At 37.0% G+C, this 128495-nt stretch overlaps 7 protein-coding genes across 11 annotated transcripts; 4 read left to right on the top strand and 3 right to left on the bottom strand.

The window, feature by feature from the left end:
- Positions 1 to 14127: 14127 nt before the first annotated feature.
- On the top strand, positions 14128 to 15315 carry LOC128226040 (uncharacterized). The gene is made up of 2 exons (XM_052935938.1): positions 14128 to 14218; positions 15059 to 15315. Exons 1-2 carry the CDS (start codon positions 14128 to 14130, stop codon positions 15313 to 15315), a joined length of 348 nt encoding a protein of 115 aa, XP_052791898.1.
- Positions 15316 to 27897: 12582 nt separating this feature from the next.
- On the top strand, positions 27898 to 31679 carry LOC128226766 (uncharacterized). 2 transcript variants are annotated; one of them, XM_052936811.1, is made up of 3 exons: positions 27898 to 28403; positions 28598 to 30295; positions 31004 to 31679. In XM_052936811.1, exons 1-3 carry the CDS (start codon positions 28063 to 28065, stop codon positions 31206 to 31208), a joined length of 2244 nt encoding a protein of 747 aa, XP_052792771.1. In that variant the 5' UTR covers positions 27898 to 28062; the 3' UTR covers positions 31209 to 31679. The 2 variants fall into 2 exon arrangements, with proteins under 2 accessions (XP_052792771.1, XP_052792772.1); XM_052936812.1 differs by having other exon boundaries at positions 28598 to 30303; positions 31004 to 31140.
- Positions 31680 to 34442: 2763 nt separating this feature from the next.
- On the bottom strand, positions 34443 to 52027 carry LOC128229124 (phosphatidylinositol 3,4,5-trisphosphate 3-phosphatase TPTE2-like). Of its 3 annotated transcripts, none has more exons than XM_052940814.1 (15): positions 51971 to 52027; positions 51331 to 51622; positions 50793 to 51002; positions 50474 to 50602; positions 50102 to 50268; positions 49505 to 49569; positions 49226 to 49286; positions 48319 to 48400; positions 47745 to 47895; positions 47099 to 47179; positions 43457 to 43562; positions 41658 to 41755; positions 41431 to 41523; positions 39558 to 39631; positions 34443 to 35441 (listed from the first exon to the last, which is right to left on the bottom strand). In XM_052940814.1, exons 2-15 carry the CDS (start codon positions 51576 to 51578, stop codon positions 35330 to 35332), a joined length of 1677 nt encoding a protein of 558 aa, XP_052796774.1. In that variant the 5' UTR covers positions 51579 to 51622; positions 51971 to 52027; the 3' UTR covers positions 34443 to 35329. The 3 variants fall into 3 exon arrangements, with proteins under 3 accessions (XP_052796774.1, XP_052796775.1, XP_052796776.1); XM_052940815.1 differs by having other exon boundaries at positions 51908 to 51995; XM_052940816.1 differs by lacking the exon at positions 51971 to 52027 and having other exon boundaries at positions 51336 to 51470.
- Positions 52028 to 52109: 82 nt separating this feature from the next.
- Positions 52110 to 66053, top strand: LOC128228876 (ankyrin repeat and LEM domain-containing protein 2-like). 2 transcript variants are annotated; one of them, XM_052940410.1, is made up of 11 exons: positions 52113 to 52567; positions 52987 to 53141; positions 53403 to 53579; positions 54705 to 54899; positions 55483 to 55605; positions 58121 to 58187; positions 59236 to 59411; positions 59914 to 60026; positions 61017 to 62315; positions 62937 to 63068; positions 63588 to 66053. In XM_052940410.1, the coding sequence occupies exons 1-11, from the start codon at positions 52228 to 52230 to the stop codon at positions 63763 to 63765; spliced, it is 2955 nt and encodes a 984-aa protein (XP_052796370.1). In that variant the 5' UTR covers positions 52113 to 52227; the 3' UTR covers positions 63766 to 66053. The 2 variants fall into 2 exon arrangements, with proteins under 2 accessions (XP_052796371.1, XP_052796370.1); XM_052940411.1 differs by lacking the exon at positions 63588 to 66053 and having other exon boundaries at positions 52110 to 52567; positions 62695 to 63062.
- A 1783-nt stretch (positions 66054 to 67836) lies between these two features.
- LOC128228209 (mediator of RNA polymerase II transcription subunit 7-like) lies at positions 67837 to 70988 on the bottom strand. Its single transcript, XM_052939373.1, has 3 exons — positions 70915 to 70988; positions 69857 to 69976; positions 67837 to 69090 (listed from the first exon to the last, which is right to left on the bottom strand). Exons 2-3 carry the CDS (start codon positions 69971 to 69973, stop codon positions 68551 to 68553), a joined length of 657 nt encoding a protein of 218 aa, XP_052795333.1. The 5' UTR covers positions 69974 to 69976; positions 70915 to 70988; the 3' UTR covers positions 67837 to 68550.
- A 38-nt stretch (positions 70989 to 71026) lies between these two features.
- On the top strand, positions 71027 to 89302 carry LOC128229298 (electron transfer flavoprotein-ubiquinone oxidoreductase, mitochondrial-like). Its single transcript, XM_052941137.1, has 14 exons — positions 71027 to 71078; positions 75346 to 75465; positions 76213 to 76365; positions 77100 to 77176; positions 77874 to 77955; positions 78489 to 78607; positions 80026 to 80103; positions 80894 to 81106; positions 81750 to 81821; positions 84478 to 84621; positions 85524 to 85692; positions 86457 to 86639; positions 87256 to 87477; positions 88221 to 89302. The coding sequence occupies exons 1-14, from the start codon at positions 71036 to 71038 to the stop codon at positions 88382 to 88384; spliced, it is 1839 nt and encodes a 612-aa protein (XP_052797097.1). The 5' UTR covers positions 71027 to 71035; the 3' UTR covers positions 88385 to 89302.
- Positions 89303 to 94134: 4832 nt separating this feature from the next.
- Positions 94135 to 107808, bottom strand: LOC128227691 (membrane-associated progesterone receptor component 1-like). The gene is made up of 3 exons (XM_052938454.1): positions 107493 to 107808; positions 106983 to 107138; positions 94135 to 100160 (listed from the first exon to the last, which is right to left on the bottom strand). Exons 1-3 carry the CDS (start codon positions 107806 to 107808, stop codon positions 100045 to 100047), a joined length of 588 nt encoding a protein of 195 aa, XP_052794414.1. The 3' UTR covers positions 94135 to 100044.
- Between the last annotated feature and the right edge of the window lie 20687 nt (positions 107809 to 128495).

Here is a 128495-nt window from a genome sequence, read left to right as displayed (position 1 = left end):
TGTAGTGAACATATTTTAAATTAATTTTAAACAATATTCGTTTAATATAAGCACATTAATTAATATATTTGATATTTGCTTCTTTAATTATGATATTTATTTGAATTATGTATAAGAGTTTTATTGCGATAAGTGACTGCATTGGTTCCATGTTTCAGTGACTGATGGTGGTGAGCCCAGTGGTGGTGGTGGATGTGATGATGGTGGTGAGCACGGTAGTGGTGGTGGATGTGCTGATGGTGGATAGCACTGTGGTGGTGGTGGATGTGCTGATGGTGGATAGCACATCACTTCTATGTGATAAAATGTGATTGTCATTATGGTGATAAGCAAAAATTTGGAGAGTGATGGTGAAGGACAAGGTGGTGAATGGTAAAGGTCATGATGGTGATGAGCAAGGTGTTGGATGGTAGTGTTTATGATGATGAACAAGGTGGTGGATAGTGATGGTCATGATGGTGATGAGCAATGTGGTGGAAAGTCATGATCATGATGATGATGGGCAAGATGCTGGATAGTGATGTTATGATGGTGATGAGCATGGAGGTGGATGGTGGTGGTTATGATGGTGATGAGCAAGATAGTGGACAGTGATGTTATGATGGTGATGAGCATGGAGGTGGATGGTGGTGGTTATGATGGTGATGAGCATGGAGGTGGATGGTGGTGGTTATGATGGTGATGAGCAAGATTGTGGATAGTGATGGTCATGATGGAAATGGGCAAGGTGGTGGATGGTGATAATATGATGGTAATGAGCAAGGTGGTGGATAGTCATTATCATTATGGTGATGAACAAGAAGATGGATAGTGATGTTATGATGGTGATGAGCATGGAGGTGGATGGTGCTGGTCATGATGGTGATAAGCAAGGTGGTGGATATTGATGGTCATGATGTTGATCAGCAAGGTGGTGGATATTGTTTGGCATGATGGTGAAGAGCACGGTGGTGGATGGTGACGGTTATGATGGTAATGAGCATGGTGGAAGTGGTGGTGGTAGTGGTCATAATGGTGATAAGCACGATGGTGGATGGAAATTTTCATGATGGTGATTAGCATGGTACATGTGCTCATGATGTTGTTAAGCACGGTGGTGGATTATGGTTATGATTATGATGATCAAGGTACGTATGATGGTGATGAGCAAGTTGGTGGATAGTCATGGTCATGATGGTGATGACCAAGTTGGTTGATAGTGATAGTATGATGGTGATGAGCATGGTTGTAGATGATGGTGGTCATGATGGTAATGAGCATGGTGGAGGATTGTGTTGGACATGATGTGATGAACATGGTGGCGGATTGTGATCGTCATGATGGTGATGAACACGGTGGTGGATAGTCATGGTCAAGATGATGATGAGCAAGGTGGTAGGTAGTGATGATATGACGGTAATGAGCAAGGTGGTGGATGGTGGTGGTCGTGATGGTGATGAGCACGGTGTTGATGGTGTTGGTCATAATGGTGGTGAGTTCGGTGGTGGTGGTGGTGGTGGTGGTCATGATGGTGATGAGCAAGGTGGTGGATAGTGATGGTTATGATGATGATGACAACAGTGGTGATAGTGGTGGTGAAGGTCATGATGATGATAAGCACGGTGATTGAAGGAGGTTGTCATAGTGATTATAAGCACGGTTTTGGTGTTATTGGTCATGATGGCAATGAGCACGGTAGTGGTGGTATTGGTCATGATGGTGATGAGCACAGTGTTGGTGATGGTCATGATAGTTTTTTTGTAGTGAACATATTTTAAATTAATTTTAAACAATATTCGTTTAATTTAAGCACATTAATTAATATATTTGATATTTGCTTCTTTAATTATGATATTTATTTGAATTATGTATAAGAGTTTTATTGCGATAAGTGACTGCATTGGTTCCATGTTTCAGTGACTGATGGTGGTGAGCCCAGTGGTGGTGGTGGATGTGATGATGGTGGTGAGCACGGTAGTGGTGGTGGATGTGCTGATGGTGGATAGCACTGTGGTGGTGGTGGATGTGCTGATGGTGGATAGCATGGTGGTGGTGGTGGTTGTGGTGGTGGATGTGCTGATGGTGGTAAGCACAGTGTTGGTGGTGGTGGTTGATGTGCTGATGGTGGTAAGCACAGTGGTGGTGATGGTGGATGTGCTGATGGTGGTGAGCACAGTGGTGGTGGTGGTGGTGGTGGTGGATGTGCTGATGGTGGTGAGCATGGTGGTGGTGATGGTGGATGTGCTGATGGTGGTGAGCACAGTGGTAGTGGTGATGGTGGATGTGCTTATGGTGGTAAGCATGGTGGTGGTGATATATGTGATGATGGTGGTGAGCACAGTGGTGTTGATGGTGGATGTGCTAATGGTGGTAAGCACATTGGTGATGGTTGTGGTGGTGGATGTGCTGATGGTGGTAAGCACTTTGGTGGTGGTGGTGGTGGATGTGCTAATGGTGGTAAGCACGTTGGTGGTGGTGTTGGTGGTGGATGTGCTGATGGTGGATAGCACGTTGGTGGTGGTGGTTATGGTGGATGTGCTTATGGTGGTAAGCACAGTGGTGGTGATATATGTGCTGATGGTGGTGAGCACAGTGGTGTTGATGGTGGATGTGCTAATGGTGGTAAGCACGTTGGTGGTGGTGGTGGTGGTGGTGGATGTGCATATGGTGGTAAGCATGGTGGTTGTGGTGGATGTGCTGATGGTGGTAAGCACAGTTGTGGTGGTGGTGGATGTGCTGATGGTGGTAAGCACAGTGGTGGTGGGTGTGCTTATGGTGGTAAGCACGGTTGTGGTTGTGGTGGATGTGCTGATGGTGGTGAGCACGATGGTGATGGTGGTTGTGGTCATGATGGGGGTGAGCACGATAGTGAGTGTGATTTTGGTCAAGATGGCGGTGAGCACGATGGTGATGGTGGTTGTGGTCATGATGGTGATTAGCATAGAAGTGATGGTAGTGGTCAAGATGGTGGTGATCACGATGGTGGATGGTGGTGGTCATGATTGTGGTGATCACGGTGGTGGTGGTGATGGTCATGACGATGATGAGCACCGTGGTGTTGGTTGTGGTCATAATATTGATGAGCAAGGTGGTGGTGTTGATGGTCATGATGGTGATGAGCACCGTGGTGGTGGTCGTGGTCATGATGGTGATGAGCATGGTGGTGGTGGTAATGGTTATGATGGTGGTTAGAATAGTAGTGATGGTAGTGGTCAAGATGGTGGTGATCACGATGATGGATGGTAATGAGCATGGTGGTCATAAGTGTGGTAAGAACGATGGTGGTGTTCATGATTGTGATGAGCACCGTAGTGGTGGTAATGGTCATGATGGTGATAAGCATGGAGGTGGTGGTTATGATTGTGATAAGCACCGTAGTGTTGGTGGTGGTTATGATGATGATGAGACCATGGTGGTGGTGATGGTCAAGATGGTGATGAGCATGTTGTTGGTGGTGATGGTCATCATGGTGATAAGCACCGTGGTGTTGGTGCTGGTTATTATGATGATGGGACCGTGGTGATGGTCATGATGGTGATGAGCATAGTGGTGGTTTTGATAGTCATGATGGTGATGAGCTTGGTGGAGGTGGTGATGGTTATGATAGTGATGAGCACCATGGTGGTAGTCAAAATGGTGATGAGCACTGTGGTGGTGGTGGTGATGGTGGTAGTCATGATGGTGATGAGAAAGGAAGTGGTGGTGGTGATGAGCATCGGGGTGGTGGTGATGGTCATGATGGTGATGAGCACGGTGTTAGTGGTGGTGGTGGTAGTCATGATGGTGATGAGCATCGGGGTGGATGATGGTGGTGGTGATGGTCATGATTGTGTCATGATGGTGATGAGCAAGGTGGTAGTGGTGACGGTTTTTGGTGGTGTTGGTGGTCATGATGGTGATGAGCACGTTGGTGGATGGTGATGGTCATGCTGGTGATGAGCACGGTACAGGTTGTATTGATGGTAATGAGCACGGTGGTGGAAGGTGATGGTCATGATAGTGGTGAGCAAGGTGGTGGAGGGTGATGGTCATGATGGTGGTGATGAATGGTGATGCTCATTAAGGTGGTGAGCAAGGTGATGGTGTTGATGGCCATGAGGGTGACGAAAATGGTGGTTGATGGTGATGGTCATAATGTGATGCTCATGATAGTGACGAGCAAGGTGGTGGTGTTGATGGTCATCATAGTGATGAAAAAGTTGGTGGATGGTGATGGTCATGATGGTGATGAGCAAGGGGTTGGATAGTGATGATCAAACTGTGATTGTCATGATGATGATAACATTAAGGTTAAGAGTAATGGTTATTATGTTGATGACCAAGGTGGTGGATGTTGATTGTCGTGATGGTGATAAGCAAGTTGGTGGATGGTACTGTTTGTGATAATGATGCGCAAGGTGGTGGATGGTGATGGTCATGATGGTGATAAACATGGTGGTGGATGGTGATGGTCATGATGGTGATGAGAAAGGTGTTGGATAGTCATGATCATGATGTTGATGAGCAACATGGTGGATAGTGATGTTATGATGGTGATGAGCAAGATAGTGGACAGTGATGTTATGATGGTGATGAGCATGGAGGTGGATGGTGGTGGTTATGATGGTGATGAGCAAGATAGTGGACAGTGATGTTATGATGGTGATGAGCATGGAGGTGGATGGTGGTGGTTATGATGGTGATGAGCAAGATTGTGGACAGTGATGTTATGATGGTGATGAGCATGGAGGTGGATGGTGGTGGTTATGATGGTGATGAGCAAGATTGTGGATAGTGATGGTCATGATGGAAATGGGCAAGGTGGTGGATGGTGATAATATGATGGTAATGAGCAAGGTGGTGGATAGTCATGATCATTATGGTGATGAACAAGATGATGGATAGTGATGTTATGATGGTGATGAGCATGGAGGTGGATGGTGCTGGTCATGATGGTGATAAGCAAGGTGGTGGATATTGATGGTCATGATGTTGATCAGCAAGGTGGTGGATATTGTTTGGCATGATGGTGAAGAGCACGGTGGTGGATGGTGACGGTTATGATGGTAATGAGCATGGTGGAAGTGGTGGTGGTAGTGGTCATAATGGTGATAAGCACGATGGTGGATGGAAATTTTCATGATGGTGATTAGCATGGTACATGTGCTCATGATGTTGTTAAGCACGGTGGTGGATTATGGTTATGATTATGATGATCAAGGTACGTATGATGGTGATGAGCAAGTTGGTGGATAGTCATGGTCATGATGGTGATGACCAAGTTGGTTGATAGTGATAATATGATGGTGATGAGCATGGTTGTAGATGATGGTGGTCATGTTGGTAATGAGCATGGTGGAGGATTGTGTTGGACATGATGTGATGAACATGGTGGCGGATTGTGATCGTCATGATGGTGATGAACACGGTGGTGGATAGTAATGGTCAAGATGATGATGAGCAAGGTGGTAGGTAGTGATGATATGACGGTAATGAGCAAGGTGGTGGATGGTGGTGGTCGTGATGGTGATGAGCACGGTGTTGATGGTGTTGGTCATAATGGTGGTGAGTTCGGTGGTGGTGGTGGTAGTGGTGGTCATGATGGTGATGAGCAAGGTGGTGGATAGGGATGGTTATGATGATGATGACAACGGTGGTGATAGTGGTGGTGATGGTTATGATGATGATAAGCACGGTGATTGAAGGAGGTTGTCATAGTGATTATAAGCACGGTTTTGGTGTTATTGGTCATGATGGCAATGAGCACGGTGGTGGTGGTATTGGTCATGATGGTGATGAGCACAGTGTTGGTGATGGTCATGATAGTTTTGAGCACGGTGGTGGTGGACATGATGGTGATGAGCACGTTGCAGGTGGTTTGATGGTGATGAGCACGGTTGTGAATGGTGATGGTCATTATGGTGATGAACAAGGTGATAGATGGTTGTGGTCACGATGGTGATGAGAACAGTGGTGGATGGTGATGCTTATGATGGTGATGAGCAAGGTGGATGTAGTATTGGTCATGATGGTGACGAGAATTGTTGTGGTAGTGGTTATGCTGATAATGAGCAGGGTGGTGGATTGCAATGGTCATGATGGTGATGAGCACGGTGGTGGTGTTGGTGGTAGAGGTGGCGATGATGGTCTTGATGTTGATAAGCATGGTGATAATGGTGGTGGTGGTGTTGGTGGTGGTCATGATAATGATGAGCACGGTGGTGGATGGTGATTGTTATGATGGTGATGAGCCAGGTGGTGGTAGTCGGGGTGGTGGTCATGATGGTGATAAGTACGGTGATGGTCATGATGTTGATAAGCAAGGTGCAGGTGGTCCTGATGGTGATAAGCACGATGGTGGATGGTGATGGTCTTGATGGTGATGATCATTGTGGTGGATGGTGTTGGTCATGCAGGTGGTAAGCAAAGTATTGGTGATGATGGTCATGATGATGATGACAATGGTGATTGATGGTGATGGTCATAATGTGATGATCATGATAGTGATGTGCAAGGTGGTGGTGTTTATGGTCATGATGGTCATGAAAATTGTGGTGGATGGTGATGGTCATGATTATGATTAGCAAGGTTGTAGATAGTGATGGTCATGATGGTTAAGAGGAAGATGAGGAATGGTGATGGTCGTGATGGTGATGAGCACGGTGGTGGATGTTAGTGTTTGTGATGATGATGAGCAAGGTTGTGGATGGTGATGGTCATGATGGTGATAGCAAGGTGGTGGATAGTAGTGTTTGTGATTATGATGATAAGGAAGGTGGACGATGGTGATGGTCATGATGGCGATGCGCAAGGTGGTGGATGGTAGTGTTTGTGATGGTGAAGAACACGTAGGTGGATAGTAGTGTTTGTGATGATGATGGACAAGTTGGTTGATGATGATGGTCATGATGATGATGAGCAAGGTGGTTGATGGTAGTGTTTGTGATGATGAGCAAAGCGGTGGATGGTGATGGTCATGATGGTGATGACCAAGGTGGTACACGTATATGGTAGTGTTTGTGATTATGATGAGCAAGGTGATGGATGGTGATAGTTATGATGGTAATGTGCTAGGTGGTGGATGGTGATGGTTATGATGGTGATGAGCAAGGTGGTGGATGGTGATGGTGAGTGATGAACAAGATGGTGGATAGTGATGATTATGATGGTGATGAGCAAGGTGGTGGATGGTCATGAAGAAGGTGGTTGATGGTGATGATCATGATAGTGATGTGCAAGGTGGTGGTGTTTATAGTCATGATGGTCATGAAAAATGTGGTGGATGGTGATGGTCATGATTGTGATTAGCAATGTTGTGGATAGTGATGGTCATGATTGTGATGAGGAAGATGGCGGATAGTCATGGTCAAAAAGTGATTTTCATGATGGTGATGAGCAAGAAGTAGGAGATAATGGTTATTATGGTCAAAATGTAATTTTCATTGTATGATGGTGATGAGAAAGCTGATTGATGGTGGTGTTGATGATTTCGATGAGCAAGGTGGTGGATGGTGATGGTCATGATTGTGGTGAGCACGGTGATGGATGGTGATGGCAATGATGGTAATAAGCACGGAAGTGGTGGTGATGATCATGGTGGTGATGAGCACGGTGGTGATGGTGATAATGGTGGAGGTGATGTAGGAGGTAAAAGTGATGATGGTGATGGTGATTGAGGTAAAGGTGATGATGCAATTATAAGGTGGAGGTGATGGTGATGGAGGTGGAGGTGATGATGCTGGTAATGGTGATTGAGGAGGATGTGGTGGTGATGTAGGTGGCGGTGATTGATGTGCAGTTAAAAATGGTGGAGATGATGGAGGTGGTGATGCTGTTGGTGATGGTGATTGACGTGGAGGTGCCGATGGTGGTGGTAATGGAGGTAGAGGTGATGGTGGAGTTTGAGGTGATAATGCTGGTGGTGGTGATGGTGATGGTGATTGATGTGCAGTTGGAGTCAGTAATTGAGGTGATGTTGATGGAGGTGGTGGTGATTGAGCTGGAGGTGATGGTGGAGTTGTTGATGCTGGTGATGGTGGTTGAGGTGGAGGTTACGATGGTGGTGGTGATGGAGGTAGAGGTGATGGTGGAGTTTGAGGTGATCATGCTGGTGGTGGTGATGGTGATGGTGATTGAGGTGATGGTGAAGGTGGAAGTGATGATGATGAAGGTGATGGTGATTGATGTGCAGTTGGAGTCGGTAATTGAGGTGATGTTGATGGAGGTGAAGGTGATGGTGATGGAGGTGTAGGTGATGGAGGTGGAGGTGAAGACTGAGTTGTTGATACTGGTGATGGAGATTGAGGTAGAGGTGGTGATGATGGTGATGGTGCTGCTGCTGCTGCTGATGATGATGATGGTGGTATAGAAGGTGGTTATTGTGATGTTGATAGTTATTGAAGTTGTGGTGGAGGTCGAGGTGATGATGATGGTGGTGGTGTTGTTGGTGGTGGTGGTTATGGTGGTGGTTGTGGTGGTTGTAGTGATGGTGGTGGTGGTGACTGTGATTTTGGTTGTGGTGATGATGATTGTGTTAGTAGTAGAGGTGGTCATGGTGGTGGTTATGGTGATGGTGGTGGCGATGATGGTGGTGGTGGTGATGGTGAGCGTGGTGATAATGATGCTGGTGGTGGTGGTGATGGTGATAATGGTGGTGGTTATGGTTGTGGTTATGGTGATGTTGGTGGTGATGGTTGTGGTTGTAGTGGTGGTGGTGGTGATGATGATGATGATGGTGATGGTGGTGTTGTTGTTGTTGTTTTTGGTGGTGGTGGTGGTTGTCGTGGCGGTGGTAGTGGTGATGATGTAGATGATGATGATGATGATGATGATGATGATGATGATGATGATGATGATGATGATGATGATGATGATTGTGATGGTGGTTGTGGTAATGATGATGATGGTGATGGTTGTGGTGGTGGTGGTTATGGTGCTAGTGGTGATGGTGATGGTGGTTGTGGTGGTGGTGGTGGTGGTGGTGGTGTTGGTGGTGGTGGTGATGATGGTGGTGATGGTTTTGGTGGCGATGGTTGTTGTAGTGGTGGTGGTGGTGGTGGTGGTGGTGGTGGTAGTGATGATGGAGGTGATGATAGTTGGGATGGTGATGACAATGATGATTGTAGTGGTTGTCATAATGTTTTTTGTTGTGGTCAACTATGATGTTGGTGATGAAGATGAAGATGATGATGATGGTGATGATGATGATATTGATAATGAATATCCCTAACCTTACCTTTGAAGCTCTTTAAATGTCTTGTCCATAGTTCCTAACCTGTTTCATTTAGATTGGTGGACACCGGGAGACATTGGCATGATGGTGATTGTGGTGGTGGTTGTCATGACGGTGGTGATAGTTGTGATGGGGCTACATTGGCAGTCTTGTTCACAAAATAGGCTGTGGACAACATCAATAACAAAGATATGTATTTTTTGCTCACTCCTTTGTATTAAAATTGTAAAAAATAATCTATAATGCATTTTAAATTGTGGAGAAATGTCGGATCAATTTTGTTATTTTAAATAGAAAAAAACAGCCACCATTGAAATAATCTTCTTCATGAGCTTATCATTTTTTGTCTAAAATTTATGGACATAATATTCAATTCTTTATTATTAAATCAACATTTTTGATTTATTTTCTAAAATGTTCTTTGAATTAACAAATCTGATTTATTTTTTTAGAAAAACACGAAAACTGAAAATGGCATTTTTTGATGGTTTTTTAAATCTTATAGTGAAAATGCTAAAAGGCACCAGCATTCTTTCCCAAGATTTTCTTAACCAAACACGGGTATCAGAAAATGTTTATTTCATATTCGTGTATATTGCTATATATACTACCTTTATTTAAAAAGTTGAACAATTATGAGGCTTCATATGTATAATTTTGCACATGGCTTTTAATAAACTGGTAGGAAAGACTCATGAATTGAGAAGTGAAAAACAGTTTACAGCAATGTAGATATATTAGTGTAGTGAACATATTTTAAATAAATTTTAAACAATATTCGTTTAATATAAGCACATTAATTAATATATTTGATATATGCTTCTTTAATTATGATATTTATTTGAATTATGTATAAGAGTTTTATTGCAATAAGTGACTGCATTGGTTCCATGTTTCAGTGACTGATGGTGGTGAGCCCAGTGGTGGTGGTGGATGTGATGATGGTGGTGAGCACGGTAGTGTTGGTGGATGTGCTGATGGTGGATAGCACTGTGATGGTGGTGGTGGATGTGCTGATGGTGGATAGCACGGTGGTGGTGGTGGTTGTGGTGGTGAATGTGCTGATGGTGGTAAGCACAGTGTTGGTGGTGGTGGTGGTTGATGTGCTGATGGTGGTAAGCACAGTGGTGGTGATGGTGGATGTGCTGATGATGGTGAGCACAGTGGTGGTGGTGGTGGTGGTGGATGTGCTGATGGTGGTGAGCATGGTGGTGGTGATGGTGGATGTACTGATGGTGGTGAGCACAGTGGTAGTGGTGATGGTGGATGTGCTTATGGTGGTAAGCATGGTGGTGGTGATATATGTGATGATGGTGGTGAGCACAGTGGTGTTGACGGTGGATGTGCTAATGGTGGTAAGCACATTGGTGGTGGTTGTGGTGGTGGATGTGCTGATGGTGGTTAGCACGTTGGTGGTGGTGGTGGTGGATGTGCTAATGGTGGTAAGCATGTTGGTGGTGGTGTTGGTGGTGGATGTGCTGATGGTGGATAGCACGTTGGTGGTGGTGGTGATGGTGGATGTGCTAATGGTGGTAAGCACAGTGGTGGTGATATATGTGCTGATGGTGGTGAGCACAGTGGTGTTGATGGTGGATGTGCATATGGTGGTAAGCACGTTGGTGGTGGTGGTGGTGGATGTGCATATGGTGGTTAGCATGGTGTTTGTGGTGGATGTGCTGATGGTGGTAAGCACAGTTGTGGTGGTGGTGGATGTGCTGATGGTGGTAAGCACTGTGGTGGTGGGTGTGCTTATGGGGGTAAGCACGGTTGTGGTTGTGGTGGATGTGCTGATGGTGGTGAACACGATGGTGATGGTGGTTGTGATCATGATGGGGGTGAGCACGATAGTGAGTGTGATTTTGGTCATGATGGCGGTGAGCACGCTGGTGATGGTGGTTGTGGTCATGATGGTGATTAGCATAGAAGTGATGGTAGTGGTCAAGATGGTGGTGATCACGATGGTGGATGGTGGTGGTCATGATTGTAGTGAGAACGATGATAGTGATGAGCACTGTGGTGGTGGTGATGGTCATGATGGTGATGAGCACAGTAGTGGATGGTTATGATGGTGATGAGCACCGTGGCGGTGGATGGTCATGATGGTGATGAGCACCATGGTGGTGGTGATTGTCATGATGGTGATGAGCACTGTGGTGGTGGTTGTGATCATGATGGTGATTAGCATGGTGGTAGTGGTGATGGTCATGATGGTGATGAGCACCGTGGTGGTGGTAATGGTCATGATGGTTATGATCACGGTGGTGGTGGTGATGGTCATGATGGTGATGAGCACCGTGGTGTTGGTTGTGGTCATAATGTTGATGAGCAAGGTGGTGGTGTTAATGGTCATGATGGTGATGAGCACCGTGGTGGTGGTCGTGGTCATGATGGTGATGAGCATGGTGGTGGTGGTAATGGTTATGATGGTGGTTAGAATAGTAGTGATGGTAGTGGTCAAGATGGTGGTGATCACGATGATGGATGGTAATGAGCATGGTGGTCATAAGTGTGGTAAGAACGATGGTGGTGTTCATGATTGTGATGAGCAACGTAGTGGTGGTAATGGTCATGATGGTGATAAGCATGGAGGTGGTGGTTATGATGGTGATAAGCACCGTAGTGTTGGTGGTGGTTATGATGATGATGAGACCATGGTGGTGGTGATGGTCGTGATGAGCATGGTGTTGGTGGTGATGGTCATGATGGTGTTGAGCACCGTGGTGTTTGTGCTGGTTATTATGATGATGGGACCGTGGTGATGGTCATGATGGTGATGAGCATAGTGGTGGTTTTGATAGTCATGATGGTGATGAGCTTGGTGGAGGTGGTGATGGTTATGATAGTGATGAGCACCGTGGTGGTAGTCAAAATGGTGATGAGCTCTGTGGTGGTGGTGGTGATGGTGGTAGTCATGACGGTGATGAGAAAGGAAGTGGTGGTGGTGATTATGATGGTGATAAGCATCGGGGTGGTGGTGATGGTCATGATGGTGATGAGCACGGTGTTAGTGGTGGTGGTGGTCACAGTCATGATGGTGATGAGCATCGGGGTGGATGATGGTGGTGGTGGTGATGGTCATGATTGTGTCATGATGGTGATGAGCAAGGTGGTAGTGGTGACAGTTTTTGGTGGTGGTGGTGGTCATGATGGTGATGAGCACGTTGGTGGATGGTGATGGTCATGCTGGTGATGAGCACGGTACAGGTTGTATTGATGGTAATGAGCACGGTGGTGGAAGGTGATGGTCATGATAGTGGTGAGCAAGGTGGTGGATGGTGATGGTCATGATGGTGGTGATGAATGGTGATGCTCATTAAGGTGGTGAGCAAGGTGATGGTGTTGATGGCCATGAGGGTGACGAAAATGGTGGTTGATGGTGATAGTCATAATGTGATGCTCATGATAGTGACGAGCAAGGTGGTGGTGTTGATGGTCATCATAGTGATGAAAAAGTTGGTGGATGGTGATGGTCATGATGGTGATGAGCAAGGGGTTGGAAAGTGATGATCAAAATGTGATTGTCATGATGGTGATAACATTAAGGTTAAGAACTTAAGAGTAATGGTTATTATGTTGATGACCAAGGTGGTGGATGTTGATGGTCGTGATGGTGATGAGCAAGTTGGTGGATGGTACTGTTTGTGATAATGATGCGCAAGGTGGTGGATGGGGATGGTCATGATGGTGATGAGCATGGTGGTGGATGGTGCTGGTCATGATGGTGATGAGCAGAGTGGTGGATAGTGACAATCATGATGGTGATGAGCAAGGTGGTGGATGGTGAGGGTCATGATGGTGATCAGCAAGGTTGTGTATAGTGATGGTTATGATGATGATGAGCGAAATGTCGGACAGTGATGTTCAAAATGTGATTGTCATTATGGTGATAAGCAAAAATTTGGAGAGTGATGGTGAAGGACAAGGTGGTGAATGGTAAAGGTCATGATGGTGATGAGCAACGTGTTGGATGGTAGTGTTTATGATGATGAGCAAGGTGGTGGATAGTGATGGTCATGATGGTGATGAGCAATGTGGTGGAAAGTCATGATCATGATGATGATGGGCAAGATGCTGGATAGTGATGTTATGATGGTGATGAGCATGGAGGTGGATGGTGGTGGTTATGATGGTGATGAGCAAGATAGTGGACAGTGATGTTATGATGGTGATGAGCATGGAGGTGGATGGTGGTGGTTATGATGGTGATGAGCATGGAGGTGGATGGTGGTGGTTATGATGGTGATAAGCAAGATTGTGGATAGTGATGGTCATGATGGCAATGGGCAAGGTGGTGGATGGTGATAATATGATGGTAATGAGCAAGGTGGTGGATAGTCATGATCATTATGGTGATGAACAAGATGATCGATAGTGATGTTATGATGGTGATGAGCATGGTGGTGGATGGTGCTGGTCATGATGGTGATGAGCAGAGTGGTGGATAGTGACAATCATGATGGTGATGAGCAAGGTGGTGGATGGTGAGGGTCATGATGGTGATCAGCAAGGTTGTGTATAGTGATGGTTATGATGATGATGAGCGAAATGTCGGACAGTGATGTTCAAAATGTGATTGTCATTATGGTGATAAGCAAAAATTTGGAGAGTGATGGTGAAGGACAAGGTGGTGAATGGTAAAGGTCATGATGGTGATGAGCAAGGTGTTGGATGGTAGTGTTTATGATGATGAGCAAGGTGGTGGATAGTGATGGTCATGATGGTGATGAGCAATGTGGTGGAAAGTCATGATCATGATGATGATGGGCAAGATGCTGGATAGTGATGTTATGATGGTGATGAGCATGGAGGTGGATGGTGGTGGTTATGATGGTGATGAGCAAGATAGTGGACAGTGATGTTATGATGGTGATGAGCATGGAGGTGGATGGTGGTGGTTATGATGGTGATGAGCATGGAGGTGGATGGTGGTGGTTATGATGGTGATGAGCAAGATAGTGGACAGTGATGTTATGATGGTGATGAGCATGGAGGTGGATGGTGGTGGGTATGATGGTGATGAGCATGGAGGTGGATGGTGGTGGTTATGATGGTGATAAGCAAGATTGTGGATAGTGATGGTCATGATGGCAATGGGCAAGGTGGTGGATGGTGATAATATGATGGTAATGAGCAAGGTGGTGGATAGTCATGATCATTATGGTGATGAACAAGATGATCGATAGTGATGTTATGATGGTGATGAGCATGGAGGTTGATGGTGCTGGTCATGATGGTGATAAGCAAGGTGGTGGATATTGATGGTCATGATGTTGATCAGCAAGGTAGTGGATATTGTTGGGCATGATGGTGAAGAGCACGGTGGTGGATGGTGATGGTTATGATGGTAATGAGCATGGTGGAAGTGGTGGTGGTAGTGGTCATAATGGTGATAAGCACGATGGTGGATGGAAATTGTCATGATGGTGATTAGCATGGTACATGTGCTCATGATGTTGTTAAGCACGGTGGTGGATTATGGTTATGATTATGATGATCAAGGTACGTATGATGGTGATGAGCAAGTTGGTTGATAGTGATAGTATGATGGTGATGAGCATGGTTGTAGATGATGGTGGTCATGATGGTAATGAGCATGGTGGAGGATTGTGTTGGATATGATGTGATGAACATGGTGGCGGATTGTGATCGTCATGATGGTGATGAACACGGTGGTGGATAGTAATGGTCAAGATGATGATGAGCAAGGTGGTAGGTAGTGATGATATGACGGTAATGAGCAAGGTGGTGAATGGTGGTGGTCGTGATGGTGATGAGCAAGGTGGTGGATAGTGATGGTAATGATGATGATGACAACGGTGGTGATAGTGGTGGTGATGGTCATGATGATGATAAGCACGGTGATTGAAGGAGGTTGTCATAGTGATTATAAGCACGGTTTTGGTGTTATTGGTCATGATGGCAATGAGCACGGTGGTGGTGGTATTGGTCATTATGGTGATGAGCACAGTGTTGGTGATGGTCATCATAGTTTTGACCACGGTGGTGGTGGACATGACGGTGATGAGCACGTTGCAGGTGGTTTGATGGTGATGAGCACGGTTGTGAATGGTGATGGTCATTATGGTGATGAACAAGGTGATAGATGGTTGTGGTCACGATGGTGATGAGAACAGTGGTGGATGGTGATGCTTATGATGGTGATGAGGAAGGTGGATGTAGTATTGGTCATGATGGTGACGAGAATTGTTGTGGTAGTGGTTATGCTGATAATGAGCAGGGTGGTGGATTGCAATGGTCATGATGGTGATGAGCACGGTTGTGGTGTTGGTGGTAGAGGTGGCGATGATGGTCATGATGTTGATAAGCATGATGATAATGGTGGTGGTGGTGTTGGTGGTGGTCATGATAATGATGAGCACGGTGGTGGATGGTGATTGTTATGATGGTGATGAGCCAGGTGGTGGTAGTCGGGGTGGTGGTCATGATGGTGATAAGTACGGTGATGGTCATGATGTTGATAAGCAAGGTGCAGGTGGTCCTGATGGTGATTAGCACGATGGTGGATGGTGATGGTCTTGATGGCGATGATCATTGTAGTGGATGGTGTTGGTCATGAAGGTGGTAAGCAAGGTATTGGTGATGATGGTCATGATGATGATGACAAAGGTGATTGATGGTGATGGTCATAATGTGATGATCATGATAGTGATGTGCAAGGTGGTGGTGTTTATGGTCATGATGGTCATGAAAATTGTGGTGGATGGTGATAGTCATGATTATGATTAGCAAGGTTGTGGATAGTGATGGTCATGATGGTTATGAGGAAGTTGAGGAATGGTGATGGTCGTGATGGTGATGAGCATGGTGGTGGATGTTAGTGTTTGTGATGATGATGAGCAAGGTTGTGGATGGTGATGGTCATGATGGTGATAGCAAGGTGGTGGATAGTAGTGTTTGTGATAATGATGATAAGGAAGGTGGACGATGGTGATGATCATGATGGCGATGCGCAAGGTGGTGGATGGTAGTGTTTGTGATGGTGAAGAACACGTAGGTGGATAGTAGTGTTTGTGATGATGATGGACAAGTTGGTGGATGATGATGGTCATGATGATGATGAGCAAGGTGGTTGATGGTAGTGTTTGTGATGATGAGCAAAGCGGTGAATGGTGATGGTAAGATGGTGATGACCAAGGTGGTACACGTATATGGTAGTGTTTGTGATTATGATGAGCAAGGTGATGGATGGTGATGGTTATGATGGTAATGTGCTAGGTGGTGGATGGTGATGGTTATGATGGTGATGAGCAAGGTGGTGGATGGGGATGGTGAGTGATGAACAAGATGGTGGATAGTGATGATTATGATGGTGATGAGCAAGGTGGTGGATGGTCATGAAGAAGGTGGTTGATGGTGATGATCATGATAGTGATGTGCAAGGTGGTGGTGTTTATAGTCATGATGGTCATGAAAAATGTGGTGGATGGTGATGGTCATGATTGTGATTAGCAAGGTTGTGGATAGTGATGGTCATGATTGTGATGAGAAAGATGGCGGATAGTCATGGTCAAAAAGTGATTTTCATGATGGTGATGAGCAAGAAGTAGGAGATAATGGTTATTATGGTCAAAATGTAATTTTCATTGTATGATGGTGATGAGAAAGCTGATTGATGGTGGTGTTGATGATTTCGATGAGCAAGGTGGTGGATGGTGATGGTCATGATTGTGGTGAGCACGGTGATGGATGGTGATGGCAATGATGGTAATAAGCACGGAAGTGGTGGTGATGATCATGGTGGTGATGGTGATAATGGTGGAGGTGATGTAGGAGGTAGAAGTGATGATGGTGATGGTGATTGAGGTAAAGGTGATGATGCAATTATAAGGTGGAGGTGATGGTGATGATGCTGGTGATGGTGATTGAGGAGGAGGTGGTGGTGATGTAGGTGGCGGTGATTGATGTGCAGTTAAAAATGATGGATGTGGTGATGCTGTTGGTGATGGTGATTGACGTGGAGGTGCCGATGGTGGTGGTGATGAAGGTAGAGGTGATGGTGGAGTTTGAGGTGATAATGCTGGTGGTGGTGATGGTGATGGTGATTGATGTGCAGTTGGAGTCAGTAATTGAGGTGATGTTGATGGAGGTGGTGGTGATTGAGCTGGAGGTGATGGTGGAGTTGTTGATGCTGGTGATGGTGGTTGAGGTGGAGGTTACGATGGTGGTGGTGATGGAGGTAGAGGTGATGGTTGAGTTTAAGGTGATCATGCTGGTGGTGGTGATGGTGATGGTGATTGAGGTGATGGTGAAGGTGGAAGTGATGATGATGAAGGTGATGGTGATTGATGTGCAGTTGGAGTCGGTAATTGAGGTGATGTTGATTGGGGTGATGGTGATGGTGATGGAGGTGTAGGTGATGGAGGTGGAGGTGATGACTGAGTTGTTGATACTGGTGATGGAGATTGAGGTGGAGGTGGTGATGATGGTGATGGTGCTGCTGCTGCTGCTGCTGCTGCTGCTGCTGCTGCTGATGATGATGATGGTATAGAAGGTGGTTATTGTGATGTTGATAGTGATTGAAGTTGTGGTGGAAGTCGAGGTGATGATGATGGTGGTGGTGATTGAGGTGGAGGATATGGTGATGGTGGAGTTGGAGTTGATGATGCTTGTCGTGTTTATTGAGGTGGAAGTGGTGATTATGAAGTAGGTGGTGATGGTGAAGATTGAGGTGATTATGGTGATGGTAATGTTGATTCTTGTGCAGTTGGAAATGATGGAGGTGATGGAGTTGGTGATGCTGGTGGTGATGTTGATTGAGGTTTAGGTGATGGAGGTGATGATGCTGGTGGTGGTGATGGTGATGGTGATTGAGCTGAAAGTGATGGTGTTGGATGTGAAGGTGGTGGAGGTGATGATGTTTATGGTGATGGTTATTGAGGTGGAGGTGATGGTGATTGATGTAGAGGTGATGGTGGAGGTGTAGGTGATGATGATGATGGTGATGGTGATGGAGGTGATGGTGGTGGAGGTGATGTGCAGTTGGAAATGGTGATTGAGGTGATGGAGGTGGTGGTTATGGATGTGAAGGTGATGATGGAGGTGGAAGTGATGGTAGTGATGGTGGTGGAGGTGATGGTGGTGGAGCTGATGATGGTGGTGGTGATGGTGATTGAGGTGGTGGTGGTGATTAAGGTGGAGGTGATGGTGGAGGTGGGGGCAATGATTGTGATGGTGATGGTGTTTGAGGTGGTGGTGATTGAGGTTGAGGTAATGATTGAGTGAGGCGGCGGTTACAATGGTGATGGTGATGGTGATTGATATGCAGTTGGAAAAGGTTGAAGGTTGATGGAGGTGGAGGTGATGGTGATTGAAGTGGTTGTGATGGAGGTGGGGGTAGAGATGATGATGGTGGTGATGATTCTGATGGTGATAAAGTTGGAGGTGATGGTGATTGAGGTGGTGGTGATGGAGGTGGAGGTGATGGTGGAGGTGAAGGTGATAATGCTGCTTGTGGTGATGGTGATGGTGATTGAGGTGGATGTGATGGTGGAGTTGGAAGTGATGATGGTGATGGTGATGGTGATTGATATGCAGTTGTAAATTGTGATTGAGGTGATGATGGAAGTGGTGGTGATGGAGTTGGTGGTGATGATGGAGGTGGAGGTGATGATGCTGGTTGTTTAAATGGTGATGGTGATTGAGATGGATATGGTAAGTGTGGTAATGGGGCTGATGATAATGGTGGTGGTGATTAAGGTGGTGGTGGGGATGGTGATAGTGATTAAGGTTGAGGTGATGGTGATGTAGGTGGTGGTGATGGAGGAGGTGTAGATTATGATGCTGGAGGTGGTGATTGAGATGGAGGTGATGATTGTGATGGTGATGCTGATTGCAGTTGAAAATGGCGGAAGTGATGGACGTGGTGATTCTTGTGGTAATGATGCTTGAGTTGAAGGTGATGATGGTGTAGGTGATGGAGTTGAAGGTGATAGTGGAGGTGATGGGTATGGTGATTGAAGGGGAGGTGATGCAGTTGGAGGTGATGATGGAGGTGATGATGGTTATGGTGATTGAGTTAGAGGTGCTGTTGGTGATTGTGGTAGTTTATTGTGGTGGAGCTGATGATGGTGATAGTGTTGATGATTGAGTTGGTGGTTGTGATGGTGATGGTGAAGGAGGTGGGGGTGGTGGTGATGATGGAGTTGGAAGTGATGCTGGTGATGGTGGTGGAGGTGATGATGGTGAAGGTGATGACGATGAGGTGGAGTTGGTGGTGATTGAGGTGGAGGTTATGGTGGACATGGAGGTGATGATGGTGATGGTGATTGTGATTTATGTGCAGTTGGAAATGGTTGAGGTGATTGAGGTGGAGGTGGTGGTGATGTAGGTTGTGGTGATTGTTGAGGTGGAGGTGATGATGCTGGTGGGGGTGATTGTAGAGGTGGTAGAGGTGGTGTTGATGGAGGTGGATGTGATGATTGTGATGGTGAACTATGTGCAGTTGTAAATGATGGAGGTTATGGAGGTGGTGATGCTGGTGGTGATGGTGATTGAGACGGAGTTGATGATGATGGTGGTGGTGGTGCTGGGGATGGTGCTGGAGGTGATGGTGGAGCTGGAGGTGATGATGATGGTGGTGGTGATTGAGGTGGAGGTGGTGGTGATGAAGGTGGAGTTGATGATGGTGATGGTGATTTATGTGCAGTTGAAAATGGCGGAGGTGATGGAGGTGGTGATGCTGGTGGTGATGGTGGTTGAGGTGGAGGTGATGGAGATGGGGATGATGGTGGAGATGATGATGATAGTGTTAGTGATGGGGATGGTGATAGAGGTGGAGTTGATGAAGGTAGAATGGATTGTGAAGGTTGAGGTGATGAAGGTAATGGTGATTGTTATGGAGGTGATGATGATGGTGGTTGAGGTGGAGGTAGTCGTTATGGGTTGGAGGTGGAGGTGATGATGGTGATGGTGATGGTGATTGATGTTCAGTTGGAAATGGTGCAGGTGATGGAGATGGTCATGCTGTTGGTGATTGAGGTTGAGGTGATTATATTGGTGGTGATGGGGGTGGAGGTAATGGTGAATGTGGAGGTACTGATGCTTGTCGTGGTAAGCGGTATGGTGATTGAGGTGGAGGTGGAGGTGATGTAGGTGGAAGTAATGAATGTGATGGTGTTTGAGGCTGAGGTGATGATGGTAATGGTGGTGTAGTTGATGATGGTGATGGTGATTGAGGTGGAGGTGTTGGTAATGGAGATGGAGAGAGTGGTGGAGGTGGAGGTGACGATGGTGATGGTGAAGGTGATTGATATGCAGCTGGAAATGGTTGAGGTGATGGAGGTGGAGGTGATGGTGATGGAGGTGGTTGTGATGTAGATGGTGTTGATTGAGGTGATGGTGGTGGTGAAGGTTGAGGTGATTATGGTATGCTGATGCTATTTGATGTGCAGTTTGAAATGGTGGTGGTGATGGACGTGATGGTGATGGTGATTGACGTGGAGGTGATGATTGTGTAGGTGATGGAAGTGGAGGTGATGATGGAGTTAATGATGCTGGTGGTGGTGATGGGGATGGTGATCGAGTATGAGGTAATGGAGGTTGAAGTAATGGTGGAGGTGGAGGTGATGATGGTGGTGGTGATAGTGCATTGAGGTGATGGTGATGGTTTTTAAGGTGGAAGTGGTGGTGATTGAGGTGGAGGTGATGGTGGAAGTGGAGGTGATGATGGTGTTGGTGATGGTGATTGATATGCAGTTGGAAATCGTTGAGATAATGGAGGTGGAGGTGATGGTGATGGAGGTGATGGTGAAGGTGGAGATGATAATGCTGGTATTGTGAAGGTGATGGTGCTGCTGCTGGTGGTGATGGTGATGGTGATTGAGGTGGAGGTTATAATGGTGGTGATAATGCTGATGGTGGTGATCGTGATTTAGGTGGAGGTAAAGGTGGAGATGGAAGTGATGATGGTGATGGTGGAGGTGATTGGTGTGCAGTAGGAAATGGTTGAGGTGATGGAAGTGGAGGTAATGGTGATGGTGGTTGTGGTGATAGAGGTTTTGGTGATGGTGGAGGTGGAAGTGATGATGGTGATGGTGATGGTGATTCATATGCAGTTGGAAATGGTGATTGAGGTGGTGGTGATGATTGTGATATAGGTGGAGTCGGTGGTGATGGTGGAGGTGGTGATGTTGGTGGTGGTGATGGTTGTTGTTATTGAGGTGGAGTAGGTGGTGGTTGTGATTATGGTGATTGAGGTGGAGTTGGAAATGGTGGTGATGGTGGATTAGGAGGTGATGGAGGTGGTTGTGATGGTGGAGGTGATGGTGATTCATGTTGAGGTGGAGTTGAAAATAGTGGTGAGGGTGCAGATGGAGGTTAAGGTGGGTGCGATGGGGATGGAAGTGATGGTGGAGGTGGAGATAATGATGCTGTTGGTTGTAATGGGGATAGTGATTGAGGTGGAGATGGTGGTGATAGAGGTCGAAATGATGATGGTGATTAAGGCTAAGTGATGATAGTAATGGTGGTGTAGGTGATGATGGGATGGTGATGGTGATTGAGGTGGAGGTGGTGGTGATTGAGGTGGATGTAATGGTTCAGATGGAGGTGACGATGGTGATGTTGATGGTAATTGATATGCAGTTGGAAATGGTTTAGGTGATGTAGATGGAGGTGATGGTGATGGAGGTTCTGGTGATGGAGGTGCAGGTGATGATGATGCTGGTGGTGATGGTGATTTAGGTGGAGTTGATGGTGATGGAGGTGATGGTGATGGATGAGGTCATGGTGATTGAGGTGGAGGGGATGGTGGACTTGAAAGTCATGATTGTGATGGGGATGGTGATTGATTTGCAGTTAAACATGGTGATTGAGGTGAAGGTGATGATTGTAACGGTGATGGAGGTGGATGTGGAGGTGGTGGTGATTGGGGTGGAAGTGATGATACTTGTGGTGGCTATTGAGGTGGAGGTGGTGGTGATGCAGTGAAGGTGATGGTGAAGGTTGAGGTGATTATGGTGATGGTGATTAATGTGCAGTTTGAAATGGTGGAGGTGGTGGTGCTGGTGGTGATGGTGATTGAGGTGGAGATGATGATGTTGTAGGTGATTGAGGTGGAGGTGATGGTGCCGGTGAGGATGCTGGTGGTGGTGATGGGGGTGGTGATTGAGGTGTAGTTAATGGAGGTGGAAGTTATGGTGGAGGTGAAGGTGATGATGTTGATGTGATTAAGGTGAAGGTGATGATTCTGATGGTGGTGGAGGTGATGGTGGTTTGATGTGATGATTGTGGTGATTAAGGTGGAGGTGGTGGTGATGGTGGTGGTGATGGTGGTGGATGTGATGGTGATTGATGTTCAGTTGGAAATGGTGCAGGTGATGGAGATGGTCATGCTGTTGGTGATTGAGGCTGAGGTGATGATATTGGTGGTGATGGGGGTGGAGGTGATGGTGATAGAGGTGGTGATGGAAGTGATGGTGGAGGTGGAGGTGATGATGCTTGTGGTATTTATTGAGGTGAAGGTGGTGGTGATGGAGGTGGAGGTTATGGTGGAGGTGATGATGCTGGTGGTACTGAAGGTGATGGTGATTGAGGTGGAAGTGATCGTGATGGAGGTGGTGGTAATGGAGTTGGAGGTGTAGGTGATAATTCTGGTGGTGGTGATGGTGATGGTGATTGAGGTGGAGGTGATGGTGGAGGTGGAAGTGATGATGGTGGAGGCGGAGGTGATTGATGTGCAGTTGGAAATGGTGATTGAGGGAGAAATGATGATGGTGATGCTGATGGATGTGCAGATGGTGGAGGTGATGATATTGTTGGTGGTGATGGGGATGGTGATTGATATGGAGGTGGTGATCATGGTGCTGATGATGATGGTTATGTTGATGAAGGTGGTGGTGGTGGTGGTGAAAGTGATTGAGGTCGAGGTGATAAAGGTGGGGGTTATGGTGACGGGGGGATAGGGGTGGTTATGATGGAGATGAAGGTGATGAAGATGATGGTGAAGGTGAGTGTGATGATGCTGGTGGTGGTGATTGAGGTGGAGGTGGTGGAAATGGAGATGGAATTGATGGTGAAGGTGGAGGTGATGATGGTGATGGTGATGGTGATTAATGTGCAGTTGGAAGTGGTGGAGGTGATGAATGAGGTGATGTTGGTGGTTATGGTGATTGAGGGGGAGGTTATGATGGTGTTGGAGGTGGAGGTGATGGTGGAGGTGGAGGTGGTGGTGATGGGGATGGGGATTGAAGTGGAGGTGGAGGTGGTGGTAATGGAGGTGGAGATGATGGAGATGAAGGTGATAGTGAAGGTGGTGGTGATGATGCTGGTGGTGGTGATGGTAATGGTGATTGATGTACAGTTGGAAATGGAAGGTTGATGAAGGTGGAGGTGATGATGGTGATTGTGCTTTATGTGCAGTTGGAAATCGTGATTGAGATGGAGGTGATGATGGGGATGGGGATGTTGATGGAGTTAGTGGTGATGGTGAAGGTGGAGGTGATGATGCTGGTGGTGGTGATGGTGATTGAGGTTGAGGTGGTGGTGATGGAGGAGTTGGTTGTGATGATGGTGGTTGTGGTAACGGTGATTGATGTGCAGTTGGAAATGGTGATTGAGGTGGAGTTGATGATGGTGATGGTGATGGAGGTGGAGGTGGTTGTGATGGAGGTGGAGGTGATGATGGATATTGAAGTGATGATTCTGGTGGTGGTGATGGTGATAGTCATTGAGGTGGAGGCGGTGCATGAATGTGGTGGTCATGATGGTGATGAGCATGATGAAGGTGGTGGTCATGATTGTGCAGGTCAGATGGGGATGAGCATGGTGGAGGTGGTGGTCATGATTGTGGTGGTCATGATGGTGATGAGCACGGTGGAGGTGATGGTCATGATTGTGGTGGTCATGATGGTGATGAGCACGGTGGAGGTGGTGGTCCTGATTGTGGTTGACATGATGGTAATGAGCACGGTGAAGGTGGTGGTCATGCATGATTGTGGTGGTCAGATGGGGATGAGCACGGTGGAGTTGGTGGTCATGATTGTGGTGGTCATGATGGTCATGAGCACGGTGGAGGTGGTGGTCATGCTTGTGGTGGTAAGATGGGGATCAGCACTGTGGAGGTGGTGTTCATGATGGTGATGAGCACGGTGGAGGTGGTGGTCATGATTGTGGTGGTCATGATGGTGATGAGCAAAGTGAAGGTGGTGGTCATGATTGTTGTGGTCATGATGGTGATCAGCACGTCGGAGGTGGTGGTCATGATTGTGGTGGTCATGATGGTGATGAGCATGGTGGAGGTGGTGGTCATGATTGTGGTGGTCATGATGGTGATGAGCATGGTGGAGGTGGTGGTCATGATTGCGGTGGTCATGATAGTAATGAGCACGGTGATTGTGGTGATGGTCATGTTGTTGATAAGCACGGTGGTGATTGTGATGGTCATGATTGTCGTGGTCATGATGGTTGTGAACACGGTGATTGTGGTATTGGTCATGATGGCGATGAGCACGATGGTGGTGATGGTGGAGGTGGAGGTGATGGACATCATGGTGATAAGCACGGTGTTGATGGTGGTGGTCATGATGGTGATGACAAAAAAGTAAATAAAAAACGGAAATAGGTATCTGCGATACTAGTTACCATTTCCTACCTGCTTTTTAATAGACAAAGTGAGTATGTGGCGTTATGCCCATAAACTACCAGTGTGGCCCCGTAGAAATGTTCCGAGAGGCCCAGTACTACTCCTCGCTAGGACCTCTACAGTAGATAACCCGCCTGGGAGGGCTCTTAAGGGTGCTGGAGTAATGGTGTGTAACTTCTCCTTTGTCAAGTGTTTAACCTGACCTAAGCCAGTCACAAGTCTGGTTGAAAAAACAGGGAGTGACCACGTTCATAGCAAAACAGTTCTTTATAAAACAAGAGCTGTATTAATTAATTATTAAGTCTAATGAGTGGAGGGTATAGAACTTATTAATAAATATCCCAATCTGCCCTAACACATTAACCAAAATTCCAGAGTCAATCAGGGGCAATAATTTGTATAAAGGATAATATGGAGTTATCTCACCTCATAACGTCACGGCCCTGAACAACTGTGTGAAGTACTAAGTAAATTGAATGAAGGGTATTGAAGTTATAAGTGAAACTCTCAACTATTCTCATATTTATTTACTTTGAAATTTTGTCATTTTAGCTCTTGTATTTTTTTGCTTCTGATTGTGTTTCATGAATCAAATTTCTTATACAAATGTATGTTGTTATGTTTCTATTGATTATTCATATGTGTACTTTGTCATCTGTTGCATTCTTTTAAATAAATCTGAAACTGGAATTAGTTGTACATATATATGAGAAATTACCAATTTTATCCAACAACCGAGTGAAAAAGTTTTTTAACACCATGAAAACTTTTGTCATTTTAAATGGGAGTGATCACTTCACTTAAGCGAGAAAAGCAAAACATAAACGAAAGATATCGGTGTTCCTATTGCATTATAATTTTAAATTCTCAGTGCTTGTGTCTGATTTATTCATAAATTCAGTTGATGTCAGATGTATTTTACAACAAATTACTAGTTGTGGCCTCAATTTACTAAGTTATGGCCAATATAAATAAAGTCTACGGATGTCACCTCTGTTCCACCGTAGGAAACACATTTTGGATAATTATAAAAGTTTGAGCGTACAGGGAACAAAAAGATTATATAAGATAACACGAAAAGAAAACACCAGTAGAAATGAATCGAAAACAAAATGATACATTCACCTATTTCGATGCTGCTTATGCAAAAACACACTTTGTGACTCTATGGCGAAGAATTAAAAGAATGATTTACAAAGTGACAAAAGTCCTTCCTAGAAAGAATTGAATGTGCACAAGAGAACAGAATCAGAGGTCATGCAGTAGTATTTGACCAGTTATGCAGTTGGTATAAATATTTATATGAATAACTACAGAAACAAATCCAGCTTAAAACGTACGGAAAATAAGGGTTTTTCATTAATTTAGGAACTTCCTTTTATCATTTTCTATACAGCATGATGTTGATGTATTTTCACAGCTATGACGAATTTTACGCAATATTTACCAAAAAGTAGCAAACAATAGGAGACCTTTCAAGTGGGAAGGAAGTGGAAAAAAGAAGGAAATGTAGGATCGCTGGAAAGCACACTTAGTCTTATTCCATTAACTCGGTATTTTATTTCAAACTCATTCACAACTTAGCACCATATCAGTTTTATTCCAAAAAGTGATTTTATCAACTACAAACAGTTTCCAGGCATGTAATGAAAGTTTAAAAGGCACACATCAACAATGTTGCAGAATGCGAGTAGCAAACACGTAAAAAAATGTAACAGAATCTGCTCGTTCACATTTCATAGGTCATTCCAAAATCATTTTTCATTTGAAAGGCAAACATAATGCTTGTAACAATGATGAAATATCATCAAAAGTAAAATTAGAGCTCTTTTGTGTCAGCTATGAAAATTAATAATATAAATACAATATTACAGAGGACATTTTGCTGTAAAGCATGAGTTACGCTAAAATTAACACAATTCCTTTTACATGAGTATCTGCATGTTGATGGCAAGTGATCGGTAAAAAGTATGAATATGTGTAAATTAAAATAATTGAACAGATTTTAAAAGAAATTCTTACAACCTTTGTGTCCCTTAAAAATGAACAGTTGTAATCATTATCAATAAGAACATATTTTTGTGAACAAAAATGTTTGAATTCCGTACAGTTGTAGGCCTACATGATAACAAAATTAACTAGAGCTATCACTGAAGGTGATTAATTCTCCCGAACGCCGCCTTTCATTATGATTTATCATTGAATGAAGTTTTATTAAATTCCATCTAGTAGTTTTCAAGTTCTTGTCCGGACAAAAGTAGTTGAATATTCGCGAATAATCGACTGGAAATGGTCGAATATCCGACTGGCGAATATACGAATAAAAGTGATTTAAAACTGTCTGTCGCAAAGATACACATGTGTACGTGCATAAACAAACATTTGGCGCGGTCAAATTTTCCATATGTGACCTTTAAAACTGTATATATGGACATAATCTGAACCCCCAATCACTGACTGGTTAGTAGTTCAATATTCACGAATAATCGACTGGAAATGGTCGAATATCCGACTGGCGAATATACGAATAAAAGTGATTTAAAACAGTATGTGTCGCAAAGATACACATTTGTCCATGCCTAAACAAACATTTGACGGTCGAATTTTCCATATGTGACCTTTAAAACCATATATATATAGACATACTCTGAATCCCCAACTACCAACTGGTTGGTAGTTGGATATTCGAAAATAACCGACTGGAAATAGTCGAGTAGCTCAATATCCACATCTAACTCTGATTTTTCGAATTCCCAACTGGCAACTAGCAGGTAGTTGATTATTCGAATCCCCAACTGGCAACGGGTAGGTAGTGGAATATTCGAATACCAAACTATCAACTACCAACTACCTTCCAACTTTACCGTCATGGAGCAAAGAGATCATTCCGCGATGTCCCTACCATTAATAAAAGCTCATTTGAGCGGAACAACGTCTGATTTCGAATGTGTCTTATCAAATAAACTTGAGCAATATTGAAAGCATTCGATTACCGAATTGTTTTGTTTTAGAGGAAAATTTCGTTACGCTGTCTCAAATTCCTTATTAAACTACTGGTATTTAAACTCCTGTTCAAATGTTCTGAATTAAGTAACAATTAAAAGCTTTCACTTTTAAGTATTAGGGTTAATAAAATAATAATAAAAAAACGGCTAGCATCAACGTGAATGACTGAAAATGTAGCTTTGCGAAGAGGAATAGGAACTTTTATAGAAACTGTTTAAACATTTAAATACATCTTCTTAAGGTCTTAAATTCATTATTTTTTAACATGGCAGAGGCGAGTAATGGAGATCTTGTCAAAACGAATTCGGAGTCTCCAAACGGGGCCGCAGGGGCGCAGGCTTCTTCCACTGACGTCAGTCTCGCTACGACGGAAGAGATGAGTATCCACCTGTCGCCAAGGGAACCAAGTAAGGTTCTGTCGCCAAGGGCAACCAAGCCGACGGGGAAGACCGTTTCAATGACGAGCAGGGGTAAGGCCGCCGCCATGGGTCGGTCGGCGTCGTTTAAGACTTCCAGCGCGGCAAAGCCGAGGGGCCAGGCGGCGAGAGGAGAAGGGGGAAAGGAGAAATGTGATATGTGCGATGAATTCAAGTCAATGAGGGCGCGGTAAACTGCATTAAAGTTTCTTTTTTAAAAGAAAATCAGTTTAAAATATGACACTTGATCCGCACAAGGAATCATATGCATCTTGATTAAAACAGTATTTGAAATTTTGATTTTTTTTTAATATCTTTGAGTTCAAAACCCCATACGCCCTTAATCCACCTATAAACTACTGATGTTGGATCATATTGTTTCAGGTGTCTAAGCTGCCAGGCCAGCATGTGTTCAACGTGTATAGATCATCACCGGAAGATGCGGATATGCGCCGACCACGAGCTACAAAACTGGGAGAAATACCAGCTCCAAATCGCACCATCCGGCCCGCCGCCGCTCCCCGACGCCAAGCAGCGCTGCAAGACCCACAGGGACGAGAAACTGCAGTTCTACTGCAAAGCGTGCCTCAAACCGCTGTGTATTAACTGTAAGCTGACAAAACACGAGGGACACAAGACCAGAGATCTGTGGGAAGAGATTGCTGAACAGAGAGATGACTTGCCGTTCAAACTGAGCCAGATGAGAGCCAGTTTCTTACCACTGTTGAAACAACAGCTGAAAGAACTGGAGGACCACACTGGTACACTTTCGTACAATGTTAAGGGAACGATAGAAAATATTGAAAAGCGAACGAAAGTCATGAAAGATGAAATAGACAGGACAAGTACTAGACTTGTTCAAACGTTGAGAAGTAAAGAAAAACGTGAGGGATCAAAGATAGACACACGAAAACAGGCGTTGAATGGATACGTCAAAAATATCAACACGGCGTTGACGTCGGGGGAACGTATTTTATTGCAAGGTGACGATTTTGAGGTGATGGAACTGTATCAGAACATCTTGAATATGATGAAACAAATAAATGACATCCTGAAGCGAAAACAAGGAAAGACAAAATACGTTTTTCAAGATGGACAGCTAAACCCGTCGCAACTGACGACAATGTTTGGGAACTACCTCGAAAGAGGACCAAAAGTTGAGAAACTCAAATCAGCGAAAACCCGAAAAAGCAGGGCCTCAAAACAAACAACACCATCGTTACAAATGGTACCGGAAGTCCATCCAATGCTTCTGAACACTTTCACCTGTAAAATGATACCCGGAAACAAGGTTAGCGCCATCGCGCCCATCAACGACAAAGAGGCCTGGATCTGCTTCGGTTGGACGACAAACGAAATATACCTGTACAACAAGAACGGGTACCGTCTGAATCGGCTCTTGTTCAAGCATCCTGTGGACGACATCACCGTCGACCATAATGGGAACCTGATTGTGTCCACCTTCACCGGAAGCGTCGTCCGAATGGTGGACAAAAAGCTCCAGGTTCGTGACTTCTTCCAGTGTCCACTTAGGTGCCGCGGGCTGACGGTGTCCGGTACAGGGGAAATAATTGTATGCGGCGTTGACATGTGTACTGCCATCCCTCCGCCGTCGAAATGCACGATATTCAAGTTCACCGCACGGGGGAACAAGACGGGGCATCTAGACGGTGATAGAGCCAAGCGGATTCCCGTACACCCGTACCGCGTTGCCGAGAACATCGATGGATCGATCGCGATCACAGACTGGGTGAGCGATAAAGAAGGCCGCGTCGTCGTTTTCGGGCATGATGGGAAAGTCAGGATGGTTTACTATGGGAATAACAACGAAAGACGCCATTTTCTACCGTATGGTATATGCACGGATAAATATGGACACATCATCGTCAGCGACATAATGGGACAAGAGGTCCACTTACTGGACGTGAAGGGCCACTTCATTTGCGTTCTACTGTCAAAAGAAGACCTGGACAACGAACGGCCTTACTCTTTGGCCGTGGACCACATGGGGACTCTGTGGGTGGGGAATGAACGGGCGCAGATCAAGATTTTTCGCTATTTGGTCAACCATTCTCATATTGTGTAAGCGCGTAAGTTGCCTACTTTCCTTACTTTGTTCTTTCTTTCTGTTGCATTTTAATAATCTGAACTGTATCAACATCTGTGAACATGTACATGTATGCGCAGCCACACGGCCACTCGAGCCTCGGAAAATTCGAGCCAAGCTTACCCTCAGTATAAAGAAATCGGCCCTTTACATCCAAATCGACCCAACGAGGAATTCGAGCCAAGCGAGTTCGAGCCAACGGAAACGACTATATGTTTCTCGTGTGTCCATCATTGCTTTTCAGGCAACAGTGTCCTTGTTATTATCGTGCTGTTGTTGTTGTTGTTGTTTTTCTTACCTACATGCTATAAAAGCATGAATTTTGTGAAGAAGTGTATGTGTATACTATGTACTTCCTCATAGTGACATCTAAGCTATCAATGCTATGACGAAATGTAATCCATATGAATGCAAATTTCTCACTCACTTTAACAAATTATTTCAATGAAGCTTTTAAAATATTACTGTATGAGGTACTTCGTAAGTAATGTAAATTTTCTAAGCAAACGACTATGTTCATGTTACGCAAACTCGCTAAAATGCACTCTCTTATAGATACCACATGTAATAAATTGTTTTCATTATAATACGAACGATAATGGTCAAATTCTTGAAATCCAAATAATTAATCAATTATAATCAATGTCCATTCCCCAATTACTGAATAAATATTTCTTCACCAGGGGCCCATTTCCACTGGTTCCGGAAACGAATTGGGATCAAGACTGGGAGCGGCCGGGAGTGGACCTGTCTCCCCGCACGTTCCGGAAGCAGTACCCGGGCGGCGTGCGTACACGATGGAACCTAGGGGAGCCGCGGCGGCCGCCGCCCCGTGTTTACAAGGACGTGCCCGACTACTGGAAGTGGAAACATGATCAGGCCTATTGATAAATCACGGAATGTGTTAGAAATTTAAAATAACTCTTGTGGAAAGTTTACGAAACACATATTGTTTTTATCAATGATGATGTTTTAAATGTAGTGGGACATAAATACTGATTGATTTTAGGGATACGTATTCCTGTTTGAATATACAACCTTTGTAAACGCTTTCGTACTGTATTTAAAACTTTGATATACTAGTATCTAGGAATGTTGTGCACGTGTAATGTTATATATAGTTATTAGCAATGTATTAGTGTTGACAATTTTGTACTAGATTTAAAACAATTTAACGTGCCAATACAATGTAGTGAGGTTGTTGGCAAAAAGTGAACAGTGATGAATCTTTCTATGGCGTAACAAGACTTGAAGCAGCTCAAAAGTGTACTTACAAAGAAAACCAGTAAGATTCAAGATATAGCTACAGAAATAAACATTAAATCTTGAGTGTGGAAAGTATCAAAAACCAGATTTTTTTCAGCGAAGTTGTTGTTTCTCTCTTTTTATCAAGTCATTTAAACTAGGGGTTGTAATTCCCATTTTATCATACTACCCTTATATTTTTTCTCAGTCTTTACACCTTTAATATAAAGCTTCAGATACAGGGGTGGATCGAAGAATTTGTGTTAGAGGGGGCGCAACTAAGGGGCGAGACTGTTGAAGTACGCCCCTCCCTCAGAACCGAAAATATATTTCATGAACTGTTTGCATGGGGATCTGGATTTACTTCCCCAAAAACATTTTAACAACTTGTAGTCAAAAATGGTCCAGGAGCATTATGTGCTTATTTTGCTACCCTTTTCCTCCCATATTAATATAAAAAGTAAACTTGGGCGATTTTACTTGGGTGCGCCCCCCTCTAAAACCGCTAGTGACCTTTGCCTAAATTGCAGGGTAAGGCACCCTGCTGTCTTTTTCTACACCCTGCTGTGCCGTTTTGTTTGACAGTCATGTTCAGAAAATAATAATAAATCGCTCAAAACGCACCTTTTCGGACAAGGAATTGTTAAAACTTTCTTGGGGATTAACTTCAAATTCTCATTCAAACTTTTTATGCCATATACATTTTGGTTCTCGGGGACGGGCGCATGTCAAAAAGTTGCGCTCCTTTAGTTATCCTCCCCCCTTACATCAATTCCTCGACCCGCCAATGGGGCTGGTAGGGTAGTGGTCAGGATGCGTACTTTCTAGGATTGCTACCGATAAAACATATCATTAATGCCGTCTTATAATGTAAATAAAGGGGAGGGGTCAAGGATTCACGGCTTGAGAGAGAGCGTACGTTTACAAGGTACCCATAAAATAATATGAAGCCGCTTTCATGCAATGTCATTTGTGGATTGAAAAAAACATTGGATTGGAGGGTAGTTAGACATTATAAAAGGTCTTTCTGCATTTGATGGAAACATTTCGAGAGAAAGAAGTTGTTTTGTTACTTTGAAGTTATCAAGGTCTGCCTGTGCGTGCACTGACTGCATTTTTGGCATGGCCCAGCCGTGACGTCATCTCGACTTTATTTTGTTTAAATGCCATAAGTAACATGATACCGAAGTCACTGCAATTCACCGTCAAATCCAGATATAAGAAGACTTGAAGAAACAGAATGAGATACAAGAGATCCGGGTAAGATACCCTAGCTCTTTGCGATGAGACCACTTGGTTCTTTAACGTGCTCGGTGTAAATTATCAATACACGGAATACAACTTTCCTGGGTTTAACCAGTACTGAGTACACCATTTTCCCAGCATTACTCTTTTAATGCCAAGCGCTAGCGAGGGACCTACTGGTACCATATTTTAACGTTTTTCTGTTTGACGCAGCCGGTGTTTGAACCTGCGACCTTCCGCACACGAAACGGGAGGGGGAGAGGTGTACCCCAATCTTTTACACCTCAAGTGAGAACGCTTACTCAAGCTTATAGTGACATGTGTTTCTAAAACTTTTAGTCCGTCCATTTTGCCTGGACATGGGCAGTTCATGTAATAAAAAGAACAACACTGACACGTGTCACATTCGCACACCAAGCATTGTTTGTTCAGGACCTCATGGCAGCATAAAACCATTATTCAAGAAATTTACATGAAACATAGTTCACATGTATATTTCTAACGATAGCAATAACAACGTAAAATAATTTTAATGAGATAGGTGAGTGATACATCATTTTAAAGGTCAAGTCATTACAAACTCAAATATGCAAATGTTTACAAATCTGTCAATTGTTGACAGAGGAATGATCCTTTGATTATTTTGTTTCTGCCAAAATACCTCAAATTCAAAACATTTTAAAATGAAATAAGTAATATAAAATGACACATTTTGTTTATTTTCTATGAATTTAATACATTAATAATGACAATTTATATAGTTTAATCGTATTTTACTGTATATAATATATGCACGTCAAATGAATCATTTCGACAAACAATATAATTATACAATTGAGTTGGGCCACAAGATGTAACAACATTAGAAAAAGGCACTTCCAGCAAATTTATAAGCAATGTACAGCAAACCCATAACTTAATTTCAGCAATTTTGTTTTATATTTAGCCAAAAAGAATTATAATAATGTTAATGTGATTTCCCCTGATGAGCATAAAGCGAAACCTGTTGGCAAATACAATAGCATAAACCCATGTTATGTCGTTTATTTTATATGTATACATGTATATGTATGTATACATTCAGTGCTTGAATTATTTGGTACATCTCCCATACATTTATATACCTCTGGAAACACCACGCAAGTGTTTTCAGTATTACCATGTTTTTATTGGCACTATTTATTGAACATTTTGTTATACTACAGGTTCCAGCCTTCTTACTATGGCTGTAATGACAGGCTGGGCAATCATTGAGTATCAATATTATGTACCATGAGTCGAAAATACTTAAACCTGTCTCTTGTTGTAGAGTTCAGTTATACGCGTAAATGTTAGGTCTTTAAATTGACCTTTTCAGGGAGAGTAGAGTGTTTCTGCATAGGACTGATTATGTGTTATGATTAATGTAAAAGTTCTGAACAAAAATCACTACAATGGAAGAGAGGTTGAAGATATGTAGAACCCCAAAATCTTTTCAAATTTAACCCTTGTCTTGTGGACATATACAATAACAATACAACCCAATAAAAGTATATAAGTCACTTTTCAGTTTTGCATTAAGTTGTCACATTTATAGAAATACACATATAATGCTATCACAAAAGTAACAATGTACACAAAACAAACAAAAAATATTTTGATAATATTTACTTTAATACTGAATGTCTTGAACATCTTTCATATGTGGCTTGTCTTTATAATGACTGTCACTTTTGCAAGTTCCCCAACTGCAGTGTTTTGTAACCATCTTTAACTAATTTACACTAAACAATGCCATTTGGATTAAAGCGTGTTTACAGTATTAATTTGGCTGTATTGACCGACTTGATTCATTGATTGTTGTACAATTGTTACATGAAGTCAATATTGAGAAAAACTAATAACATACTTCCAAGCTTTACCTATTGCAGCGTCACTCGGGTGTTATTAAAAAATGTAATCCATGAAAAAAACAAAATTGTTAATGAATATAAATTAAACATAGAAATAATCTTGATGTTTATATCTAAAACACATATTTCCATCCTAAGGATGTATGGCTTAACTTAAAAGTAAAGAATCACATCTTACAACTTTACTTCATCTTACAACCTTACATAACATTTCATATCACTTGGTCTTTTAAAGATATTACAAAAGAATTGCACAGTCCCTAAACAATAATCTTAAAAAAACTTGCATAAAATAATATACTGCTAGGCTGTTGCCTACAAATCTATAGTCTATGAGTACAAACTAAACAAACAAATTTATATACAAATAGATACTAAAATTTGAAAAAAGCTAATACTTTTATAGATAATTTATAATAATTTATAATAAAAATCACAAAATAGGTTTTTGTTCTACAAAAGACCTCTTTGAGACACAACACGTGCAGCGGCACTTTATAATATAATAAAACAACTCTTTAAATAAGAAGACAGCCTTTAGTCTGCAAACTCTCAAACACCCCGTTACACTTCAAATACTGTTTTTTATCTATTCCTCTACTCCATCTAATTTCCCACAGTCCATGCCTAGAAAGATTCAACAGGCTCGAAGTCGACCTCAATTGCGAATGTTTCCCGGAACACTTTCTTTCCCGCCGGCTTGTGGGGATTGTCAATCTCATCTCTCGTAAGCCTCAACCTGTAACATATGATAAGTTGTCAACTATGGACTACAAACTTCCAATTTTTGCATTGTTTGATATGCTTATAAAACAGATACTTTCCCTTACATGTATTGAGGTTTACAAACAGATACTCTCCCTTACATGTATTGAGGTTTACAAACATACTCTCCCTTACATGTATTGAGGTTTACAAACAGATACTCTCCCTTACATGTATTGAGGTTTACAAACAGATACTCTCCCTTACATGTATTGAGGTTTACAAACAGATACTCTCCCTTACATGTATTGAGGTTTACAAACAGATACTCTCCCTTACATGTATTGAGGTTTACAAACAGATACTCTCCCTTACATGTATTGAGGTTTACAAACAGATACTCTCCCTTACATGTATTGAGGTTTACAAACAGATACTCTCCCTTACATGAATTGAGGTTTACAAACAGATACTCTCCCTTACATGTATTGAGGTTTACAAACAGATACTCTCCCTTACATGTATTGAGGTTTACAAACAGATACTCTCCCTTACATGTATTGAGGTTTACAAACAGATACTCTCCCTTACATGTATTGAGGTTTACAAACAGATACTCTCCCTTACATGAATTGAGGTTTACAAACAGATACTCTCCCTTACATGAATTGAGGTTTACAAACAGATACTCTCCCTTACATGTATTGAGGTTTACAAACAGATACTCTCCCTTACATGTATTGAGGTTTACAAACAGATACTCTCCCTTACATGTATTGAGGTTTACAAACAGATACTCTCCCTTACATGTATTGAGGTTTACAAACAGATACTCTCCCTTACATGTATTGAGGTTTACAAACAGATACTCTCCCTTACATGTATTGAGGTTTACAAACAGATACTCTCCCTTACATGTATTGAGGTTTACAAACAGATACTTTCCCTTACATGTATTGAGGTTTACAAACAGATACTCTCCCTTACATGTATTGAGGTTTACAAACAGATACTCTCCCTTACATGTATTGAGGTTTACAAACAGATACTCTCCCTTACATGAATTGAGGTTTACAAACAGATACTCTCCCTTACATGTATTGAGGTTTACAAACAGATACTCTCCCTTACATGTATTGAGGTTTACAAACAGATACTCTCCCTTACATGTATTGAGGTTTACAAACAGATACTCTCCCTTACATGTATTGAGGTTTACAAACATATACTCTCCCTTACATGTATTGAGGTTTACAAACATATACTCTCCCTTACATGAATTGAGGTTTACAAACAGATACTCTCCCTTACATGTATTGAGGTTTACAAACAGATACTCTCCCTTACATGAATTGAGATTTACAAACAGATACTCTCCCTTACATGTATTGAGGTTTACAAACAGATACTCTCCCTTACATGAATTGAGGTTTACAAACAGATACTCTCCCTTACATGTATTGAGGTTTACAAACAGATACTCTCCCTTACATGTATTGAGGTTTACAAACAGATACTCTCCCTTACATGTATTGAGGTTTACAAACAGATACTCTCCCTTACATGTATTGAGGTTTACAAACAGATACTCTCCCTTACATGTATTGAGGTTTACAAACAGATACTCTCCCTTACATGTATTGAGGTTTACAAACAGATACTCTCCCTTACATGTATTGAGGTTTACAAACAGATACTCTCCCTTACATGTATTGAGGTTTACAAACAGATACTCTCCCTTACATGTATTGAGGTTTACAAACAGATACTCTCCCTTACATGAATTGAGATAAAAACAGATACTCTCCCTTACATGTATTGAGGTTTACAAACAGATACTCTCCCTTACATGTATTGAGGTTTACAAACAGATACTCTCCCTTACATGTATTGAGGTTTACAAACAGATACTCTCCCTTACATGTATTGAGGTTTACAAACAGATACTCTCCCTTACATGTATTGAGGTTTACAAACAGATACTCTCCCTTACATGTATTGAGGTTTACAAACATACTCTCCCTTCAATGCATTGAGATAAAAACAGATACTCTCCCTTACATGTATTGAGGTTTACAAACAGATACTCTCCCTTCCATGCATTGAGGTTTACAAACAGATACTCTCCCTTCTATGCATTGAGGTTTACAAACAGATACTCTCCCTTCCATGCATTGAGGTTTACAAACAGATACTCTCCCTTCAATGCATTGAGGTTTACAAACAGATACTCTCCCTTCAATGCATTGAGGTTTACAAACAGATACTCTCCCTTCAATGCATTGAGGTTTACAAACAGATACTCTCCCTTCCATGCATTGAGGTTTACAAACAGATACTCTCCCTTCAATGCATTGAGGTTTACAAACAGATACTCTCCCTTACATGTATTGAGGTTTACAAACAGATACTCTCCCTTCAATGCATTGAGATAAAAACAGATACTCTCCCTTACATGTATTGAGGTTTACAAACAGATACTCTCCCTTCCATGCATTGAGGTTTACAAACAGATACTCTCCCTTTAATGCATTGAGGTTTACAAACAGATACTCTCCCTTCAATGCATTGAGGTTTACAAACAGATACTCTCCCTTCAATGCATTGAGGTTTACAAACAGATACTCTCCCTTCAATGCATTGAGGTTTACAAACAGATAGTCTCCCTTCAATGCATTGAGGTTTACAAACAGATACTCTCCCTTCCATGCATTGAGGTTTACAAACAGATACTCTCCCTTCAATGCATTGAGGTTTACAAACAGATACTCTCCCTTACATGTATTGAGGTTTACAAACAGATACTCTCCCTTCAATGCATTGAGGTTTACAAACAGATACTCTCCCTTCAATGCATTGAGGTTTACAAACAGATACTCTCCCTTCCATGCATTGAGGTTTACAAACAGATACTCTCCCTTCAATGCATTGAGGTTTACAAACAGATACTCTCCCTTCAATGCATTGAGGTTTACAAACAGATACTCTCCCTTTAATGCAATGAGGTTTACAAACAAATACTCTTACTTCCATGCAATGAGATAAAAACAAATACTCCCCCTTCCATCTATTGAGGTAAAAACAGATACTCTGCCTTTAATGCAATGAGGTTTACAAACAAATACTCTTACTTCCATGCAATGAGATAAAAACAAATACTCCCCCTTCCATCTATTGAGGTAAAAACAGATACTCTGCCTTCCATGCATTGAGGCAAAAAAACATTTACTCTCCCTTCCATGAATGGAGATTAAAAAAAGATACTCTGCCTTCCATGCATTAAAGTTGATGAAAAAATATCTGCCTTCTATGCATTGAGGTAAAGAAACTAGTAAACTCCCTTCTATGCATGGAGGATTAAGAGCAGACAGTCTTCCCTCCATACATTTAGGATTACTAACAGGTTATCTCCCTTCCATGCATTTAAGAGCATTTTATCTCTCTTCCATGCATAGAGGTTCAAGAACAGATTATCTCCCTTTATTGGAGTGGTGATTAAGTTGTAAATGGTTCTGTATAAAAACAGAATATCACTCTTCCATGCATTGAGGTCTAAGAACAGATTATCCCCCTTTCATTCATTTCCTTCCTTGTGTGGATGGATTCAAAGATGACCCTAGAGATGTAGCAATAACTATGTCACATGGATGTTATTAACATGACTGTGAACAATTAATGTCAGCAATTTTTTAAACTATCATCAAAAAAAGTGTTAATATTTTGAGGAAATACAGTGATTATGCTAGAATATATTCTGGAAATTCAGAACAATTGTGCAAACATCAATGTTTCTGTATATAACAAAGAAGGGAACTCTGTTTCAGACTAACACCTTAAGAACAGATTATCTCAATTCCATGCATTGATGTATAAAAACATATTATCTCCCTTGAATGATATTTATTTTTCTCCTTAATATCTTTCATGAGATACATTCAATAAACATATCAAACTTATCACTTTCATTTCTATCTACAAGAAAAAGTTCATTAATCTGAACATTAAAGACATAAGTCATCTCCTGCAATGAATTGACATGTGCTTAATTGCAGCAACAACATTAATTCTCAGTTCCCACAGACCCATGCCTACCACTCGGGGATTAAAATCAAAGATCAGCCTTATGCCCAGGAAACATTCTGTCACTTACTTGTTTTTCTCAATGAAGGTTGTATGGAACCAGAAGAAGAAGGCACAATGGTCGTAGATTTTAGGGAACTTAGCCTGAAGAATAATGACAGTGCACAATAAATAGTCACTGGGAAACAAATTATACAAGTCAGTGTTATAAGAAAGTTGGACAAAAAATGTCCATATAAGGTAAGCCATCTATCATTTGGATGCGAAGATGTTTTAATACATTCAAGATCTCTGCATCCAGATTATTTTTATGTTTAATTTTTATTCATTACCGTAAATCATTGTGTATAAGAGGTGTCATATATAGGACGCAGGCAAAAAAATGCGAGAAAAATCAAGAATTTTTTTTTTTTTGCATAGATTCTATTTTTGAATAACACCATAATCACACTTCTATTATGATATACGATATATAAAAGGGAAGAAATAAAACAAAAAAAATCAATGATTATTTCGCAATTTTACTAATTTGGTTTTTAATAATGGGCTGATTGTTCAAAACAATTTTTAAAGTTAACAACATTCTCAATGGCATCACTATTAACCTTAAAAGGTAGAATATTTTACAATTTGCTGATATATTGGCATAAAACAAATACAGCTGAAACAGTTGTCTTACATCTTGTTAGAAATACTTGAGATTACAAGTGTATTCATTAAACATTAAAAGTGCAGTAATGCTTTTAAAGTTAACAATGATGACCTTAAAGGGACTGTGTCGCAGATTGGCACCAAAAAAAGTTTTTTTCTGTAACGAATGTCAGGACAATTATCTAATAGAATGTGTTACGCTTCGATATCATAATTGTAAAAAAAGTACTAAAATGTAAAAAAAAAATTGTGTCAGAGACCGGGTTCGAACCCGCGTCGCTAAAATTGAAGTCCAGCATCTTACTCACTGAGCTACAAAGGCTTATTCAATTCGGGTGACATAATTAAGCTATACATCTACCTCGGTAATATCACATGATAACACCGACTAGCCAATCACGCATAAGGAATGAATTCTACCTAGTAGACATACCCAGTAATCTTTTTTAAGGGAAAAATACGAAATAACTGCTAAACTTAAATAAATTGTAAACTATGTGGTACTGCATTTAGTAAGTTTCAATGCATTGTACACATAAATACCAAGTTTATGTCAGTTTTCGAAAAAGAAAAAAAAATCGCTATTTTATCATATGTGATACAGCCCCTTTAAATACGTTGTTTACTTTAACTAAGCTCTGAAAAAAAAGCTTGCTAAATGAACTTCTAAAATATTCAAACTTAACATTTTCTAACTTTCAAATGAAACTTTACAAGTAGCAATTTCTGGTATAAATGAAGGATGCATAATCTTAAACATTAGTTAAATATAAAAAATAATAATTGGAACCTATTATCATCATGTAGTCACACTTCTTTTATAAGTTTGTTTTCGTGTGGAATTAAAAATGAGATCCTTAATTCTGATCCATGTCTTAATTCTAAATAATTATCTTTTGAAAATAGCCCAAGCATCTACTTTTAAATCTATTACATAAACAGTAAAATAAAAAAAATGAATCTTTAGATGTAATATATACACAGCTGATTGTTCAGAACTATGATCAAGTTAACAACATTTTGACCAAAATCAGTGTTAACTTTTAAATTAAAAATTTTGGTGATATTCTCACATATTTAAATATAAACAAGTACAGCTGAAACAGCTGTCTCAAATCTTGTTAAAAATACAGCAGATCACAAGAGTATCCATTGAACTTAGCAGTAACAATTTGAAAGTAAACAACAATGACATTAACAAATTTGTTAACTTAAACAATGTTCTGAACAATCAGCCAACTAACAGCTAAAAATGTGAACAGCAGAATTTGACAGAAAAATAGTTTTCTTACTGTTGAAAAGAATCTAACTTTGACATCATCCACAAGCGCAGGGGCGTTCTTCAACGTGATCGTAATACTGTCGTTGTCACGGTCATGTGAACACTGAAACAGTCAACAATACAATCAAATTAGCTCAAATTGTTTGAAATAACATTATAAGGGAGCATGAACCCAGAAACAAACATTATTTTTTTATGCCTTATGTCCAATATTTTCATTAAGTACCAATTCCGTACCTCACAGTTGATGGAGCCGGCCACTTTTGCCTCGAATATAAGCAGGTTGTCTACCCTCAGTTCCAGGCTTAAGTCACTTCCGTCACCATGACCTACACCTGCAGACAATTATACAGAAAAACAGTGTGAAAAACTTGTTAATTTAGTTTTAAACTACATGTTATAATCTATTAATATGACACGAATGAGCCTGACTCCGCCTGTTAGTTATTGAGGGTGTTTGTCAGAGGTGGTCCAAGTAATCCAGTTGATTCTAAAACCATGTGCTATTACTTTATGAAGAAATATTATCCCCTTATGGTCAATTGATCAGTTGAGTGACAAACAGCTTTGTATTAATTCTATAGAAAAAAGCTTCTATAAGATAATATAAGTAATTTCTAATGTCTGTTCATTACATTGAGTTTAAAAATCTGAGAGCCATTTCAACAAGAATATTAAAAGTGATTATCTTTTACTTAGGACAGTGTGTGTATACCACGTGATAAATTACGTCATATATGCTATGTCGGAAGGCAAAAATTTTATTAAAATGAAGACTTAAATCAAAGATAACTTTTCATTTACAACACCATTTTAAATGAGACAAAGGGCAATCTATGACTCTTAAAGAGCCCTGCATTTGTTTTAATTCCGAAATTTGATGAGGTCATTAGTTTCATCAAACACTTCGACAAACCTGTTTCCAAAATAATGTTTTGACAGTGCTCCGTCAGACGACCGTATTGTGAAAAGGTTTGTCGAAGTGTTTTAAGAAACTAAACTCGCAATCAAATTCTGGTAAAAGACCGAAGGTGGGGCTCCGTAAGCGGCGTAGACTGCGCTATGTTTCATTTGAAATGGTGAAGAAATAGTGAAGTTATCTTTGTTTAAAGTCCTTTTTCAAATCAAAATATTGCCTTCCGACGTAGCATTTATGACGCAATTTATCACGTGGTATACACACACTGTAGGAGGGATTCTCAAGAGCGCTGTTCTACCATGGAAGATCTCTTCTAGGTAAAAAATTGTGCTAAATAGATTATAAAAAGGATTCTTGATGAATCTGCTTGTGTCCTTTCCGGGAGGCAAAAGAATTGTCCACATGTCGGGCTTAAACCCACAACTTATTGGGTGAAAGGTGTACACATACATTTTACAAGACTATCCCTCTCCACATTTGTTTATCTAATTAAAGTTCTTTCAAAACAAACATTATCATGTTGTTGTTTTTCTGTGTGTAACTTGGATAAGTACGATAAGTAATTCAAAACTGAATGATATGCAAAATCAAATATTTGTTCATGTATTCAATTTTTTAAATGTATCTATGAGCATGAAGAGTTTTAAAAGTAGACTACCGGTAGTGTTTTATTGCAGAATGCATACAAGCAATTAATCATAAAACAAATTCTAGATGGTATATTGTCATGAATACAAGAGCCCCGAGGACTCAACGGCAACACTGTTGCTTTTCAGTCTAAAAAGGGGCATAACTCAACAATTATTTAAACAAGTGTTACTGGCCTTGCTGGGAATGTGCATATTGTATCTTGCAACATGAGTACCAAGTTTCATTCGAATATTTATCCATTTTAGAGTTATAGCCATGGTTGAACTTATGCACAATGATGACAACACCAACCCCCCCCCCATGGCACTTACAATACCTCAGCTTCTTTTCTTTAAAAAAAAACAGACAAGCTAACAATGGGTTGTTTTATTTAATTGCTAGTGAACATTATGAAAATGCATGCCTTATCAAATCTATGAATGTGTATAATTATGATACAAGAGAACAACACCAGAAACCCAGTTACCTGCGATGCTTTCAATTTTGAAAGTGGTAATCTTCAGCTCCTTCTTGGGGGGCAGCTCACAATTGTAAAGCTTTTTAACTTGCTCATAGTAGCCCACAAAGCGACTCTACATGTACACAACAAACAAAGCTTACAGACAAATGTTAGTAAGAACAGAAGGGAGACGAGATGAGAAATCAAACTTTTGTAATAACAAAATTTATATTGTAATTTGTAATAATTGGCAAATCAGGAATTTTAAATTAAGAAAATATTCTCTGAAAGGCGTTCAAAAATTAAGGATAAATAGGGATCTTAAGAGAGCTGGTTGTACGCAACGGGCACTTATCATCTCATCTATCAAAGTAATACATTAGACATACAACACAAACCCTTTAGAGGACTATAAATTAATTGCAAGATTTTCATCCCGAACATGCTCTCTTTTTTCTGCCGCCCATTCAGTTTGATAAAATTATATTGACTTAAATAAAAATGTTGAATTGGGGTCTTTGTTTGCGTATCAGTCTGGTACTGTTCGAGAATTTTACATTCACATATAAAAAAGGAGAATTGTTACGATAGTGTTAGTGTTTCACCTAGACACACATGTATATGCAATAAGAAAGAACATGAACACATATTCAACGGTGAAACAGTCATCTAAGAAAAATAATAAAAAATCACCCCATTAATAAAAGAATTGGATAAAAATCTAGCAATAAATCTATACGCGATTTACTGATGTTCAAAATTCATCAGGAAACTTTTTATACTATTTTTTAAATAAAAAAAATACAATGTAACTGAATGGGAAAGTATTTTTTTAATAATGCCAGCATCTTCAAAGCTAATGAAAATGGTTTACTATAGCAAAATGGATTTTTTAAAGTGAATTATTCACTTAGTCTTACGATCAATTTTGAACACCAGCATCTGACTAGAATGGGTGTGATCACATGCAGTAAAACATGTATGTACAGTACTAGTACTTTATAGTCCAAGACTTAGATGGTTTTTCTCCCCTAAATTTATCATATAAACATGAAATAAATGCGTAATTGTATCATATAAACAAAAAAAAGATGCAAAAGGTCATCATAAAAAGTAAAAAAAATCCCTTATTTTATCATTGAAAGAAAAATGCCTACCGGTAATTTTATTATATATATAAACATAAAAAAGATGCCTAATTTTATTATATACTTATAAAAAAATATAATTCTCTGAATGTATCATTGAATATTCTGCAAGTTGTCACACATATTCCTACACCACACAGTTAAAATATAAACAAGAGATGTTTGTCAAACATTATGCCCCCCCTGAGCGCCTTGTTGTCAGGATTATATGGACAATTGAATGAAATATGCATGGACCAAAATGACAGCTGATTTGTCACTGACATTGGATGCCGTTGAGGCAGTTTTAAGATTATGACCTTTCAAAGTGTGAGGATAGAGTGTGTTATAACCATGACCTTTGACTCTATGACCTCAAAATCTATAGGAGTCATCAGCTGGTCACCAAAAATCTAAATGTCAAGTTTGAGGGCCATGGGTGCAGGCATTGACAAGTAATCACTTGGACAATCTTTCACCATTCAAGGTCACTGTGACCTTGACCTTTGGCCCGATGACCCCCAAAAACAATAGGGGTCATCTACTGGTCAGGCCCAACCACCAAGTCAAGTTTAATGGCCATGGGTGCAGGCATTGTCAAGTTATCACTCAGACAACCTTTCACCATTCAAGGTCACTGTGACCATCACCTTTGGCCCGATGACCCCCCAAAACAATAAGGGTCATCTACTGGTCAGGCCCCACCTCCTAGTCAAGTTTGAGGGCCATAGGTGCAGGCATTGTTGAGTTATCACACGGACAATCTTTTACCATTCAAGGTCACTGTGACCATGACCTTTGGCCCAATGACCTCTAAAATCAATAGGGGTCATCTACTGGTCAGGCCCAAACTGCAAGTCAAGTTTGAGGGTCATGGGTGCAGACATTGTCGAGTTATCACTCTGACAACCTTTTACTAGGGATTGAAAATCGGACCAAAGTCATAATCGATCATCGAAAATAATCGGACGAGCCATTTTGATCAATCATCGATTATATAATCAAAACGGAACAAGTGAATATATTACAAATATGAGGCTTTATTAAAATATATTGGTTTGTACATACATGTCTTTAAATGAATAAACATATTACAATCAATTATGTTTTATATGCTGTTTTGTTATACATTCCAGGTTACAATTGATAATTTAGTAAAATGTTTTTAGGAGATAACTAAATTCTAAAATAATTGAGAATAAAAACATGATTTTTCCACACTACAAGTATATACCAGACAGTAGTTTTATATTTATTAAAAAGATCAACCATAAACTGATGAATTATTTACATAATTATCAACATTTTCATCACTTTAAAACAGATATTAGATAATTTGGAACAAAAATGTAGTACAAAATGTATTTACATGTAGCTTTTTAAAAAATGTTCCAATCTTTTACATGAAATACTTAATTATCAATTATCATGACATCATGTTGAAATGAATTCGATATTTTTCTAGCAAGATATCACATGGGGAAATGCTGAATGAATAATAATTTTTACTTGATTAAAAAATTGTATTTGATATTACAATGAAGATGATTTTTTACTTTAAAAAGGCCATTAAAGTCCGTACCGTTTCCCGTTTTAAAGAAAATCAGTACATACACAACACGGTTACTTCCCTTTGACGTAAATTAGCGATAATCGATTACGGAATAATGAAATCGATTATCACCGACCTCAGACACAAATAATCGACTTTCGACAATATTCGATCATCATTTTATCCCTACCTTTTACCATTCAAGGTCACTGTGACCTTGACCTTTGGCCCGATGAACCCCAAAAACAATAGGGGTCATCTACCGGTCAGGCCCAACCTCCAAGTCAATTATGAGGGCCATGGGTGCAGGCATTGTTGAGTTATCACTCGGACCTTTTACCATTCATGGTCACTGTGACCTTGACCTTTGACCCGATGAGCCCCAAAAACAATAGGGGCCAGCTACTGGTCAAGCCCAACCTCCAAATCAAGTTTGAGGGCCATAGGTGCAGGCATTGTCAAATTAATCACTTGGACAACCTTTTACCATTCAAGGTCTATGTGACCTTTGGCCCGATGAACCCCAAAAACAATAGGGGTCATCTACTGGTCAGGCCCAACTTCCATATCAAGTTTGATAACCATAGGTCATGGCATTGTTGAGCTATCACTCGGACAAGCTTTAAAATTATTTTACCATTAAAGGTCACTGTGACCTTGACCTTTGACCCAATGAGCCCTAATATAAATAGGGGTCATCTACTGGTCAGGCCCAACCTTCATCTCAAGTTTGATGACCATATGCCAGGAATTGTTGAGTTATCACTCTAACAAGCTTTGGTCTACCGACAGACCGACCGACCTACCTACCGACCGACTGACCGACATGTGCAAAGCAATATACCCCTCTTCTTCGAAGGGGGGAATAAAAAGACGAATATACCACACAAGAAAGAATTAGTATACAGCAACTAGATCTACACAACTATAGATTATTATCAAGCATGCAATCATGAATCATTCCAGCATCGTCACAATGTGTTGACCTACCTGACTGGGTGTCTCCACTCCTTGGAACGTTTTCCCGACAGACAGATCAGTACGCCGGTCACCAAAGTAGTCCAGGGAGTCCTGTTAGAAAAGCCATGTATTAACTTTTTGGTAAAAAATGGTTTTTGCTCATAACTTCTCCAAATCTTCTTAAATTCTCCAAGAGCATACACCTATTGTATACATGTTTATTCTGTCACTTGCATACAAAACATTCCAATAACAAGGTGCCGTGAAATGTTTGCTTTATTAGGATAGTTGACCATGTGATGTTTATCAACAGTCAATCCAGAAAGTTCCATCACTCTGCATGGTATGACACTGGCAAAGAAAATCAGCCAGATGATCGGGGAACCTGATAAATTCTGTGGCCGAGCCGAGCCAGATAAACTTTCTCCATCCATGGCACTTACCTAGTATTCTTTTTATACATGTACTTGTACTTATTTATGTTACAACGTAATTATGGATTTGCGATGAAAAACAATAAAAGTATCAAACTTATCAAATTGTAGGAAGCATTTAGAATACTTAGTATATATAATTGCAATCCATAAACAATTTAAATATTGCTGAAGTATTTAAACTGGACACATTAAAGACAATGCTACTTAGTTATATTGTAATCTCTCAAAACATTTCTCACCTTAGCATCCTCAAATATCCCACAGTCAATGAGCCAGACACATATCATGGTTCCTGTACGGCCCTTCCCACCCTTACAGTGAAGGGCGATTACATTTTTACGATCCTCCGACATAAATTCCCGTGCATCCTTACAGAAATTGACCATGTCTCTGAAACATTGAAAACAAAGGTGAGTTGCTCTCCTAGGATTGAGATTAGTATTGCATTTCAAACTTACACAGCAATACCGTTGGAGAAAATTTTGCACATTCATCAAATATATCATCCTCGGCACCCCAGATATCATAACCTATATGATAGGTTATGGTATGCTTCTTGCCGAGGATGCAAATATAATGACTGTAGCAATCTGCATGAAATGTCAACAAAAATCTGCCCATTCACCAGTTATACTGGTAATCATTGTAACAATACCTTTTCTGCATAAAATATTTCCAAACACTATGATGTTACGGCTAATGCTTTTTGTAAAAATCAACAATAGACAATCTTACCTTACACAATAGTCATAGTTCATTAGTTCATCCAATGAACAATCAAGCTCTCTCACCATCTTAGAAATTGAATCTTACTTGACTGTTGGTGCATTGTGATCATCAATGTAAACTCTCCCAACTCGATCATGGAATAAGCTTTCATCATAATCTCTTTCACCTAAAACACACAAACATTCAAATACATATAACACCAGGGTGTAAGCCTGAGCGAACACCATCCCCTACACTTGTGTGTTCTTCTTCAGACAAACAAAAGGCATTAATGGGCAATTATTAAAGCCAGATTTATGGAACTTGCTATACATCTCAGCATTGACTTGACACTAAAGCTATCATAATACCATGATTGTTCTTTGAAAAAACAGTAAGCTGTTCTTTAAGAATGTTTTTTGGTTCAAAGGTAAAGACCGCCAGGTACCCTTTTACCTTGTTAAATTGACACTCTTATTCAAAATTAATACATACACCTGTAAAACAAACATCAATTTTGACTAATAAACCTTTGAGTTCTTACAAAATAATGCATTAATGGAAAATATATAATACTGATAACAAGATTGTAACCGTGTATTTAATAGCAGAAAGCGCAAAAATATTAAATGATTGGTGAATGCTTAAAGATTTAATGTGATCTACTATAGTCTAATAACTTAGAAATACAATGTTTGATGCTCATTTCATTCAAATTAAAAAAAACTCGGTATCTTTCATAAGAGCCATTGTTTTCAACATTTATTTATTCTTTTTGGAATATTAAAACAATCTATTTAATTGTGGTAAATTTTATTTGGGAGTAAAAATGCATCTTTAATAGATACAAAAGGACACAAAAGTTATAAAACACAAAGAGCACAAAAGTATTAATTTGTAAGGTAAAAATACAAGAAAAAACATTTCAGGTCTTACTGAGAGAGTTATAAAAGAAGGCAATTAAAGTGAACTACAAGCAGCGTTCTAAGGAGATACACCTGTACAAACTTACTACATAGGTTGTATATTCTATAATGGTCTTTATGCATGGTGTCGAAGAACCTGGCCACCTCCTGGAAGTAGGCAAGCATTGAATAATATAGTATAGGTATAGGTCTTTACTCTTACATAGCAACTTAAAACTTCAAATTAAAAACTCTGATGTACAATCATGTGAAATTTGATAACCTCATTACAAATGAGACACAAAAAACAGTTATCCTATCCCATTACCAAACACAAATGAAACAGATAACCTATTGCAAAAGATAAGTGAAAACAAACTACATACCGTGATGTCATTTCTGTACATGGCCATCAACCCAGTCGATGGAAAGGACATGGCTATAATCCTCTCTGCAAAACATTAAAGTAATTAAATAAAATTTTAGTTTTTGTTTATAAATGCAATTTTATATTTTTATAACATTTGTTTTAACTTGATTGTGAAGATATAAATCACAGTTGAACTTGGGATAGTCTCTGTGGTAAAAACCAGTACTGCTGCCCATTTAAGAGAGGGACCCTTGTGGGACTCATCTAGTGCTAGAGTAATACTGGTACACCATCTCACACTCAAGTCCTATTTAAGTTTAGATTATGTTAACTTCTTCCAATTGTTAATTGTGAATCAGAGGAAAGGGTTATACTTTGTATTGCATGAGTATAGGACACTTCAATAATGCTTCACCAGCACAGCCAAAGTCTTTTTTAAGTTTAGTTATGTATTCATTTCTTTAATCTTGATTGTGAGAGTCCCAATAGTCGACAGAATCACCCTAAAATCTTTCTCCTGGATGGTAACCAGTAGTAGTTTTCTTTTTTAGGGGTCATTATAAAGCATCGATTGTGAAGATAAAGTCTATTTTTAAACTAGCGTTTCTTATACCGGTTATGTAGCAAAGGTCAAGATCGAATCCATCTTTCATGTATCTTCTCTTGTTCTGGGAGACCAATTTTCTGGTTGTGGAGGCTACATGGCGCTTTTGAATGTACATGAAGTATACAATACGTACGATCCTGATGATCCGGAACACTCGACCAATATTGATCAGTCTGTAAAACCAAATCTAAATCTGATGCAGGTTTTTCACAAGCTTGTGTAAAGAACATTATGGAAATTCTATAAATAATCAAAAAAGAAAAATATAGCAGGTGGCTGAAATCTAAATTAAAATTATCAACAAAGCAAAGACATGCCAGTTCATTAGCATCACAGAAAGATGCTTTATTTTTACTTTTTATAGAATTTCATTCATACTTAGCATAGTCGGAACCCTCTGCTGATGTCAACTTGTTGGCAACAAAGACGAAAATCATATCAACAACAAAGGATGCTATTACAATTATCCCATCTACCAGGTCGAGAATGCTCCGGAAAAATCGGCCTCTAAAATATAATTAACATACATGTAAGTTATAAATGTAAAAAAACTAATTATCAACCTAAACTATTGGTTGACAGCATATTGAAATCAAACCCATTTTTTGAAGTGGTTTTATCCTTAGCATTGCAGTAAATAAATATTTATTTAAGGAATGAAGTTCATAACAAAACAAGCCAATGTAGCAAAACTTACTCCATGTAGAAAATTCTCATTAGAATTTCAAGAACGAAATAGCTGATGATTATATGAGAAACTGTTTCCAATCCACTGTTGATGTTGCCAGTAAGGTCCACATCAGCAAGATCAATTATGACTAGGGTTAAATCTAAAATAATCAGCACCACTGTCGCTATTCGAAACGCTATGTGTTCTACAATGCTCCGCAATTGAAACTGCAACCATCTGAAAAAGTTTAATGGAAACATTTCAAAAACATAAAATAGGAATTTTGATTCAAATGCACAATTTATTATCATAGTAAAATATGACTTAGAAAACATGTATTTTCTGCATTCTGATTACCGGGTCGTAATATCTTAAAAAATGAAAAACCTTCGCTTTATAAAAGTTTAGGTTTACATCATGCATTTTTTTTAATGTAATTCTTTATTAAAGATTTATGAGTCTATACATCTGACTTCTTGGATTATAACAGAAATGAAGTAAAAAATAGTGTGCATGTTTATGAATATTATCAAATCAGAAGGAAAGAATAAAAAAGGATTATTACTTAACACCATATAATTGTGGTCTCTCGCTAGGGTCATCTATGTATTCCACTCCTTTTTTGGTGTCGGCATTGTAAATTGTAAGCGTGGGTCCTTCATCAGTCTTTTTCTCAACTTGGATCTGAACGTCATCAATCTTTCCACTTGACGACACGTTTACAACTTCTGATGGGGAAATTTCTGCGGAGCCTTTCCCTTTATTTGCCGCTTCATCTGTGGCACTGTCATCATCAAACTTTTCATAATCCATTGTTTTTAGTTGTATGTATGTCTAGTAACCTGTGAGATTAGAATCTGAAAGAAAATGGTCAGTGTTCTCAAAATCTGGGGGCTAAAATTAGCAATGTATACATTTTATACACTGAAATTTAACTTCATTATAAAGAAAGGACTGAAGAAAAAAATACACAAAATTGTAATAGATATAATGTAGCACTTTTCAATTCTAAATGACAGATAAACATCCTTTCGAAACTATAAAAGGGGGCGTGACCATCCGATTAATAAAAGAAAATTATGTGAATTGTCACTGGCATGCAGGTAATTTATGATAGAATGCTACAAGATAAGACAACTCACTTATTTCGACATAATTTCTTTTACAAAGGTATTTGTTTCTAGGTTTTAAGATAAAATTCTTACTTTAATTTCTTGATTTCGAGCTGTCTGCATCCATTGCCGAAAAGATTGTAACATTACAGAATCTATCATTGGATAAAGTAATTTGATTTGACCAATGACAGAGCTTGTTTTATTTTTGCTTGCAAATATTACAACTACATATTTTTTTAAACTTAAGAATCATGTAAATTCGCGATATTCAATAGAAAATGCCGTGATTATTTGACACTTTATATACTTGCCTGTGTTTGTCAGCTGGTAGAAAGAAAATATATGAAATGGATCAAGTTCTAGAACAAGTTAAGCAGTATGACATCAAGACTTTGCGAGAAAAACTGCTGGAAAATGGTATCAAAGTTGGTCCCATTGCCCCATCGTCAGCTTTCTTGTTTCAAAAGAGATTGGCCAAACATCTATTTCTACAGCAAGGTGGAAAACTTGATGATGAAGATGGAGAGCCAAAACCTAATTTGGCTTGTCCCAAACCTGTGATTGAAAGGCAAGAACCTGCCTTCAGTTCAGAATTGACATCAAAATTGGCTCCAGATCAGGCAGATGTATTTTACGCAGTTTGCCTCCCAGATCATGACGAAGTAGATGGAGCAGTCTTACCAGAGGGTATACAACTATTATTTTTGAATAATCATCTTTTGCTAAATTTTAATTGTAAATCTTATTTATATATTGAAAAATATGTAAGTTGAATGAATTCATTCAGAAATCGAGTGTTTCAATGGTTAAAATTGAAAAAAATCTTGAGGGGACACCACCCCCTATCCCACCCCTTCCACAGCCAAAATGTCAATTTGCTTTCTACGTGCCTGTTTACCTACAAAAAACGTTTGGGGGAATATACAGAGGTGAGTTTGTCAGTTGTTCAGGGTCAATGAACACTTACGTTTTTCACCATAAAATTCAGGTTAAGATGGACATTAATTATTTCCAAATGGTAATAGTTTACCATTCTTTTGTTTAGGTTGTTTGTAGGGATATTTGTCATTCCTCAAAAGTTCTTTTTTCGATCTATATATTTTCAGGGGAGCGTGTTTTTACAGAAAAAACTTTGGCCCTCAATCTGGCCAAAAAAGTTAAAGGTTCCAGGTTCAAAGTTTTTAAAAGTCAGCATGATGCCTCAGTTTTCTCAAAACTAAAGGCAGATTCAGTGTTGGCATCACCTCGTAGACCTAAGGAGGTAGGATAAACTTGTATAATAATATATACTACATTTAAAATTAATTTATCATTTATGTCTTTACATTTTGTTTTACAAAATTAGTTAACATACATGTAGGTGCCACCTTTATGAAAACAGATTTACTATAGTCTATAGTATTAGTTAATCTAATATGGGGATGGAGACTGTATCAATAATTAATGTACAACTTAATCAAAGGAAGAAAAAAAGAAAAAGCAATCTAGTATTTGCTGAATTAACATCTCATTTTTTTTCAAGGATGGGAAGGAGAACAAGGTGTCAACAGAGAGTTCTCCATTTAAAGGTCCTAAGCCCCAGGATTTGGCTCAACTGAGAAGATGCATAGAGTTGGGAGATGTAGAAACATTCAAAAGCACAGTTTGGAATAATCCTCGCTTTCTTGTCAGCAGTGGAGACACCCCTGCCATATACCAGGTTTACAACTGTTTTTGGTACACAAAGTCCTTGTAAAGTGTAGGAATTCATTCGGAGCTCCTCGGCCATTTTATTGAAAACAACCTCGGATGTATTTGGACGGTTTACATACTCAAAAAGTGGTACGTTTAAGTCCGCCGCAAGTAGATCGCGTAGTAATTTTATTTAGCAGTTAAACTTTGTGACTTAACTCTTGGGATTCTTAATTATGTTTGCAATAATACAATTCAATGGCAATCAATTTAAACTTAGATCAATAAATACAACTCTAAAACACTACAATTAATTAATGATATAATTCAAAATTTTACGAACTACTTCAACTGATGTACCGGCATACATCCGAGGTTGTTTTTGAAAAAAATGGCCGAGGAGTTCCGAATGTGTAGGAATTATGTGCTTTATGAAGTACAAATTAATGGATAATTATACATGAATAACTTTTTGTGGTCCTGCTGTCCTATTTTGGTCAAACCCCCTTGAAGTGAGTGAGATATCATTTTCACAATGGCAGTTTTGTGTATATGCATCCTGACTGAACTTTGTCCGAGTTGTTATCTTGACCATGCATTATAGGATTTTCAAAAAACTTGCCATGATGGTTCAGCATGATAAGTTACCGTGTCTCGCACAAAACCAAGGTCTGTACCTCAAAGGTCCAGGTCACACTTGGAGGTTAAATGTCCAAAAAAAAGTACTGTTGATATGACTGTTCTGGACTGAGCCTTATCTGGGCTGTATCTTGACCATGCATTATAGGATTTTCCAAAAGCATGCTATGGAGGCTCACCATGCTGAGGCGTAGTTTTTGCAGGTACACGTAGTGTTCAACTCAATGTTATTCTGTGTTGAGATTACATAAAAGATCATTATGTCTGTGTTAAAGGCTCTTTCAACAGACTGGACATGTAGCCATTTGGTCCAATTTTTTTTAAATTAAGTTCTCACTATATTCAGAACACATTTATGGCACCTTGAGCTCTAATTCCTCTTGGTATCTGAAGTGCAAAAAATTGTCAGACATCAAAAAAGAGCCTTATCAGCATGAGAAATAAACCTGTCATTTTATTTCATATGGTGATTCATTTATATATTATTTTTCGCGGTAATGATTAATATTACCAGGAAGGGCCAAGGTACACAGCAATGCATGTAGCAGCTCTGAAAAATCAGCCGGCAATGTGTCAGGCCATACTTGACATCCTGGAAGACCCAGAGTTTGTTAGAATGCTGTACAGTCTGAGTGTAAACACAGAGGAGTCTATGAGTAGCAGGGTCAACTTCCTTGTAGACATGTACCTCAATATGCCCGATAAAGGGGTAAGTGCACACAATCTGTATACATATCATATTTAATAATGGTGAAAATTCTACTCTCAATGATGTTCATGTTTCAGAACAATTGGAACACATGAAAACTGTGAGCTTACTTGTATAATTACGAACGCAGAACAAAATGGTTCAATGTGCTAATACAACTCATGCATCTGAAAGAAGAACAACTTTTTGTCACTGATCTACCTGCTGTGAAAATATTTGTTCAGTGAAACACATGTGTGTACAATAATAACTATTACATTTATTATAATTATATTATAAATTGATATAATTTTGTGAGGGTTTAATTTTTGCATTTTTCTTCTTCATATCAATCAGATCACCAATTTTAAACCTAAGCAAAACTTTTGATTGACCATGGTTTTTCAAAGATTTGATAATGGTGTCACAAATTTTAAACCTTGCATAGTTAGCCAAAACCAAAATAATGCCAAAAAAAGGAACTTGCAAATATTAAAAAAAGCTATCTACATAATGTCTAGAACTTGTTTCATCCATGTCAGAAAATAACTGATTGGGCTTATGTTTTTTGTTATAATATACACAACTTGTATCTTGTTTCCAGAACTGTGATGCCCCTCTTCATATGGCCTGCAAGTTTGGATTTGATAAGGTGGTGGAGGTTCTGGCTGCTCATCCCAAAACTGACAAACAGCTGAAAAACAAGTGGGGTGACTCGCCAAGAGATGTAAGACATTGGGCTGATTGTTCAGAGCTTTGTTAAAGTTTACACCCTGTAAAAAAAATCATCGTTGTTAACTTGAAAAACTTAACTGCTCTGGAAGTTTCTACAAAGACATAGGGCCAATTACTCAGAAATTTGTTAAAAGTTAAAAGTTGGACACACTTGTGATGTGCAGTATTTCTAACAATATTTAAGGCAGCTGTGACAGCTGTGGTTTTTTTATGCCCCCGAAGGTGGGCATATTAAAATCGCACCGTCCGTCCGTCCGTCCGGCTCTGTAACTTTCCCTTGTATGGACAGATTTTAAAATAACTTGCCACATGTTTTCCACATACCAAGACGACGTGTGGCGTGCAAGACTCGTGTCCCTACCTCAAAGGTCAAGGTCACACTTAGTGTTTATTCACAATGGAGTGCTGCATATAAGGACATAGAGTATAGGTTGTCGTGTCCGGGCTGTAACTTTCTCTTGTATGGTCAGATTTTAAAATAACTTGCCACATGTGTACCACATACCAAGACGACGTGTCGCGTGCAAGACCCGTGTCCCTACCTCAAAGGTCAAGGTCACACTTAGTGTTTATTCACAATGGAGTGCTGCATATAAGGACATAGAGTATAGGTTGTCGTGTCCGGGGTGTAACTTTCTCTTGTATGGACAGATTTTAAAATAACTTGCCACATGTGTTCCACATACCAAGATGATGTGTCGCGTGCAAGACCCGTGTCCCTACCTCAAAGGTCAAGGTCACACTTAGTGTTTATTTACAATGGAGTGCTGCATATAAGGACATAGAGTATAGGTTGTCGTGTCCGGGCTGTAACTTTCCCTTGTATGGACAGATTTTAAAATAACTTGCCAAATGTGTTCCACATACCAAGACGACGTGTCGCGTGCAAAACCCGTGTCCCTACCTCAAAGGTCAAGGTCACACTTGGACTTATTTAGAATGGAGTGCTGCATATAACGACATAGAGTTTAGGTTGTCGTGTCCGGGCTGTAACTTTCCCTTGTATGGACAGATTTTAAAATAACTTGCCACATGTGTTCCACATACCAAGACGACGTGTCGCCTGCAAGACCCGTGTCCCTACCTCAATGGTCAAGGTCACACTTAGTGTTTATTCACAATGGAGTGCTGCATATAAGGACATAGAGTATAGGTTGTCGTGTCCGGGCTGTAACTTTCTCTTGTATGGACAGATTTTAAAATAACTTGCCACATGTGTTCCACATACCAAGACGACGTGTCGTGTGCAAGACCTGTGTCCCTACCTCAAAGGTCAAGGTCAGACATAATGTTTATTCACAATGGAGTGCTGCATATAAGGACATAGAGTATAGGTTGTCGTGTCAGGGCTGTAACTTTCCCTTGTATGGACAGATTTTAAAAAACCTTGACACATGTGTTCCACATACCAAGACGACGTGTCGCGTGCAAGACCCGTGTCCCTACCTCAAAGGTCAAGGTCACACTTAGTGTTTATTCACAATGGAGTGCTGCATATAAGGACATAGAGTATAGGTTGTCGTGTCAGGGCTGTTACTTTCCCTTGTATGGACAGATTTTAAAATCACTTGCTACATGTGTTCCACATACGAAGACAACGTGTCGTGTGCAAGACCCATGTCCCTACCTCTAAGGTGAAAGATACACTAAGTGTTTATTCACAAGGGAATTCTGAATATAAGGACATAACAGTGTAGGTTGTCAAGTATGGGTGGTATTTTTTTATGTTCAGAGGCAATTTAAAATAACTTGCCATATGTATTTGACACGTAAAGGCAAGATAAACTTTTCATGTACTGACCTTGTTCGTAGGTCAATGTCACATTCGGGGGCATTCGTCACATACTGTGACAGCTCTTGTTTCCAAATATTTTTCCAACAATGCTGATAACAATGTTGATAACAATGCTGATAACAATGCTGTTAACTTGAACAATGTTCCGAACAATCGGCAAATTGTTTTGATTATGATATCAGAAAAGGTTATATCTTTGGTATTCGATTATCTGTTATCAGGTTTCTGATAAATAAAATACCAAAATTGTTGGCATTCATTTCTATGTGGCTGCATTATATTGTAAGTTTAAAGTTGCAATTTCTTTACATTAATTAGTATGGCTTTTATTGGAATTTCTAAAAATAATTACATTTAAATCCTACTTTTATTAGGTTAAACCAGAACAAATGACAGAAATCTTTTCTTCTGGTAATAAAAAACATGCAGGGTTACATAACAGGTGACAAGTATAAATATATTTATATGTCTGTCAAAAGGTAAAGGTGGGCCAATTCAAGAAAATTATAAATACAAAATGAACGACATAAAATGGGATTATCCTATTTTATTTGCCAAATGATTTTGCTGCATGCTCATTATATACATATATAAAGTCTTTATTTTGATTATCCGAATCATTATGTGTTTATATACTACACAACATAGTGATAAGGAGAAAAACACTATTTTGAGTTGATTGTACATTAATTCTTCTTTTTCCATATTCCAGTTAATTTGTTCAAGATGTAGCGTATCATCTACAGCCTTGAGGGAAAGGATAGGAGCGCTTTTGCTAGGTATTTGAAGATTTCATTAAGACTTGTGTGATGAATTGCTCGGAAAGGTATATATACAGTAAAACCCCTCTATTCCAACCACTTATGGGACTTTGAGAAAATGGTCTTAATAGTGGGCTGGTCCCATTACTGAGTTTGTGCTGATTAGGTTTGTGAATTGTTAAGTTGTGGAATTCATTAGATTTCTACATGTACATGTACAGGTATTTATGGGTATTGGTAATATGGGGCTATGGTGAATACTATTCAAGCAGAGAAAATAAATATGAAGCTATGTCATTTATTAATTTTGCATCATACATTTTTCATAGAATAACATGTATTAAAACAACACAGTTTTAATGTCCAATCATAAGCATTAAATAAATCAAAAGCATTAAATCAATCAAAAACCCATCAATTATCAATAACTGCCTTGTTTTTAACTCTAATTTTGACCTCTATTGTAAAGCAGCTACATGTTGTCGTAAACCGTGACACGTGTTGTAAACTTCTTTGTATTGCGTGTCAACCCAGGTGTGAACAAAAATAAGTGGGTTGGTCGTGAAAACGGGGTGATTGCATATAGGGTTCTTACTGTATATAGAAATAAACATACCGGTATGTAACATCATCAGCAAAAAGTAGCCATGTTGAGGAAAAAGTGACACATTTTGTGATAAGCCTCTTCAATCAATAGATATGCTGAAAAACTTTTATAAACAATCTCTTTTGGAAGTTATAAAATATTTTTTAGATTGATTTTTAAATCACATCAGCATGTTAAATTTAGTTCTTTGGCAAAATGACTCATTTTAGCAGACAATGCCGCATATTCATTTAGTTGTTAATGATGAAGAAAATAGTATTTTGTTAAAAATGGTTTACCCTTAGGCAAAACATGTACCGGGTATGTGTTGCAGTCAAGACCTTGATTTTAAATATTAATCTTGTTAAATATCGAGAGATGTTAAGATTATCTGTAGATTTATCATTAAAAAAATACTGTACAAAAGATACATGTTCATTTAGAATTAATCATAACGTTGTTAATTCCCTGTACTTTCAGGTCAGTGTTATGTGCCACTTATCCGATCGGAAGACAACACATCGACCCCTTTGATTGGTCAACCATGGTCACCTGACGTGACCATGTCCCCACTAGACAATCCCCGAGTCCCCTGTAGCCCACGGGAGTCCCCAATGTCTGTGAGGGCGTGTGCTGGGCCCATGTCCCCGTCTGATGTAAGTTCATTAGGGATTGGTCAGCATAGGTCAACTGATGTTATCAAGTCTGTGTTGGACAATCCCAGGATTTCTGTAGCCTGTGGGAGCCCCCCCTTGTTTGTTAGGGCATGTGCTAACATAAGAAATCTTATAATTGGTCAGCCTTGGTCACATGATATGATCAAGTCTCTCTTTGACAGTTCAAGTATTCTCTGTAGCCTGTGGGAGTCCCTTATGTTTGTGTGGGCATGTGCTGACAGAAGTATACTTGTTATAGGCCAGTCATTGTCACATGACATGACCAAGTTCCCATTGAAACTATAACCTGTGGCATGTCTGTTTTTAAGCTGCATACATGTAGTACAGTCCATTGTATATGATGTACCACTTTCCTTTCGAAAATATCTGCTTACCTGTAGGCTTATCATATCTTATACTTTTCTGTCATATTACTTATAAGGTTTGATGTGCAAATTTTTTTTATACATATTAATAAAGACAAAATAATGTTTTCTTGCAGGCAGAGATATTTCACAGGAAGTGGACAACGCCCCCGGCCCAGAGTCCCCACAAGGAGGAATACTTCAACTTGAAACGTAGCGACTCTGAGAAGGGATATGAGAGGATCGGAAGGTAGTTTTAAGTCTAGTGTTTATATCATCTGAAGTTGAAAGTAGCACAAGCCCTGCGTTCTTAAAATGTTTTCCGGGCTTGCTCAAATTCTCGATTTTAAGCAATTACATCAGTATTCTGTCTTGATTATCCAAAAGTCTAATTGTGTTGACTGTACCATAAAGTACCGTAAATGACTGGGTATTGGACGCCCTTTTTTCCCTCAGTTTTGATGCAAAAAAATGCCTGCGTATAATACCCAGTAACAATTTGTTTAACTTTTTTTCTGAGGTCGATTTCAAGCCGAGAGTTTGTTTAGGTATATGTAGAAAGGGATGTTACTCGCGTAATATTGATCGAGTATATACGAGTTAAAACGGTAGTTGAAGATCGGGATACGGTATATCGTATTTTTCGATTAATGTTATTCAATATTATTTTGAATAATAAATTAAATTGAACAATAATTAAACTTGCATATAAAAAAGCAAAGTTGGGCACTGTTGGGTATATAAATTATTTTGAAGCTATCAATTTTAGCATTCTGTTTTCAAAGAAGTGTTGGGTTATTCTGTTATGTTTTTATGTTGCCCTTAGTGTTCGATTCGGCATTCAAAAACGTTAACCTAGACCGTAACTAAACAAACATGCAAGATCTAAAAATGAAACTTAGTGTACAGTATACAAGATGCCAGAGACATTATACGCACATGTAAAGCAAGACTTATAAATTTTCATTATACTTTCACTGATTGTCGAGTAATGGCCCTTGTTTGACTGGTTACCAGCCTAATATCAATGAATAAAATACAGTCGAACCCCATTGGCTTGAACTATCAGGAAGTGGCGAAACTACCTTGAGCTAGGAAAAATCAAGCCAAGCCGGAATGCTCACCTTTAGTATATAGAAATTTATCTTTTACATGCAGTTCAAGCCAATGAGGAATTTGAGCCAAGAGAGTTCGAGCCAACAGGTTTTAACTGTATGACAAAGTTCCTGATATGTTTCAGAAAGCTGGCTTCTGAGATGCACATTCCTTGGAATGAATACTGGGAGTTCTTGGACCAGTTTGTGGATGTCACCTCTCCTCAGGGGCTCCAGGCCCTGGAGGATTTCCTTGCCAGGCGGGTCTGGGCCACCTTCGTACGGGAGTACAAGGACAAGCACTGTATAGTGGACGACGTGTTGGATTCTGGGCTACAATCTGGGCTAGTTACTCCTGTTGTGGATCGGAGTAGGGTGAGCTCATCGTCCCAAAATTCGGCAAAGTCACTTTACCATGATTTTATGAGAGAAAGCAAGAAAAGCATGGACAGTTTTGAAGATTCTGTAAAAGATGGGGTTGATGAAGTTGATGGTGCTGTAGGTGAGGTTGTTAAAGAAAGTAATGATCAGAAGGCTGGTGATAGTTTCCTGTCAGGTAGTGATGTTGTAAGTCCAATGACAAATTTGGCCAAAAAATTTGCGAAATTGAATTTCTTGGATGAATCTTTAAAAGATCAAGAATCCATAGATGATGGAAATCAAAGCATGTCTAAACCAAATGACAGCAATGATGAGTCTGACAATATAACTGATTTCAATAGTAATGTTGAACAAAAGAGTGAAAAACAAGCAAGTTCAGTGCAACCTGACTCTGACAAACAAAATGACATAAAATCAGTGGCTGATACTGTTAATGAAGAAGAAGATGGTTCCAACACCGTGGAAAGTAAAACAACTAAAACGAAAATTGAGAGTATAGAACAAAATGATGCTAGCACTAGTGAAGATCAAACCATAAAGAATAAGCCTGAACTACAACTTGCAAGAATCAGATCAATTAGCTCAGGATCGACAGGGTCGTTCCAGACAGCAGTGGATGAATCTGATTCTAGTCAGTCTTTCTGTAGCCAGATGTCAGATCCAGGGTCAGACGTGGTGTGTGTGCGAATAAGTTGTAGCAAGGCCTTTCAGACATTACTTGACTATGTAAATGACTATTTAAGTGAGAACTTTGCAAACTCCAAGGCCAGTACAAACTCCAATGACTCGAGTGACATAGAAACCAGTGTTCATTTTATTCTACAGTGGAAATTGCTAAAAGGAAACGAAAGTCAGACAGTGAGTATAGTATCGTTGGATATCTCAGATCTACCTCAAAAACTGTTGTTGCTGGAGAATGTGGGTGTGGCCGCTGTGGAAGGGGACATTACCAGCAAGGCTGAAGGGGAGGTAGTTGAGATAGGGGCATCCAGTGGTGAGAAGACGACTGTGATGGCTTATCTTACCAGGGCAGAGACACTGCCAAAGTGTGGATACATACATGGGTATTTAAGACACTTTCAATACAGAACAATTTATTTAATAATTTAGCGCATTAAGTTTCATATATTTTTTTCCATTGTCTTAATCAAAGCTCAGCATCTGTTTGTCGTACAAGTATTTTTAGGTGAAATAAAATTACCGGTACATATTGTTGAAAAATGAAACAAACAATTTAAAATCACTTCTGGTCTCTTTCTTTGTGTACTTGAAACTGGCACTCAGTAAGTATTCTCTACCTCTGTTGCAGCTTCCTGGTCAACATGTGAGGACCAACAGTAAGGTGTTTCGTGCCTTCTTTGACATTCTCCTAACCCAATTTTCACACAACCTTCCATTGGAATCTTACTCTCATTTGATAATTTTTCCTACTCTATATTTCAGACCCCAGCGGACAAAGGTGGAATTGGATGTTTGTCATGCCCTTTGGGACACCATAACCCATTCCTCCTTCACACCTTCATTTCGAAACATTTACTCATTTCAACACATCACCTATTGTATGGCCTCCAGCCGACTAAGGAAGAGCTATATGTATTTTTTGCCCTTGCGAGACCAAAACCCATAATATCTTCCCTCATAAGTTTAACTTGAAATATGTAATATTTTCAAAACCTCTTTTTCAGCCCTCAGCCGACGCGGGAAGACCTAGATGTGTGCCGTGCCCTCAGTAATACTCTAATCACCCCTGACCAATTCCCTAACACCTTCCATTGGAAACTGGCACTGAACAAGTTCTTAAAAGACACCAACTACAGGTATGGTTAGAAATACTGCAAAAAATATGTCAAAACATGCTTGTCAGTCATAGCTGATATTCATATGATAAAACATCTTAAGTCATTTCCTTATGCAATTTTCCTAAGTTGGGTATTTTCTGGTCTTATGACATTATAACTGAAGAATATCTTAAATACTATAATTTTATCTTAATATCATTTAGTGTACATATCATTTTCAGAACTAAAAATACATTTATTTGGGTTTTGGGCACTAAAAGCAACAATGAAATTAAGGAGTAAGAATAGATAACAATGCTTTATAGTAACTTTGTTTATATGAATTAAAGCAATATATATGATAAAAACCATTTCCTTTGTTATAATGCCTGTTTTCTTTAAAAAATGTGATCTAACATATTCTGATAAACCACATGATAAAGGTCAGTGTTTTCGTATAGACTGAGTATGAAAGAAATCTCTTTAATTTGCATACACTGTTCTAGTGTACAAGTTGTTGTTTACAACATTTTATAGACTTACTAAATTTTACATTAGATGGCAGAGTCCAGCCAAGCTGAAGTCCCGGTCTAGAATGTCGCCCCAACCCTCTCCACGGGCGAAGAGGAGTCCTGTTATCCAGTATGGGAGCCCACTGGGGCTGGCCCCATCCCAGAGAAGCAACTACGTCACTGGTGACATACGCACAAAACTGTTTCCTTCAATCACTGAATGAATACCGTATATATTGTAATAAAATGTGTTCAGTTGCTCAATGCAACAACATTATTGGAGACATACGCACAAGACTGCTTATGTTAGAACTACTTCCTTAATTGTTTCCTTCAATCTGTGAGTGCTTAGAATGCATATTGTTATAAAATGTTTTCAGTTGCCCAAAGCAACTACATAGCTATAGAACATATGCACAAAATTGTTAATGTTAAATGTTCCCTTTTATCACTGAGTGATTACAAATTGTCTTGAAATGTGTTCAGTTGCCAAGCACAACTACATCACTGAAGACATACTCACAAAATTGTTAATGTTAAAATAGTTTCTTTTAATCACTGTCAGAGTGATTATATATTGTAATAAAATGTGTTCATTCGCCCAACACAACTTCATCACTGAAGACATAAGCAAAAGAGTGTTTCCTTAAATCACTGAGTCAATACATATACACATGTAGTAATAAAATGCATTCGTTTGCCCAAACGCAACTACATCACAGAAGGCTTAAGTACAATGTTGTTAATGTTTAATTATTTACTTCAATAACTAAGTTAATACATATTGCCATTAAATGAGTTCAATTTCCCATCGCATCTACATCGCTGGGACATATGCACAAATTGTTTATGTTAATTGTTTCCTTCAATCTCTGAGTGCGAACAAATTGTAATAAGATGTGCTCATTTGCGCAGAGCAACTGCATCATTAGAGACATGTGCACAGAACTATTTCCTTCAATAACTGATTGAATATATATTGTAATATAATGTGTTCATTCGCCCAGCACAACTACATCACGGTAGACTTACACACGAGACTATTCCCTTCAATCTCCAAGTTATCATATATTGTAATAAAATGTGTTCATTTGCCCAGCACAACTACATTGCTACAGACATACATACAAAACTGTTAATGTTAAAATTCTTTCCTTCAGTCCATGCATGCTTACAAATTTTAATGCAATGAGATCAATTTCCCAGCGCAATTACATTGTTGGAGACATACGTACAAAACTTTTCCCTTCAATCAAAGAGTGATCATATATTGTAATAAAATGTGTTCACTTGTCCAATGCAACAACATCGATGGAGGCTTACGCAAAATATTGTTACTGTTAAAATTGTTTCCTTCAATCTCTGGATGCTTACAAATTGTAATAAAATGTGTTCTATTGCCAAGAACAACTACGTTATTGGTGACATACCCACAAAACTTTGCCCTTCAGTCACTGAGTGTTTATATATTGTAATAAAATGTGTTCACTTGTCCAATGCAACTACATATACATCGATGGAGGCTTACGCAAAATATTGTTACTGTTAAAATTGTTTCCTTCAATCCATGGGTGCTTACAAATTGAAATGAAATGCGTTCTATTGCCAAGCACAACTACATTATTGGTGACATACCCACAAAACTTTGCCCTTCAGTCACTGAGTGTTTATATATTGTAATAAAATGTGTTCACTTGTCCAATGCAACTACATGTACATCGATGGAGGCTTACGCAAAATATTGTTACTGTTAAAATTGTTTCTTTCAATCTCTGGATGCTTACAAATTGTAATAAAATGTGTTCTATTGCCAAGAACAACTACATTATTGGTGACATACCCACAAAACTTTGCCCTTCAGTCACTGAGTATTTATATATTGTAATAAAATGTGTTCACTTGTCCAATGCAACTACATATACATCGATGGAGGCTTACGCAAATATTGTTACTGTTAAAATTGTTTCCTTCAATCTCTGGATGCTTACAAATTGTAATGAAATGTGTTCTATTGCCAAGCACAACTACAATATTGGTGACATACCCACAAAACTTTCCCCTCCAATCACTGAGTGTTTATATATTGTAATAAAATGTGTTCACTTGTCCAATGCCACTAAATTGCTGGAGGCTTACGCAAAATATTGTTAATGTTATAATTGATTGCTTCAATCTCTGAATGAATACATATTGCAATAAAATGTGTTCAATTGCCTTATGCAAATAAATCACTGGAGAAGTACCGGTACTTACAAAATTGTTAATGTTAAAATTATTTCCTTCAGTCCATGAGAGATTACAAATTGAAATGAAAAGAATAGTTATTGTAATTATGTTCAAGGCATTATGTTCTATGTTGCAGTTTTCTATGTCACAGAAAGTAACTTTATAGTTCTTTGTTATCATTCTGTTTTGAGTTATATTTGTTCAAAACAAATACATTATGAATACATGTTTTTCATTATAATTATTGTAAGAACAATAGTGCAATAAACATGCATGTTAACACCAACATTGTTTAACTTTATATTGCGTTTTAAAGTGATCACTGCGAATCCCGAGTCCTATACTTTTTCTTGTGGACCCTTTATTTCTGAGTCTGTGTATCCAGGGAATATATATCAGCATTATATCTGTGTCAAAAGCTCTTACACGGGTTTGACATGTCACCATTTGGCATCGAGTTAAGTAATATGTTCATGAAATAATGATGTGGACTGGCAATTTTTTTGTTTGAAACCAAATGGTTGTAGAGGGATGCATTTAATTAAAATTGAAAATGAATCATTCATATATTGACAATGAATATATAAGAACAGCTGTTCTGAAACATTTGAGAGATTTTTATAAGCATAACAATACTATGACTTTCTGAGAAAAAAAGCATTTGAAAAATGCCAATGCGTGACCAAGTTACAGTTCAGAGAAGCTAAAGCAATTCATTTTGCCACTCATATATGACCTTGGAACTATGACCTACAGACACCTGAATATCTTGTTCAGTTAAATTTCCTCTAGATATTTGGTCAAATTCTAGAACTGATCATATTACAGTCTGGACATGCTCAACTATAAGTTGTTTTGACAACTGACCCCTAAATATTTACTTCTTCCTTAAAAGCTTTCGTCTTATACTTGATATACTGTAGACTGTGTAAGTTTCAGAGACAGTTAATAAATGGGCTTTTAGTGTAAAACAAATTTTCACATTCAAACAGGCTACCGTTTTTGGTTAAACATGCCAAGAGTTTAAAGGCACCCTTTCAGCTTGATTAAAATTGATTTATTTTACGATTATAAGGAAAATTATATTAAAGTACACACTTTGTCACTGTTGTTGGCACATTGATGCACGTAAGTTTGGCCTTGCTTTTTGGGGGTAGCCATATTACCTGAAGTAAACCTAATTGTCCAGCTTGGTGAACACCTACCAAACTCACATACAACAATACAGGGAATCGCAAGCCTTGGTCAGATGAGGGTGCACTTACCACTGTGCTAACCGGACAACCAAATCTCTGCTTTGGTCAGTATATTAATGAATAAATAAACAAACTACATGGATGTGATTTGTTCGGAATTATGCAGATCTCATGGCTTAAGGGACTTAAAAAAATCAAAATATTAACTGGTAAAAAGATAACTAGTGGCTTTTGTTTGTTGCTTTATTTGTAGTTAGATTTGACATCTAGTAAGTAGAAGAGCCCTAAAAAGGGCTTCTTAAAAGCCAGTTTTGCTTCTGCAGCAGGGTGCTTGACCCCTTTCACCCCAAAATTGCCCCCAGAACCCATCGCAGAAATGGTTTCAGCTCTTCAGCTGCCAGGTCAATCACATCCCTGAAGTACTGGTTACATTAGTTGGCCTCTTGAACATTTCTTATTAACCATCTGCCGGACAATGGAACATAACAACAAAAATGATAACTTGGTTCAAAAGTATGTCCACATCACATGAAATTTGACGCTTCAGTAGCCTAGCAGTAAACACCTTGTCTACAAATCCAGCGGACCCGAGATTGAATTTTCCTGCCTATCTTTTATTTTTTTGGTGGCATTTTTTGGGTTACTTTTAAACATTTAGCTTGTCTGTTTTTCGAGGTAAATAATTACATATTGCCACACCCTTGGTGTAATTTTGGTTATTGGCTACAACTAAGAACACTTCTGATATTCCAATATAACTTGATACATATTTTGCCAATGACAATACATACATCTATGGCAAGGCCAATAACTCTTTATTTAATAATTATGAAGTATGCCTCTTGTTCGACTGGATATAACAACAGAGGAGGGTTTGCTCAGCAGCACTTTTAATAGTTGAATTTCATTTCAAATTTTCTTACTTAGAAATGTATATAAAAATATAAACAAAGGTGATACATATTTAATTACAATTAAGGCTTACGTGCCTCTAATATTTGCATTTGCTCACAAATGGATCAAGTCACGAGTTCAAAATGTATAATGTAGTGAAATATCAATTTGTTGAAGTATGACAATGATGAGATAATGGCATAGCAAATTTTAAACATTGAAAACTAGCAAAAACAAGGAAATGAAGCAAAAAGGACTTTAGCAAAAACAAGGAAATGGAAAAACAAAGGAAAAGGATTATGTGATATTAAAACTATTTACAATATAAACCACACATTGAGTGATAATATTCCCTCAAACATGTAATGAATGATTGCATTCCCTTCACATGTCAAGGGAGATCACATTCCCTCTACAAAGCCACGAGTGATAACATTCCTCCTGTTACATATACAACACCCATGTGACATCGATGCTTCAGTAGTCCAGCGGTAAAGCCCTTGTCCAGAAATCCGTGGACCAACATAGAATCCTGCTATTGATGTCATTTTCTTTCTTTCTTGTTTTTTCTATGGTCATATTTCCTCCGTAAGTGATCACATTCCGTCCACAATGTCATGCATGTAAAAAGAGATCACATTCCCTGCAAAATGTCACAACTGTAATTAGTGATCACATTCCATCAACAACTGCTCACATTCCCTCTACAATGTCACACATCATTCGGTCCAGCTGGTCACAATCTCCAGACCCATTCACCTGCTCACTGTCCGACATCTCCGACGTTAAGATCTCACTCTTGACCAACACTTTTGAGTCCAAGCTGAATTCGTCTGGCAGGGCATTAGCACTAGCTTGAATCAAGTCTTTCACTTTGTCCAGGTAGCTCTGAAACTTCTCCGAAGTCTCATCCCGTTTCTTCTTCTGAAGTTCCATCATAACTCGCAATGTCTCTCTAGCTTGGTGAGGTCGAAATTCATTGATGAGATGATGCATGTGAATGAATAAAAGATTCAGATCTTCAAGTTTTTCATGTCTTTTACCTGATTCAGGGGCTTTTATAAGGATGTCCAACAAATCCAAGAAATTTGCAAGAATGGAGTGGTTCAATTTTTTAAGCTCACGCTTATGATCGTAAGCTTGTGGATGAAGACGTCGGAATCCCTGAGACTCAAGTGGTCGTATTACTTGATCATCTGATGTGAACCCATTCCCAAACATTGTGTAAGTGTCCTGTAATAAATAAAGAATACAATCACACTTACATTTAATTGATCAACTAAGACTATGAATGGAACTTTGAAGAAGAAAGATAAGTAGTGACAAAAAAAATGTTTCCAGTTTCTTGACCAGTGTTTTTTATCCACTTTTAAGAAAATCGTGGCGGGGCTCTTTGATAGGGGATAAAATAGAGTTGTTTTGGCAAAAAGGGGGAAAATACAAACATGATTCATATTATATTCAATTTGTTTCAAACCTTTTGTTCACCAAACCTATCAACATATTCATAAATTGCCCTTGAGCCTGTTAAGTTTTTTCTGTTTGTGTATATCTTTTCTGTTGTTTCTTGTACCAACAAAACATGTAAATGAACTCTTTTTATAGAGCCCTCTTTACATTGACCCAGACAATGGTGATGTGGTTGTTTTTTTAAATGACATCAAAACGGCTGAAATTTACTATACAAAATAATCCCGACCAATTGACCCCATAACCAAAGCGGTTAAATCAGAAACAGGTTTTTTTGTGTGGCTTTGGGCCATACTAAATCATTTCTATGATGGACGGATAACTTATAGGCTTCCTGATAAAAAACCCATCAAATTTTATCAACGATCTTGCTGAATATTTTAATATAATCTTATTTTGGTCTAAAAATGTTAAGCTTTACACCTGTGGATTAACAAAATTAAACTGTATAATTATGGATATTTTTAGCCAGTACATGTAAAAACCTTTCCTGCAAATGACATTTTCCAGTTTATGTATTGTTACAAACCTCCATTGGCTGAGGTGGTGGGGGGACCCTTCCCCGTTTAACATTTTCATCTGTATATTGGTTCACATACTGCATAGGGGGCAGAGGAAAAGCACTCACTTGCTGGGACTCTGCCATTCTCTGAATTAAAACATATTTAGATTATAACACATTGTTTGAGCTTGATGACAGCTGAATATTGGTATGAACCACAGTGAATGTTGAGTCCGTAGCATGAGAGGCCGTGAGAAAGTGACCCTGCTGGGGATTAAACCAAGAACCTCTTTGGTGAAAGGCGACCACCTGTATACTTTTAGACCACTCTAACACGATAGCTCAGCGGTAGAACGTTTTCTTTGGGTGCAGAATGTTGGGGTTCAAATTCCCACCCATTAAACCAAAAGACATTGCATCCTGTGTATCGGTGCTATACATCAAGGATGTTAAAGTACCAAGAGGTCTATTCACAAAGAGCTATGGCATCACACCCGGATCACTTGAATCTCACTGTTTCATGAAGTCTTTTATTATCTGAATTTGATCACAGGGTTTTACCTTGAAAAAATACAACAACTATATTATATGTAAAATAAATAGGGTAAACAAAAAGAGAGAAACCCATGGATTTGACTAGGAATTGCAGTCACCCCTATCTTATGACACTCATGACAAAGTCATGATGGCATAATGCCGTGGTCAAGACATAATGCAGCCAAAAGGTAGACCTTGAATGGCTTGATAAACTGGAATAAACAAAACACTAACACAATAAAAACACTTATCATAAATGTAGTACATAAAACAGCCCATTCATAGTCTTTGACCATTTTTGTTTTTGCTACTTAAGGGAACATTATGAATGTCTAAATGTTAAAAAGTTCCCTTAACGCGCATTATAGTGAATAATGACCAGGCCAGGGTAGAGAGGTAGCTTTTTAATTTGTTAATTTGATTTTAAACAATAAAATTGATTGACAAAAAAGTGAAACTTCAATTTATTTTTGGTCAAAATTCGTGAAAATTCATTTATATCAAAAAAAGGGAAAATAATGAAACAAACTATGGACGACAAACTGTACCTTTTCTTGTAATTTCTAAGAGAAGAAAATGTATGATTTTCAATCATCCATGGCAAATTTATATCAAGGGGAGGTAATCTTATTTAAAAGGACTTTGCAGTGTAGGTTTTTAGAAAACAAGATGGCTTCTATGTTGCGGCACCTCAAATATTGCAGACGATCGGGTAAGATTTTTGTGTCTTTTTGATAGTACTGATATTATTATTGAGCATAAATGGATGTTTGATATATTTTTCTTCAATTTTGATTTGTGAATGTCTCTTGAATCATTAAGAAAACGAAGTTATTGGGGATCTAAAATGTTGACAGCCAAGGTCAGTATGTGTAACGATGACTTACATAAACAATGTAGTGTTATTATTATTAAATATGGACAATTGTTGAGAGAAGTCTATCTTAATTTTGAAGAAAAACTCTTAAATTTATTTCCAAAAGGATATGTGACTGTCTCAAAATATGCAAGAGTCTGAGGTGGAATAATTTATCACACTCAGCTGTTTTAAATCACAACTGGATAAGTTATGGGCACACAAACGTTTTGATCTAAGTGATGTGTATTAAAATCATCAATAAATTCATCAGTAAACAATCAGACCGGAGTGAATTCATCAATATTTTCATTGATAAACAATCAGACCAGAGTGGAGATTTGCACAGAAGTAGTCTAAAGGGAATCCGAGTCAACTCGGCCCAATTACCTTTTCGGCCTGGTCCAAATTGGCTGTGTTACCATTTCTGACTGGTCCATTTCAGCCTACTTTTTGTATTGTTATTATTATACTCATATTCTTTTGTGAATATGTATATTAGACGACAGTAATGTTGTATATATTTTTTCAGACACTCTATTTCCTCTAGAGACAAAATGGAATCAGAAAGAATGAGAAATATGATGTATTGAAATATTTATTTCCGAATCTAATATACTCTACTGCAACCAACACACATTAAATAATAAAACATAACAATTATTGTTGATCTCTACAAAATCTGCAAATGTCATCATCACATCACATCCTTACACCATAAATCCCTCCAACAGTTTGGAGGAACTGTGATGTTTTTAGTGTTCCTTCCAAATACTGTTCCCAGCATTCGTTGATTGACTTGTCCATCTGCGTCAATCTCTTGGAGGATCCACGATCCAAATCACCGCCATCAACTGCTAACTTGACTAAGTACTACTGTTCAGTAATTAGGTAAAATAATTAGCTTTAATTAGTTTAAAAACATCATTAACATCCTTTGAAATTTTCAATTATTTAAGGTGTTGTCCGCGTTCATTTAAACACTCTCACACTTGCACGACTCTAAATAATTGCGCCAACTTAGGTGTGAACAACTTAATACCGTAGACACTTTCCTTTCAAAAGTAGGCCGAAAAGGACTAGGCCGATTTGGACCAGGCCGAAAAGGTAATTGGGCCGAGTTGACCCGACACAGTCTAAGGGATCAACCAGCCTAAAGCGCTAAACATTTTCCTAGAAGACACAAGGTAGACACAAGGTAGGTAGTTATCTCAGATATCTGCTTATAAGTTATATCTTGCTTTCGGGCTGGTTCAGTATGATAACATGAGTCATACCACTACGAAGTAAAACCAGATTTGGAAAGTCAGCCAGTATATGCGTTATAAAGTTACCTTTTTTTAGTTATATATCCTTTTTATACTAGAATTTAATGACGACCCCTAGAATAATACATGTTCATTAAGGGATTCTGCTTATCCCTATTTACTATGTGAAGGATTTGCCATATCAAAAATTGTCAAAAGTCTGACTGTTTAAAAAAGGTTAGATAGATGGTGAACATCTAGCATATTGGCGTGTGAATGGCGTGAAAACAGGCGGCAGTTTATTAAAGACGGGTAAGTGGAAGAAGCCAGGAATATGTATTTGTTCAAACTCGTCACATTAAAGTTTGACTTTCAAATGGACGTTCCAAATCTGCCTAAAAGTTTTAAATTTCCAAAGACATCTTTTGGCACTTGAAAAAACTGAACACGGGGGGCATTCAACTCCCAATGGTTCCAAAGTCACTCGTGGCTTCACTATGAAGAAGTAAACTGTGCTTATTTGTTATTTAACATACATTGTGAGACTGCGCATATATATATTTAAAAGTAAATAAATACTGGCGTTTATAATAATTTAAGATTGCGCAATAATTAACATGTCGCTGTTGCTCTTAATGTTATTTTAACCGAAGAAAGGTTAAGATTAAACATGAAAATAAAACCTGAACTCACTGGAAATCGAGTCTTTCAATGCTTAAAACTGAAAAAAATCTCGACTGGAGGGGACATTCTCCCCATCCCACCCCTTGTATGCACATGAAGCATAGATATTTTTATTATATATATACCTATCATAAACCTATATGCAATACATATCGCAAAATATGGTAGTCCATATATCACCCTAAATAATGCAATTCAGCCGTACATTTGCCCTTTAAGTGATTTCACCAGTAATATATAAAAGGGTTATTGGTACTGCATTTTGATCCAGAATGTCATATTTGACTCTCCTTGAATTTTGCAGATACTGATTTCACCTGGCTTGTGAATACAATAGCCCAGATCAAAATACAGATTGAATCACCGTCATCCTATTGTTGTATTATAATTTACAATAAAGATGTAAATATTAGGGATGCAAACGAATATTCGAATATTCAATCAAACGTTTGGTATTCGAATGTCAAAATCTGTATTCGAATATTCGAAAAAAAAGTTCAATAAAGAGAATAAAAACACTTTTGCCTACAACACTATTGTTGTTTATAAAGTTCGTTTGTCATGTATTTACAACGATTGGCCTTTACTGCCAGAGGTGTGAATGTGATGACAATCCACTAAACACGGGTCATAATCATGTCATTTAGGGACATATCGTCGGGTACTATAAAAAGTCCCCCTACTTTTAAATTACTGGCTAGGAATCGGCTTAAGAACCAATATGTTGTCATGGCTGCAAATTAATCTGCGCAAATCGCCGTGATGATGAGAATTATGTTGTTACGTATGCGTGCTTTAAACTGTGTCCAAGCTTCGATACAATGCTCGTGCTTTGAAATGTAAATGTATAGTACAGTCGAAACTCGTTGGCTCGATATCTCATGGCTCGATATCCTCGTTGGCTCGAACCTAATTAAAAGGACCGATTTTTATTTACTCTCATATAAATTTCGATTGGATGGCTCGATATCTTGAGGGTCGATATTTCTCCACGCTCGAAGTCGTTTTCGCGGTCCCAAACAAGAATTTCACACTTTGATTCGTTTGCTTGGGTCGATGTCATTTTCGCGGGTTCAGTTAAGAATCTCACACCTTGATTTGTTTGATTGGCTTCATTTAGCACAAGGCGCTAATCGATTAAAATTGCTTGACTGATATTATAATTATTATCGAATTTAAATGGTTTAACAGTTTGAATAAACATGCCATCACTTTAAGTTCTGTCTCCAATTGTTATCCATCCCTAAATAACTATGCATTTTGAAATAACTTTTAAGGTATGTTTGTGTTACCCACTTTTTACAATTGCTTGTTTTCGCATAAATGTATTTTTATTATAAATAAAAAAATAAAACGATATTTTTTAATAATCGAATAAGTCATATTACGAAATTTAGGATGCCTAACTATGCCCAATAAATACTCTTCCTTCTCTTGCGTAGATAGCGTAGCCAATAACAAACGAGGTAAATAAGACTTTATGTAACAAATGAAAAAATAACATTCTGTAAGCAATCCCGCTTGGCTCGATATTCTCCAGGCTCGAAGTACTTTGGCCGGTCCCTAGAATATTGAGCCATCGAGTTTTGACTGTATAGTGTTTTAGGATATATTTCCTCTATAGTTGTACAATAGATGAGTCAAATCCACTTATGTTTTCATTTTATTATTTTACTAGTTCCCGAGTTGGTTTGCGTTTTCCAGAGTTTTCCATAGTTATACTTAGTCAGTTTAGAGGTCAATCTCAGAACGAGGCTATTACGGAAAGACCCTATATTGACGCAAAACAATATTTGACTAGGAATCCATCTAATTTCACAGCGGAATTGAAATTATTCGATTTTATTGTTTGTCTGTTTATAATGTATTGCTTTTTTCGTCCTGAAAATGGATATTTTCAAAGACTCATTAAGGGAAATCAGGGTCCGCTGCGCGCACTGGCTACGATAAAGTAAAGTAAAAATGCACCGGCTATTACTGCAGCAAATAATAATAGTAGTTTACTTCATGTTCTAAAATTTTGGTAATCGAATATTCGATCGAAAGAATTACCGAATATTCGAATATCAATTTTGCCATTCGTTTGCATCCCTAGTAAATATCCATGTTTGGTAGACAATAACAAATTCAAAAAATGGCTATAAAGATGAATTCAATTATTGAGCAAACTTAATTTCAACTCTTATTTCCAGTGATAACAGCCCTTCAGCAATGTCAGGCCAGGCAGATGTCGCAGTTTCCCGACTCCTGCTTTCCACAGATCACCACACATTACACTGTCAAACCCAGGGAGAACGATCCTAGATGGAAAGGTAACATACCTCTGTGGAGTTCATACATTTACTCATTTATTAGAAATGGTCAGTCTATGGCGATTTCATTAATTAAGCTTTTTTACAGAATATCAAGGGCATATTGTCGCTATTTTCACAAATCTGAAGGCCCTGGCCCCATTAAAAAAAAACTGGAAATAAACACGGAATTGTAGACAAGTTAACTTAAAGAAATTTTTGCTTTGTATTAGGGTGTTGACTAAAGATTTATGGAAGGGATTAAAGATTTTTTGCTATGTATAAGGGTTTATGGACGGGTGCTGCATCCTGTATTTTTATGGTAGCAGCCTTTTGCCCTCATGGTGATCAGCATTGACACCCTTCTGCCTTTATGGAATTAAATGACAAAAACTGTCAAATCTTTATTTTGTTTTGATTAAAACTTATAATATAATTGTCAATACATATATAAATTTTTGGCAGTTAAAACATGATATTACTTAATTTAATTAAACAAAATTCTTAACATTTTCTTTCAAATTCATAATGTTTAAATTATTTACAGTTGTATACAATGTACCCTTTTCTCCCTGGCACTCTGTTCCTTTTTGCAGCACCCTGTCCTTTTTAAAATTGTAGTTAAAACCCTATATGTATATGTTAACATATAGGATATGATACATTTAACATTTTTATAACACACAAGTAGTTATAAATTTGAGGCATAGATGCAAAAGCTTCAGCTATCCTTGAAATGGTGTACATTCAATTATTTCTATCCATCAGACATAGAAATGGAGCGTTATGTTGACGAGGTGGATGTGGTCATTGTGGGTGGAGGCCCAGCAGGACTGAGTGCAGCCTGCCGTCTCAAACAGCTTGCTAACGATCAGGGAAAGGAAATGAGGGTCACGGTCGTGGAGAAGGCTGCAGAAATGGGTAAGTTGAGTAGCATTGAAGGTCCCTAGAAACTTAAGGATGCACTCTTACTCCCAAATAAGATGTACCACAATTGTTTTAATTTTATTGGAAAGGATGATTAAATATCGAAAACAATGGTTCTTATGAAAAATACTGTGTTTAATTTGAAAGAAAACATGGTATTCTACCTTATGAGACAATAGTTGATCACTGTATATCTTCGAGGACCCACAAGTCATTTAATATTTGTGCATTTTCAGCTATTAAATACATGGTTACAATCTTGTTATCAGTAATTAATATTTTCCATAAATGCATTATTTAGTAAATACTGGTAGTTAAAGGTTTATCACTCATAAATTTTGAGTGATAACCTTTAACTAAAATTTATGTTTGTTATACATGTGTATGTATTGATTTTAAATATGAGTATCACTTTAACTGGAGGTGAGGTTATGAGGAACTATCAAAGAACAACATCTTCACAAGATACATACTGATTGCAGTTCGGAAATATCAATTGGTTTAAAAGTGAAACCCAAAGCACTAGATATTAGAACAACTGAATTGCATTTTTCATTGTTCATTTAATCAATCTTTTTTATTATACAATCCTGAATTGTCTATATTAGGCCAATTTTCTACTTGGAAAAACAGGTTAAAGTTATTGTTCATAGTTAATAAGTTATGGTTATTTTTAATTATGAATAAGATCATACTTCTAAGGTCTCATTTAATTTGGTATTTTTAAGGTGGACATATCCTGTCTGGTGCTGTTATTGAAACAAAGGCTCTGGATGAACTCTTCCCTGATTGGAAAGAAAGAGAGGTAAATGACAGTTGCGTTTGTTATCGCAGTACTACAAACATTATTTTATCTACCGTTTTCACTATCCCCCAAAAAATACGAAATACGTTAAATCACCGAAATACGGATAATTACCGAATTACACAAGAAAGATATCGAAATAGGCCTAATAACAAATTAATTGTTTTTGATTTGATATATGTTATAAATGCCTCACCTACCTTAATTTTTCGGCTCCATTTTGACATTTTTCCGCTGCGTCCTATCTTTTGTATTAAGGGTTTTTACCCGTTTTCTCACCCTTTTTTTTTGCCTGCGTCCTATATATGCTAGCATCCTATACATAGTATAATATGGTAATATAACTGTAGATAAAACGCTAGGATAGATAATATTGCTGGAATTCAATTATAAGAAAAAAAATCAGGTATAACCTTTGAATACTATGTTAATAACAGAGGGATATAAAAAAACTGAAACAATTTATTCCAAGTCCATATTATGATCTACAATATGCATGCCCTAATTTTTATCCCATTCTGGGGAGAGTAAAAGAAATAAACTGGGTACTATCTATGGTAAAAATTAGTAACAGCTATATCTGCTAATGAATAATGATTGGTAATTGATTCTTAGATGGAATTTATACAAATCTCTGCACGATAAATCTATATAAAAGAGAAATGTTATTACATGTTTGTATTTCTGATTGTTGTAGGCACCCCTCAACACACCTGTGACAAAAGATTCCTTCAAGTTTCTTACAAAAACTGGCAGCATTCCAATTCCAATGGTTCCTGGTACGTACACATAGTTGTCATCTTTTTAAGTCGGGCCCTTAGATATCTTGATCAATCTTAGAACTAAAGTCCCTTAGAAATGAAAAAGCTAAGCTCATTTTGTTTGGTGTAAATTGAGGTATTTTCCCTTTATTTATACATTTGAGATTTTTAGCAACAATAATTTTAAAGATGACCATGATAAAGTAGGTTTGGGTTTATGAAATCAAGTTAAAACAAATAATTTGACTCAATAAGATATATGAATATTTTGAGCAATTGGGGCCTTAGGTTTGGACATAACCTTTGTGGATCTGCACTGTTGTTTTCATGGGTGAATCGTTTTAAAGATATTGATATGAAACTTGGTACAAATGCCCATAAAATTTGTAAGCATATTTTAGCAAGTCCCATGATTTTGCTAGAAAGCTTTGTTAAACTGAGAGGATAAAAAAAGTTTCAATCATTACAAAATCTTTCTTTTAGTAAAAATATATTTATCTAATGAGCTTTTAATTTTACTTGTCTGTGAAACTAAAACCAATGTTTTGTAGGTCAGCCGATGAACAACCATGGTAACTACATTGTAAGACTGGGACACTTTGTACGCTGGCTTGGGGAGCAGGCTGAACAATTGGGTGTGGAGCTGTATCCAGGCTGTGCCGCCAGTGAGGTAAGCCCATACTTGTATATATGGTAACCATTGTAACTAAATAATGAGATTGGGTCACTTTGTACACTGGCTTGGGGAGCAGGCTGAACAACTGGGTGTGGAGCTGTATCCAGGTTGTGCTGCCCGTGAGGTAAGCTCATACTTGTATATATGGTAACCATGGTTACTACATTATGAGATTGAGTCACTTCATACACTGGCTTGGGGAGCAGGCTGAACAACTGGGTGTGGAGCTGTATCCAGGTTGTGCCGCCAGTGAGGTAAGCTCATACTTGTATAAATGGTAACCATGGTTACTACATTATGAGATTGAGTCACTTCATACACTGGCTTGGGGAGCAGGCTGAACAACTGGGTGTGGAGCTGTATCCGGGCTGTGCTGCCCGTGAGGTAAGCTCATACTTGTATATATGGTAACCATGGTTACTACATTGTAAGACTGGGTCACTTTGTACGCTGGCTTTGGAGCAGGCTGAACAACTTGGAGTAGAGCTGTATCCTGGCTGTGCTGCCAGTGATGTAAGTTACTATATGTATATATGGTAACCATTATAACTACATTATGAGACTGGTTCATTTTGCAAACTGGCTTGGAGAGCAGGCAGGAAAAAGAGGTGTGGAGCTGTATCTGGGCTGTGCCGCCAGTGAGGTAAGCTCAGACATGTATATATATGGTAATTATAGTAACTACATATTGAGACTGGGACACTTGGTGTGCTCGTTTTGGAGCAGGCTGAAAAACTGGGTGTGGAGCTGTATCCGGCTGTGCAGCCAATGAGGTAAGGTCATTTATGTATAAATGTTAACCAGGGTAACTATATTGTTAGACTGGGTCACTTTGTACGCTGGCTTGGGGAGCAGGTTGAACAACTTGGTGTGGAGCTGTATCCAGGCTGTGCCGCCAGTAAGGTTACCTCATACTGAACATAGGCCTCTGCCGTATTGAATAAAAAAAAGAGAGTGGCAAATCGGTCAAAACAGTCAAATAATCAAAATAAACATTGCAATAACATTAATGGGAGTACCTCCAACAAGCTTGAATCTATACCAATATTTTTTTTTAACTTGACAAACCTGAGCTCAGTGGTCGAAATAAGCACAAGCCCGCAAGCCCTGCACTGATAAAATGACACCCAGGCTTGCTCAAATTCTGAATTTTATATAGCAGGGCTTGTTCAAAAATATGATTCCATGCAATAGTATAAGAATTCGGGCTTGTTCATCCAAAAGTCTAATTTCGAAGACTGTGAGCTTGTGGCTGGTTCTAATTTCAAACACTGGTACAAGATTACCGGTAAAGAATAAAAACCATGAGCAGTTTTTCTTTTGTTATAAAGAGTTTTAAGTATTTATTATTTATTGTTTATGATTTTTGATAGAAGCTAATGACTGTATCCAATTATGTTGTGATGTTTCAGATTCTGTATAACGAAGATGGCAGTGTAAAAGGAATAGCTACAAATGATGTTGGAATACACAGGGATGGTTCACCAAAGGTAAGGAACCAGGTTACAGTCTATATTGAATCTCTTCTGTGACATAGACAAGTAATTTTAGCTTGTTTGTGTTTTGAAGGGAATAAGTATTGTCAGTGCCTTGGTGTTGTCCATGTTGTGAATAATCATCAATATTGACCATTATTTGATATAAACATTAACTTTGGTACACAATGTTCACAATAACAATGTATTACAATGATGCTTTCCAGTGGCTCATAGATTTATCAGTGATATAAAATTGATATTTCACTGTTTTAAACAGTGAATATATCAATTTGATATTTTTCATTGTTTTGAAATTTAAGCTCGCTCTCGGTTCCATATCAAATGTCAGCGCCCACATGGCTGGAACATAATTTCAATGGTGTCATTTACAAAATGACATTACGTATGCAAACAAATTGGCAAGTTTTTAAATAACTTTGAACCTCGTGAGCACCAAAAGTGGATATTTCTCACTTGTCTATGCCACTCGTGAAATATAAGTTTTGTTGCTCACTCTGTGAAATATTTTACGATCTTACACTGAAACAAACAGTTATCCTCTATGTTGAGATGTGAAGAAAGTTTCAATACTTTAAATGAAATTTTTGTTTAGTAATGCTCCTTGATCAAATAAGAAATTTGAACGAATGTTGGCATCTGCTTGGAGTAAACTCTTATTTTATTTATTTTACAATGTTATAGAATTACATTTTATTAACTGAAGTCCAATAACACATTATGTAATCAAAACACCATTTCATTTTTTTGTCTTGATGAAAATGACTCTTATAAAACATTTCAGGAGACATTTGAGCGAGGTATGGAGCTCCACGCCAAGATGACCATTCTCGGCGAGGGTTGCCACGGTTCTCTGACCAAAGACCTGTACAAGAAGTTCAACATGCGTGAGAACTGCCAGCCTATGACATACGGTATCGGGGTGAAGGAGCTCTGGGAGATCGACCCGGCCAAACACCAGCCAGGATATGTCATGCACACTATTGGATGGCCCTTTGTGAGTTGTCTCTCATTGATAACACGTAAACTGGAGGTTAAGTACTGGTAGTCGTTGACTATCAGTACTTTTAAATAAATCTTTGTTAGTATGATGAAGCAAAATACTTCTATATTTTAACAATAGTAAATTAGGAGAAAATAGTAAATTAGGAAAAAACTAGACTGCATTTTGAATCAAAGTTTTTTTGTTGGTAAAGCACAATTTTAAGAGAGATTACATATTCATCAAAATACTAAAAGTCATTTACAATGTTTTTAATATTTGCATCATAGCTGAATCATTGCGCAAGTTAAAAAAATATTAGAGGACACAAGTTACAAGCGCAATATTTGCATGTGTTTTTGGTTCCATATGTAATCATCATCTTTAAAGATACAGCCTATATAGAGATTATAGGTAAAAGTACATGGAATGTTTATATTTATATGCATGTTACTCTAGATCTTTAAAAAATGCCAGTTAACAAGGCAGTTTTTGTCAATTGTCAAATCACTTATGATTAATGTTAAAACAATAAGCTATTATCTATATTTTTTCATTTACTTAAGATTAGTACTAAAAAACAGTGCTGATATTTAAAGCAAAAACAGCTTTGTTTTGTCACTTGGAATTTATGTATAGTAATTGTGCTACTTTTCAGGACAAGAACACTTATGGAGGCACATTCATGTATCACCTGGATGATGGCCCACTTGTAGCTGTTGGTCTTGTGGTATGATAATCACTTGTTCTTTTTGACATTGTTTTCTTTTTCCCTCATTGACATTTGAACACGCACCACATCATGATCATGCATTTCATTTGAAATGAGCCATAAACAAGTTAATTTTAAATTGTTTGTCAATTAATATACTTCGGTTTCATAAATGTAATGAATCTAACAAGGAGATGATTATGAATAAATTAATTTTTTTGAAGTATGTAATGCATAAAGGAGTTGTTTAGTTAAGTGGTTATGATGAATGTGCATGAATTCATGTTGTTATCTAATCAGTTACTTCATATTGTGAACAAGTGTACATAGTAAACAGTATAATGTGGTTATGAGTGCAAAACGGCACATACACATATTGTTGACTCAGGTTTTAGTTTTAATGATAGTGTAAGTTGCTAGTTATTACTGTACGCTTTATAACAGTGTAAGTTACTAGTTATTACTGTACGCTTTATAACAGTGTAAGTTGCTAGTTATCACTGTACGCTTTATAACAGTGTAAGTTACTCGTTATTGCTGTAAGCTATATAATGATAGTGTAAGTTGCTAGTTATTACTGTACGCTTTATAACAGTGTAAGTTACTAGTTATTGCTGTAAGCTATATAATGACAGTGTAAGTTACTAGTTATTGCTGTAAGCTATAAAATGAAGGTGTAAGTTACTAGTTATCATTGTACGCTTTATAATGGTATAAGTTACTAGTTATCGCTGTAAGATGTATAATGGTATAAGCTATTAGTTATCACTGTAAGCTATAAAATGACAGTGTAAGTTACAAGTTATCACTGTAAGCTATAAAATGACAGTGTAAGTTACTAGTTATCACTGTAAGCTATAAAATGACAGTGTAAGTTACTAGTTATTGCTGTAAGCTATATAATGACAGTGTAAGTTACTAGTTATTGCTGTAAGCTATATAATGACATTGTAAGTTACTAGTTATCACTGTAAGCTATAAAATGACAGTGTAAGTTACTAGTTATCACTGTAAGCTATATAATGACAGTGTAAGTTACTAGTTTTCGCTGTAAGCTATAAAATGATAGTGTAAGTTACTAGTTATCATTTTACGCTTTATAATGGTATAAGTTACTAGTTATCGCTGTAAGATTTATAATGGTATAAGCTATTAGTTATCACTGTAAGCTATAAAATGACAGTGTAAGTTACTAGTTATCACTGTTAGCTATATAATGACAGTGTAAGTTACTAATTATTGCTGTAAGCTATATATTGACAGTGTAAGTTACTAGTTATTGCTGTAAGCTATATAATGACAGTGTAAGTTACTAGTTATTGCTGTAAGCTATATAATGACAGTGTAAGTTACTAGTTATCGCTATAAGCTGTATAATGACAGTGTAAGTTACTAGTTATCGCTGTAAGCTGTATAATGACAGTGTAAGTTACTAGTTATCGCTGTAAGCTATAAAATGACAGTGTAAGTTACTAGTTATCGCTGTAAGCTATAAAATGACAGTGTAAGTTACTAGTTATCGCTGTAAGCTTTAAAATGACAGTGTAAGTTACTAGTTATCGCTGTAAGCTATAAAATGACAGTGTGAGTTACTAGTTATCGCTGTAAGCTATAAAATGACAGTGTAAGTTACTAGTTATCGCTGTAAGCTATAAAATGACAGTGTAAGTTACTAGTTATCGCTGTAAGCTATAAAATGACAGTGTGAGTTACTTGTTGTCGCTGTAAGCTATAAAATGACAGTGTGAGTTACTAGTTGTCGCTGTAAGCTATAAAATGACAGTGTGAGTTACTAGTTATCGCTGTAAGCTATAAAATGACAGTGTAAGTTACTAGTTATCGCTGTAAGCTATAAAATGACAGTGTGAGTTACTAGTTGTCGCTGTAAGCTATAAAATGACAGTGTGAGTTACTAGTTGTCGCTGTAAGCTATAAAATGACAGTGTGAGTTACTAGTTATCGCTGTAAGCTATAAAATGACAGTGTAAGTTACTAGTTATCGCTGTAAGCTATAAAATGACAGTGTAGGTTACTATTTATCGCTGTTAGTTATATAATGACAGTGTAAGTTACTAGTTATCGCTGTAAGCTATATAATGACAGTGTAAGTTACTAGTTATCGCTGTAAGCTATATAATGACAGTGTAAGTTACTAGTTATCAAGATTTGTAATGGTATAAGCTATGAGTTATCACTTTTAGCTTTAACTGAAAGCTCTATAATGACAGAGTTAGTTACCACTTATCACTGTTAGCTTTATAATGGTATAGTTACTAGTTATCACTGAAACCTGACAGTGTAAGTAACTATATTCATTGTGAGCTTTATAATGACAGTGTAAGTTACAAGTTATCACTGAACGCTCTATAATTACAGTGTTAGCTACTTAATATCACTGTTAGCTTTATAATGACAGTGTTAGTTACAAATTACCACTGTGGGCTTTCTAATGATAGTGTAAGTCACATTATAATGATAACTTGTAAGTCACTTTATAATGATAGTGTAAGGTACTAGTTATCACTATAAGCTGTATAATGATAATTCTTACTATGGGCTTTTATAATGATAGTTTACAGTCTCACTATGGGCTTGAAAATGTATTAAAACCAGTAAATCATTCAAGCAGATTTTAGAATTAGTCACTAAAACAGGAGTATTATCCCTTTCACAGGTTGGTCTTGATTATGAGAACCCGTACTTGAGCCCCTTCCAGGAACTTCAGCGCTGGAAGACTCACCCGGCCGTCATTGACACATTTAAGGGAGGTAGCCGGATAGGCTACGGGGCGCGGGCACTCAATGAAGGCGGTTACCAGGTGAGTGGAAATGCAAAATGTGGAGTGTGAGTGTTTGTTATTATTAAACAAGATTCATAAGGGTGTGAACTGGTCTAGTGTTATAAGTATCTGCTTCTCACCTAAGAGATTGTGTGTGGGTAAGATTACCATCAGGGGGCTTCTCAATATAGACACCGGTACTGGGTTTCTACCAACAGTGTTTTTATACCATTTTGTGAATGGAGATAGCATCCTGTGAATTGTAAATCCAGGGACAAAATGCCTAAAAGTGTGAATTTACCATGGTACTCTCAAACAAAGAAACAGAGCAAAGCCCCCTATAAGATCCTTGGTTTGAAGAATTTTCAGAGAATATGAGTTAAGACATAATTATGCTAGCTGACAAGAGTTGATTTTTTTTTTAGTTCAATTTTTGGTAAACAAGTATACTTTTTTGAATTGTGAATTGAAAGAAAATGCTGACCGAGCAACCTGACTCGAGTGCCATTGTAAGAGTAAGAGTAATAAGGTTTTGGCTTTTGTTCCAATCAAGCTAAAAGAAATAAGTATAAATGAATAAGTAGCTGTCAGTTGTATGTAATTACTTGAATGATATGATGTATTTTAAAGTCAAAATTCTCCTATCATGAATAAATGGAACTTAATGTAGTTCTTTTCTGTTTGAGTGTGACTGGCTCTCTTGAAAATGTACAGCTGTGAAATTTAATTAACTTGGTTTAATTACAAAGTACAATTATTAGTATCAGTCGACTTCAACATTCTTTTCCAGCTTAAACTTATATAACTTGAGAAAAAAAGCAGCACTTTTTTTTCTGAAAGGAAATTGCTTTAGTTTGATTTTATACATTAAAAGTCGATGAGTTCCCAGCGCCCATAGACTTAGTTTTTATCCACCATTTACCTTTTCTGGACTGTTACAGTCTATCCCGGACCTGACCTTCCCAGGCGGCTGTGTGATCGGGTGTTCTGCGGGCTTCCTGAATGTGCCCAAGGTCAAGGGCACCCACCTTGCCATGAAGAGTGGCATGCTGGCTGCAGAGTCGATATTTGAGAACCTTAAAGAGGAGAACCAGGCTGACACTTTACAGGGTGAGATATTCATTTGCATGAGTACTCTATTGGCTGTTATGTTAACAACTTAGATTGCAAACAGTGTCATAAGATCTTTGTAGGTTATTTTGATATATTTAATAATATAAGTGTCATCTAGTCAAAAAACATTCAACAAAATATATTAAGATAAAAAATCTCAATAAAATATTGAGTGAATGTCACATATTAAACAGAGCATTATCCTTGCAAAATAAAAAAACTTACATAAAAAGACAAATGCTTTTACATTGATATTATGATTTCTCAAAAATATTGCTTCGAAAAAGCAATCATATGATGCATGTGTTGATAAGGTGGCCCTTTATTCATAAGTATGAAATCATACACAGTCATGTATAAACTTTGGCTATCTAATTTACAGTTTTTTTTTAATGTAAACGGTGACACATTAAAGGCATTGTCCGTCAATCCGTCGGGTTTTATGCGAACCTGTTGTAGATTTGTCGTGCAGGGAGAGATTTTTAAATAACTTGGCATATAGGTTTGTTACATAAAGATGCGTGTCACGTGCAAGACCCACATCCCTACCTCAAAGGTCAAAATCACACTTACTTGGTTACCTCTAACAGTCTAACTTAATCACTCCTTACACTTTAGGTAAACCATCATGGGGGTCTGGATGACATTTCAGGGGCATGAGTCAATTACTGTGACAGCTTTTTTTCTGACTGTTTACTGGTATTTTAGCTTGTGCTTATTTTAATTCCTGTTAGCCTATTGTTCCATACTGTTCATTTCAGCCAAGACCCCATCAATGTACCAGGAGACCCTCAAGAATAGTTGGGTATGGAAGGAGTTGTACAGTGTTAGGAATGTCCGTCCATCCTTCAACACCCCCCTGGGGCTGTACGGAGGGGTCACATACACAGCTTTCTTCTACATATTGTGTCGCGGCAAGGAGCCATGGACACTCAAGCATAAAGGTACCAGTAGTTATTATAATTATTAGGTAGTTAACAGGGGTGAAAATCTATCTCGGGTTTCCAAGATGAATGTACAACAAAATACAATAAGGTCATGAATTTATTAATTAAATACTAAGAGTTGCAGAAATAAAAAAAATTCTTTATTGTCTTGATATATTACTGACTAATAATTCCAGCCAAACCATTTGTTACAAAATATATCTTAACCAAGAATAAAAGATTTAAACTAATTGGATACTACATTCTAATACTTTGTTCAAACATAGACTGCCTTTCTCTTATAACAGACTTATGGCAGTTAGTTTTGTTGCATCAATAAGCTATATTCTGATCTCCTTATACTAAAAAAATCAGTGTGTTCCATTAAGGTTTCAAAGTATGAAAGCACTTTACCACATAATTTTTAACACCCCTTGTAGTAGTTGTTAAAATTGATATGTTAAAATTGATATAAATTCACATTAATTCAGATTTTAAGACAGATTAAGGTTGTCCGTTTTAATCTGATTATCAATTTTAAATTTAGCCCCATTATCTATGGTTGTCCTTTACAATCCAATTATCAATAATGAAATTAGCCCATTTATCCAACACTAGCTATCACTGATTTCAGGTGCTGATAATAAACATCTCAAGCCAGCCTCAGAATGTACACCAATAGAATACCCAAAGCCTGATGGCCAGATAACCTTTGACCTCCTGTCATCAGTGGCTCTTACGGGCACGAATCACGACCACGACCAGCCACCCCACCTCACATTGATGGATGATACAGTTCCCGTGAAAAATAACCTTGCCCTCTATGATGGGCCCGAGGGGCGATTTTGTCCTGCTGGTGAGATTTTCCTACCTTGTACTTTAGTGTGTATAATATGGGGCTGATTGTACAGAACTTCGTTAAAGTTAACAACCTGATAAACAACATTGTTAACTCTAACAGGTGAAATAGTTTATGATGAGCTCATATAGTTTTAAACAAATAAAGTATAGCTGAAACAGTTGTCACAAATCTTGTTAGAAATACTACAGATCAAAAGTGTGTCCTTGAAATTTTAAGATTAGAAAGGATTTTTTAGTTAAAAATGATTATATTAACAACATTGGTAACTTTAACAATGTTCTAAATAATGGATTCATGGGGTAGAAAATATAAACAAAAAACAAATTTAGTGAGGGGGTGCAGAGGTATTGACACTGTTGTCTGTATGGACCTTCTCATTGTTTAACACATGAACAAGTTGCAATCATTTTACGAGAAACAAACTATGAATAAATACTTTGTTTGGATCTGAATTATCAGTTCAAGGCCTAAAACTTAATTGAACATGGAGGGGCTGGTATGCAATGAAATGTGTTGATATGCAACATCAGTTAGAAACATTCTGGTAAGATGCTTGAGACATTTGTTAAATCTATTGTCAAATGTTTATAGAAATGTATAAATGTCATGGTACTCCAGTTAGCAGTGGAGTACCAGTGGCTTCTCATCAAGGTGTCTAATGTTTTATAAGTTTGCTTTAGAATGGTTGTAATGAATATAATTAAACTAAATGTCAAAATATCCTGGGTGTTTTGCAGGTGTATACGAGTATGTTGAGACGGAGGATGGGCTCGGGAAGCGACTCCAGATCAACGCCCAGAACTGCATCCACTGCAAGACTTGTGATATCAAAGACATCACCCAGAACATTAACTGGGTTACGCCTCAGGGAGGGGAGGGGCCTGCATACAATGGCATGTGAGGCGATGGTGTGAAATTCAAGAGAGTGGTGCATAATGAACCATTGTCATAAATAACTCATTTCTGCTCAGATGGATGGATCGGATATGTAACAGTGATATTGTGAAGCCCGGGATCAAATTATTCAAGCAGCTGCAAAGTCTTTGGTCTCATTCTAGGTCGCAGTCCAAATACAGTATACACACTTTGTGGCAAACTTCCCAAAAATATAAACAAAGGTGTAATTTGTGATAAAACTTTATGCAAATAACTGGTTTTACTTCAGATCATCTTCAAAATCAGCTGGGATGGAAAAGTTTGTGTTATATGAATGCCTTTGGCTATATAAGAAGTATCAATGTTATATTAAGAAATATTTAATCAACAAAACTAGTGTATAACAATGGTGATTTTTAAGCATGTCTGCAGCAGTTTCTTGATACTGGTAGGTAGGTGCATTAGGGTGTTTGGTGTTATATTTTGTGTGCTGAAAATTAGTTCCCTTTTTTTCAAATTATTTAAAAAATAATTTCTGATATTGAAAGATATGTACAGGGTTTAAGTCATTGTTAAAACATATTCAGATAGGTAAAATTTTAATGATAAAGGAGGGCAAGGCGTCAAGTCCTAAGTCATTCACATTTTACCTAGTATGTTCTCATTATATTAGATTGTTACCTGTTTTCAGCAGATGTCTGTTTGTCAAGTTGTATAACTACTTAATAATTAAGCTCGGTGCTTATTAAAAGCTGGTTTTAATCTGAATACTTTATTATGTAATAAGTGTGTTTGGTTTATGTTAAGAGATTATGTTCTTAAAGGTATATAAAGTTGACAGTAGTTGTGTATGAGAGGATTTTAACTGTTTTGCAGTTAAAAATTAAATTGTTTATATAAATTTACATATGTCATGTTTGAAATAAATACAGATTGAAACAAACACAGGCTTTGTTTGGACCTTGACGATCTTTTAAGAGGAGTGTTATTAATTGAATCATTGGTTGTTGTTGTTTTCCAGACATTTTTAATGCTAAAAATAGAGCCGATATTGGGCTGTATTCCTAATATAAAAAAAATCCAAAAAAAATCCAATATGTAAAATTAAAATTCCCAATCAGAAATTCTTAACTTCCAACAGAAGTTTATTGTTGTTTAAGTTGTAAAAGCCCACAAATAAATGGTTAAATAGAGCATTTTAGTACATTCAAGTTACATAACGTGTTAACCCATAAAGTCTAAATTCCAAGAGTATAGTTCATTTTTCCTAAATACTGTGCATTGAAACTTTTGCTAGTTTGAACTATTAAACATATCATTGTAACACCTGTGCTGGGAGTGCACACCGGTTACGTCGATAATATTGTCCGCCTTCTAACTTGAGCATTTCTTCTCTTGAAGATACCATATGTTTTGACATATCTTAGATGAGTTTAGTAACCCATGTAACTAGCAACATTGCCTCAGTCACATCTGAGTTATAGCCTTTGAGTATTCAAATTGGGAATAAATGGACTATTTTCAACTGTATTTCTTAGAATTTTCATGGTTATAAGTAAAAGTTAGATAACTCACATTTTAACAATTAAAAATGGGCAGAATGAGCAAAGCAAACGAGCCCTTCTTAATCATTAAAATGTTACTTAGTAATCAAATACAACCTCATTGGCTTGCATATCGTCAATGCAAAATCTTATGCAGGGATTGTGTATCAAGGGATGAGTGGCAATAGGCGGACCATTAACACCAGTGAAAGTGGAAAATCTTATTGATTAAGCCCAGTACTCAATGATTACCTTTCTGCAATTTCATAGGCTGAAAATGTAATGTTTGTCCATTAGCGCATCCAATTATCTGTTTATAACATGTCTCAGCCTAAATTTAGAGCAGCATGGAAAGGTGTGGTCGCATAGCATCATGCTTTTACATCAAAGGTCCAGTTTACATTAAGTACAATGCTGTCCAGAGCTTTAAAGGACTAGCTTAGAAATTATTGAATGCAAAGTACATTTAATCTCTTTTACGAAGCAATACAATAAGGTTTAATATATGAACCAGACCATGAGCTGCAAAGGTATGTTATTACATGACAGATATAAAAATGAGTTTCTAAATATGATTTATATACGGTAGATTTACCATTTGCACTGATAACGGTTTTGAAAAATACCATTATGAAAATACTATATGACGTGCCATATTTAAGGGAGGTAAGAAAACAAAATTTCACAAGAAGTATACGGCAATTCTCAAATAATGTGACATTATTCTACATCATGAACTCTTTCGATCTGAAAGGTTGTCCGGTTAGTGCAGTGGTTAGTGCACTTGCTTCTCACCAAGGCGACCCATATTTGATTCTTGGCATAGGCTAAGTTTGGTTAGTGGTTACCAAGTCAGACAAAGGATTTTCTCTGGGTACTCAGGTTTCCTCTACAAGACAAGACCACACTCTAGTGCAGCGTCGTGATAACGAGAATGACATAGTATAAGTTATCATAACTGTCTTCGCTATCATTGTAATATACATAAATGTTTAAACTAACTCTGGGTGTAAGCATTCAAAGTTTAAAATGTGATTTTATCGTTATCAAATTGTAGTTTAAAAGGTGAATCGGACCTTTATTGACTAACAAAGCAGCAGAATAGTTGCGAGGAACTTCCTTGAACAGCTCTTGTTATCATTACATCATATTTCCTACACACAGCAACTGAAACAATTACAGAAAAAATGATTTTTAACTGATAAATATTTGCAATTGTAAACTTCAAACTCTTATCTATTAAATTGTTGACAGTATTTGTTGCCTTTATTTCCTGCATTGAATATAACCATATGAAGGTCAACATTATTAGAATACATGTTAAACTGTTGTTGTTGAGCTTCACTTAAAATGTATTAATATCTTTTATTTTCAATCTAATGACCATGAACTTTCGATAACTGATAATGTTTTATTTTATTTTAACATCTGTGCTGGGAGTGCACACCGGTTACGTCGATAAAATTGTCCGCTCTCTAACTTGAGCATTTCTTGTCTACTCTTGAAGATACCATATGTTTTGACATGATATCTCGGATGAGTTAAGTAACCCATGTAACTAGCAACATTGCCTCAGTCACATCTGAGTTATAGCCCTTGAGTTTTCAAATTGGGAATCAATGGACTATTTTCAACTGTATTTCTGAGATTTTTTATGGTTATAAGTAAAAGTTAGATAACTCACATTTTAACCATAAATAATGGGCGGAATGAGCGAAGCGAATAAGCCCTTCTTAATCATTAAAATGTTACTTCAGGTCATCAAACTGTCTTAGAATACAACCTCATTGTCTTAAACATTGTCAACGCAAAATCTTATGCAGGGATTGTGTATCAAGGGATGAGTGGCAATAGGCGGACCTTTCGACAGTGATTAAGCCTAGTACATAATGTTACCTTTCTGCAATTTCATAGGCTGAAAATGTAATGTTAGTCCATTAGTGCATCCAATTATCTGTTTATATCATGTCTCAGCCTAAACTTAGAGCAGCATGGAAAAGGTGTGGTCGCATAGCATCATGCTTTTACATCAAAGGTCCAGTTTACATTAAGTACAATGCTGTTTAAAGCATCATAGGACATGATATCTCAGATGAGTTAAGTAACCCATGTAACTAGCAACATTGCCTCAGTCACATCTGAGTTATGGCCCTTGAGTTTTCAAATTTGGAATCAATGGACTATTTCAACTGTATTTCTGAGATTTTTTATGGTTATAAGTAAAAGTTAGATAACTCACATTTTAACCATAAATAATGGGCGGAATGAGCGAAGCGAATAAGCCCTTCTTAATCATTAAAATGTTACTTCAGGTCATCAAACTGTCTTAGAATACAACCTCATTGGCTTAAACATTGTCAACGCAAAATCTTATGCAGGGATTGTGTATCAAGGGATGAGAGGCAATAGGCGGACCTTTCGACAGTGATTAAGCCTAGTACATAATGTTACCTTTCTGCAATTTCATAGGCTGAAAATGTAATGTTAGTCCATTAGTGCATCCAATTATCTGTTTATATCATGTCTCAGCCTAAACTTAGAGCAGCATGGAAAAGGTGTGGTCGCATAGCATCATGCTTTTACATCAAAGGTCCAGTTTACATTAAGTACAATGCTGTTTAAAGCATCATAGGACTAGCTTAGAAATTATTGAATGCAAAGTACATGTATTGCCCTTTTACGAAGCAATACAATTAAGTTTAATATATGAACCAGACCATGAGCTGCAAAGGTATGTTATTACATGAGAGATATAAAAATGAGTTTCTAAATACTTAGATTTACCATTTGCACTGATAACGGTTTTGAAGATACTTTATAACATGCCATATTAAAGGGAGATAAGAAAACAAAATTTCACTAGGGGTACATGTATATGGCAATTTCACTAGGGGCATATGGCAATTTCACTAGGGGTACATGTATATGGCAATTTCACTAGGGGCATATGGCAATTTCACTAGGGGTACATGTATATGGCAATTTCACTAGGGGCATATGGCAATTTCACTAGGGGTACATGTATATGGCAATTTCACTAGGGGCATATGGCAATTTCACTAGGGGTACATGTATATGGCAATTTCACTAGGGGCATATGGCAATTTCACTAGGGGTACATGTATATGGCAATTTCACTAGGGGCATATGGCAATTTCACTAGGGGCATATGGCAATTTCACTAAGGGCATATGGCAATTTCACTAGGGGCATATGGCAATTCTTAAATAATGTTATTTCTACATCATAAACTCTTTCGATCTGAAAGGTTTTCCGGTTAGCCTATGTTTAGTGCACTTGCTTTTCACCAAGGCGACCCATGTTTGATTCCATGCCTGGGCTCATGTAAGTTTGGTTAGTGGTTACCAAGTCAGACAAAGGATTTTCTCTGGGTACTCTGGTTTCCTCCACAACACAAGACCACACTCTTGAGCAGCGTCATGATAACGAGAATGACATAGTTTAAGTTATCGTAACTGTCTGCGCTATCATTGTTTAAACTAACTCTGGGTGTAAGCATTAAAAGTTTAAAATGTGATTTTATTGTTATCAAATTGTAGTTTAAAAGGTGGATCGGACCTCTATTGACTAACAAAGCAGCAGAATAAATAATTTTTAACTGATAAATATTTGCAATTGTAAACTTTAAAGTTGCACTCTCACAGATTGAACGTTTTAATAACTTTTTTATTTTTTGTCTTGGAAGCAGCAATTTTTTGCGAAAATGCATGGAAAGCAGTTGTATAAGACTGCTGTCAAAAGATTAGAATGCAGATTTTTATACTTAAGTTAAAAAATGTTTATGCATTTTTCTTAAACCGTTAAAAAAACATTAATTTTCGAACAGAAATATGAAAATCGGTAATCTGATCTTGTGAAAGCAATCTTTTAGCATTGGTGTGCCTATATTTACGCAAAAATTTGCTCTTTCCATGACAAGAAAATGAAAAAGTTGTAAAAATGTTAAATTTGTGAGTGCAGCTTAATACTCTTATCTATTAAAATGTTCACAGTATTTGTTGCCTTTATTTCATGCATTGCATACAACCAGATGAAGGTCGGCATGATTAGAATACATGTCATACAATGTCGTTGAGATTCAGTTAAAATTATTGAGATCTTTTATTTTCAAACTAATGACCATGACCTTTCGATAACCCATTATGAAGTACCCACTTCCTTTGTTCATAATCTGAAATTAAGGTCAGGAATACAGATAATAGAAATTACAAACCTTTAATTTATTTTTATTCAATGTTAAAGCCTCAATGTTATTTACAACACAAATAAATAAACACATATTTTCTATAAGAAAATAGCATCTAGTAAATTTAAAATTGTATACAGTATGGCATCCTGTTTGTAAGAAAAAATACTATTTATTAAAGGCGCAAAACATAGGTTGAAGTAAAAACATTTTTTGTTATTATTATGCATTATTATAAGATAATATAAGCAATAATTGTGCACTATTTAAATTGGGGATGGAGATATTAATTTAAAGAAAAACATGTATAAAAAGGCAAATATTTTTTATCTTTATTCAAATTGTACACTTTTTTTTTTGGACCGTAAAAGTCAAATGCGTTCAACATAAAGTTGCATTAAAGTGAAAAAATAATAATTTTTCATCAATCTATATTGTGCGCCTTTAATGCATGCTTTGAAAATAAAGCTTCGGTAATAACATCATAATGTTCATTGTGGAATAATGTGGTGCGAAAAGTTGAGCAGGTTTTTTTTGTTTCAAAGTGATTTAAACATGTTTAAGAAGTATTTTGGGCTTAGTCATTCAAAGAACAATAGTTGATACTAACATTATAGGCACAGCCATTTTGAACATTACAGAGAAAATAAACATGAAATAACATTTTTTTCTGTAACATTCCCAAAGACTGCACCAATTTTGTCAAATTAACTATCTTTCTTTGAACGGCTATGCCAAAAAAAAACATGATTATCATGATAATTTGTGATAAAATACTTCAAGTACTATATTTGTATGTGATAACTGCCTGACAACTTTCATCAATGCTTGTACATGTATATGATCAAACTCCACACGGCCATTACTTCCCTTTCTTGTACAGAAATTATTGCCGTCACACTTATCACGTCACACTTAACACTTGATGATAAAAAAATAACGTGACTGCTTTCAAAATTACCTGATACACACTTTAGAAAAGTTATCTTTTGTAACATATATTTTTCGAAATTTATATCTTGAAATCAAACTTGCATGTGTAACAAGGTCTTTTAAAACAGTGAACAATACATTAACAAAACTACTTTTGTCACAAGATAAATACTATAACCATGGATATTTAAACCATTAGATAAACTCATTCATTTAAACCCCAACGAGCAATAATAAGTCTTATAGTTTTTATGACATCAGCAGCCAATATGATGTCATAGTTTCCTGCAGCAAATATGATGTCATAGATTCCTGCAGCAAATATGATGTCATAGTTTCTTGCAGCAAATATGATGTCATAATTTCCTGCAGCAAATATGATGTCATAGTTTCCTGCAGCAAATATGATGTCATAGATTCCTGCAGCAAATATGATGTCATAGTTTCCTGCAGCAAATATGATGTCATAGATTCCTGCAGCAAATATGATGTCATAGTTTCTTGCAGCAAATATGATGTCATAATTTCCTGCAACTAAAAAAAATGGAAATTCCAACAGCGTGACAATATTGAAGGTCATAGGTTCTTTTATATTTCTTATATAAAATTTATTTCACATATAAATTGCCAATTTTGAAATTTTACGATAATACCTATTACTGCTTGCTGCAGTTCATTTAAAACACTAACAGATGGATGATGTTGTTTTCCTGTTTTATGTACCATAAGAAGTTACATCACATTGACTTTGTCTCCAGGAGTATGTCTTGCTTTGGTCCATTAAATATGATATATGCATGTACCTAACCGTTTTATATATATGATTGTGAAATTTATTCTTTTACAAATGTAACAAAATACATGCATAAATTCTGACATGGTAAACTGTTTAATATTGTGTTAAAGACATCTGTATAGAAAAACGTTCCCAATGAAAAAATTATAAATAAGTACTAGTAACATAAGTATATAAAAACAGTTACATAAACAATGGAACTGAAATTTAAAGCCATTAGGAAGGTTGCAAAATGCTACTTATACATGTATGTGCAAACTTCATATTGAGTGCTACACAGAGGATCTAATAGCTAATAATTGTCAATCCTGAAATATAGCCAGGGGTCTTTTTCAGAATGAAGAGATTTATGCCCAAAGCAGTGAAAAAGTGCTGTCATTTATTTTCATTTCAAGGTACTTCCCACAGCTTTTAATGCAAATGTCCCAGCAAAAAACTTTCTTCACAACTGTACAATAGTCTATTAAAATTTAAAAGTTCAGGGTTATTTCCCTTTGCTATGTCATCCAGAAGTGTGCACATTTTACAAATTTTAAGCAGTATGTGTTTTCCAAAGTCATTTAGATTTATTTCATGGTACTTCCTACAGTTTTTTATGCAAATGTCAGAGCAAAAAAAAAGAAAAAGCTATCAATCCCAGTATCTCTGGATAAATCCTGAACTTTACAGGCCGTGGCTAAGTCATCAAGGACAGTGCATTACACAATCACCAGGAATGCATTTTATGTGAGAGATTTTGTGAACAATTTCTAGGACTAACTGCAACTTGTAGGTATACGCATAGCTACACAAACAAGTACATTTAGTGTTTTGCAACGCCTCTGTTGGCAAGAAAATTACTGATAACGGTAATCACAGACAGAAAGAGCTTTGTTTAATAACTGAAGTATATCAAAGTAATATTAACAAAGCCCGCATTTCATGTTTTATCCCATAATCAAACAAAATAACAATTCAATAGTTAACATTAGTTAACATAAAGCCTCCTTTTACAAAATATGCATTCATGGTTGTTCTTATTGAGGCTTTACCTGCATAATACCATTTAAGTCATCCTTGGCACCCAAGCGTTTTCATAACATATATGATACCCTGGGCAAATCGGCTGTAAAGATCTCTAATCCTGAATAAAAATGAGGTTGCATGAGACGCACCTATGTAGTACAAAAATGGCTGATATGTTACAGATGTAATATCGGTTCCAAATGATGAAATGAGATCGCAGCTTTTAAATCATTTAAGACAGGACACCAATATTTTTTTTGTTAAATTCCCTGATAGCTCTCTACAAAAGAGATTCTTTCCTTTTTGTTATTGGCAATTTATTGGCCAATGCTTGAAATGCTTACAAATATTCAAGATTTACAAAGTTTCGCTAGCCAATTTGCACAGGGTACCATACATTTATGTTATGAATACATTTGGGTACAGAGGATGCATTAAAGTATGTTGAATTTAATAGTAATTTAAAATTAAGATAATGACTAAAAATATAAATAAGCTTGTTACTAGTTATCAACAAATGTGACTTTCAGTTTTTGGATATGTTTGAAAATTTTGATATATAAGATGTGGGAGCACACCTCATTCCCTATTATACCAACAGCTTTATTTCTGTTTCAACTTTAAAATTTATGAATGTTTTTACATACATGTAGGTACGAATAGTCTTGCCAATACTAATAACATACTGAACAAGAAACCAAGAAACTATTACAGGGTTCAACAGCAAAACATGAGTTGTACAATAAAATCTCAAACAAATCTTTATGCATCCAACTACACACTGATCATAAAAATTCATGCTTGGTATGTGTTACATGTACTTTCTTACAAAAAGATTTGTTTCGTCACTTTACATTCCACAATTAAAATGAGTGTAGAAACTTGTAAGTTTAATGCTGCATGAACATCTGATCACCAGTCCAAGTTTATCTAACTTAATTTATTAAGTACATGTAGGTTGGATGGTTGAGAACATTTGTATAAAGTCTTAATGTAATACATAAAGTCGTTGTTGAGATATTAACTTATGTGTGCTTACTGGCAAAACCTTAACCACAATTTCTATGTCGAATAATTTAAAGGACCGTAATTTCTATTATTTGCAAAAGAGTTAACTGTTTAAATTTTTTAAATAGGTTGGATGAATGGGATCTCCACCTGCTACCACTATTCTACTGTTACAACATAAACAGACACTTGAACACATTTTCATGGAATGAAGATCGATAATAAGACAGAATATCCGTAAGAAATCAATATAATTACATAAGAAATCAATATAATTACATTCTAAATCACATTTATTGCTTCACTGTAAACAAGCTACTAGCTAAGGCAACACCAATTTAATTTTTAATTATTGGATTAATATTGTCAAGAGGGCGCAAAAAGAATAAAACTATTCAATTTTGTTTCAAAAAACAAGAGCTGATAAATGCAAAACCATGTTTTTTCGAAAGTTACTACTTGTATTTAGAATGATAATCCTGAATAGCTATAATTTAATTCTTCTTGTGTATGTTTTTAGGCATTACCCAAAGAAGTTCTTTAAAAAGTGTGAAAAATCCATCAAACAAATATTAACTTGGTGTGACCTAAGGAAAGTTTTAAATGCAATCGATGAAATTGTTTCTAAGAATTAAGCTATCAGTAAAATATCTACATTTAAATCTATTGTAATTTAGATTTTCTCGTTCAGAGAGAAAAGGCCGGAAAGAGGACAGCACCAAGAATTTAGCGAAAAATCCCACCAATATGAAAATACCGAGGAATGGACATGTACATACATCAGACAAAAACAATGAATCAACACAATTCATATTAGTTCACACCGACATATTAAGAACAACGTTATAATGATAATTCAAATATGCAACAAATAAAACATCCATACAGGGCTTTTGTCATATAAAACTGACACATATCGAGATAAGAACAGTTTTAACAGCAAGGTCAAGTCATGAGCCAGAATCAAAGTTCAAGGACTTTTCATCATATCTGTGGTTTTATTATGGATCTTAAGAGTTTAAAACCTTAGTCATTGATGCAATACTGCAAAGAGCATTTTATTTTTCGTTACTGGAACCTGCTGAACTTACTTTTCTGTTTTTAAATAGAAAAATAAATAAATAAAAAAACACTAATTAAATTTTGAAAAATTTGAAAAGCAAATATGCAAAACTGGATTTATTTTATTTGTTTTAAGACAGTCATTCAAAAGAACATGTGGCCTAAAGGTCTTGTACATTGTATATAGAGTCAACTGTAAAATATGGTTTTACGAATGCTTTGATACAGAAGTCAACCTACATGTAGCTTCCCTAGATATTTTTGAAAAGGTTGATTCTCTAACCAAAATTAAAATAGAAATGGGGCCATATTAAATTAACCAATGCTTTGATAAATAAGTCAATCATAATCACACAACAAATATTCAACACAAAAGCTTTAAAAGCAGACGCAACTACTCCATTTGTACACCATACAAATCGCCTGCAGCCAGCTGAACAAAACTTTGATAAGTTGTCCCAAAGCTGCACTCTCACAGATTTGACATATATTTAGTTTTTATCTCAGAATCTGCTGATTTTGGCATCAATGCCTTCAATTCAGTCATATAAGATAACTCACAATAGACCAGATCTCAACTGTTCGAAAAATGGCCGAGAAATTCAATTTTCTTAGTGTTAGTCACGCTTTTAGCCATAATACTTCATTTTTCCACCATTAATATGAAGAACTGCGATCTTAGCCTTCTTATAGCACTTGTTTTCAGACATTTGCGCAAAATTTTGCTCATTCCAAGACAAAAAATAAAAAAGTTGGCAAAACAGGCAGTCTTTGAATCTTATTTGCACATTTAAATTTCAGAAAAATATTGACCAATCAGTATTTGTTTTGGCTATCTTTAACCAAACCAAATATTTATCCAGTTTAATACAATTGGCTGCAATAAACCAATGGAGAACAATGAACTTGGACCACATGCAATCTTTCACTGCTATACAACTTGTAATAACAGGCAAGTCAGTAGTTTATAATGCCAATATATTCAGACGTTTAAGCAAAATGTAGTTTTTATGGAACATAAATTTCAAAGCAATATGTTTTGAACCCTAGTACCCTTTTTGCAAAGGTTCAGTAATAATTATTGTGTGTGTATATGAGGCCAGAAACAAGACTAGACATGGCCATGTGGTTCAGTCCGCTTTCTTCTCAGATTCTGATTTGTCTTCACTTTGCTCATCCTCTGTGTCAGAATACTCTCTTGGCTGCTCCCCTGGCTTAAGTAGTCGACCAACGTAGTCATACTTCTCTGAAAAACACACAATACAGTCCTTCTCATATAAAATTTACAATTTCACTCAAAAAACAGTTAAAAAGAAACGGTGAATAAGGCTGCTCCCTGTGCTTTAAAAGTCGACCACCCTACCTTAGTCCTACTTCTCTGAAAAACATGTAATACAGTCTGTTTCATACAAAAAAATCCTAGTTAACTCACAAAACAGTTAAATAGACAGAGTAAATAAATCAGAAATGTTTTAATTTCATCTGCAGTTATTTAAAAAATGGAATAATTTCAATTAAGTTTTTTTTTATATGATTCTGGTAAAAGAATCATGTTTTTTCTTTCTTTTCAATGTTTTTGGTAAAGATAATATGTTTTTTTTAATGCTGTTATTTTCACTGCTAGGGTTTTATCCAAAAGACTGGGTGCTGCAGAAAATGGACAGGGTGCTTAGAGTGAAACAGGCACATTGTCTTAGGCAGTGAAGATTTTTAACATAATGAATTTGAAAGAAAATGTTAGAAATTGTGTTAAATGTTAGAAATTGTATTCAACTGAAGTACTATTTCGTTTCAACTGCAGAATATATTAAGTTTGTAAGAATGTATAATCTTATTATCAGTTTTAATCCAAACAAAAGAAATATTTGACAGTGTTGAGCAATATTTCTATGGATGAAGAGAGGTGCTAATACTGGTCTCCTCATAAACTAAAACCCTACACTGGAGTATTTTTTTTATAAATTCTAACAATTTTACTGCTTATGGTTAGGTTTAGTCTAAAAAATTTGAAATAATATAACAATGTTATGCTTCTTATGTGATTTTTTGACTTAACACCAATGAAATTGTCAATTTCTAAAATATTTTTCATCTGTGATACTCCACTCATTGAAGTATTCCTTTATGTGATCACTCAGTAAAATACATATCTCAGTGAAATAAATTTCAATCTTAATTAAATCAGTCTTGAATCTCCTTCATATTGCTTTGACATTTTACCATTATTCATTTTTTTAAAATAAAGCATTGATAAGACTTAATTAACTAAAACTGCATTTAATCAAGTCCTTTTATGAATCCTTTCAATTCATTTGTGTAACATATACAGTACACTCAACGAGTTGGACCCACTTTCCTCGCTCACTCCGAGGGATAAAGTTGATGATCGCGGGTTTCCTCCGAGGGTAAAACTGTTGCCCTCGCTAAAATCCCCCCAAGTTCCTTCGAGTGGCTGGCTTACCGCCGAGTTTAATATGAACGATAGCGTTGAAAATCGTCCGATTTTATGATCCCCCGGCGGAACTCCAAGTCTAATCAGATAAGCAAGAAATCATTCTTGTTTAAAAGTTATTTATTTTTATGCTTATCCACATTGTTAAGCGTAAAAGATTCTTACAGGTACCAACGTTTAATTTGTATTTATGTCCGTAAACGCCAATTGAATATAGTCTTGAATTATAAACATTGAATCATTAAAGTATAACCACTAAGTTATTGCATCATAAAGCAGCCGACTATTTACAGGGATGATAACAGAGCCAAACTGCCAATCCTGAAAAAATCTGCCGGGGGTTCAGGGGGCCGCCGAAGGCCCCCGATGGGTCCAGGGCAAAGCCCTGGTGGGGGGACAAGGGGGGCGAAGCCCCCTGAAGCTTTCAGTATTTCAGGGTTTCTAATTCCATTTTTGCCTTAGAATAGTGTTCAAGAAGTACACCTTTCAGTCTGGTAGATATAATTATGTTCAATAGGAGACATCCACAACCAGAACAATTACCATGAATCTACACATGTAAGCAGTAAAGTTTTACACCTTTGTCTTTGAACATAGTCAAATTTACTTTTTTTTTACCTGAAGTCACAGGCATAAGACATGTACCTGACGTTCTGTGTATGAGTAGTCTTCACTGTAGGATGTTTGATTAAGAAATAATGTACAACATCAATCATCAAGCTTGCAAATGTTTATTGAAAAAGTGTTACCTACTCAATTTTAATATCTAAGAGTGTTTATTCCATTATCTGCACATTTATTGAGAATATAATATCATAAATTATTATTTATATTACTGATACATTTAAAAAAATTGAAAACAACACATTTGGAAGAAAAAAATAATATTGCAATAAATACATAATAATTGCAGGCAAGAGTCATATCCACATCCCATGTTATAAGCATTAATATCAATGTCATGATAAATGAATCACATGAAAGCACTATACATGTAAATTTGTATATATATTAATTTGTCAACATTTGCCTTGGCCTCCTGTAAATAAATATTGTATCTTCAATCATATCAAGATTCTAAAATCTATTACATTTCAATTGCTTGAATTATTACACAGTATTTACATATTTCAATTAAATAAATAGAACAAGGACTAGAAGATAACAATTATCCATGACACAAACATTTGAGTATGCATGTAACTATCAAATTCAATCCAACTCTAAATGTTTGAGTACATGTAATTCTGAACATTTGAGTTGTACAATCAAGTTTAACTCAAAACAGAATCATAATTCAAGTACTGCAGCAAATTGTACAAAACTTGGATAAGTTGTCAAAAGGTTACCTTAAGTCTAGTTTGCACATATAAATGATTTGATTGGTTAATATTTATTTTTTGTATAAATATTGACCAATCAACAAATAGCTTGGTCAAATTCAACCTAACCAAAGACTTTACCAGTTTTATACAATTCACTGCTGAAGAATAAATTATAGCACATGATCATTTTCACCTAAAGCAGTTCAATGTGAGAGTCACCCAGTGCATGTGTAAATGAGAACCATGTTAATGAGTACATGATATATTTTAGGGAGAAACTTATACAATGACAAGGAATTGTATACAACATACATACAGAACAAAACAACATTTTAGAATGTCTATACTTTCAGCACATTTATAAATAATAGCAAAGTTAACTAGCACACATTTAACCATGTTACAAAACATTTCATCTGGTTTTCATCCCTCTTTTTATGTATTCGGAGTGCTCATTTCTTGACCTTTTCACATTTTCTGACACGATTTCTCTTGCTTTGGTTTTGGTCACAATCTCTCGTTCCATAATGTCAAGCCGTGCATGTCTTGAAGCTGCAATCTCTCGTTTTTTTTTAAGTTCAATGTTTCGCATCTTTCCAGCCTTGCTCATTTTACCAACAAGGCCTTGAACAACTGGAGTGTACAGAGTATCTTCTCTCTCGAAGTATTTGACAGAAGTGGTGCTCTTTGATTTTAAGGCAGACTTAATGTTCTGTATTGCATTTACACTCTGTATGTCTAATCTACTCGACTTGCTGTCTATAATATCACCCATGATATTAAAAACACCTTCAACTGTCAGTGCCACCTTTTTCATAACAGGGTAGTCAGTTAAAGATCCCCACCAATGATCTATTCTGGTAGTTGCCTCAGTGAATTCTGGCAGTGTTGGGTCAAGCTGGTACTTGTAGATCTCCTTCATGTACTGCTCATTTTCATCATCTGTAAGAACCTTCAATTGGTTTGGTAGTTCCTTGAGGTGACGGATGGCAAGGCTGTGTCCTCGCACCTTTGGATCAATTGCAGATACATTCCTCAGAAGTGGTGTTGTGATGGGCATTTTGTTTCAAAAGCACTGCCCCACATTTCATGAACCCTTCTTGCAATGATTCCAACACTTCCACAACCACATGGTCTTTCTGTTTCTTTTTTGCTATCTGATGGGCAACAAAGCCCATAAACATGTCCATCTTTGGTAGAAGTACAGAAGAAGCTAGTTCAAATTCCTTAAGCAATTTCACTGATTCAGGAATCTTCTCTGGCTTGACAAAAAACCCCAGAAACTGCTTAAGCAGGCTCACCTGGCAGTCATGGAGCTTATGGACCATTGGCTGTTTTCCTTGAAAGAGAACAGAATACTCCTTGAGGCATTCCAAGGCTGACATATAGATGCCAAGAAGCATTTTTGTCTTTTTTCGCTGGTCGAACAGCTTGTTGATGGCTTTCTGTTTCCGTTCTTTACCATCTTTGGTCATTTTCTTCTTGCGAAGGCGAGCCCCAATCAAATCCATTTCTTCTTTGCTCTGTTCAGATGCATGTCTCTTCTCCAAAATAGCACTATAAACAGCGGAGTTTACCTTCCTTTCCTCCTTAGATAGGAACTGGAAGTAAAACAGTGTGTAAGCGTCAAACAGCCTTGCTGTATCCACTGCTAGGTTGTACGCATAAAGAAATCTATGGCTAGTGAATCGCTCTGGCATCGTGAACTTCACCCCAATCAACTCACAGATTGTTTCAAGTTCCTCGCGCAGGTCAGTGGACCAGTGAAAATCACTGTGGATTGTATTGAACAGTGATTCCAAGTAATATCCAAATGGGCCTGTGAATGCTTTGGCAGCGTTGTGGACATGGTGGACAGTGTCACCATCAATGTCTATGAGGTGAGGGACAAGTTGACGTATTCTCGTCTCCAAGCCAGATTTTTTCCCCCTCAAGGTGTTACACGAGTCCAGTAGCACACTTACTAGATTGTCCCATGGCAGTTCAAGTCTGTCAAACAGGCTTTCCAATTCCTTGAAAATTGATTCAGAATCAGCCCTTGTGATTTTAAAGGAGGCCAAATGTCTCACCACTATTTCTTTCTCTACAGAAGAAAAAAAGCTGACAAGCACAGCAACAATTTTCTCATTGTTCGTGTTTGTTGACTCGTCTAAGTTCAAACAAAACCGAGTTTCACGTAACTCCTTCACAAGTTCATCATTGAAATGGCTTGCCACTCCGAAGGTCATCTTATATGATGCTGTACACCTTTGAAGTTTTAATTCACTGAGAGCTTTTGTGTCTTTGGCAAGTGTCTGAGTAAGACTGGCTAAATGTGGTGCCAGGGATTATGGAAGGTCATGTTCAGCCATAAATCCAAGTATCATGGCCTCCGCATTGAACCGACGGTCATTGACAGGAACAACTGGACGCACTGGCTGGGCTGTCTGTTCATCCCTGGCTTTTGGACCCATCAACATACCTGGCAATACAAATTACAAAAATAAAAAATAAATTTCACTCAAACTGGGTTCTCAACAAGTTTTGTTGAACTGTTTTCTTTAGAAAATAAACTGACTGCTCTAAAGATTTTTAAGAGGAATTAATGAAAAACATATGTTTAAAACAATTTAACACCAGCAATAAAATCAAACCTTCTAGGCTGTAGCTTGTTTCCACAGATCTTATAGCTAGGAGGTGGGGTGGGGAATCCATGTGTCGTTTGAGATCTTTCTTTCCGCCAGACTGGTACTGAAGTGTTTTGTTGCATATTGTGCAGAAAGCTTGCCCGGGTACTTTTGTCTTTCTCAAATACTGTTGCATCTGGTCAGTTTCTAGCCAGTCCCATTGCCATTTGTTTCTGGAGTCCTTATCAATCTCCCTGACATTGTCTTTTTGCGTGGCGAACTCCATTCTGAAAAATGGTATACCAAACGAATAAGAAACGATATACAGCGTTAACTTCAATCTGCCCCCAAAAAATGTTAAAAAAAATCCATTATTTTGACATAATCCGAATTGGGATGTCCGAAATATTGCTACATGCGTAAAAGCCATTCCGAGTTGATCATATTCTCTTAACATATAAGAAACTAGATAACAAATATGATATTAAACTTATAAAACGTTTTGGGAAATTCTCTTTAAATTGATTAGCAAATATACCTTTAACTGAACGAATCCATGTTTTAAGAAGTTTTCGAGTTAGTGCGGATCGCTTTTTTCCAATGTTTTCTTTTCCGATGTCATATCCGGGTACTGTCTTCTAGTCCTGTCGTTTTTATCCGTAATCACCCGATGCTATCTAAACCAATCATATAGCTTGTTTGCATAGACGTAAATTTGTTCGTTAATTTCCGGCTAAACACTTCCGGAAAACTAACCTTTCGTACCCAAATGGTTCGAACCGAGCTCGATTCGCTCCCTGTACCCCATCCCCCCTTAGAAAAACTCAACGGATTTATATCATTCTCAAAATCGATCTGTGAGGCGTTCAATCCGGAATTCCGGATTAATCCGGAATTTTATCATCCCTGATTTACACGATTCTGAACCATGACCTCTTACGTCAAGCGCGTGATCAATACAATGTAGAATATACTATTTATTATTGGTGGTTAAAAATAGCTATGACGTTTCATGGAATTTTCCACAGAAAACGAGGCAAGAAGGCCTTCAAAACCATGCACTGTGAACTTTGAACGCGTGTTTGACCTTCTGATTTTCCGAAAATGTGTAACCTAGATTTTCTAGGAACAAATGTGTTTATCAGTCATTAGCAAAAACACGTTTATAAGATGCATGTGCAACTAGTGAAATACAACTGCATTCTTGTGGTAAGCTAACTTCATGCAAAACGGGCAGAGAAAAAATAATAATAGCAATTTACTGGAGCTGTCGTAATCGGTTGAAAATTTTAATAAAATAAATATAACTTTAGCGTAGATTCTTATCTAGTGTCCGCAGAGTTTCGCGGAGTTAACCCCTCCGAGGAACGCCGAGTTCGTTATTCTTCGGTCGACTGATCACCCTCCGAGGGCCTTAAATTCAAACTCCGAGGAACCCGGACAGTCGATAAAATTATTGTGTTGGCCGCGATAGCAAAAATCCGCGGAGGGAAACGGAAAGTGGGTCTAACTCGTTGAGTGTACTGTATGTCACATGATGGCATAAAAAAAAAAGAATGAAGAATTGATACATTCAAATTAAATGCATTCCTTAAAAAATATTACATCTAAGCCTTCTTTTAGTTTTTTCTATGTACAGTTGGAGGAAATCTTAAAAGACAGTGATTGGATATTTTTCATTTTACCTGTGAATTGCATTTCCCACTCCCTGACACTCTCCATTTGCATGCTGCTCAAATCAGACAGGTCATCGTATTCATTTCTAAACACATCCTCAGACATTGAGAAAGTTGCAAGCGCCCTCGAAGCATTGCGACCAGCAAACAATCCATAAGGACCTCCTAAAAAAGAAACGAAAGAAAAATAAATAAATGAGACTATTCAGAATAACTCACATCAATTTCTTCATGATAACAGGGTTCAAACATTGACTGAATTTGTCATGTTTTGATTGTAAATGAGATGTGCACTTTTTAATTATTTGTCATATTCTCTTCCATATTGTTTTCCTGATCTCAACTAGATACTCTATTGTCTATTTATTTATTAATTTGTATTCTCAATTATAATTCATTATCGACTTAACTAATGTTTAATATGATGTTATGTCAAAATGAAATTAGGTGATGCAACAAACTTTTCATTGACTGACATTTGCACATTACTTATTAATTGTTCACGATCTACCAAAATACCTGGCCCATAGAATCGTTTGCCTCGCGTGACATCGAAAATTTTCCCATTGGCCGCCAACAAGATCCGCCCTTCTGGACCTTTGCCGTCATATTCACGCAACTGTTCCAATGTCATATCTTGCTTTTTCATTTTTGAAAGTTCTGGTTCCTTTGGTCGAGCTGCATCTGGTTTTCTTTGACCAATGACGATTTTGTACAAAAGAAAGCCACAAAGCCCAAGTAATGCCAGGTTTAAAGGACTCGAGAGCAGCTCTTTAAAGAAGTTTACGGCGAAATTTCCTTCACTTCCCGCTGAGGATTCGCTTTGGTCCGCCATCTTGTCTGTTTTGATGGAACGTCATATAGTCAAAACGGCTAATTGCAACAATCAACGGCGATGACGTGAAGAAGGGGTGATAATGATGATCAAAATGATTATGTTTGTGATAACGATAATGTTGTTTCTGATGATGATGATGATGATGATGATGATGATGATGATGATGATGATGATGCATGTCATATTTCCGTTTGATGTTGTTCTGTCGATGCCATCTGATGTGAGGTGGCATATTTGATTATGCCATGTGTGATTACAAACAGTACGGCATAGTCATCTCTAACCTATATCCAACTATCATTTAGGTATCAAATCATACTGATAATGGCTATATTAAGTAAACAATCACTTACGTTAAGAGTAAAGCAAATGTTGCCTTTCTGTCTTTATGGCATGTGAGAACTTTACTGGTGCAAATGCTGCCATTTAAATATAATTCAGCGCCCTTTATTCCCGCGCACGAGTAATGCTTGAGTAAATGTTTTACACGTTTTGGCGTTTCTCACAAAACTGGTGCAGTGGAGTTAATTTCCAAGGTGCAGAATATTTGAAACCAGGCCCCAATGTCACAAACATACTGAAGTCATTTACCAATCTCTAAAAAACTTATATGTCTATACTATATTTAAAAACTCACTTTTTTGATAGATTATTTTGATTAAAATAATTGATCATCAACTGTATAATAATAATTAACAAGAAACAATTAGTATTCATTTTTTCTTAGGTTTTTATTACGTTATTTATTACGTTTTCATATTTTTAATCAACATTATTCATTAAAGACTGCTGAGTTTCTTTTGAAATATGTCGTGCTGTTTGATGAAAAGTTAGTTGAGATAGAGCTTGAGAAAGGACTTTAGCATTTTTGGGTCAGGGCCTAGTTTCAGAAACAAACTTAAGTCGCAAACATTCTTCATTTATCTGATTGGGTTGTTATTTTTAATCAGTCTAATCGAAGTACCGGATTTCAGGCGGGTAATAAATATCGTATTACATACGAAGAAAGAATATTTCAGGTATCGGGTTTGGTTATCAGTCTAACAGTCTAATCGAGGAGTAGGATTTCAAGCTGGAAACTCTTTTCTGGTATAAGATATTCGTGAAGCTAGCATCAATGCTCTCAGTGAATCATTCTGAAATGTTTCCTTAACCTTAAATATTTTGCTGTACCGATGTTTATTAGAACTCTAAATTCAAATATTGGTGTTTAATTAGGTTAAAGAAACTGTAAATATATATTACATATTTCTCAAAGAATAATGAAAACCCTTTACAATTTAGTTAATTAGAAACAGTCACAATATCAGCGTTATGCGTATTTATGTCAGACTGATTATAAACCCAAAGAAATTCTTATTTCTACAAGCAAGAAACCTTCTTTGATTAGGGTTGAACTGATGAATGAAAGGTTTCAGAATATCTATTGTTGTTCTGTATAAGTCACAGAATAGATCATCATTGCTATCGTACACGTATTATTGTCGTTTACAAATATCAGAACAGTAAATAACCGGTAACCATTACGTAGATATACATCTGAATTGAATCAAACGTAAAACTACATATACTAAGGGTTAAATTGTTATTTCTGATACCGAGGTATTTTCCATACATAAGTATGTGTTTGTGTAAATAACTTTAGCCCTTTCCTTAGGAAATATGGTTGCTGGACTACTTGTGTTAAAGTCAGGTAATCTGTCAGTGCGAAACTGTTATATTGTATAAAGGTATTGTATTTAGCACCATTCGAAATAAAATCACAAGTCAAAGAGTCGAGTAACGAGAAAAGAAAAAGAAAACGTATGGAAACTTTATAACGCATGCATTTTTTTAGTTCCCTTCAAATCTCAAAATACGTTTTCTTTTATTTCTTTCCAACTCGGCATATTTGACGAGAGAGTGTACTATGGCAAATGGTGATGATATCAAAACCTTCATCCGGTAAAACAAGTTTGCATTGTAAGACGAGTTTTAGACTTTAATCAGCAGCTTCCAGTAGCCAGTCTATTGACAGGATACAAGACAGTAAACTCACCCAAACATCACTATTCCTTTATTCCTGACAAAAATGTAAATATGTGAAAGGACGAAAAACAATGCCATTCGAAATGATGTTGCTCGGTGTTTGGATATATTCACCCCTGGATGTGTCATGATTTCAGTGTTATACCTTAATGAAAGAGTAAAGGAATGGTGATGGTAGACATGAAAATATAATCATCCTAATTTATTATTATACCATGTCATGTGAAAACGTGTCTGTGGCAATTATGTGCATGCATTATTATTATTATAAGAGTTTATTATGGCACACAATTGGTAACATTGGTAACATAGATGTGTTAACATATTTGCCAAGGTTGTTTGTTTTTAGAATTTTTAAACAGTAAAAAAATGCAGTTTTAAACGAGTACGAAATTAAAAAATTCAGGTGTTAATCATATTTATTTATTAAATTGACTGTATATATATTCATTTTGGCTATAACATAACCATTCCATGTACATAATAATGTTTTAGTTATAAATAAATATGTTTCTGTTTCACTTATTCTAGAAAACGATTACTCCCTCGGGTTCCTGTTTTCAAAACCAGAAGAAGTCCGAATTTCATTCTATGGGTCAATAATGTCCTCCTAATATTCATCGTCTTCGTCATTGCATGCTTTGTGTTCTGTATCTCATAGGTCATATTTACGATAGCATAATCAGCATAAATGCGCAAAAGGCTGCCAACAAAAGCAATAAATATTCATTGTTCGCAAACCTCTTTTTAAGCACTAAATCTCTTACTCTTTGTACATTTATCAAAACCGCTTCATGAAAGGCCATGGAGACATTATAATGCATTGTTCAGAATGCTTGAAATATGGAGCGTATGATATCTTGTCAAATCGAACAATACTGTCTATTAAAAACATTTATTATCTACATATTTGAAATATAGATCATCATTTGAACTGGTGATTTCATTTTTTGATACTTATATGAGGTATCAAATTCTTACAGAGATTATCCCAATCTCTATAATGGCCATGCATCATAAGCAGAAGATAAGAGATATGGTCAATGTTAAGAACTAACCATCGTATGCGGCCTTTGAACGGGGAATGTGATTTCATTTATTCGATAACGAACTTAAAAAAAACTGATTAAAATTCATTTCTAAGACCCTATTGTAAAATTGTTAGTTTTATCAATCTCGGCGTCAATACTTTGTTGTATTGAAAACAATATAAATGTCAATAGAGAAATACAAAAACAAATTGCCTCGTGGACAAATTGGAGAGGATTCGGGAAGTAATTTAAATATTGCATGTGCAGTCGTTAAGGTAATCATCTCATTACAAATGTATAGAACATTGCAGAAAACCACGATAAAACAACGTTTTATTTTAAGCGTTTTTCTGACTCTTCATTAGGCGAACCGAACCTAATAGGGAACTGTACTTCATCGTATTGGACAACCACACGAGTAAGTATGTATGCAGCAGAAGATGCCACTTACAAACGACGGCAACATCCTATTTGAGGGCAGAGAGGGGCTTGTGGAATAATAAAGCAAAGGGTAAAATAATGTGAAGGGGTTTTTACCAAACTCGGTAAGATGAATTATGTTCACTTGACTACACATTAGTGTCACAACATTTTCCATAACAAGTCGAAGGTTCATTCATATATGAACACGTTTTATTTAATTTAAAATTGATTTTTTCGATTTATTTCCGGTGTGATCTAAGTGTTGATGTTTTCATATTACAGGCACTGAAGGCACGCGTACAGCAGACAGACGAAATCAATATTTTCCCAGGTATTTAGTTTTAATAAGTTTCCTGCTTGGTAAATATCTGATATTTTGGACAAAACTATACAAAAGACAAATAACATTTTCAATAGTTAAATGAAAACCTTAGGGACAAGTCCAGAAGTCAAACAATACTCGAATGTAAACCATTACAGGAACAAGGCAAGGTACTGAAGTCTAAGATTGTAAGAGAAAAATCACTATAAAATAATTGTAACTATTCATTGTATAACAAAAACTGATTTAAGATCAAATTGAATATCAACTTTGAAAAAGTAAATAGAAATACTAATAAAAACGATATCTGTCGGCCAGAATCAGATTATTTAAATTGTTTTACTATGAAACAATGTGCCTATCTGTATGAAAAAAAAAACATTGAGCAATGCTGACTTTGTTGAAAAATACTTCTAGTCATTTTTTTAAATCCTGTTTTATTTTTTGTTCAGTTGACAATGACGATTTAAAACATGTATGTGAATAAGGTGTATTCATAATCTCCTCGCCATTCGTTTGATAGAACAGATATTTAAGTTCATCGTACAGCTTTGATGTACGCTATTTAAAAAGTCCGTTTTCGAATTTCACCACAAAACATGCTGAAATGGAGAACACGGTATTAAATGGTATGCCCGGCGTTAACAGGCGTTAACACAATACATTTGTAAATAAATTACCCTGTCAAATTTGTACAACCTTTTGCAATTTTAAGTATGTATTGCATCATGTCATTTTCAAATTAATGAAATATTCTAGAACGGAACAACCACAGTGCTATACAAGGGCGCTCCATAAACAAGAAACGATCTCAAATACACCAGATGGACAAACCAAGGTTGCCCTTTCTGCTAAAGTGCAATTGCATGGTAGTTGTTTGTATAGGTTATTAAAGCGAACAGCATGCAAAGCTCACCCAAGTCGTCCGTTTCCTACTTGTTCTTCCTTGATACCTTTAACTAGTTCTTTTTATGTGTTTGTTTAGGTGACAAGAAGGCCGATCTTCACTTACCAGAAAAAAGATGTGGCATCATCAACGCACGCTTATCAAGTCAAGAACCACCGTTGCAGCTCGTAACATGATAGAAAAGAAATCATATTGTGTCACCGTGTATATTGAGAGTACAAATCGGTTTTGCAGACATTTAAGGGTTTGGAGACTGTGGTAACATAGTTGACAATAAATTCTATCAAAGTCTCTTAAGGAGAAATAAAACTCTATTCCGCACGTCGTTCTTCCTTATTAAGTTTAAGACGCTATCTACAGTTTTACCTTAATTAACAAATTCACGAATGTGCACGTTGGACACCCATTCGATTACTATCTGCGTTTTTGTGTAGTAAGGAGTATGTCCTTCGATCCCAAAGAGGTTATTACACAGTCTCAAGTACTTATAACTAGTATAAGTAATATCATGTTTAATCGAGTTTTTTATCATTTTTGATTGCTTATTTGATTGCTTATTTCTACTTTTAATAAACTATGTGTAATTTGTTTTTGTTAAGACTGATGGGAATCCTGCCAAATAAAAATTTGAAAGCTGATGATTTCATTATTCAATGCGAAATTGACATGGACTATGGTATTAGACATTGAATAATGCAGTTCAGTCATGTTGCATCTTATACACTTAAAGTCCTTGTACGGCAAAAACATATTAAAATGATAACGCAACTGCGTTATTTGTTTAAAATAAATGTATAGTGTACACAGGGAAAGAAGCAATTCAAATTTTAATTTGTTTCAAATGTTTAATGTTGTTGACTATTTGAAGTGTTTAATTAATGTCATAAAAGTTGATATAACTCATTATTATTTAGAAGTTACTCAAATATAAGTTTCGTTCTAGAAATTTATTTCTTTAAAATTATTTCATAAACATATGTTTTTCGAAAAAATGGAACAAGAAAACACATGAGCTGTTCAAGCATGATGTGGTTTAACGTGGTCAAATAAGACGAAATTGAGGAAGAGCTCAGTATTGTATGATATATTGATATTCGATATTTTGGTGGCACATCTGGCTAAGTTCTCCTCTAATAGTCATACTATTTTTATTTACAAGTATTTTTGCCCTTAATGATTTTTTGACACATGTATTCGTTTTTATTACGTCTCTGAAATACATAAACATGTGAGTTAAACTGTCCATTGATGTAAGCATTTGAAAGGTCATTCAATTCGATGTTATTGTCATTGATAAAAACGATATATATAAGCTAGACACTGAGTCAAAAATGACCGAAAATACAATAACAGAGCAACAGAAAGGTTCTTACAGCCAGACTGCTTGTCTAAAGGCATAAGGATGAAAGGTAACAACAGACAATCAAGGCAAGAAACACAGTTTTGATATCCATATTAAAATTTCAAAATACCACACATATATTTCCTTTTACGCTGTTTATCGTGACTTCTATTAATTTAAAGATGTTTGGTTAGGTGGGAGATTTAGTTCTGAAACGACTTAAATATTTTTGTTGACCGTAACTTGGTTACAGCGTAGATACGGTCAGCGAAAATATGTTTAAGATCTAAATCTCCCACCTAACCAAATATCTTTAAATGAATAGAACGACAAACGGCGGAAATGGAAACATGTGTGTGGTATTTTGAAATTGAACCACAGCTTAAGTTAACCTTTGTCATTAAGTAAATTGTATGTATTGTAATGACGCAGAATATTTTGTGTTGTATATGTAGTTAAAGGTGTTTAGAAAGGTTCATGTAACTACACAGCGGTTTCTGTCAACCGAGTGGTTTCAACTGCTATCAAAGATTCGCCCTATTTATAAATTCCGATTTGAAAGAGGGGTACGCGACGTGGTGCGATGTATCTGTATTAACGATATATTACTAAATAGTATTTTATGCGATAGAAGCTGGGGACACGAGTTTGTAAAATTTCGAAAAATATGTTCAGAAAGAAAAATCTTTCAAACTACACACATTGACACAAATGCAAATATGCAATGATATATATATATTTTATCCACAACCGTCCAAAAAAGATCCTCCCAAACACTTTTATACTTCAATGTCTAAAGCTGATTAACAATTCATTGACACAAACTCATGTTTTAACAAAAACAAGTATTTTATTTCATAAAAGCAGGTATGTTACTGGATAGAAATACCCTAACTACTGGAAGCAATAATAATGACTACATGACTACATGACAGTTCTGCCCGTTCCTTGTGATTATACAAGATTACGCACAACAGGTTACGTAGTAATTTATTTGATAACCCAGCTACTCATTCCTTATTCTTATGGAAGGGCCGAAGGGTCAAAATTCCAGGCAAACTTTGTGCTAGTTCCCCGACATTTGGCAATCTTAAGTGGTCTTTAATTTCAGACAAAACATATTAAGTAAAACGTTAAAAATTTGTGTTTTAATAAAGAAACATTAAATTTTCACAGATGCTGTTTAATCGCGTCAACAACTTAGTACCATAGAACCTTATTTGCCCACATGGTAGTGTATTTGAATAAATGTATGAAAAAGATTTTTTTAACATTCATAACATTAAAAGGTAAAATGCAAGTCTTTTCTTATGTTGGGTACCCTACTATAGAATCCATTTCATTTTTGTTACAAATATAAGTTAGTAAATACATTATCTAGTCACATTCAATGTTTATAACAACTGCAAAACATGAACTATATGTTTACGGCTATAAGGCTACCTCACTGGTGCCCCTCCGCTAATGTATGAACAAATAACAACGTTTCATTTGCTGCTGAAGATTAAATAACCGCGATTAATACACAGAATGGATAATCACCCAGATAGTTCAGTTGCAGAGAGTCCGCTTCGTGTGCACAAGTTCTCAAAATCTGCCCTGTGCCTTGTGATAGAAAACACGTTAAAATTGGTACCAGTAGCTCTCTTGTCTGGCTTTCAGCATTATAGGGTAGAACTAGGAAATTTTCAATACATAATATTAGATATACCCAGAAAAGCTGTATTCCATGTACCGGTGCTACACAACAAACATGATAAAGAATCAAAGTTTTTTTTAAAAGAGCTAGAGTAACGAACCAGAATCACCATGTATCTCAGTTTTTATTTCAACTTTGTCAATATCTAGAAATGGCTTGGAAATGCCGACGCTTCCATCTCATTTCACATATATCTATTTAAAACAAGTCAGCTCGATTTGGCGGTGTCAAGGTATTAAAAGGCAAAGGGGCGCATAAATCAACCCGGAGGAGCATACAACTAACACACAACATCGGAATCGTTTACAATCGATGCCAAAATCAAGCTTATACCGCTACATTGAACATCAAATATAAACTATTTGGCCTCATTAACTTAATGTTATGCCCGAGGGTGGTCCGAAAGGTCAATGCACACACACCATGTCTTTGTTTCTGTCGCTATTTTAATTTGTTTACGATACCTGATTTCTGTTTTTGGTGCTTAAGTCTGTAACCCTGCAGCCTACAGCCTAAAAATGCAATTGAATTTTGATTCAATTCCTCATTTCGTTAGACAAAGAATGTAATTATGAAGAGCTGTCGTATTCCGATTAGCGTCGTATATCAAAAAAAGTTGTTTCTGTTTATTGTAAATGTTTCTTTCTAGCTAAACATTTTAATAACAAATCGTGTACATTTAAAACTTATCTTTTGTATATTTGTACTGATGACTGATGTATCAAGGGATAGTTTTGACGTATGTTTATAAAGACTTTGTTTTTCGACAAATCCACAATATGTAATTCATAAACGATATCATATTAACACCATAGGCTGATAAAGAAAATAAAGTGTAAAATGTGCCTCCCCTCTTTCGCAGCTTTCAAAAATCCAAGAAGAATTGAACTCCTTCAAGTGCTGATCCTCACGTAGCCTGAATATTGTCCTAAATTGAGCAAAAGGCTTGGATAATGTGTTGATAATAGGTAAGCTATAGGCCATTTTGCATATTAAAAATTTTCATTGCTTTATAGCAAGAAATTGAATAGATATTTGCGAATTAATACAAGATTATGGCCAACTTTGACCAACCAAAGACTGAACCAATACCATACAGTTGATTGCAGACATCAACACTTATCGGATACATTAACATCCACATGTTTAGGACTGTCATTCGGGATACTGGTATTGCTGTTTATGGCTGAGGCTACAGGTTGAAACTGCTTAAAATGTATTGAGTATAAAATGTTACATATAATATAAGATTGCTGACAAAAAATCAGATCGTAGATTTTCATATTTCCGTTCGAAAATTAATATTTTATGGCTTAAACCGTTACATAAAATATCAATTCTTGAACTTATATATAAAAAATTGCCATCTGATTTTTTGTCAGCAGTCTTATATAACTGGTTTCCATGGATGTTCGCAAAGTTGGCTCGTTCCAAGACAAAAAAATAAAAAAGTTGTCAAACGTCCAATCTGTGAGAATGCAGCTTTAAGTGTGATTTAACTAAATGTCAGCAGAGATCGTTTGACATGTCTAAGGCGTGACTTTGCTTCTCTCTTGATCACTACTTGTACACCTTACTAAACAAAACATGAACATTAACATTTGATAAATATATTAACCAACTCCATGAATAACACACTAAGATTAAATATATAAAGATATAGACAAAGTCTTTGACAAAGGACAAAGAATCTACAACCTTATTCAAGTGACAATATTGTGTGTGTTTTACCCCAATATAACACTTCCCGCCCTTATGTTCATGGGTTTGGGAATTGTCATATCACAGAAAAATACTCTTTCTGAGTTCCAATTAATGATTTGAATAATGTATGCGTTCATTTCTAAAATATTTACCTCATAACGGATATTAAAAACAATTTATACCTAATCCTCTTCAACACAGCTACATACAAAAACGGTGTATTTGCAGTCCATCACGATTGCCTACCTCTTATACTTAATTGACTTACTTTAAATATAGTAACTTAGAAATAAATGTTATCAACTTGAATGAATAAGGCACAATTAATATTAGACAACATTGCAGAGACGTGTTTTGATTTAATATATGATGAAAGTTCTTACTTCATTACGCAGCCAAATGATTGACCAGTGTATTACATTTATATATTACTTCAAAATATATATTTTTTTTATTTAAGTTGTCCATCAATTTCACGACATTGTCATGTTTTGTAGATAAAGGCTTGATAAACATGGTCCGATAAACATGATGTCTGGCACATTAGTTTCTTTATATCATAATATGTAATATTATAATATATAATACCTTACATAAATGTGTCCCTTCTTGTGTATCAAGTTGATCGGTCCGTATATCAATGAATTTTAATAAAAGTCCAGTTATGATGACGTCAGCGGTCCATATCATGTTTTTGGCCGGTCCGGACCTCGCCAAAAAATAATATGGACCGCTGACGTCATACAATATTGACCGCTTACGTCATTAAACTGTTGAGTGCTGCTTGTAATTTTCACAAATATTTGTTGAATAAAACGCATCAAAGGCGCTTTAAAATTATTACGTGGTAAGAAGTGTTCGGTAGAATATAAGAAATATAACACACCACTTTGGGCTATATGGCATTATAAGGACCGGCCAGTCAGCCCCCGAAGGTGAATGGACCTCGGCTAACGCCTCGGTCCTCGGCTAACGCCTCGGTCCATATACACCTTCGGGGGCTAACTGGCCGGTCCTTATAATGTCATATGGCCATCAGAAGTGTGTTATATTTCTTAAATGTATATCTACCTCTTTTCTCATGTTTGTGTTGAGCGTACGTAAAACCTGAAACTTGAAACTTGACAGAGTTTTTTAGTAAATTGGAAAACTTAAGAAAAACATTTATTACAAAACGAAATAAATATAACATGATAATTAACATCTTTGGAAATTAATATTTAGTGAAAAAACACAATTTATACCAAGCAAAATGTATATTAACAAATTTTACACCATTCGTAAATAATATAAATTAACTAATCACAATTAACACCATTCATAATTCATTTAAGTTAAATATTTTTAAGCTATACCTTCATGTTCTTATTGACATGTGTAAAACTTCTTCAAAACACAAAGCTCGTTACTAAAATATACATATCAGAGCAAAAACGAACTATAACTATGATAGACCTGGTTATATTATTCGAATGAATCATTGCTTTTACACATTGTTTAAGAATGCCAAGAAGTGCAGCCTCTACTTGATTTCACTTTATTGTTCTTGGGACCTCAGTCATTTGAAGGAAATGAACTCCTGCGTTAGTGTCATTTAACTTTTATAAATTAGTGACGTTTAACCTAAAGGTATTTATTTCTTCTTCATATTTGTCCAAGGGACCACCCCTACAAACGATCGAGAATAAAATAACTATGCATTGCGGCAGTTAAAATCAAAGCGCTGATAGCGCTGCATGAACAGGGTTTTATACGGGTTTTCACCATTATGATTCAAGATCATGTGTGTATTAATAAGGTGCTGATATGAAGCACAGTGAATCTAAGAGTCCCCGTGTAAAACAACCACAGGGGCCGCCCCAGGTTTATTGAAGCATGATGGTAAATGTCAAATTAACATTTTATTGACAATAAAGGTAATGTCGTTGTGTAACCAGACACACCAGGATGGCGAATGTAACCAATCCCAGCATAAGACTCCATCTTACATGTATGGTGCTACAAAATGAGTAAGGCTTGCCAAGGATTTATTAACTAGAGAAATAAAATAGAAATTGGTTGATCATCCAGGCTAAATTTAAAAGATACACTGTTTCCGGTTGGTAATTAGATGTTGGCATAAACAAAGACTATACTATTTATTACTAATTATTAAATTGAAAACGATCCTTTTCAGGGCCACTGTTAAAATATTAAATATTATTTTAAAATGATATATACATTATTTACATAAAAAATGGATTCTCACCCTCGAGGGACGATAGATAATATCCAACGGCTGGTGAATTATTGAAACAGTATAGAAATTAACTCCACGAAGCCTTCCTCCCCGTTAATGTGTTGGGTTTAATAATAGAAAATGAAACTATAACATGAGCGAATGCTTGTTCTATTCCCAACCAAGAAAATGAAATATATACGAATCAAACTCCATTCACTAGCAAGAGATTGCCGATGTTTGCCTTGTTATTCATCAAACAACTTCGAAAATACAACAGATTAAAGAGAAATAGTTTCTTAATTCAAATGATTAAAATTAAAATAATTGCTTTCAAACAATTGTAAATGAAACGCCTAAAAAGTTATTAAATCCGTGATATTTTCTCATATTTACACCAAACCAGCAACAAAAATAACACAATTCATTTCAATGAAATGCCATTTTCAAAAAAATACACAAAAACCCGTCTATACGTACACTATAAAAAGTATATAAAATAAATTAAACAAAATAAGTCCTGAAAAATCTTTAATTTCAAAACTTGTTTTCCTTCTTTGTCTATATGGTCAGCAACTCTCTTCTATTTCTATATCGTCAGCTAACTCGTCAGCACTTTAGTATGTGGCGTGCGTTTGTTATTCCCACGTGGGCTATCACGTGATGTTTTAAGCGCGGAAACTGTGCGCAGGGGATGAGATCATTGTGTCACGTGATGGAATGATGCGCTATGAGTGGATAGTAATTCTTTATTTACGTTTCGATGTTCATTCATTTTTGGGCGCAGGGATACTACTTTAATATCATCTTTATCGAAGTTCAACAAATTAAATGATTAAAATAGATATTGCATTATGATTGCTTCTTGCTTTGTCAAATCTAGCACCGTTATTGGAAACATAGCTTGCAATTTATATAGTCCGCACTTTCTCAAACTATATTTTTGGTGGTAAATAGGCGGACGACACTTCTTACTATTAATAGGCATTTTATTTTGCGAGTGTCGAGTCTGTGCCTACACTGAACAGGGTTGAAAAACAACCCTGTTCAAAAATGTTAGAAAATCAAGACAGGCGGAAAAAATACTCATACCTTTCACCTATCACTAGCTTTGTTCCGCAACATGAATAACCACCACTAGGATGAAGAAGTCAAGAAAATATTTGAACATATATTTGAGTATATCATCATCATCATCATCATCATCATCATCATCATCAACAACATCATCATGATCATCATATTCATCATTTTCATCATATTCATCAAATTCATCATATTCATCATATTCATCAACATCATCTCACAACCAACACCAACTCTATTATCATCAAAATCGTTGTCATCATCATCGTCATGAACATCCTGTTTGATAACTTGCTTACAAATATACTTTTGATATAAGCAAGACATCTTAAAAATCAAAGTAAGCTTTAATATAGACTATAAATACCAAAAAGTATGAATTTAAACGTTTTAGTACATATGACACACTGTTCATGTTTAATCACGTTTCTTATATAATACCTTGCCTCGTGCAGAAAGCAATTAGCATAGTGTCTGCTTAAACACGTTGCGGCTTAGCCACGCGCATCAGACTATTGATATTAGTAAAAAAATCTCAGTTTGCTGAACTACAAAATAATAAAAACGCTATTTGTTTGCCAACGTGTAAAAAACAAATCATACTAAAGAAACCATTGAAGCCCTAGTATACTTCAACATGCGTTATTTCCGTTTCATACCTTATGCAACTAAGACATTTACTGGACCATTATATATCTAACAGTGACATTGTTGTTGCCTTCTGTTACAGCCTCTTGATATACTTGGATTTTAAAGCATCTGTCTGCCATTTCCAAATTAAACAAAGCTTGACACGTTTTCATTTCCTCGAAGATACAAAATTATGTAGACGTCGTGCGATATACAATGGCGTTACTCATTCGATGTGAAAACAGCGATAGTATTAAGAGCAAAATTAAGTTTAAAACTAAATTGATTAGTATACGACATATGATGGATTAATGCTTTTAAACAAAATTCGTCGCTCACATGACATATTTTACTACAGTTTAGGGGATATATTTTGGCGACATAAAACTAGGTGTGCGTTAAAATTGTCAGATTGTTCGATTTTTAGACTCGGGTGGTTTCTAATAGTTTCAACGTTGTGGACATTAATAATCAATTTACAAGTAAATACGACGTCAAAATTGGATTCAACTTTTGATATTTCACCTTTTATGCGCTAATAATGCATTGTTGTAATCCAGTTTGATATATAATAATAGTCGACCGTAATTCACCGTAATAGACTCTTATTATAAATAATGGTATAAAAATACCACAATCGACCTCGCTTTTTCAAACCATACCACCAGGCAAAGCATCAGAAACTCGGCTAAATAGGTTTAAGTGTGAATATGTATAATTGTATCGTAATTCAAATGAGGGTAAACATAAATAAATGAAATAAGCAGGGATGATATGAATCTATTTGCAACATAATAAACCAAGAGAGCACCATGATATCTAGGTGCGTAATTACATTCATTCAGGTCTGCCCTTACCCTACAATGGCTCCATTATAGCTAATGTGCATGATTGCTTAAATGAAGCGACTTCTTCAGTAATCTTAGCATTTCTGTGAAGCACCGACTTGTAAAAGTGCTATTTTATTAAAATTTCCGACAGGTATACGCGTGCATATGTAGCGATTTGTCAAGCGAAGAGCATTTTCTTGTCAAGGGAAATAACCACTGCGTCTTATATGCGACCATTTTAAATAAAAAGGCAGCAATAAGTTTGTAGGTTACCGTCATAGCCGTCTGACTATCATTTCTCTCTAAAACAATGTAAATGTTTGTTATATATCGATTGTCTGTCAATTCATTTACAACATAAATTAGGGAAAGTTGAAATAAATATTACCCGGAGGTACTCAATATTCTTACAATCTAAACTTTTATCAACAGACTTTCTTGTCCGTTAAAAATTGTAATCATTTGTCCTAGTTAACATATTGATGAAGATAAAATTGTCTATCATATCATTGTTTTAATTTGATAATTCAACTTTTTTTTGCAATGATTTGCTTCAAACGTTTTTATCATTCAAATTAATCAGTCGTGTGTTTTTGTGTCACCAGCGGAGCATGGAAACGTAACGTGCGTCGTTGGCAGTGTCGTCATCATTTTCGATCAATAACATTGTAATTTCTACTTATACAATTCTGAACTTTTATATCTATATTAATCATGGTCAGCATTTCATTTTTAAAAATAATGGTGACCTTTTAAACACGGTTTCTTCTTTAAAGCTCAAAACGCTTTAGCATACAGTCTTCAAACTTAAGTAGAAGAACCCTGTGTATATGGATATCTAACGCCATGTACTTAATTTCATGTAAACAATAATATAATTGTAAATAAATCTGATTCAGGTGTATTGTCTGGCACCAACTACTATTGTGCAAATACTTGTTTCGTTTGCCTTATTCCTTAAACGAAAGGTAAAAGGACGGAGATTCATAAATATAATTGGTTTTATTGCATATATCCATCACATACCTTTCGTATAGCAAAACATAGCAAATGAAATAAATATTTGGACAGTAGTAGGTGGTGACAGACAGAACACTTACCTGAAACAAGTTTATTTACAATTATATAATTCTAAACACGAACTTTTTCTGTACATTTATTAACTTATGAAGTTGTTGCTTTTGTAAAGAATATGTAACACGTCACGCACTTGCTGAATCTTGACCTGCGCCATGTGCCAAGGCACCCGATTAAATGCTAAAACACGTGTTAAGTGAATAAACACACACTTTAGGTATGCCCTGCTGACTGTTCGTATTAGCACACAAGAAACTGTTATATTTGATTTGATTTTCAATTATGTCACATATTTGATACGCTTGTAAATACTTAACGACATTGACAGGCCAAGCACGTGTGAACGCACCCGTTGCACAACATTCATCTAATATTGAAGAAATTGGTTAAAGTTTCCTCAAAATTAAAACAAGTGAATATACCTTCAATATATTTATCGTTGTAAAACTTGGTGGGTTTTTACATAAGGTAATTTCAATATTGGTAGATATGTTCTTTATTTGTTATTGAATAATGAGGGAATATGGTTTGGTGTGCACAACCGCCAATGTAGTTCGAAAATTCTAATGAAAATGGTGATCTTGATGTTTGAACCCGGGCCATTTTTCAAGCCATTTGTAACTGATTGTTAATAAATCTTAATAACTGATCGACAATATGTAAGAACAAGTCTTTTTACACAATTGTTTTTTCGTTTTACAATAGTTTGCATTGTTTAAAATGGCTTTACACAACGCAGGCTTGTTCTGCAATGAAACAAAAAGAAAGCATGCCTTTTGAGCATTTTACCAAACAACTCCATGATTGTTTATTATCGTTATAAGTACAGGATAATTTTATGTACATAATATTATAATTTTAAATGAGCTTGTTTGAGGCATGTGCACTGTCTGGCACCACCTACTTTTGTCCAATTACTTATTTTGTTTGTCTTAATCGCTATACGATAGGTATGTGAAGGAAATGTGCCAAACAACCAATTATACTTTATGAATTTCCGACAGAACTTTTCGTCAGTTAAATACATGTTGTTTTGATTGGTCGCTAGTTATCAGAAATTAAGGATTAACCAATAACCATGTGTTAATATGCAAAATAGCTAGAGTTTAACCTATCGTCAATTTCTGAAATTTGCTCGCTTGCCCTACTGCGTTCATACAGCATAAATGCAAGAAAATACGATGTTTACTTATATCTACATTTCAGATAATTAATCATTTCGATAAAAAAGAGTAAAAATAACTATAAAATACGTTTGCATAAACAATATTATGATTTGTGTATAGATATAAAACAAGAAGCCTTTATAAAAAAATTTTTTTTAAATAATACCTGCCTGGCCACAAATTCACAGTTAAAAACGCAATGAATAATTTTTAATCATTTTTATCTGAACCGTATTATAGGCTTTTTGTAATAAAATTCTGATGGAAATGCATGAAAATTAAAATGATATAATTTTTTCAAAGATGATAAAGAATAAAATTAAAAAAAAAAGAAATGTTTTTGCAATAACTTATATCGTGCACCTCGACTTGCCAAAAAGGAATACATCTATCTTAAAACATATTACAGATAGGGAACATGTGATGAATTTAATCTTTCGCCGATTCCATGCACACACTTCGAGCGGTTGAATAGCTTTTTATCGGATACGCTGGCATGACTAAGGGATATATATCTTACATCAAACTTCTCGTTAAACGAAAACCGATACAGTCCGGTTTTAAAGTTATGTCTTGCATAAGACAATCGCTGATTCACATATTTAGTTGCAACGTGGTAATGAAAATATCCAAACAGGGAACGGTTTTCACAGTAAGACGATACTCCCGCCCTGTTTGACATTGCACGTATTTAGCTATGCAGAGTCAAGACCACAGTACAATACAAACAATAGGGACAAACCCAGTAGTCGAACACTAAAACATAAAGAACATTTAGAGGCACAAGGCATGGGCTCAAACGATAGTGAACTAAAGAGTCAAACGTATAAACATAACATACTCAATACGCACACCAAAACCTGATCACACAAGCATCCAAAGAGCGACTTATGATGGGATTACCGAAAAGGAACGATTAGCAATCCTATTACAACACACTTACTAGTAAATACGTTTGATTCATGATTTTTAAACATTTTATTAGTATATGAGATTGTGCTAACACTATATTCCATTTTAGAGATTATATCCAAATTGAAAAATGTAGAGATTTATTGAATTCAAATGTTTTTTGCATGAAATCTTGATGTTAAAATGTGTCGCATTTTGACAGTTATCATTCCAAATATGAACTAGTTCAAGGTGTTGTTCATAATATCCGAAAGTGAAAGTCAAGATATATGGTTAACTGAGTATTTTTGGTCACACTGTTTTTTTTATCTTATAGAATATGTTGATTAAAATAAAAACTAATTCCAGAGCGAAAACATTACTTAATAATTGCTAAAAAATAATGAGTTGCACTAAATTTCATATTCCGCCGAAGTATAATTTTCTTTTAAGTATTGTACAAAGTCTGTATTCAACATACTCTATGAAAATACGCGCTTTTAATGAGAAATCAGGTATACTTTTTTGAGTAACTTTTGATGTTAAGTGATAAAATGAGTTGAAATATAGATTTAGCTTTGACTAAAGTATTTTTGTTGCATTGGCAGTTCAAAATAAAACACCCACGATATGACATTCAATCAATTTGTGAGACGTTTTCATTCACAATCAGTACATAGTAATGTAAGGGAAAGCAGTCGCTTTTATATCCTTGCTTCGGGGCGACTGAGTTGTCATTCCTGCCCGATTTTATGTCACAAAATACACAAATTGCAAAGCCAAAGATACGATAATATGACAGAAACAAATTATTTCTTGAACTTCAACGACAGAGGATGCTGAATCGAGTCATGGACGTGGTCATGTACCTCATCATTTAACCCCACGAAGAAATTCATTTGGATTTAAGGCTTTTTTAAATTCCCAATTATTTCACCGTTTAGCATTTTGTCCTTTTCTTTATGTTCTCCTTTTAATTGAAATTAAAAACATATTTTTAACTTTGAAAACAACGTTATTTAATGGAACTTACTTAAATACAACTCGTATTACTGAATTCTAGTTCTAATTTTTGCACGTTTTGTGCTCTTCAAGGATGCATAAGAATATGAGTGTCGTCTTGTTACGTTGTTTGTCACTCGGTATGTCCATTTTGGTTTTGCTTCTTGTGCACTTAAACCTCATATTGATGTTATTCATTTGCGAAACCCGTGTATCGCCTGTATGTTTTAGTGGCGTTTAAGTCCATGCGGAGGCGTCACCAGTTCAGATGGGTGAAGCGGCAATTCGTCAGGTTCAGATGGGACGTGGCCACGTTGAACTGGTAGCAGCCCCAGGTACGTATATCATTACGAGTTGATTATATCTGCCATTGCTGCAATACAGATCGACCCCAACCCATCCCACATGCGGTGTTACCGAGGATTTTTACTGAGGGAAGTTGAACCAACACAAGCCGAAGAAGATCGTTTAATACCGGAATTGAGGTACTGCAGCAACAGGAAATGACATATTTGACTTAAAACAAAGGCTTAAGTGGAGACCGATCAGTCAAAGTTAACTGGGGCCGGCCGAGCATGGTGCATGTTGCACTTCTTCGCATGCACTTTTATTCATAGCATGAAACAAAATGTAAACATTGATCAAACATGCAATACATGCATATGAAATCAAATGTCATGTCTACTTATTTTTTAAAGATTATAATAATTGTACAAATCGTACACATATAATGCGCGTCACCTTATATTAGGTTGCTTGTTGCAAAAATATCATCCTTTTCAGGAATTTGTCGTGTTCTTTTAATCCTTAATTGAGAATAGTTGATACATATACATTCATGATGCTCTAGTATTACATTTATAAATTAAGCAACGTTACACGTGTTGACCTTTGTGACCAAATCAATCGAGGTAGCCCATGAAGGAGGAGCATGTATTTGGTATATCGTTTAAGTTTATATCAATCGAGGTAGCCATTGAAGGAGGAGCATGTATTTGGTATATCGTTTAAGTCTATATCAATCGAGGTAGCCCATGAAGGAGGAGCATGTATTTGGTATATCGTTAAAGTTTATATCAATCGAGGTAGCCCTTGAAGGAGGAGTATGTATTTGGTATATCGTTTAAGTTTATATCAATCGAGGTAGCCCTTGAAGGAGGAGCAAGTATTTGGTATATCGTTTAAGTTTATATCAATCGAGGTAGCCCATGAAGGAGGAGCATGTATTTGGTATATCGTTTAAGTTTATATCAATCGAGGTAGCCCTTGAAGGAGGAGCATGTGTTTGGTATATCGTTTAAGTATATATCAATCGAGGTAGCCCTTGAAGGAGGAGCATGTATTTGGTATATCGTTTAAGTTTATATCAATCGAGGAAGCCCATGAAGGAGGAGCATGTATTTGGTATATCGTTTAAGTTTATATCAATCGAGGTAGCCCATGAAGGAGGAGCATGTATTTGGTATATCGTTTAAGTTTATATCAATCGAGGTAGCCCATGAAGGAGGAGCATGTATTTGGTATATCGTTTAAGTTAATATCAATCGAGGTAGCCCATGAAGGATGGAGCATGTATTTAGTATATCATTTAAGTTTATATCAATCGAGGTAGCCATTGAAGGAGGAGCATGTATTTGGTATATCGTTTAAGTTTATATCAATCGAGGTAGCCCTTGAACTTGAAGGAGGAGCATGTATTTGGTATATCGTTTAAGTTTATATCAATCGAGGTAGCCCTTGAAGGAGGAGCATGTATTTGTTATATCGTTAAAGTTTATATCAATCGAGGTAGCCCTTGAAGGAGGAGTATGTATTTGGTATATCGTTTAAGTTTATATCAATCGAGGTAGCCCTTGAAGGAGGAGCATGTATTTGGTATATCGTTTAAGTTTATATCAATCGAGGAAGCCCATGAAGGAGGAGCATGTATTTGGTATATCGTTTATATCAATCGAGGTAGCCCATGAAGGAGGAGCATGTGTTTGGTATATCGTTTAAGTTTATATCAATCGAGGCAGCCCATGAAGGAGGAGCATGTATTTGGTATATCTTTTAAGTTTATATCATTCGAGGCAGCCCATGAAGGAGGAGCATGTATTTGGTATATCTTTTAAGTTTATATCAATCGAGGTAGCCCATGAAGGAGGAGCATGTATTTGATATATCGTTTAAGTTTATATCAATCGAGGTAGCCCATGAAGGAGGAACATGTATTTGGTATATCGTTTAAGTTTATATCAATCGAGGTAGCCCTTGAAGGAGAAGCATGTATTTGATATATCGTTTAAGTTTATATCAATCGAGGTAGCCCATGAAGGAGGAGCATGT

Source organism: Mya arenaria, chromosome 3, assembly GCF_026914265.1.
Source record: "Mya arenaria isolate MELC-2E11 chromosome 3, ASM2691426v1".
NCBI lineage: Eukaryota > Metazoa > Mollusca > Bivalvia > Myida > Myidae > Mya > Mya arenaria.
Note: the sequence above shows the minus strand (reverse complement) of the source record. Positions and strands in the feature narration are given on the sequence as shown.

Excerpts from the sequence above, each read along its gene's own strand:
- LOC128226040 (XM_052935938.1), top strand. The coding sequence starts at position 14,128 with ATGGTGATGAGCAAGATAGTGGACAGTGATGTTATGATGGTGATGAGC. Across the intron at positions 14,219-15,058 it reads TGATGGTGATGAGCATGGAG|GAGGTTGTCATAGTGATTAT; the intron begins GTGGATGGTGGT and ends CGGTGATTGAAG.
- LOC128226766 (XM_052936811.1), top strand. The coding sequence starts at position 28,063 with ATGGCAGAGGCGAGTAATGGAGATCTTGTCAAAACGAATTCGGAGTCT. Across the intron at positions 28,404-28,597 it reads TTCAAGTCAATGAGGGCGCG|GTGTCTAAGCTGCCAGGCCA; the intron begins GTAAACTGCATT and ends ATATTGTTTCAG. Across the intron at positions 30,296-31,003 it reads GTCAACCATTCTCATATTGT|GGGCCCATTTCCACTGGTTC; the intron begins GTAAGCGCGTAA and ends TTTCTTCACCAG.
- LOC128229124 (XM_052940814.1), bottom strand. The coding sequence starts at position 51,578 with ATGGATTATGAAAAGTTTGATGATGACAGTGCCACAGATGAAGCGGCA. Across the intron at positions 49,287-49,504 it reads TGTACAGAAATGACATCACG|GAGGTGGCCAGGTTCTTCGA; the intron begins GTATGTAGTTTG and ends GCCTACTTCCAG. Across the intron at positions 41,756-43,456 it reads CAAAATTGAAAGCATCGCAG|GTGTAGGTCATGGTGACGGA; the intron begins GTAACTGGGTTT and ends AATTGTCTGCAG.
- LOC128228876 (XM_052940410.1), top strand. The coding sequence starts at position 52,228 with ATGGATCAAGTTCTAGAACAAGTTAAGCAGTATGACATCAAGACTTTG. Across the intron at positions 53,580-54,704 it reads ACACCCCTGCCATATACCAG|GAAGGGCCAAGGTACACAGC; the intron begins GTTTACAACTGT and ends TAATATTACCAG. Across the intron at positions 62,316-62,936 it reads AAGTGTGGATACATACATGG|CCCTCAGCCGACGCGGGAAG; the intron begins GTATTTAAGACA and ends CCTCTTTTTCAG.
- LOC128228209 (XM_052939373.1), bottom strand. The coding sequence starts at position 69,973 with ATGGCAGAGTCCCAGCAAGTGAGTGCTTTTCCTCTGCCCCCTATGCAG. Across the intron at positions 69,091-69,856 it reads CACCACCTCAGCCAATGGAG|GACACTTACACAATGTTTGG; the intron begins GTTTGTAACAAT and ends TATTTATTACAG.
- LOC128229298 (XM_052941137.1), top strand. The coding sequence starts at position 71,036 with ATGGCTTCTATGTTGCGGCACCTCAAATATTGCAGACGATCGG. Across the intron at positions 78,608-80,025 it reads CAGGCTGTGCCGCCAGTGAG|ATTCTGTATAACGAAGATGG; the intron begins GTAAGCCCATAC and ends GTGATGTTTCAG. Across the intron at positions 81,107-81,749 it reads ACACTATTGGATGGCCCTTT|GACAAGAACACTTATGGAGG; the intron begins GTGAGTTGTCTC and ends GCTACTTTTCAG.
- LOC128227691 (XM_052938454.1), bottom strand. The coding sequence starts at position 107,808 with ATGGCGGACCAAAGCGAATCCTCAGCGGGAAGTGAAGGAAATTTCGCC. Across the intron at positions 107,139-107,492 it reads CAAACGATTCTATGGGCCAG|GAGGTCCTTATGGATTGTTT; the intron begins GTATTTTGGTAG and ends TTTCTTTTTTAG. Across the intron at positions 100,161-106,982 it reads GTGGGAAATGCAATTCACAG|AGAAGTATGACTACGTTGGT; the intron begins GTAAAATGAAAA and ends TGTGTTTTTCAG.